The sequence below is a fragment of the Nycticebus coucang genome, chromosome 10, assembly GCF_027406575.1.
Source record: "Nycticebus coucang isolate mNycCou1 chromosome 10, mNycCou1.pri, whole genome shotgun sequence".
Lineage (NCBI taxonomy): Eukaryota > Metazoa > Chordata > Mammalia > Primates > Lorisidae > Nycticebus > Nycticebus coucang.
In genome coordinates this window covers 77,978,063-78,102,596 of record NC_069789.1, presented here as the reverse complement: position 1 = coordinate 78,102,596, position 124,534 = coordinate 77,978,063, and the positions used below count along the sequence as shown (strand labels likewise).

The window sequence follows — 124,534 nt, the reverse complement described above, 5'->3', positions numbered from 1 at the left end:
CTCTCCACACCCAAGGCAGCATCTGAAGCGAATACAGCCTTTTTGGAAAGAAGTATGGAGAATCCTCAGACAGCTAAAAGTCAACTTTCCATTTGATTCCACAGTTCCGTTACCAGGTATCTACCCAGAAGATCATTTTAGCATAAGGACTTTTGCACTTGAAAGTCTAAAGCCGTTCAATTTACAACCACAAGGATGTGGAAACAACGCAAGTGTCCGTCAACCTATGAATGGATTAATAAACTGTGGTATATGTATACCATGGAATGCTATTCAGCCATAAAAAGATGGAGACTTTATATCTTTTGTATTTATCTGGATGGAGTTGAAGAATATTATCCCTAGTAAAGTATCTCAAGAATGGAAAAACAAGCATCCCATGTACTCAATACTGATTTGAAACTAGTAGAGCAACAATGACAGGTCCACATGAGAGGAAAGTGCAATTAAATTCAAGAAGGGGGGAGGGGAGGAAGAAGAGAAGGGGCTCAGGAAACTCCCACCTAATGGGTACAATCCAGAGGTATATGGCCTACCTTCTGGGTGAAGGACTCAAATACAACTTAGACTTCTCCTGCAAATGCAAACAATGTAACCTAATCCTACAAACCCTTATGTTAATCTGAATTTAATTAACACATCTTGAATTCAACTGTGGTTTTCCCCTCCTGCGGACCTGCAGTTGTTGATCTTCTAGTTTCAAATTAGTATGGAGTACATGGGACGCTTGTTTTTCCATTCTTGAGATACTTTACTAAGGAGACTGCTCTTCAGCTCCATCCATGCCTTAGTAAATTAATTTCTGGTCAGTCATGGAGATCTCTTCTGGATCACCCTCCCCCCATTTAACAGAAGAGAATGTCTCAGAAGTACATCGTGGAAAATCTCCTGGGAAGACTCAACTTTATGGGTGGCGCCTGTGGCTCAAAGGAGTAGGGCACTGGCCCCATATAACAGAGGTGGCGTGTTCAAACCCGGCCCCAGCCAAAAACTGCAAAAAAAAAAAAAAAGACTCATCTTTATTTTACAGTTAGTAGTTGGAGGGATTTTCTCCAATCCATGAAAAACCATAAGATTTCCAAGTTTGTATTTGAATGGGAACATTTCTAGTTTTATTATTATTATTATTATTATTTTTTGAGACAGAATCTCATTATGTCACCCTTGGTAGAGTACTATGGCGTCACAGCTCACAGCAACCTCAAATTCTTGGGCTTAAGTGATTCTCTTGCCTCAGCCTCCCAAGTAGCTGGAACTACAGGTGCCCGCCATAGCACCCGGCTATTTTTTGTTGTTGTTGCAGTTGTCATCACTGTTTAGCCGGCCCAGGCTAAATCCAGGCCCAGGGTTTCGAACCCACCAACCTCGGTGTATGTGGCTGGCGCCATAACCATTGTGCTCAGGTGCTGAGCCAACATTTATAGTTTAGACATGAACATTTTCCTGGAAAACCTCTGTCAGGAGTAACCAAACCTAGGAAGCTCCCTGAAATGTTGGCCTCTGTATTTATGGTAGGGTAGCCCAGACAGGGCAGTAGCCATCTGACCTCACCATCATCATTGTATCTCAGTCTCCTTTCCTGTCTTCATCCCCAACACACAACTCATGCTTCCACCTCTGTCCCCTGAGGCCGCATCACTCCCAGGCAGCGCCTTTCACAGTCCTCTGCCTTCCAATGTCTGTGAGACATTCCCACCCACTGTGCCCAACCCTCTTCTGAACTCCCATCCATCCTCCAAAACCCAACCCAAATATCACCTCCCCAGCAAAGCTGCCCCAACAGTCCTCGGCAGAACCAGGCTCGCTGGGGTCCTATAGCAAAGCCCCCCTGTTTTGAAGCTTCTTGCTTACACTGCTCCTGTGTGGGACCGTGGAGCCTGCAGCAGTTGGGATGTTACCCAGTCCTCTGAGCATCTCAGTGTCCCGAAGAAGGCCTGAGACAAGACAGGGCTGACAGCATGGGTTCTGAGATTTGGGGAAAGTTCGGTCTGAAATTCTAAGGCCACTGAAGCCAGCAAGGATTTTTTTTTTTTTTTTTTTATGCTCTTGTTTTCTCCAGGAAAAGGCTCTTTGGGCTTGAACAAGTATCTCAGTATCTTTCAGTAAATGGTTAGACTGACCTAAAGCACAAAATGCAAGATGGATATCTCCCCCCATACCCTTCTAGGGACCCCTCTGTCTTCCTGTACCCAAGAACCCATTAGTCTAAAACAGTCCTCACTGCGCAGGAAAGGCAGTACCCCGCTTCCCTTCACTTGCCACAGGGATCACATAGCAGTGATGGTCACCGCTGACCTCCAACATCCCTGATCTAGAGCAGACCTGGAAATCACAGCAGTGGCCATCGATTGGTGTTTGAGGAATCAATGAACAATCATAACTTTGAGCTCATTTTTTTTTTAATTTTTCATGAAGAGCTCCAGAAGGCAAGTAGTTTTTCACTTCCCTGCCCTGAAACAGCACAGCAAGACAGGCAGTGTGGGGTGCTGGATGTCAGCTCTTTCTTGTTTTCCAGAGTTCCTGTAGTAGGCCTGAGTGAACCCAGAGCAAAGTCCATGTGGCATGTCCTCTGCAAACTCTGGGTGCTCAGTCCACGCACAGCAGCACCAGCACTTCTGAAGTCAGGTTGTCTGTCCAGTAGACCCCATCATGGATCCCAAGAGGAATCCAGACCCGGTTTGACCTCCTGAGGCCGAGAGCAGGTGCCAGGCCAAAGGCAAAGGTCTCTTACTGAAGGCCTCATGTGACACTGTGAAGATCAAATGGCTTGGCTTAAGACTGGCAGGGAAACAGGACAAACAATGAGGTCAAGAAAGACTTTTAAAAGAAATCCTAGATCTGTAGTCCACAATATTCACAAGAAAAGAACATTGCTTGGGATTCCAGACCTGAGCATGGAGAAACAAAGGCTGGGCCAACAGAGCCAGAACGGTATTCACAGTAGAACAGTCCTAATCTAAAATTCTAGATTTTAAGCCCACTGTATTTTAAGAACAAGAATTCTTAAACCTGTCAGACCAGCTGACAGGGGAAAAAGGGAAACAAATTAAACAAAATAACACGAAAAAAATCAACTCAATCTTCCTTCACCCCCAATATTCTAGCCACCTCCCACCCCATTAAAAAAAAAAAAACATTAAAGCCATGCACACTTGCACACACTCAAATATGCAAACACAATACCAAATACCCAAGGAAATTTCAGGAATCACCTAAGGATTTTTCACTAGCTCCCCAGATGCTCTTTCTGTCAAGCTCTGACAGTTCTGTCTACACAGTGAACACGGGAGTTGGGTGAGATTCCTTTTCTTAGTCTTTGGCTTATTAGTCAATATAGAAGAATATCCACAATGAGTCAGGAAGCCCAAGGTTGGCGTCTGCCTTGCTGTCCTAAGCTGGGGGACACTCACCTGAAGAGCTCTAAGCTTGCACACATAGCACCCACCATCCACAGGCTCTGCTGTGAAGAGCCCTCCCCACTAGTTGAAGTGCAAAGCTTAGGTTGTTGGGACTGCACGGCTATTGCCACATGGCTGCCATGGTGTATGGACATTGAAGAGGACAGGTGCTTGTCTGAGATGCTTGGGAGGGGTTTCTGGAGCCCAAGTTTTACAGCATGAGGGAGTGAGAACGTAAACCTGAGGCAAACCATCATGAGATATCCCAGGATGACAGACTGGAGGGGGAAGAGATCATGTAGTCCAACTCTGTACTTTGCATAAAAACCATCTATGAAGAAAGCAGAAAGGAGTCCTAGGGGACATTCTTTGAGAAAGGGTGCCTTCCTTCGATTCTGACTCTGAGAGCTGTCCTGGTTGTTAGCCTAAATCAGTTAACCAGCCTCCGTTTCTGACCATGTTTCTCCCCTTAGATGGAGAATGATTTGTTTCCAGATGGTTAGAATCTTCCATCAACAGGCCTCCTTGCAAAAGCCAGGCTGGGAAACTCAGGAGTCTCAGACTCTACATACTGACCACTTCCTAGATTGCAGTTAAAGCTTAGAACATCTATTTCTCTGCCTTGTCTTATAGGCAAGGATTCCCCCCACAATTTGTACAATAAATAATTCAAAATATAATGGAAAACCCAGGCAAGGATAGTCGCTGGCCTGAAAATGTGCTCTGTCTCTTAACAGTGACTCATAAAACTCACACCTGTGGTTCATTCTCAGTTTAGGGGGTGAAGTGAAGAGTGTGAAGTAAACCCCGGGGGCAGGCAGGAGGGACACGCCAGCCCTCACCCTTTATATATTACATTTATCTTAATAAATAGAGCATTCTCAGTCAAATGGCCACCATCAAGAAGGCCAAGGGTTCTTTTTCCTCAAATATCTACACACACCATCAAAGAGCTACTGGATTACATCCACATGGCAAACTGCACAGCTCTTCCTGAGAGCTCCGCTTGCCATAGTGGTCAGGGCCAAGAAGTCTCAGCCAGACACAGATGCCCATCGCTACTGGGTACCAAGAACTAAGACAAAAAAATCTCCTTTGCACTAAGGCTTATGACAGAATTCTTTTAAATAAAAAAACCCAATTAATAATGACTTTAAATGATTTGATTCCTCCAAACTTGCCACATACACAAATTTCCAAGGTCACATAAAATAAACCAACTAGACCAATGAAGGTTGACCAGTTGGCTAGGAGTTTTCAAGGTCACATCTGCCACCTATAATGGACCAACCAGGCAGTAAATGTGGTCCAGCTGGCTTGGCTTCTGTGACTACCTATTTTCTGATGTGACAGCTGGGTGACTGCCTTCTTTCGGGCAAGACTCTGAGCTGCATTGTTCAACCTCGATGTGGGAAGCAACGTCATACCAGTAGTAAGCTAAAGAATTAGGTGTTTGAAGTTTACCTTCATGGTTTCCATAAAGCCTACCTTTTAGCCATCCTAGGAAATTTGGGCTTAGTTTCCCTACTTTCCTCCACTGCCAAAAATAGTGTTAATTTTGATCTATCACATCAGACCACTTTGGTCAGATGAGTGTGACCACTTAAAACAAAAACAAACCCAAAACTGAGGCATACGGATGAAGAGCCCTTTAGAAAAACCAAAGGATGATGAACCAACACGGATCACTCTCCTAGGGAACCTTCATAGCTCATCCCTTGAAGGCACGGTGTCCATAGAGGTTGGTGGTGGCAGTGCCTCTGTGTTCTTGGCATCGCCGTGGAGGCGGCCTTGTTTGCGGGACTTCCAGGAATGTGTCCTGTCCCAGTCAGTGGCCACTGTCTCATTGTCCCAGATGGTCGAGGTCTCTGTGTCACTCAGGTACCCCGGCTGGCCTGTGTAGTGTGTGGGGTAGATGAGCAATGGTTCGGCGGAGAAGGCTTTCAAGTCCCTGGATTCATAGTACTCCTTGTACTCGGCTCTGAAAACAAGAGGAGCACAGGGCATGAGGGGCAAGGGGTGGAGGGGCCCTGCTTGCTGCTGGCTCGTGAATTGTCATAGATTCATTTCATTATTTTTTATGTTGTGTTCTTTGTGAAAAACTTAAGGGCACGAACATAATAAAGGTCCCTTTAGATGTTTTCTGCTTAAACACACAAGCAAAAAGGTCAGGCTATTTCTATTGTATTTGGATGGGCAAGTTTAAAGGATGATTTTCAGGTCATACTTTGAAAGTTAAAAATGAAGCTCTTTTGGCTCATAATGATAAATAAATGTGATCACTTTACAAAAATGCCCTGATCCTAGTTTAATGAGATACGTGAGATCTGGACAGCAGTCACAGGGTAGGTGACATGGTGGAGCTTGGCTCCAGCAAGTGTAAAACAGAGGGATGACTTGGCCTTCTTGCCAGGGCTCCTGTGCAGATTATACAAGGGGACCTCTGGATAGCACCTAGGTCTGTGAGTGCACTGTAAGTATTAATTTCTCTTCTGTTTGCGGGATAATGGTTTGACCTCCATGTTTCTGTCAGGACACAGAAATAAAACCAGTCTCTAATATGTTATACAAAAGAGAACAAGGAGTTCCGTTTTTACTAAGGACAGGAGACAAAATGAACAAGATGAAGTACAGTAAATCTTAGCAGCTAAAATGAAGACCATCTAGTGAAGAGAGCACCTAGCAATGGAGAGAAGTTAGAACCTGGGTTCCTGCTCCATTAGTGAATTTTGGAGTCATTGATTGAACAGCAATTATGGGAAGCATTTGCACAAGACTCTAGGGACACAGAGATATAAGACTATTCCTGTCTTAAAGGGGAGTCTTACAGTTAAACCATCAGTTATCACCACTTTTGATAAGTGGTAAATCAGAGGAAGCCCCTGGGCCATGAGAACTCTGAGCATCACATAGCCATCTTCTTCCATGACACCTGGCTCAGGTGTCACATCCACACCAACAAAGCTTTTCCACATCTCTGGGATGGCAGGCATCGTGATTTATCAAGATGACTCGTTCATGAGTCTGGGTTTCTGACCGGACTTTGAGCTCTACAAGGATAGGTACCACTGCCTAGCCAACAGTTCACATGATGACCTGAGCCAAATGTCAGGAGATTTTGAGGTGCTTAGGAAGATAACCTTCACCTTGAGGTGTATGAGGCTATGGAAGAGCAAAGGCAATGAAGGGATCAACCCAATTTGTTCAGTTCAACTGCCAACTGGGTATTATAAAGAACTTTTGGGTAAGATACTCTCTCTGTCCCACCTTTCCTATTGGTATAAGGGATAAGCACTTGAATCAGCCTCTCTCATTCATGATTATGGAAAGATCATTTAGGAAAATTTTAGAAACTATCAGAAATCGAGTAGCGTGATTGACAAAGAAACTGAGCCCAAGGAACAGGGAGGCAGTCTAGGGAGACTCACACAGGATGCTTGTTGTACATGATTGGCAGAAACTCATCCACTGGTAGCATCTTCCCAAAAGGATTGGCTCCAACCAGCTTCTGTGCTCCTTCCAGAGAGATGACATAGCCCAGAGTCCAGTAGGAATAGTCAGCTTCAACCAGATTCACCACATTGGGCACTGCTTTCTCTGGCTCTTTTAGTTGCATCCTCTTCCTACCAATATAACTATAAGGAAATGGGCAGAGGCAAAAAATTTCGAGTTGAATATGAGGCACTGATAAGGTTGGAACCAAGCTTTGGTTTACACAGACATCTTCAAAAGCTTGGACCAATTGTATCTTACATTAAATGCATCACACCACAAAGTGGATCCCATCACCAACCACGACTGCCATCTCCCATCAGCGAGGCCACTTCTCTGGGCTCCATTTATCAACACCCCAAGTATTCCTGCCTAGGGGACTGTGTTCAAGCCAAAAAGGAAAGATGGGGTGAGTAAAAGATCTTTTGGACTGTTTCCCAAAGATGACGTGAGATCTCCAGCTGTGTTTACAAAGGTTGGAAAGGCACAAAAAAGGCCAGATGTGAGTATCCCAAATCTGTCGTCTTCATGTCCCCGAAGGTTCAGTCTCGGATGTCTTCTGCACAGCACTCCAAATGCTGATGGTAAACACAGAACAGAAAAGGCTGGGGCAAAGAGTCAGTCTGCAATGAAGGGCCTGGAAGCCAACAGTGGCCCTGTGGGCTTCTTTTTGGGGAATATGAATGACAACTCCCGAAAGGCTTTTTCCCTATTACACTCACCTAACTGTGCTCGGGCTCCCTCCTAGGACACATCCTGTCCTTCACAAACATCTTCTACCCTGCCAGGTGTGCCTATAGCCACTCCCGCCTCCCGGGCCTCCTCACGGATCTGTGCTCCTTTCCTATGTCTGGAGCCTGTTTGGTGTAGGCTTGACGGGAGCAAGCCGAGGAGTTGCTTATTTCTTGCCTGCTTGGTAAAGCAGCACTTCCTCTGTTCTGCCCTAGAATAATCTCTTTCAAAATTTAAGAAACTCCCTCTTTTGTCAAAGCATCCTAGGATTTGTAGAACAAATCTCTGTTCAGCCTTCCCTTCTTTTGAGGACCTCAAACATCTATCTTTTTTTAAAAAATTAAATCATAGCTGTGCACATTAATGCAATTATGGGGTACAATGTGCTGGTTTTATATACCATTTGAAATATTTTCATCAAACTGGCTAACATAGCCTTCACCGCATTTTCTTAGTTATTGTGTTAAGACATTTATACTCTACACTTAGTAAATTAAACATGTACCCTTGTAAAATGTACCGTAGGTGTGTTCCCACCAATTACCCTCCCTCCATCTATCCTCCCCCCTCCCCTCCCCTCCTCTCCTCTTTCCCCTTCTAAACATCTATCTTTTTAATGACCATCTTTTCAATCACTATCTTTTCAGATGACCCAGTCTGGATTTCTCTCACATATCAGGAAATGGAAGAGACTCCTACTGAGTACTTGAGGAACTAACTTAATACTCTAAGTTAATTCTCTATTAATTTTAACTAATTTGAAGTCAAATATTAAATCTGTGTAAAAAAAATTTTTTTGTTGTTGTTGCAGTTTTGGCAAGGGCCAGGCTTGAACCCGCCATCCCCAGTATATGGGGCCGCTGCCCTAACTCCTTGAGCCACAGGCGCTGCCCCAAATCTGTGTAAAATATTTTTTTTTTCCATGAAATAAGTTTATTGTTTTAGTAGAACTACACTTTAACAGCTAAAAATTTAGCTTCTGGATTGAGATATTGTCTAAATAAACAATACACACAGGATTCTGAAGACTTAGTATGTAAAAAGGAATGTAAATGAACTCACTGATGGTTTTTAAACATTAAGTTCATGCTAAAATAATATTGGGGTTAAATAAAATGTATTCTTAAAACTAACTTCAATTTATGCCTTTTTAATGTGATTACTAGAAAATTTAAAATGGTATGTGACTCATGTTGTATTTCTATTAATCGGCACTTTCTACATGTTTCCAATGACTTAATCTATTATTCCCATTTACTATTTTCTTTTTCTGGAAAAGTTTAATTCAGCGATTGTGGACAGCCTTTTGGCTTTCAGGTTTTGGGTTTAAATATCATTTGTTTCTTCTTCATTTTAGAAAGTGACAGATAAAATTTGAAATTTCTTTTGTTCTTTGAGACTTTATACTAGATTTTAATAGCTTATTTCGACTTGATCAACCTGTAAAATTTGGAAAACTTTTTTTTTTCTTGTATCCTTATCAGGACAACTGTTTTTCCTCCTTGGATCTGTTGGTACATTGTCATGAGAAATGCACCAACCCAACTACACGTGGACAGAGATGTATACTGATTCTAAGCCCTGGACAACTTGAGTTGTCTTCTGTGCCTTTACAAAAGTTAACTTCCAGGCTTCATGTGTACGAGGCCTTCACCACAGGCTGCAGAGCCAGAGATTCAGAAAGGCTGAACACAACAACTTCTGCAGGACGCAGGAAGAAACAGATCTCATAGGGACCGTGCAGAAAACCAGACCTAATCACAGGGCTGTATCTGACAGGGAGCAGGTCTCTTTTTATTATACAGTACCGATTTCTGGGTCTATTTCTAATAGGCTAGCTGAGCCATTGCTAGGTTTCTTGTGAACTCAGAACGGTCCATTTACTGAGAGAACAAGTACTCCACCCAGGGCCAGAGTTACGTTTCCCTCTGAGGAGGAGAGAAGTAGGGGATTTTGCTGCAGCAGCTGCTCCAAAGGAACAGGCTCTGATTTGATGGATTGCTTTTGACACACAGCTGGGGAATGAACATAATGTTTGGGGAACGTTCTGCTTCACTGAAGGGAAATAAAACCATTGTTCTGTTTTGAAAAGAAAAAGAAGGGGAGAGAAGAAAAAGAAGAAAGAAGAACAGAAGGAAGGAGAGAAAGAAGGAAAAAGGAAGAAAAAAAAGAAGGAGAGACGGGAGGGAGGGAGGGAGGAAGGGACGGAAGGAAGGAAGGAAGGAAGGAAGGAAGGAAGGAAGGACTGACTCAGTTCTCAGAGGTAGCAGACAAAGAGCATCAAGTGACTGTCAGCTAAGAGCCAGCAGTCCCTTGGTGGGCCTGGGTTCCCTGTGTCAGTCTCAGACTCCTCCCCATATCCAACTGTGAGTGCTCTCTCTGTTCATGCAAGCTCATCTCCCAAAAGAGGACCTCTCTGGCTGCCCCTCCAAGTTCCCACCTGCTCTCCTGGGACCTGAGGCTTACATATGACACAGGACTTTTGCCCTTGCTGGGATGCCCTCTCCCCCTTCTTCATACCCCTCTCCACGTGCCACACTGATTCACAAGTGGGATTTCTGCTGTGCCCCACCTTTACTCTGTCCGAAAGGCCTGGATCTGCAGGCAGATTCCAGGCTCATAATGAATTCCCTATACCTTTTTACCCTGAAGAGTAGAAAGATGTAAAAAACAGTGCCCATCTTCAACCCACTTTGATTCTGAGAACATTTATAGAGAGAAAACCAGGTAAATGAAAGTTTAAGTTGTGTCTCCTACCAGCTGGGGACATGGGGCTCTCTGCCTATTGGAAAGGACTCAGCACTCTGTGCTAAGCTTGTCTTGTCACTCACATCAGTTCCCAGTCCAGATGAACCCGGTCAATGTCATCCATCAGCTTCATCAACTTTGTCTTAAACTGATGCTCAAAACGCACATCATCCTCAATAACAAGAGTCTTCTTCAGTTCTCGGTCAATTACCTGTGAAGGTCATCAGTGGGAAGACACCCATGAAAAGTTTGATACTTATTTTATCAAACAAATAAGAATATTTATGAAAAGTCCTGAGTATAAGTAGCATAATTTGTTTCAGCTCAGAACTGGAATCTAAGTAAAGGCCCATCAACAATATAGTGAATAAATAAACCACGGTGTATTTATAAAATGAAAATGTGATCTCCAATTAAATGCAATGTCATAGATGACTCTCCTAAAGGTTAGGTTGGGAGATCACACATTCCATATGATTCTGTTCATATAAATGAGATCACAAAAACAGGCAAAACTATTCTGTGTTGTTAGAAGTCAGGAGGGTGACTATCCTCAGGGACTGCTGACCAGAGGGGGCACTTCTGGGATGTTGGTAGCCTGTGTATTGTTATGGGTCCTGATTAACATGGGTGTGTTCAGCTTGTGAAATTTCATTGAGCTATACCTTATCATACTTTTATACATACCTATGACATTTGTTTAAAGGTTAAGGATAAAAAAAAGGCATAGACTGGATCATTGAAAGGAAAAGGCATTCAAGAGACATTTCTTTGGAGACTTTCTCTTATATAGTGGGAATGGACCTTTAATCAGGAGCCCCAGCCTCCAGGACCCTCCTGTCAGTGTCTGGATCTGTAAGACACGGGTTCAAGTTCTAGCTCTGCTGCTTCCTACCTGGACAAACCAATAATTATCCATTGGGTAAAAGGGGTCCATCCCTCCCAACCCACCTCACAGGACTTCTTTGTGACTTCTTATGGGAAATCACTGAATAAATGACAAGATAGACACATACAAAGCATTCATGCTGCTGATGATAATGAATGAATAAATGTTGGCCTAATTCACCTATAATAGCTCTCTCTCCTTTCTCTTCATCATAAAATCGCACATCTAAAATGAACACTATTTACCTCTTTCCAGACAGAGTAGTGGCTAAGAAAGCAGCCGATTTCACCCCTGGTCAGAGGCCTGGAGGAGTAGGGATCACGATAGCCAGGAAGCATTTCAATATTCAGGGCCTTTAGCTGGCTTGTGTTGAGTGCCCTGCATCACAGAGAACATGTCTGAAAATTAACAAGTGTCCGCACCACAAAGGCTAGAGAGAGAGAGATTGAGAGAGTGTTCTACATATTCCCCCAGAGCCTCTGCACACAGAGAGAAAGACTTCTCTGGTTTCCTGTTATTCCTTAACAAATTCCCCAGAGCTAATGTGTCACAGCAGCACTTTGAGCTTTGTGAAGACAAGAGGGTGTCGTATTTCTGTGCATACCTCGCCGTGCCCAGCACAGTTCTAAGCATCATTACTTTCTTTCATAAATTAAAAAAAATACTCTACTAATGAAGGGGCAGTAGTTCACAGGAGCGCTAAATACTGAAAGGGATATATAGGAAGGAATGAGGAAGGGGATTGTGAACATGTGTGTGCGCCTTTCCCTCGGACCTAAAATAAAAACAAAGTTAAGAGTAGAAATAGCAGAGAAGCATTTCCAGAATGATAGAGTACAGACCTTTGAAAATCTGCTCCTTTATAAAAGCAATGAGGACACTGGCAAAACTGTCAAAATCAACTTTTCCAGTCACTGGAAATTAACTAAAGGTTGGCAATAACCCAAGGAGTGTTTATTCAAGACAAACTGCTGAATCTCAGTTCACACAGTGAGCTTTGTGGCATTTACACTTTCCCTAATCTCATCCCTTTCTCCCCAGCCCTATAGAAGTCTTCAAAACCAGCAGCCTTACAACTATGGCAGCTGTGAAAACCAGCAACCTACAGCCACAGGAGGGGACAGAATGGATTAGGCCTACACCCAAAAGATAAGCCTATTCAACCTATCTGTAGTTCCCAGAAAAACTGCCCTGTCTCAGAGTTCTTTCTGTGCAAACCGTCTTATCTGTAGGGCATTGCCAAGAAGCACTAGCAGCAAACATTTAATATTACAGCTGTCTGAGCAGCATTGTCAGTTAAGGCTAAAAAGAGGCCAAAAAATTTAAAAACTGAGGAATAAAAGATCCATAGAAATTTGAAATGTTCCAAAATATTCCTGAAAATATAGACGGCATCTTCAGGGCTGTGTACATGCTCAGGAAAGACCTGAAAAGTCTAATTTCTTACCTTTGGCTGACCTTGAGGACCTGGGGGGAAAAAGGCAGTGAAAGCAAATGGATTAAATGCTGCAATTGATAAGGAAGAGCTTGTCATAATGAGTTTTTAAAAGTAAAACAACTATGTGATATCTACAAGAAACAGACTTCAGATTCAAAGTCACAAATGAGTTAAAAGTTAAAGGAAAGAAAAAGATGTACCATGTAACACATTAGGAAGATACAAAAATTATAAATTATAAACCTAACAATGGAACCCCAAAAACATGAAGGAAAAACTCGCAGAACTGAATGGAAAAATACACGATTCAACAGTAGTAGTACCACACTTTAATATCTCATTTTCAATAATGGATAGAACCACTAGGCAGAACAACAAGGAATGAGAAGATTTGAACAACACCACCAACTAGACCTAACATACATCTATAGAACATTCCACTCAACAATAGCAAAATACACACTTTCAAGTGCATATGGAATATACCATATGTTAGACCATAAACACCATATAGATCATAAATTAAGCCTCAGTTACTTCAAAGGACATTCCAACCTCAATACAATGAAATTAAAAATAAAAACCAAAAGGAAATAGAATGAAATTAAAAATGAAAAACAAAAGCAAATCTGAGAAATTCACAAATATGTGAATTAAATAACATACTCCTAAATAATCAATGGGTCAAATAAGAACTTATAAGAAAGATTAGAAGCCACTTTGAGATGTATGAAAATACCAGAACTTATGGCATATACCTAATACAACATTAGAAATATAGTTATAGCTGTAACTCTTTGTGTTAAAAAAGGATATCTCAGATAAATCATCTCAATATCTTAAGAAACTAGAAAAAGAAGAGAAAACTAAACCCAAAGCAAGGTAAAGGAAGAAAATAATGAAGACTATAATAGAAAGAGATGAACTAGAGAACAGAAAAACAGAAAAACAATAGAGGAAATTAACAAAACAAAAGTCTGTTCTCTGAAAAAGTCAACAAAATGAACAATCCTTCAAATTATTAGACTCAAATTATTAAAATCAGGAATAAAAGAGGGGTCATGCTTATTGACCTTGTGGAAGTAAAAAAGACCCACACCTATAAACAAGAGATGTCAACAGGTTAGATAACCTAGATGGAATGAACAAATTGGTAAAAAGATATAACTATGAAAACATACTGAAGTAGAAACAAATTATAAATAGACTTTTAGTAAGTAAAGTGTTTGAATTCATTATCAAAAAGTTTCCCTAGTCAATAGAGTGAATAGACAACCTACAGAATGGGAGAAAATATTTGTAAGCTATACATTTGATAAAGGGCTGTTAACCAGAATCTGTAAAGAACTCAAACAAATAAGTAAGAAAAAAAATCAAACAACCTCATAAAAAAGTGGGCAAAAGACATGAACAAAAAGCTTTTCAAAAAGATAGACTAGGGCCAGAAGTGGTGGCTCATGCCTGTAATCCTAGTACTCTGGGAGGCTGACGTAGGTGGATCCCTGGAGTTCAGAAGTCGGAGGGAGACCAGCCCGAACAAAAGTGAGACCTCATCTCTACTAGCCAGGTGTTGTGGGGGGACACCTGTAGTCCCCAGTACTCAGGAGGGTAAGGCAAAAGGATCATTTCAGCCCAAAAATTTGAGGTAGCTGTGAGGTATGATGCCACAGCACTCTAGAGTGACAGAGTGAAACTTTGTCTTAAAAAAAAAAAAAGAAAAAGATAGACTAATGGCCAAAAAACACACGAAAAATGCTCAACATCTCTAACAATCAGGGAAACGCAAATCGCCAAACTGCAGTGAGTACAGCATTTATTAAAGAGTCCCCAAACAACAGATGTAGTATAAATGCAGAGAGAAGGGAACACTTATGCACTATTGATGGGACTGCAAACTAGTACAATCTCTGTGGAAAATAGTATGGGGATTTTTCAAAGTACTAAAGGTAGACTAGCAATCCCACTATTGGGTATTTACCAAAAGGGAAAAAAGTCCTAAAATTTTGTCCTTTTATCAAAAAGATACATGCACTCAAATGTTTATTGCAGTACAATTCACTATGGCAAATATGTGGAATCAACCAAAGTGCCCATCAATATGTAAGTGAATTATAAAATGTAGTACATGTATTCCATGGAGTACTATTCAGCCATTAAAAAATTAGTGAACAATCTGAATGGAACTGTAGACTATTCTTCTAAGCAAAGTATCTCAAGAATGGAAAAAAACATACTCACTATTAAATTGGAACTAATCAATCAACATTCATGTGCATATCTATCTGGTAGTAAAATTCAACAGAAACCAAGCAGATAAGGGAAAGGAGAAGAATGGACAAGTAAGTTCACACCTAATGGGTACAATGTGTGCTGTTTTGGTGATGGGCACACTTTTTCTTTGACTCAAACCGGATAAAAGCAATCCATCTAACCAAAATGTTTATACTCCCATAATAATTCTGAAATTTTAAAAGAAGGAATAAAAAAGTACCCAACTCTGCAAAATGGTTAATGAGTTATTAACATTACTCCTTCACAAACTCTTCCAAAAAACAGAAGAATATGGAAACACATCCCAACTAATTTTATAAGGTCAATATTATTTATTACAAGAAAGCTATAGATAAATATCCTTTATTAATATAAATGCAAAAATATTTTTAAAATACTAGCAAATGGAATCCAGCAACACATTAAAGCAATTACACAGCATGACCAAATGGGATTTATCCCAGTATTAAGAGTTTGATTTAACATGTGAAAATCAATTCAAGTATTGATTTTATAGACATAAAGCCACATAATATTCTCCATAGACACAGAAAAAGCATATGACAAAATCTAACAACCTGTTTTAATAAAAATTACTCATAAAAATACTCAACAAAATAGGAATAAGGCTAAATTGCTAAAGGCTATCTGTGAATAATGCATAGCTCATAACACTTACTGATGAAAGACCGAGTGCTTTCTCCCTAAGATCAGACAAGCAAGTTTGCTCTTATTTTCTACTCAGCATTGTACTTGATGACCCAGCCAGGCTGATTAAGCAAGAAAGAAAAGCGTGTCCAGATTTGAAAGGAACAAGTAATACCATCTATACTCACAGACAACATAGTCTTGATATGGAAGATCCTAAGGAATACACACACACAAAGACAAAAGCTTTTTGAACCGATAAAACAGTTCAGCAAGGTTTCAGGATAAATGATCAATATACAAAACTCATTGTATTTTTATACAGTTAGCAACGAACAATCTGAAAATGAAACGAAGGAAACAATTCCATTTGTCATGGCATCAAAAGAGTTAATTTCCTCCAGGAGCGATAAATTCAAGAAAATTAAGTGCAAGACTTACACAATAAAAATGACTAAGTATCATCAAAACAATTAAAGAAGACTTAAACAAATGGAAAGACACCCCATAATCATGAATCAGAAGACTTCATGTTGTTAGGGTGGCAATACTCCCCCAACTGACCTGGAGATTCAAGGCAGTGCCTATCAAAACTTCAACTGCTTTTTTCTTTTTCTTTTTTTTTTTTTTGTGGAAATTGATAAGCTAATCCTAAAATTCATATGGAAATTCAAGGGACCCAGAATATCTAAAACCATATTGAAAAAGAACAACTAATTTGAAGGATACATACTTACCTATTTACAAAGCTATAGTCATCAAGACAATGTAGTACCAGCAGAAAGACAAACATATAGATCAACTGAATAATAGTGAGGGCTCAGAAATAAACCTTACGTATATGTCAATTGATTTTTGAGAAAGGTGTTAAGATGATTCAGTGGGGGAAAGAGACCAGTCTGTTAAACAAATGGTGCAGGGATAAATGGATAACCATATGAAAAAAAAAAAAAGAATTTAGATTCCTACCTCATACCATATGCAGAAATTAGCTCAGCACAGAGCAAGGACTTTAACATAAGAGATAAAACCATGGAACTCTTAGAAGAAAATACAGGAGTAAGTCTTCAAGGTTTTGGATTTGATAATGGATTCTCAGATAAGACACCAAAAGCACAAGCAACAACACATACTACACTGGAGTTTACCAAAATAAAAAAGCTTTTGTTTCAAAGGACACCGTAATCAAAGTGTGACAATCTACAAACTGGGAGAAAATATTTGAAAATTATATATCTGAGAAAGGACTTGCATCCAGAATATATAAAGAACTCTCAAGACTCAACTAGTTCCCCTGGTCCATGTGGCCTATGGATGGGCTTGGGGCTCTTGAGGGTCCTTGAGGTGGTGGTTCTCAAATGCTGCTGCACCAAGAATAGGGCTGCCAGATTTAGCAAATTAAAACCACAGAGCACCTAGATAGATTTAAATTTCAGATAAACAAGAAATAACTTTTTAGTAACTAAGCCCCATATAATGTTTGGGCAAATTTAACTGGAGGTCCTGTATTTTATGTGGTGATTCTTAAAGGCAGATCTTAGAGGCCCAGCCCCAGTGATCATGATGCAGCAGGTCTGACACAGGACTCAGAAAGTGGCCTCTTAACCACCTCTGGGGACTCTAATGTGAGTGTCCAGGACATACTTGGAGAAACACTAGAGAGATTCTCTGTAGGAGTCATAAACTTCACCAGCTGCTAGCCATAATTCTTAGTAGGGAGTATGCAAATACAAAACAAAACCAGGGTGGCACCTGTGGCTCAAAGGGGTAGGGCGCCGGCCCATATGCCAGAGGTGGTGGGTTCAAACCCAGCCCAGTTCAAAAACTGAAAAACAACAACAACAATAAAAAGCCACTTATATATTCCAAGCTAACATGATGGAAATGCATGTTTTGTAAAAATCTGTGTCGTGAGGTGATTTAAGGTGCCAAATAAAAGGGCAAGGGCAAACAAAGCAAAACAAAATGATAACAATAAGAACAAAAACACCCTGAAGGAATCCAATCAGGTTCTCTGTGTGACTTTTCTGCTATATTCCTGGGAAAACTGGCCACTATAATCAGCCCAGGAAGACTGTGGCAGGCATGTTATGCAACAGTACACATAGACCTTTATGCATTTTTTCCATCTATTTTTTTTTCAGCTTGCTCAGTTTTAACACTTATCTAAGTCAGGCTCTGGACACAACTCTGAAAGCATTCCTTCTGTTAGAATATTGGCAGGAGTGTCCAGCCATGGCCCACAGCTGGCTATGAATGCTACACACAAACACTAATGGAAGATGACAAACAACAGCAACAAAAAGTCTGTGCATAATTTTTGTGATAACTGCCACCACAGATACGCCTTCATAGCCAGCTACAGGCCATGGCTGGATGCCCCTGACAGGAATCTGGAAACCTCAACAATTGCAAGAACCCTCAGAATAAGACAATCTAGTATAATGTGAAACTTCAGTGTAATGATCACTGAAGATCCCTGGATGGTGAGTGGGTTTCAGGCTTGATCTACTGGGTGACGTCAACTTAAATGCTACTATAGGTGGCACAAGGCCATTTAAAAAATGTATCTATCCTTTAAAGACCAACACATCTTAGAGTCCCAACAGATCTCTGCCAGAGAAGGCAAATCCCCACTCCAACTACATCTATAAGGGGAGAAAAAAAATCTAACTCACTTTCCATCCACCGCTTCAACAATCTTGACCTCGATCTCCTGTTCATATAGTGTGCGCAGCATCCGGTCCCGCCTGTCTTTTCTGCGTTTGAGGTTTATCATGAAAATCTAACACAAAAAGCAAAAGGGAAAAGAAATACACATTACTTGGGTCTTATTTTAGGCTATTTGGAAAGAGTTTAGTAAATGTAATGACCAAAGTTTTAGGTAGAATAAGGAGTGGGAGGACAGAGAAAACTATGATGAAGATTTGTTTATATTTTACACTGGGGTTATGTAGGGTAAATGATATTAATCCAAATTGAATTACTTTAAAAACTATATTTAGGGAAGTAATTATCTTTGCTTCTCTGATGGTTATTGATAAATAAATTTTCCTCTCTGTTGAGATAGGAAAGTTTAAAGGTTAATCTTCAAGAAGCCAAGGGTAGTCCTTGTTAGCGTACAACATAATCCTGTATTTAGGAAAAGCTCAAGACTCCACCTCAAAACTGTTAGAACTGATAAATGTATTCAGTAAAGATACAGGATATAAAATCAACATATAAAATTCACTAGCATTTCTATATGGCAACAGTGAACCATCTTAAAAAGGAATCTAGAAAGTAATCTCATTTACAATAGCTACAAAAAAACCTCAAAATACTTAGGAATAAATTTAACCACAGAAATGAAAGATCTCTACAATTAAAACTATAAAACACTGATGAAAGAAATCAAAGAGGACATTCAAAAAAATGGAAAGATATCCAATGTTTATGAATTTAAGGAATTAATATTGCTAAAATGTCCAAAGTAATAAAGAGAGTCAATGCAATCCCTATCAAAATACCAATTACATTCTTCAAAGAAATAGAAAAAACAATCCTAAAATTTGTACAGAACCACAAAAGATTGCACATAGTCAAAGAAATCCTCAGCAAAAAGAACAAAGCTAGAGGCATCATACTACCTGACTTCAAAATATCCTGCAAAGCTATAGTAACCAAAACATCATGGCACAAGCATAAAAACAGACTTGTAGATCAATGGAACAGAATAGACAATTCAGAAATAAATCTATGTATTTACAGCCAACTCATTTTCAACAAAAACACCAACAACATACCTTAGAGGCAAGACAGACTCCTCAATAAATAGTGCTGGGAAAACTGGATATTCACATGCAGAAGAATGAAACTAGAATCCTATATCTCACCGTATAAAAAAATCAAATAAAAATGGATCAAAGACCTAAAGCAATAAAACTTCTTTTTTTTTTTTATTGTTGGGGATTCATTGAGGGTACAATAAGCCAGGTAGCAATAAAACTTCTAAAAGAGAATTTTGAGGAAATGTTGCAGTACTCTGGTCTGATCAAAGATTTTTTTTTTTTTTTTTTTACCTCAAAAGCACAGGTAGCAAAGCAAAAATAAACAAATGGGATCAAATCAAGCTAAAAAGCTTTTGCATAGCAAGGAAAATAATCAACTGCATGAAGAGAAAACCTAAAGAATGCATTTTTTTTTTTTTGCAAACTATCCATTTGACAAGGAATTAATAACAAGAATATATATGGAACTCAAACAATGCAATAACAAAAAACCAAATAATCCAATTAAAATGGGCAAAAGATCTAAATAGACATTTCTCAAAAGAAAACATATAAATGGCCTTCAAAAATCACTAATCATCAGGGAAATGTAAACCAAAACCATGATGAGCTATTGTTTCACCCAAGTTAAAATGTCTGTTATCAGACAAAAATAATAGATGTTCTCAAGGATGCGGAGAAAGGGAAATTCTCATCACTTTTGGTGGGAATATAAATTAGTAGAGCCACAACGGAAAACAGTATGGAGGTTCCTTAAAACACTGAAAGTAGGGCAGCGCCAGTGGCTCAGCGGGTAGGGTGCCGGTCCCATATGCCGGAGGTGGCGGGTTCAAACCCAGCCCTGGCCAAAAAAAAAAAAAGATAAGAAACACTGAAAGTAGTGTTTCTTCCAGCTATTTTAAAATATACTATTAATTCTTATGAACTATATGGTTTCCCTACTGTGCTATTGAACAACAGAACTTATTCCTCCTATCTAACTTTATGTTTGTACCCACTAACTAATCTGTCTTTATCCCCTGCCTTCTGAGCCTCTGGTAACCATTTTTCTCTCTACTTTGAGACCAGTATTTTTTTCGTTCTCACATATGAGTGAGAACATTCAACATTTGTCTTTCTGTACCTTGTTCATTTCACTTGACATAATGTTCTCCAGTTCCATTTGTGCTGCTGCAAATGACAAGATCGTATCCTTTTTATGGCTAAATAATATTTTATTGTGTACACGTCACATTTTCTTCATACATTCATCCACTAAATGTCTATTTATATATTTTGCCCATTTTAATGGGATTTTTTTGTTACTGAATTGTTCGAGTTCTATATATATTCTTGTTATTAATTGCTTGTTAAATGGATAGTTTGCAAAAAAAAAAATAAACAAACAAACAAAAAAACCCTCACCCATTCTGTAGGTTTTCTCTCAGCTATTTTAAAAGATGTGGAATGTTCCCAACACAGAGAGATGATAAATGTTTGAGGTGATAGATATCCTAATCACCCGATTTGATCATTACATATTGCATACTGTATCAAAAATACAAGTGCCCCATAAATATGTACAATCATTATATATAAATTAAACAAAAACTTGTGGGGGAGTAAAAGAGGCTAAAGGTGAATTAAACCCAAAACATACACCAGTAAGGGGTAGGAGGCAGTTTGGCAAATGGCTAAATTTATCATCTGACTTCAGTTAAAGTCCTGAGTGTTATTTATTAAGTGTTTGCCTTGGGCCAATTCCTATGCCGCAGTTCCCTAATCTAGAAAATCAAGGCCCTATCTCATGAGTACTGCATATTAGTATCATAATTTATATCCACTATAGCTAAATTTAACATCATTCAAAGAATAGGAAAAATGTAGTCTTTTTTTTTTTTTTTTTGAGACAGAGTCTCATTCTGTTATCCAGGCTAGAGTGCCGTGGCGTCGTCATAGCTCACAGGAACCTCACACTCTTGGGCTTGAGCAATCCTCTTGCCTCAACCTCCTGAATAGCTTGGGACTATAGGCAACCACCCCAATACTTGGCTAGTTTTCTATTTTTAGTGGAGATGGGGTCTCACTCTTGCCCAGGCTGGTCTCGAACTCCTGAGCTATAAGCAATCCACCTGCCACAGCTTTCTAGAGTACTAGGATTATAGGCGTGAGCCACAATGTCCAGCCCCAAATGTAAAGTTTTAAAACATATTTTCAAAGGTTCCAAACTGAATTATCAAAGTGCCAATTTTAGCAGCTTTTTTTGCCAGAATTCTTCAACTTCCTTAGAAACAAGGAAATTTTTCTGAAAGAAGAAAAGAGAAGGGGTTCTGCCCTTGGGGGTAGCCCTTTGATAGGAGGAAAGGCATAATTTCCGCGTCATGGGGACTGCAGGAAATGCTATCGAGAGGACGGCGACTGGTCCACCTTACCCCCTAAGTTCCTGATGGCTGCACTGAACACACACATGTCACCAGGCCACTATGGGGAGATACAGATAATGAGCCTTTAAAGAACCACAGAAGTTCCCAAAGCCATATGAATGCTATTTCAGGTAAATTAGGTTTTAATAAGGTCCTTTTGCTACACGCAATAATAAACTCATTTTGAATGTTAAACTGGTCTTCCAAGATTGGGAGACTTTAGTTGCCAGAAAAAAAAAAAAAAAAAAAAAGATGATGATGCATAGCGTGGTAAAGGAGAAACCTGCAAGGAAAAGTCAGACAATATTGACGTCAGACAATATCGACTGACTAATCAGCTGGATGACCTCGAGGAAGACTTGTTTCTAGGTCCAGTTCCCTGGTCTACAAAAAGAGGGAATTGAACAAACTCATCACTCAAGTTCAGTACGGATTAATATACCCAAGATCTGTAGTTTATAATAAAGTCTATTATAAACTTCATACTGTGGTTGGAATAAGGGAGCCCAGACCATACTGCATTAAGGTTAGTTCACACGGTCATCCTGAATGCATCCATAAACAGATGTTTTCCTAGGACCAAAAGCTACACTAACTAAAATTTCAACCCTTCCTTGCAAAATATTCTCATTTTTATCCATTTATAAATCCCCAGGCAAAGAAACTAATGGGGGAGCAAGGTGTTCTCTCTGAAGAAATGATCTACCATCTGATTTAAGGCAAGTAGATGGAGTGCATCACCATTTTATTACTTCCCTTATTTACTAACAGAGTAATTATTTAAAAAAAAAAACATAATTTATGCGATGACTCTATTTCCCTCATTACTTGGGACTTTATAACTTAATGGGTTGTGTTTTCCGTAGTTCATTTTCTCCCGTTTAGAGTCCTACTGCAACGGGCCACGTTCCAAACCTCAGTTTTACGATATGGAAGGGAAAAGGCATTTCCTCATCTGTAAACATGGAGTCATCTGGGGTCACTTCAGGAGAGCAAAAGCACAACACAACAAAACCTAAACAGAGATGCATCCTGCAAGTTCTTTTCAGACCAGAGACTTCCAGCCCCGGAAGACTTCAGTACATAACAATCCAGCCCCTTGCCAAAGTGCGTGCAATAAAACTGCAGCCATGAAGGGCAAACCCAGATGCCTCACTCACACTGGGCGAGGGAGCAGCAACAGAGAAGCAGAGCCCTATGGCCAAATGCAGCCCAGACACCAGCAGCGAGGCCACAGAGCACACGGGGGACTGAAAAGGCCTCTGAGAACATCCCTTTTCTACCCTCCTATCTCCATTCTAGATGGGGGATAATTATCAGGAAAAGCGCTCAGGAAAGTTGAGCCTCTGACCTGTGTCACTTTACATAGGGCTGGAATCTCCCCAAAGGGCTCTTGGGGTGACCCAGTCCTTACTGTGTCCTGCCAAAAGAAGACCAGAGCTAGAAGATCCTAGCTTTGTCCCATTTTATCTGCTTTGATTTGGTCCTCACAGGAGTGTGTTTTTAGGAGGAAAAATGAGTATGTATATAGAAACACTTGGGTCCTTTTACCTCTCAAGCTGAAATCTGGTGAGAGCTGCAGGGAAGGAAAGCTATGGTATCATGTGGAAGCAGAGCCAGAGCCTGGTGTGAGCCAACCCTGATCGTTTTTGAGAACTATTTATATCTGAGTCTCTACTACACTTAATTTCATCTCTTCTCATTCTGCCCTCTGTGGAAACAGCTTATATTAATAGTCAGGAAATACTCTTCCCCATTCCCGAAGTCTAACGACAAATCAGCTTTACAGGAGAAATCCTGATTCCCATTCAAGCAGCTCTCTTAGGTGGCTGTACTTCGGTGACATGGATGTACTTATTTATTTATTATTATTTTTTTTTTTTAGAGACAGAGTCTCATTTTGTCACCCTAGGTAGAGTGCCGTGCCATCACAGCTCACAGCAACCTCTAACTCTTGGGCTTAGGTGATTCTCTTGCCTCAGCCTCCCGAGTAGCTGGGACTACAGGTGCCCACCACAACGCCTGGCTATTTTTTGTTGCAGTTTGGCAGGGGCCGGGTTTGAACCCGCCACCCTCGGTATATGGGGCCGGCGCCCTACCCACTGAGCCACAGGCGCCGCCCCATGTGGATGTATTTAACGTATGCTACGAATGATGAAAAAGGTATTTCCCTCGCAGTGGCCATGAGCACACAGCACGGGGCTTGGCCTAAAATGTACAGGGTCCATGGAAAATTCTCTCTCAATTTGCAGATTCCTTTTTGAGGCACAGTCATAGCTTCTAGACCAAGCTTCTCCTGAATATTGTTCAGCAGCTACGTGAGGGGCCTATGAAAGAGTCAGTGACTTGGTGTCACAATTCTGGCCCTGTCGCATGTCTGTTGTGCATATTACCCAGAGAGGTACCTCTTTATATTTTTGCTCCATTTTTTATACAATAAAGATTAATAGTAAACATGGCCCTTAAAAAGGTATTATGAAGTTCTTGGCTGGTAAAGGGCAAAATTTTAGAACAAGTTTCTTTTTCTTTGCCCTCTCAACCCTGTCCTACAATCTTTTCCTATGGAAGAACAGTAAAAAGAAAACAAACATGGACTGTTCCAGAATAGTTTCCACTCAGATGTGGCATAATAAAGTTAAAGTCCTCCAGAACCTAAAAATACACCCTCTTTACCCTGCCTACCCTTGAACCATCAATCAAAAGGTTGATGAAATGTGACAGTATCTGCTCTTACAAACTATCAAATTCATTTTCATTACTGAATGGTAATTTCTTTCTGACTCAATGGTTAACTCCCTTCTAAGATAAGAAAGTGGAAGAAACAGAAACAGAGCAGTTTTCCCAAGACCTCAGAGTCTTCGCAGCCGCCAAGACAGGCTTGCTGGCTCTCAGATGCGCACTCAGAATTGTGTTCCAGTGAAAACACGTGGGCATTCGGCATGCATGCACACACGTGCACACACACACAGACACCTTTCCTACCTCATCAAATCCCATCTTGTCTGGGTATTTAGGGACAACTGAGACAAACTGGGAGGGTTCCATTGGAGGACGGTCAACTGGAAGACACAAGAAACATGCAGAGTGCTTTGTTAGTGAAAGGATCAGAAAACAGAATTCCATCTGCACATCTGAGCATTAGGGTTGGAACACAACCTAGAAATACAGGGCAGGGGATAACTGCCCAGCAGTTCCCCAGGGCTGAGTGGTTATAAGAGAACCCTGACAGTCAGGTGCTTGTTTACATAAAGATGGCCATATTTGCTTTGTTTCCCTTAAGACTTATTCTAAGAGTACTGAGGAGGCAGTTTAGGGTCATGAGGGCGGGCTTCAAAGTCAGATGATCTGTGTCCAAACCACGGCTTGAGAAGGCCTAGGAGACTTAGGGGACCTCTCCAAGCCTCTGATTTCTTTATGTGTAAAATTGGGATAATAAAAGCCTATCTCTTATTGTGCTGTAAAATTTAAATGAGACATGCTTACAAAGCACTCACCGCATTAACATAGTAAATGTTTAAGAACTGAGCTATTACTTACCATGGCCCATGAGGAAAGGGCTCAGAAATAGGCTAGATTCCCCCCACACACACAAAAGAATGCTTTTTACTATGCATTAAAAATTATCAAAGTTTGGGACTATTTTTATCCTATCCGGGCAAGGTTTAGCTATGGGTGTGCAAAAGGTTACCTCTGAGGGCTGGCCCACATCCCAGAACCTGGTACAGAGCTAATGGGAGAACTCCAGCTGGGAGGGACATTGAGTCTCAAGTGATAAAAGTTTTATTTATTTGATACTCTGAAAAAAACCCTTTCTTTGAAAACTTTCTATTTTAAAGGTTGGAAGTAATATTGGTGAGAGAACCTAAGAAGGCCTTGAAGATTTTTTTTTTTTAGCACTGTACAAATAGTACAGTGAACTAGTACTTTCAAGTACTGGTTTGACTTCCCTTGAAAGGATAATACAAAGAAAACTTAAAATGAGAGCTGGTCACTGGGCTGTTTAAAGAGCTATCTGTGATGGCCATTCCTGCTGTAACCAACGATCTATTCTCTGCTGTTCCAGGCACATGAGGGGAACATGCTTTCTTACCTTTGAAGTTACTCCTGGCCATGTGACTTTCTGGGGAAGGTTTAAATAGTTGCTCATCAGCTCTCCAAACTCTCCTCCCTACCCTGTCCCAGTCCAACCACAATGATTGTGTGTTAATACACAGCAGCCACGAATTTGAAGCAGCCTGGAATGCTGTGTCAACACACGGAGAGCAGCTGTCCTGGAGAGACTACAGGACGGCGGACTCTGAATAGCAGAAAATAAGCCATTGTTGTACTAAGCCAGTATGATTTTGATGTCTAAGCATATGAGATAATGTGCAAAGAGTATAATCTGTTTAATTTACCCTTCACTAAGCTATTAAAAAGAAATCATGACATCCAGTTTCACTTGTGATCAAATGACGTGAAATTTTAGCAGGTAATGAGACAGGTTTTCTATGTTGGACACAGAAGTTGGTCTCATTACTTCAAACTGGACACTTAACAGTCACATTTCTGTGAGTGCACAGTGTGTGAGGTTATTTTTTCCAGTAGCAGCCCAGAATATTTTGGTCCTTTTCTGCTTCACTGTGCTCCTTTTAGTTTCTTTTAAAATCAACAGGGAGGGTTCACTATGTACAGGGTTAGGTTTTGAAGACAAAGGAAGTTAATATACCACCTCCCTCCTATTCAATGTGTTGTTTGACTAGCTGTCTAGCTGTCCCTCCTTGAGCCTGAGACTTGGGAGGAGGTTGTATTTTGAGTTTCCTTTTCTAGGCTGCTGGTCTTGTCTGGCACTCACGTGGCCGGTGTGGCTTTAACATTTCAGCCAAAGAGACTGCTTTTAGCCACTTTACTTCCATCCAACATAGACAGTCGTTGCATTCACAGTACAAGTATAGCAAAAAGGCCATACACAAGTGGCTGGCGCACCACTGAGCAAAAATATTAAAGAAGTGAGCCTGGCTTTTGCCATTGAAGTCAGCACTAAGCCATAGAGGAAAACAGGAAAGGATGCAGTCACAGACCTAAGACACTTACTATGGGGGATAAGGGATGTGTCTTTGCTGATATCAGACTGGAGATTTAGGCTTATCCCAGCTTCTGTCTTTGCTCATTTCTGAATCCATCATTCATAAATTTATTTTGAGATGGGGTCTTACTATGTTGTCCAGGGGGATCTTAAACCCCTGGCCCCAAGTGATCCTCTCATCTCAGTCTCCCAGGTAGCTGAGATTATAGGCCATCATTTATAATTCATCCAGTCTGCCATTGAATCCCCACCTGTAAATTACCCCTCCTTGTACCACCACTTGGGACAATGGGCTTCATTGATTCTCAGAGTTTCAAGATCTAGGAATAATAATTACAGCTATTATTATAGAGATCTTATTGCTCACAGAATTCTGGGCTACATACTTGACATATATAATCATGTTAATTTAAACTTCACATATACCATAGGATATATATGAATGTTCTTCATTTATAAAGAAACAAAGACTTAAATAACTTGCCCAAGGTCACAGAGCTGATAAAGCTGGTATTTGAACCCAGGTCTGGCTCTTGCACCTAAGCTCTTAAGCCTCTCTCCATACCACTCCCAAAGCTGATCCTTGGTGCTACTGATGTTCTGCATCTGGACAGCTGGACTGGGTCCATAGGAGTTCATTTAGCCCAGTCATGTCAGGAAAAGTGCTTGAGATATTGCACACCTTTGGATCAAATACTAACACTCCTCTATAGTTTATCCTGGCTCAGGTCCTCACCCACAGGGCCTGGGCTGTTTTAATACTTTTTAAACACCAGTGGTATGCACTCATTCTCTCCTGTTTTAATTCATTATGCACACTGCTGTCAAAATAATCTTCCTCAAGCACATCTCTGTTCTTGACCATAACAGTCACTCTCAACAGGATACTTAAGTGCCTTACAACTTGTTAAAGCTTTCATAGTCACATGTAATTTCATCTTCACTTTTTATTGTTGTTTGTTTTTACAAATGAAGAGTCTCAGACTGACCCAGATGTAGACTTGCCTATGGGTAAATAGTGAGTGATTGGCAGAGCTGGAACTCAGTATTAGACCTTCTGACTTCAAATCCAATCATCTTAGTGATCTTTACATGATGTTCTATTGCTGCACAATGTTGACAAAATACTTAGAACAGGCACCTGAGACTTCCTACCACGTCACACTGTGATTGGCAAGACCAATCTCTTCACCTTTCATAACCCATTTGTAGCTCTCAACTTTACAAGATCTAGCCTTCTGTGACGTAGCTCCAAAAAGAAGCACGTTCCTAATTCTCTGTACAGCTCCTAACTCCTGCATGAGTTAGTACCTATAAAATGATGGGCACAGTGCTTTTAATAAGCATTAGTTGTTGTTATAAGCCAACTCCCACCTAACTCAAATTCTTTCACTCTGATCTCTACAGCTCCACTCTACAACTCATAAACTCCTGGACCATTCCCTTGTAGTAAAGACTCTTGATTCCCTTACACAGATCTTGCCTGATGAGCCCTCATCTTAGATAAACCCAATTGCCCACTTACTCAGGACCAAGAACACTACTTGAGGAGAAACTTACACTGTGTGGACCAAGTCACTTCCAAGTTACAGCCACAGAGGCCAAATTGTCACCTGACATCGCCGAGGGCTGCAACTATCCTTCCAGACTGGATTTACTTCTGTACTCTGAGAGATTTATTTATGGCTTTGTTCTCCTAAAATCTTTTTTTTTTTTGTTTGTAGAGACAGAGTTGCACTTTGTCGCCCTTGGTAGAGTGCCATGGCATCACACAGCTCACAGCAACCTCCAACTCCTGGGCTTAAGCGATTCTCCTGCCTCCCAAGTAGCTGGGACTACAGGCGCCTGCCACAACGCCCGGCTATTTTTTGGTTGCAGTTTGGCCAGGGCCGGGTTTGAACCTGCCACCCTCGGTATATGGGGCCGGCTTCCTGCTCACTGAGCCACAGGCGCCGACTTCATAGAGAATATATCCAAAACCAAATCAGGTCTACCTTTTCATTCCATGTCAAGTCCACAAACCAAAGTGTATGAATACCTACACGCCCTGCTGTCCCACGTACTGCAGCTGACAAGGCATCCCTGTTTCTACCTAGAACAATTTCTCTTGGGCTGTAACTCCCCTTGTTTTCTTAAGGATTTCAGTCTGACAATTACCTCTTCTTCACATCAAGGTCTCCTTACAGATTGGAACTTTCTCATTAGTACACAAACATGCTATAAAAACCCAATGCAAACAGACAAAACAAACCAAACTGGAAAAACATCTCCCCGAATTCTCCCCCTCTAACAAGCTCCATTCTGTCTCCACCCCAATCCCATCAAGATTCCACTTTTTCGTCTCCCCAGTGTCTTCTCTTGGGCCTACTTGAATGGGCTTGTGTTCTCATCCTTGCACTGAAGTGGCCCTTATCGAGGACATCACAGTCCTCTAGTGATGGCCAATCCTTTACCCTCATTTTATTTGACTTCTCAGCAGCACCTGGGTCTTTCTTAAAAGGCCTCTTAATTTTTCTCCCCAGCTCTCTGGCTGTTTGTCTTCCCCAGGGATCTGTCCTTGTCTATGTTCTTTTCCTACATGAGTTCATGCTGTCCCACAGCTTCCAATATCCTTTTTTACGCTGATGATTCTCAAATGTCTGTCTCTTCTCTGAACTCCAGACTTTGATATCCAGCTATCTCTCAAGTTCTGTTTAGATGTTGAATAAATATCTTCAGCTTACATAACAAAACTTCCTTCCCTGAATCATCTTCTATGAAGCCCTTCCCATCTCAGTAAATGCTCTATCAGGCCAAAATCCTCGAGTCATTCTTGCTTTCTAGCTTTTCCTCATGGATGTTTCCAGGTCTCTGTAAGCCCTGTTGGCTCTACCACTGAAATACGTCCTCCATCCATCTCTTCTCGTCACCTCCTTGCTACGGCTCATGTCCCAACCGCCATCATCTCTTACCAGGAGGGAGGCACTCATCCCCTACTCTCTGGAATCCACACCACAGCCTGAATGATCTTTCTATACACATAAATCACATTATGCCACCCCTCCCCATGGATTCCCATTACACTTTGAATAAAACCCAAATTCCCTACAACAGCCAGATGTTCTGCACAATCTGGACACTTCTTCCCCCATGATGTCATCCCTTTCTACCCAACTCCTCATTCTCCAAGCCCCAGCCACATTGGCTTTTTGCCCCTGGAACATCCCCAGGCTTTTTCCTAACAGCCTTTTATATGAGCTGTTCTTTCTGCATGAACAGTCTCCTCTCAAATATTCATGTGGCTGCTTCCTTGAGGGATTGTCAACCTCTCTCAATAGAGGACTGAGGGCAGGGCTTGACGACAGAGCTTCTGCCTATTTGGCTCACCACTGTACGCCCAGCATTTTGAACAATCTATGGAATATGGCATTCGCTGAATAAATGCTTATAGCTTGAGTCTGTCTGCTAAAATCTTCACTGACTCCTTTGGATGGGCATTTGGGTTTAGCTGGGCATTCGAGGATCACAATAATGAGGCCACCCTACCCTCTCAAACTTTGTTTCTTTCTACTGTTTTAAGCCAGCTCTCTTCCAGAGTGACAATGCTTTGTTTTTACTCTGTCTTTTTCCTCCATCTCTGGTGTCCTCACCATACCACTTCTCTTGTTTAAATTCCACACTTCTATCCAAGCTCAGCTTAAGAACCACCAGGCCTTGAAGCACTCCTGGATTACAGGCCACGACACTCTCTCTATTCCAAATTCCTGTCGTCCTTATACCTGCTGCATTCCCAAAACACTTTACTGTATTTTTGGTGCCTTTCTTATGTCTGTCCTGTCTTTCGTAAATACCTGAAAACAGAAAATTTGTTATAGTAAGATGTTTTGAATTCCCAGTACTTTCATAGAGTGATTCATATATTACAGGCAGGCATTTTATGTTCATTTATGAATAAAATGAATGCGCTAATGTTTAATTTAATAGTCTAATAACACTATTAACGGCCATGTATATACAGACTATTGGGTTCCAGACACTGTGCAAACTGTTTTAAATGTCTCGTTTTATCCTTTCTTAGAGGAGAATGCTTGACCAATACAATTTTTTTTTTTTTTTTTGTAGAGACAGAGTCTCACTTTATGGCCCTCGGTAGAGTGCCGTGGCCTCACACAGCTCACAGCAATCTCCAACTCCTGGGCTTAAGGGATTCTCTTGCCTCAGCCTCCCGAGTAGCTGGGACTACAGGCGCCCGCCACAACGCCCGGCTATTTTTGGGTGCAGTTTGGCCGGGGCCGGGCCTGAACCCGCCACCCTCGGCACATGGGGCCGGCGCCCTACCGACTGAGCCACAGGCGCCGCCCGACCAATACAATTTTGTCATTACCAACCTTTATTAATCTTACATGGTTCTCCAGTCCATATTTCTGCATTATAGCCCTCAAAGTTTCACTATATAATATTTAATTATTCTGATTATGTTCTATGTTAAAATTCAGAAGAGATGATGAGTACAAGAATTACATAAAATGCCATATATAAAGTGCTTAGCACTAGAGTTAGCATGTGTGAATAAGGAATAATGAAAGCATAATTTACAAATTCTTCCCAAATGAACTCCACCAGGTTAGCACGCTATTGTGCACATTTGTCATTTGTAACCTTTATTGACAATGTGCGCACTTCTGTGTACTGAGAACTTTCAGTTTTAGTCTTGTGGGAGAAAACAAGAGAACATAAGGCTCCGGCTGGCCCCTCTCCGGGCTGCCATTTACTTGGGAGTCAAGACTGATGGCCGTGAAACAGAGATGATAAGGGGTAGCCCTTTACCAAGTGCTAAACTGCACATAAAATACTTCAGTATTTTATGAAGCTGATCTGTATCACTTTATTTGCTCCTCTCAACTTGAAAAGGCAGTATTATCATCCTCACTCTATAGATAAAGGAACTAAAGTCCTGAGAAGCTGAATCTCCCTTCATAAGTGTCAGACCCTCGTTCAAGTTCATAATGCTTCAGGTTCAGTGTTCTTGGCAGTACAGTTTTCATTCATTCACTTGTCTGGTCAAGCATGTGGCAACTATTTGTTTGATTCTATTTGCCATGCACTATGCCAGTTGCCTGGTATACAAGGCAATAAGATACCACCCTGTCTATTGGGCCTTGAGAACAGGGGGAACGTGTTAAAGACGTATATGTTAAAGAAATTCACAAAAAAGATTCCTAAGGGCTGGTTCAAAAAATGCTGTCCCAGGGAACCAGCTCCCTATTCCATTATTCGTTCACTGAACCATTCAACTCATACTTACTGGGTATCTACCAGGTGACAGGCAACGTGCTAGGTCTTGAGACTAACATGATGAAAAGGAATTTATAATGTGGAAATAGGGGAGCCAGAAACACATACAGGCAAATCAAGGGGTCTAAATGTAAATTTATGATCTTTCATTTCTAAACTCTCCTTTATTCTATATGCCCATTGAACATTCTCAGGATTGTCCCAGACACTCAAGTCAGAACCTGTGAGTGTTTCTCTATGCCTCCGTATGTCCATGGTTTTCAAGTCGATGTCCTTAATTTGTTCCTTCTCTCCATTCTCACTGCCCTAGTTTGGGTCCTCACTTTCTTTTGCTTAGTTTGTCATATAACCTGCCTGTGACCAGCATTTACTGCCCATCCATGCTTCACTCATAGTTCTCTTACCACTCTTGCGACCTGTCAAAGTCCAAATTCAACCTGATGTTTCTGTGCTAAGATCCCTGTCCTTCAGGCAAAGCCCACGCACCATTTTATACATAGAGGTCCTCCTGGCTGGGCTCCTACCTCCTCCCTAGCCTCACTTCCTGCTGCTCCTCCCCAACAACCTCCACTGCCCAAATACTTTGTTCTCTTGACAAATTTCCCCCTTGGAGAAGCCATTTCCAACATCCTTCCCTAGACTGGGTGGATCAGTTACTTTCTCCCCGCTTAGCTACCACTACATATCACACATAGTAATAAGTACAGTACTGATGATTGAGCACAGCAATTCATGCCTCACACCACAGCAGAGGCAACATTAATACAGAGAGTACTTAAGGATGTGGACTTTGGAGATAGCAAGACTGGTTCAAACCCCAACCCGTCATTTGCTTAGCAGAATGATCTAGGGCAAGTTACTTAAGATCTCTACATCTCAGTTTTTTCGGCTTCAATATGAGAACAATTTTTTTGTTTGAGACAGAGTCTCACTTTGTCACCCTCAGTAGAGTGCTATAGCATCACAGCTCACAGCAACTTCAAACTCTTGGGCTCAAGCAATTCTCTTGCCTAAGCCTCCCAAGTAGATGGGACTATAGGTGTCTAATACAATGCCCGGCTGTTTTTAGAGACAGGGGTCTCGCTCTTGCTCAGGCTGGTCTCGAACCTATGAGCTCAGGCAATCCACCTGCCACGGCCTCCCAAAGTGCTTGGATTATAGGTGTGAGCCACTGTGGTTGGCCAGTATGAGAATAATTAAATTCCCTACATTCAGTTGTTGTGAGGGTTAATGGGACAATGTACAAAAAGTGCTTAGCATGGTATCTGTTATATCACAAGCTATTATTAAGTTAAAGTCAAAGTTATTATTGTTATATTAGACTTTTTACATATTATCATGAGGAATCTGCCCCTATTCACTGGAAATATTCATTATATCTATTTCACAACTAAGGAGGTAATTTTCTCAAAGTGATGTAATTAGGAAGCAGCAGAGTTCGGGTTTAAATTCACACCACCGAGTTCTATCACAACACTCATCACATTGTGTGGAACTATTTACTTGTGTACTTAGCTCTTCTCTGGGATGGGAAGCTTTCTGAGGGCAAAGACCTTGTCACATTCATATTTTACCTAGGAAAAGTTTAAGAAAGAATGAACAAATGAATCGCTATACATTCAGCCAAGGTGGACTGATGTCTGTGAGATGGCAGTCCTGGAAGAGGAAATGCCTGGTATGATCGCCGTGGCAATGGAGCAAGAGCCATTGCCCCAGTCCCCTGGGTCACTCACTCATTGCTTCGATCTGCACGTGGATGAGGTTCTCGATGTCCTCCTGCAGCGTCTGATGGGGCTTCAGAGGGATGGGCAGGTAGCCATAGTGCTCTCGGTTGCAAAGGTGCATCTGGATGCCTGAGGAACCAAGGGAGGGACAAAGCCAACCAATCAGAGAACACACTGCTTAGTGACGGCTGAGGAACAGGAGACTGGACTGTGGCTGGCACTGAGTTTGACACCGAAGTTAAACATGTGGTTGCTTCAGGTATGTCCATAGACCTCAAAAATGCTCCTTTATTAAAAAAGTAAAACACAGCATTGGGGACTAATAAAAACACCAGGTCATTCTTCAGCCCAGAGGAAATTGATTTTTTTCCTCTCTGAAGAAAAAGCAAACTGGTGGCTTGGAATAAACGCTAAAGGCATGAAAGGATCAAAAGTGAGGCAAGGAATTCCCATTCCAGAGAGAAGACTGGAACACTGTAATCCACCGACAGGAAATAACGACAAAATGAGGAATGAAATCCACATCTGATATGAAAGCAAACAGGAAAATTCTGTAAGGCTGACGGATTACCAAGACTAAATCTAGGCATATGTAGAACAAAAAATGAAAAACAAACAAACAAAAAACAAAAAAAAAAAAAAAAAAGGAAATTTAAAATTCTCCATGATTCTCCCTGGTTTTATTTCTTCCTTTAGCATGCATGGATTTGGAGTCAATCAACAGACAAGAAACTTCCAAAATCAGTTCAGATAGGGACAAAAAGCTGTCTGCACTTCAGTCCTGTTAAAAACCTGCCGTGTGACAACAGCGGAAATATGCCATAGCCCTTTTGGATGTAACACTGGTCCTCACAGCCCCAGCTGGCTAACTCTGAGGGTGATATGAGGCCTGACAATTAAGTTCATGAACTCATCCTGGAAAAAGTGCTACATACCTCACTGCTGAATATCACTATGATCACCTCTGAAGTACTCCACTTGGCCATCTGGCCATAATGAAATTTAGCAGTGAGGTTATGTAACACTTTTAGCAATAAGGTTATGTAATGAGTTCATGAACTTAATTGTCAGGCCTAATATAACCCTAATAAAACATTAGTGTTCAACCAGACTGCCAGAATTATAGGAATCAAGATGGTCCCAGATAGATTCAGCAACTGACAGGCGTGACTAATGCAAAGATTGCTTCGTTGAAAGGATGCGTCTGCCAACCACTGGTCCATGTGTCCAAGTCTCTGATTTGTTAATTGCTATAATCATCAGTGTTTTCCTGAGACAGAATTACCTGCCTAGCGACTTCTCTATTTTGTGCAGATGCAATTTCCTCCAGTCAGCTGCATCACCTGCCAAGTCAGGTGAAGTTGTCTCATGGTATTAACAGAGAAGAACAGGAATAGAAAAGAGCCTTTATCCCCCACTTTTACTGAATCTGGCTTGAATCAAGGCTGATCTACTAAGCACTGTCCCTTCTCTTGCCTTCACCAAGTGAACTCACTAGCTCTACTGTTTGCCACATGAATGCTTCTGGGAAAAGCATTCAAATAAAAGTGCACCTTCTTACAAAGTCATGACGAATTCAAAAAGTGGAAGGAAAAAGATTAAATAGTAAGGCTGTGTCTCTATCCTAACTAGGCAAAACATTTGGCGATTTAACTTTCCAAAGCTTCCATATAATGGGGATATGATACCCAGCCAATCTATCCATCAAGTGTGAAGATACAAGGAAGGCATTTCAGACCTGCAAGGTCATAAAATATTTACTTCCCATCAGTACTTTGCTCAGAAAGTTACTGGAGGATGTGGAACAAGGATGAGAAGGAAGAAGAGGAAGAGGAGGAAGATTATTTAATGAGAAAGACTTGGGACATGAACAGGAGAGTCAGTGCATAAAGGAAGGGAAGTGGGTCCCTGCAGCACCCTCAGAGGGTTCCAGGAGGGACATCTTCACAAACATGGAAAAAAGAAATACTTGGTGAATCTGAACACTTTGAGAGGAGTTTGAGAAAATTAGTGATTAGTTTTGGATATTAGTAATAATAACACTAAGCCAAAAAAAAGAAGAAGCAATTGTTAAGTTTGACAAAGAAAAACTATCCACTAGGCTCTAAGCAGCTAAGTTTGGAATTAGGTTTGCCTGATGATAAAACAACAAACACGCTGGCCATGGATCTTTCTTAAACTGAGACGATGGGGCGAGAGAACGGGTTTGTGTGCAGGGGGCAAAGAGTGGAGAGAGACTCTTCATCTTCTGTATGGAGACTCAATAGATAACGCCTAGAGAGAGGACAGAAGATCAAGAAGGAGGAATACAACCATGTTATTTAGAAACATAGAGATAAATGTTATCCTAATACAATCATTTAAAAGAGGGAAAAGCGGCGGCTGTCTTGTCGAAAAGAGAAATGATGCAGGGGGTGGTGTGCAAGGGAACCTTAGGGATTAGAACCTTCCAATTACGTGTATAGACATAAAACATAAAATTCATTAAAAAGAAATGCGTTCATGATTAGATAAAGTCTATGAAGGAATCTGGCAGTCTCAGGGAAAGCTGCTTCTGGAGAAAACAATTTCTCTTTCTTTTTAGGTGAATATACTTTGAAGAACTTTATTTTTCTTATAACGATGTCAAACATTGTCATGCACTCACATGGTACCTTAACATTGCAGATTGATATTTCTATCCTTGGTGCTGAAAAATCACACTTAGAGAGGCTGTGACTTGTTCAAGGTTGTAGAGTAAGCCCTCAGTCTCAAATCTTTGTCCCTAAAGGGCCAATACCAGGATTTGGAGGCTTGGTTCTGGGACCACTACTCACTAGGGATTGCCATCCCTGCACAGGAGCAACAATTTTGATCACTACCAGCAATGTCCAGGAGCCAGATCTGCCTGCCTGTCATCCACAGCACTTGCCTTTTTTGCCTCACTTGTCTTTTTGACACTCAGAAGATGAGTGTCAACCAGCCTGGCACCACAGCTTGTTCCTGTAGCCATGATATAGAACCCAGATCTCTGGCCACTGTGAGAGGTGAACTCTTGACCAAGCCTCATTCTAGCCACAGACACTGTCTTGGCACCATGTCCTTTCTTCTTGGTTGGACAGGCAGCCAGCAGCTCACTGGCACACTTGTGCTGTTTCTCTGACTCAACATCCTCTGTGGCAATGGCTTGAGTCTGAGGGGAAAGTCTAGATGGTCCTGCCTGGGACGTGCAGACCATTTATTTCCTTTTGGACATAAAAAAAATTACTCTCCAATGCATGATACACAGACACAGAACTTTAGAGGAGTGAAAACAAAAGAAACAAACAGATCATCTTTCATCAAGACTCTTCAACGGAGAGGGGCAGAGCTTTGCTTTGGACCTAAGTAAAGAGGAGCCTAGAGACGCTCCATGGACTGCCCGGGACACTCAGGCTCATCCACGTTTCCCCTAAAACACTTAGAGATAAGTAAAATATTACCTTACAACCCATAATTGTCAGGAAGTATCTTTCATTTCCCCAAAATGACAGTGACTATTTCCTGCCTCAACTCCCGCCCTATCCACAGTCCATGCCGCTGATCCGGCCCTCGGTGTCCACTGCTTCACAACTATTAGTTATGTTTTCACGTGTAAAAACCTCAACTCCCAACTAACACAGAGTCTGACACAATGCTAAGCACAGAAGACATGTGGACCAATCCTCTCTCCTGCCTTTTCTACCTCTCCTCTCCCCAGATGACCCACCCAACAACTTGGGCCTCTGTATCTGCTTTCAGAGTTCAGAAGAGGCCTTTGGGAAGTCTGAGCAATAATGCACAAATTCTTAGCGATGGGCCAACCACACGGCAGAGGTGAAAAATTCCTGCCCTCCCTGGGTCACTCTTCAGCCCACACATCTAGGTATCGGTTTCAAAAATACATCACAACAGTTTTGTGCATGGAGTCACAATAAGGCCTTGTGCAATGATTATAAAAAAAGCACTCTGTTAGGCAGTGACCATGACTGTAATTGTTAACAGCTCACTTTCTTGGAACATCCTCACTTCAAGCTATGAAGCGAAGGGACAGGCACAACTCAAAGGAAAGAGAAGGCTCTCTGCTTCCCATCCCGGGGAAGTCAGAGCAAATCACGGACGAAGCGGAAAGAAGTGGTTTCCATGAACACTGCACAAGAGCCTCATGAAAACTTCCAGTCCACATAAGGATTACTTTTGGCTGAAACAGGCCCCCAAAATGCTTATACTTGGCCTAAGGGTCTAAATTACTCTAACATCCAGGGGGAAAAATCAGCCTTACACATTTCTAACAGATATTCTCATTCCTACCAAATCTACAACTGAGGAATGAGATACTTAGGGCTCTAAGGTCAGTCTGATATGTGAGGGGTAGCTTGAATTTGTATTAATCCTCATTTGCCAGTGACTCCCTCAGCTGCCTGGGACCTCTGCATGATCTTTTCTGCCTTGAGTTACGTGGGCACAGTAAGCTTATTCACCATCTTCTTGATTCATAACCTAGCGGTTAAGCCACACATTTTGGCACACTGATCATGGGACCTGATTTCTGTCGGCAGGTCTGAATTATCATAATACAGCTTTGCTTTAGTAATGCCATAATATCTTCCTGTTGAACTGCTTTTGTGAATTACGTCCTCCCTGACAGCAGGTGTAGGATGAAATGAGAGAAATAACTTTTTTTTCTATAGACTCTTCTTTTTCAAAAATCTCACAGGCCCCTGGGTGGCACCTGTGGCTCACAGGAGTAGGGTGCCAGCCCCATACACCGGAGGTGGCGGGTTCAAACCCAGTCCTGGTCAAAAAAAAAATCTCACAGGCCCCAATGGAAATGCTTTCCCAGTGATTCAGTCTGGCTTCTATGGGGAATAAAACAGAGACTGTTGGTGTCTCCCATGAGCAGTTCTTTCTTCTAGAGTGGTGGTTCTCAACCTTCCTAATGCCACGGCTCTTTAATACAGCTCCTGTGTGTTGCGACCCACAGGTTGAGAACCACTGTTCTGGAGTGAGAGAATTGGGGCTCATACCTGCATAGAATAAAGACTGGATTCTGCAATTAGGAGCATACCTCATGGAGGGTGGAGTAGCAAAATGGAAGACGCCTGAGACTCTGAAAACTTTGTAGAACACAGACACCATAGCAACTCAGACTTTTTTTTTTTTTTGTAGAGACAGAGTCTCACTTTACCGCCTTCAGTAGAGTGCCACGATGTCACAGGACTCACAGCAACCTCTAGCTCTTGGGCTTCCGCAATTCTCCTGCCTCAGCCTCCTGAGCAGCTGGGATTACAGGTGCCTGCCACAACGCCCGGCTATTTTTTGGTTGCAGTTCAGCCAGGGCTGGGTTTGAACCCGCCACCCTCGGTATATGGGGCCGGCGCCCCACTCACTGAGCCACAGGCGCCACCCGCAACTCAGACTTTTTTTGAAAAGAAATGAACTTCCACTTTTAAAGCCTGGGGTCTTTGCCCATGTTGTTTGTGGCCTTTGCGGCAGTTTCCTAATTAGTAAAAGGACTCCTATAATAAGCAACAGCAATGGAGTAGCACCACAGAGGACCGGTCACCTTCTCATGACTCCTAACACCACTGCCACCGCCCCCACCACCACCCTGCCCTCCACCCCAATCACAGTCAAGGCTGGTCCTGGTTCTTGGGCAGGGACAGCAGCATAGATGGTATTGGTATGATTACTGGAGACAATTCATTGCCTTTAATATTACCTGAAAACCAAGTGGTTTTTTACTGAAATGGGAGAGGCTTTTTTTAATAAGAAGCACAAAAAAGACATCAGTTTTATATGCTGTGTTCCCATAGTGCCAATCTGATCAAAGCTAAACATACCTGCTTGCCTGCTGGAGAAGGCGAAGACAATGATGTCATCAAAGGTCCACGTGTAGTCCTGGTGTGGCGGGTAGAACGTCAGCCTGTCAGAAGCTTCCTTCCTGAGGTCAATTAGGAAGGTGGAGTGGACCATGGGGACGGGGAAACAGCCCAACCGCTTCCATTCTCGAATCTGAATGTAGTCTGGGGTCCGCTTATAGAAGCCCTGTAAAAGAGCAAATAGGTGGGCTATGTTCTCTGGTCTGAAGACTTCGGCTTTCCCAGTCATCTGGTAGGTGGATTCCAGTTACCACCAGTTAAATGGAAGACCCCAAACAAAGTCACCTTTGCTCCTCTTATCTTGGCCTAAGAATCTCCAAAGGAACTCAAGACATGCTATCTACGTGTAAAACAATTATTGAAACAGTCTTGTTATCAGGAACAATTTTGATTTCTTTATGTCTTTTCATATAATAACTTCACAAAAGTGTATTTTGTGCTGACTTATGATTGAATATGAAGTATGACTATGCAGAGTTGGGAGAGCAGAGCAGTTACGAGTGCAGGTTCTGGTGTCAAATCCAAATCCCCTTCAGCCATTTGTGTCTGTGGGTATTATGCTGGTAGCTCAGCCTTGCCCTGCCCATTGCCTCATCTCCAGCACAGGACGATAGCACCATTAGTCCATGGAGTTGTCTGTAAGAACCAGAAAAGTGCTCAGAAGAGTGCTTAGGACCAAGAAAGCATCAGCAAGTATTTGCTAGTATTTTTTTTTTTTTTTAGAGACAGAGTCTCACTTTATCACCCTTGGTAGAGTGCTATGACATCACAGCTCACGGCAACCTCCAACTCCTGGGTTTAGGCAATTCTCTTGCCTCAGCCTCCCCAGTAGCTGGGACTACAGGCGCCTGCCACAACACCCGGCTATTTTTTGTTGTTGTTGTTGCAGTTTGGCTGGGGCTGGGTTTGAACCCACCACCATCGGTATATGGGGCTGGTGCCCTGCTCACTGAGCCACAGGTGCCGCCCAGTATTTGCTAGTATTAAAATGACATTATGCTGTGGCTAACATTTTCAATTAAATTTGAATTACTTCAACATATTCTTTCAGTGCAGTTACTAATTTAAAATTCTGTTGGAGATGCAGGTGCTCCACCCTGTTTGGAGATTCCCCTTTTAAAACTTCCTTCAGCACAAGCACACAAGACAACCAGTCTCCTTTGTGGTTTTAAACATTGTTGGCAGCATCCAGCTTGTTTTCCCTCCAGGCTCAATTGTTCACTCCATGAGAAGCTACTGAGTACCCACTGCAATTCAGGTGCTGCGTCGAATGCTAGAAACTGATAAGTACATGAGACTGCCCCAGTCACAGTCCTCACAGGTTGCAGAGCCCAGAGGAGGACTCCAGTGGCTTCACTTACAACATGACTGTGTCTAAAGCTCAAATCCATTCCAGAAAAGTGGAAGACATATCTCAGCAAAACATATGTGTGGAAACTTTGAAAGGCAGTTTGAAAAAATGTCCTAGCCGATAGCAAGCTCACCAGAATGAGTGTAAAGCTTCTCAAGGCCAGCACTCTGAAGGGCACAGTCCTCACTGAATGTACACGTTCTCAGGTGCCCATTCATCAGGCACATAGCCTTCTGGTCACATTCCCTGTTGAGACGTCAGCACCCACAAATCAGGCACTGTAGCCTCATCGCCTTCTCTGACGTTCCCTTCAGTGTCTAGGACAGTATTCCAGCTGAGCTAACCCTAAAACTGACCACGTGATAAGGTGAAAGGATCACAAACTAAGACTCAAGAGATGAGAGTCTTAGAATCGCCTTGACCACCTCCTGACCGTTCGATCTTAGCCCATGCTTAACATCTTTAAGCCTGAGTTTCTTCTCCTGAAAAATGGGAGAACTGCAATGTCAACACATTATTTTTAGTAAAGCATCACAAGAATGGAGAAGCACGAATCTTAAGTACTCAATTTTACTCAATCATACTCTTAAGCATGAATCTAAGTACTCAATTTTAATATGAGGACAATTAATGACAATTAAGGACACAGTGGGGGTGGGGGAAGTGGAGAGCAGAGAGAGAAAGAAGGAGGGAGGGGTGTATGGCCTTGGTGTGTGCTGCACCTTTTGGGGGCAAGACACGATTGAAAGAGGGACTTTGCCTAACAAATGCAATCAGTGTAACCTGGTTTCTTGTACCCTCAATGAATCCCCAACAATAAAAAAAAACAAAACTGCACTGGTTACAAAACAAACAAAAAAAAGAATTCAATGAGTTGATATATGTAAATGTTTGGTGAATTAGCTCATATTATGAGCAATGCTGTTGTTTTGCTTTTGTTGTCAACACTGTAGAGATATTTTCATTTGGAATTTATAGTTCTGTCCTAAAATTATTTACTTTTGTACAGCAATAAGGCAATAAAAGCAACAAAGTTAAATGTTAAAAAAAAAAAGAAAGAAAGAAACTGCAATACCTGTCTCCCAGGAAGACAGAATGAATCACAAAATGATAAGGCCAATGAAGATACTTCAGGAACTATAATTCATTATATGGAATATTATTATTACTATTAACATAATTTTTATTAGCCTTTAACTTAAGGATTATTTATTATCTGTTACAGGTTCTCCTAACACTTTGGCTCATGAGCAGTCTTCCAAGTGATAACAGGAACTCTTTTAAAGGGCTGCCTAGGGGCTCACATCAAAGATAAAGTTCTAGACCACTGAGGAACAATATTCTCAGAAAGGGAAGCTTGGAAAATTCATGATGATGATGAATCGCTGAATATCCTGGGGGTGGAGGTGAGAAGGAAGGAAAGAGAGAAAGAAACAGAGAAGAGAGAGAATTAACATGCCTCCTACAGACAGACAGAGGCAATGGATGCCTCTCCTTTTCTACATAAACTGAATCTTGTTGTATTAATTCCTGTTCATTGGCCAGACAATGCCAAAGTCATTTTGGTTTGGATGTGTTTAAAGTTCTGGAAACCAGGCTTGCTTTGAGCTTATGAAGTCATCAGTTATTTCTGTTCCTACTCTAGTAAAAGTTTAACTATGGTGGTAAAAAGCCAAAAACAGATGGAACAAAATTAGAATTGCCCAAGTTGTTCAGAATTTAGTTTTACTGTGCAAAATAAGTAAACAAATTTCTCCTATTTGCTTTCCTCCCTTCCCTCCCTCCCTCCTTCCTTTTCTTCCTTCCTTCCTTCTCTCTCTTGACAGTCTTGCTAGAGTAGTGTTGTCATCATAGCTCACTGTAGCCTCAAACTCCTGGGCTCCAAAGGTCCTCCTACTTCAGCCTCCTGAATAGTTGGGGCTACAGGCCTGCACCACCACACCTGGCTAATATTTTTATTTTATTTATTTATTTTTTTGATGGTGTCTCACTCTTGCTCATGCTGTTCTCAAACTCTTGAACTCAACTAATCTTCCTGCCTTGGCTTCCCAGAGTGCTAGAATTACAGGCATGAGCCACCATGCCCAGGCTATTTGCTTTTTAATAATTAAAGCAAATATGGAGACAATAGAAACTGGGAGGGTGCAGTCACTAGGATTAGCCACTCTTGTTGCTGAAGTCAAAGCACAGCTCATTTAAGAACAACCCTCAAGGGACTCTGCCAAGTGAAACAATGAAGATTATTAATTAAGAATGTATGAGTTTAACCTAATACAATGTTTTCTTTCAAGGAGAAATGGTCTTTATAAATATGACATTATTGCTTCTCCAAAAGAGATATAGATAACAGCATGCATTCAAAAATCTCTTGGAATGGCTTGGAGCCTGTGGCTCAAGCGGCTAAGGCACTAGCCACATACGCCTGAGCTGGCGGGTTCGAATCCAGCCCGGGCCCACCAAACAACAATGACGGCTGCAACCAAAAAATAGCAGGGCATTGTGGTGGGCGCCTGTAGTCCCAGCTACTTGGGAGGTGGAGATGGGATAATCGTTTAAGCCCAGGAGTTAGAGGTTGCTGTGAGCTGTGATGCCACAGCACTCTACCCAGGGTGACAGTTTGAGGCTCCATCTCAAAAAAAAACCAAAAAACAAAAAAAACAAGAAATGATTACAACTAGTGGTGTACTAGAGCCACAAACTGTCAAACTTTCAGAAATTTTCAAGCCAGTTGACATGTTGGTAGCTTGAAATATGTAAAAACAAAAATCATGTTAATTTCCACCACTCTACCACAACCTCAGAAAACGGCTTTACCTATTTTTAATAACTATCAAGTATGATATTGCAGTTTATTTGACCTTTCCTTTAGCTTAATAATATTAAAGTTGTTTGCATGGTGGGAGCATTTATACTATAAAAATTGGCAAATGCTACCCACCAGGGCTTTCCCACCAGAGGGCCAGTTATTAAACACTTATCAGCACATCACTGGTCTCATTCCTTACCATAAACCAAACCAAATATAAAAGAGAGACACAAAGTTTAATACTTCAGCCAAGAGAACACAATGAACAGAGCTTTTTTTGCTCAGCACATCTTTATCTTACATATACATATTACATTGACCCATTTAATTAATCTGCCTAATCCATTCATCTATTTAACTAATCTGTCTAATTCATTAAACAAAGAATGAAAGATATAACCAGCTATAGGTATTCACTGTAATAAATCTCTGGACTTTGAAGAGTTTTACTACGGAAAAGAGAAATGCTGGAAGTTCAAAATTAGTTTTTAACGCCTTCCTTTCGGCTGGAGATGCCATTTTCCAGTGATTCACCAAAATGACAGACACAAAGAGAAAGAGGAGAGGCACCTTATACTGTTCTCTAGGCCTTTTAGAAAACATGGAGTTGTTCCTTTGGCCACATATATGCCAATCTACAAGAAAGGTGAGATGGTAGACATCAAGGGAATGGGTACTGTTCAAAAAGGCATGCCACGCAAATGTTCCCATGGCAAAACTGGAAGAGTCTACAATGTTACCCAGAATGCTGTTGGCATTGTAAACAAGCAATTTAAGGGCAAGATTCTTTTTTTTTTTTTTTGAGACAGAGTTTCACTTAGATGCCCTCAGTAGAATACTATGGGGTCACAGCTCACAGCAACCTCAAACTCTTGGGCTTAAGCAATTCCCCCGCCTCAGCCTCCCAAGTAGCTGGGACAACAGGCACCCGCCACAACACCTGGCTACTTTTTTGTTGTTGCAGTTGTCATTGTTGTTTATGTGGCTGGCGCCGTAACTACTGTTCTACTGGCGCTGAGCCAAATGGGCAAGATTCTTGGCCAAGAGGATTGATTAATTTTCGTATTGAGCATATTAAGCACTCTAAGAGCCAAGATAGCTTCCTGAAATACGTGAAGGAAAACGATCAGCAAAAGAAGGGAGCCAAAGAGAAAAGTACCTGGGTTCAACTGAAGTGCCAGCCTGCTCGACCCAGAGAAATTCACTTTGTAAGAACCAATGGAAAGGAGCCTAAGCTCCTGGAACCCATTCCCTATGAATTCATGGCATAATAGGTATTAAAAATAAAAGGCTACTAAAAACAAAAATTGTTTTTAACTTTAATTTCGTCAAAACAAAGTACCATGGCAGTTTTAATTATTAGAGCTCTTTGGAAATAAACTGGGCAACGTAGATCAAAGGTCGTTAAAATATTTATACTCTTCAACTCAGAAATTCCACTTCTAAGAAGCTAACCTAAGGAAACAATATTAAATACAGAAAAATTTGCATTAATCATGATAGTAATTACAATAGTTAGAAGTTAAAACAAATATTCACACCAAGTGACAGGTTAAGTAAATTGCAATATCACCACCTAATGATAGTATTGTTATTAAAAATGCACAAGTAGTCTTGTTACAATGGTACTTTTGGGGTGTTTTGTAATTTTTTTTCACCATTCTTCATTTCTAGGTTTTCCTATAGTGTTATGTTAGTTTTATAATTATGAAAAAATAAATATGTATTAAAAAAGAAAATCCCTGAGTCAGGCAGGAGGGTGGGGAATACAAATCCCAGCGTACTTTATTGGCTAGTTTGAAGTTTCTAAGGCTAAGCTCCTGTGAATATTTTCTTCATAATTAATTAACATAGAAGGGCCCAAGTAAGTTATAGCATTGGAGCTGGATTTACTGTCTTTCCCGAAAATGTTTTCTCTAGTAACAGAATGACACGCATGTTTCAAAAAAGGAAAAGGAGAGAAAGATAAAGTTGGCTACTATTGACACAGTGCTGCCTGGTCATGTTTAATTCATTAACCAAAAGACTTGCCTGAGGTGTGATTCCGCACCAGAAGTTAGAGTACAGGCCCCGAGACTCCAGCATGGGGGCCACAATGGTTTTGTTTTCGGCAATCATTAGATTGAGGGTCTGTGGATTAGTCAAGAAATTGTCGACATCTATGAACTAGGAAAAGAAAAGGATAATGTCAGGTAAAAAAATATTTTTCAATTATGGGTTCAAGAACAGTACTTCTGAAGGATCACAGGCACTTTCTCCTGTGACCTGTGTCCTTATTGAAACCTATTGCAGCTGGGTAGCTTTCATTCAGTCAAAATACATTAATTTGGCCTAACTTCCACATGTTCATTTCGTAAAGCACCACACAATAAATTGGTGCCGGCAAACTGGGCACAAACTCAACCAGAACCCAACCTACACCTTGGTTAGTGGTTTAAGTGCAGGATATTAATGACTCCGAAGTTCTTAAAAATCCATTCAAAAACACTTACTGAGTGCTCACTCCAGGCACAGAAGGGCAGACCTATTGAGGTTTTTTGTGTTAAATCTAGAATGGACCAAAATAGATCAATTAAATGCTATTTTAATGGTACAATTAGATTTATTTTCTTTGTTTTTAGACAGAGTCTCACTTGTCACCCTCAGTAGAGTACCATGGTATCCTAATTCCCAGCAACCCCAAACTCCTGGGCTCAAGCAATCCTCTTGTCTCAGACTCCCAAGTAGCTGGGACTACAGGCATTGCCACAATGCCCTGCTATTTTTTAGAGACAGGGGTTTCACTCTTGCTCAGGCTGGTCTCGAACTCCTGAGCTCAGGAGATCCACCAGCCTCGGCCTCTCAGAGTGCTGGGATTATAGGCCTGAGTCACCCCGCCCTGCACAAGTAGAATTTTTGTTAAAAAGACATTATGCCCACGTATCATCTCATGCTAATCAGTGAAGTTATTTCCCATTCTCGGCAAAACCCCATGTTAACAGTGATTCATTCACACAGTGTAACAATGGATTCTAGCATATAAAAGAAATAATCACACTGTACTGTACATTGAAAAACAGCTAAATTGACAGATTTTATGTTACATATATTTTGTTACAATAAAACGTATCAGAAGCATTTGTTCTGACAATAGTCAATCCGTTTACCAACAATTTTGTGATTCAGCATTTTTATACTTCAATGACATTTAAATAGCTAAACAATGTTAAATATTATCAGCACAATTTAAAAATGTGTATGAAATTATTTGTCTTCCAAGTGTATGATAAATTCTTGGGCTGATTCTTTTTGTGGTCAAGGGGCTGGAGATGCATATAGGTAAAAAGTATTCCCTTCAGGAATCAGGTCAAAAATATTCCCGTTAGGAATCAGAGTCTAGTGACAGCAGATGTCCATATGTAATGAAGTCACACTGGCTTTGCCTCACGTTGGTATTATTTCTAGTGTCATACTGGAAAACACTTGCCAAAAGAACTAAATGGGTTTGGGGGACCAGAGATAAAAAGCTTGATTTCCATAAACTTGTGAAGGAAAATGTCTTGTCAATTTTCAAAAAGGAAAAAGGGACTGTAGCTCCTTGATGCTTAGGAAACTCCCCTTCTTTCTAATTGAGAGAGGTTCACGCAGGACAAGGATGGAGAATGACGTTGACTCCTAATCATCAAGTCCACTATTTTCCTGGACCATTCTCAAAGTTCTAAGGAAAGTGATGGAACCTCTTCATCATTTTGCAGAGAAGTTCTGCATGAGAGTCCCACCTAACTGCAAGCAACCAGGACGCCATAGAGAGATACCAATCCTCAAAACACTCAGGAGCAAAACAGGACATTATCATATGTCCCTAAAATCCTTCCATAAAGGTATTAGGGCAATTTATATTGCTTTACCTACATAAATTCCCATGAGTAAAAAAAAGATTTAGTTTCTTGTGTCCATTACATATCAGAGACCACATAATTCAGGAGCTTCCTCACTCACTCACTGAAAAGGCATGTCAGAAGTGGGTCTGAGATGAAATCCAGGCATCCTGATCTTACATTTCCAACATTTTCCCTTGAGCCTTTACTCCAAAGTGGGGGAGGTGGTACCTAAGCAAGAGGTTGTTTTGATTTCTTTTATGTTCCTAGTATTGGACAACTGATTTGGACATATTCTAGATAACCATTATTAAGAAATCAAACATCTGTTTTTACCAGAATGTAGTCTGACCATCTTTCCCTTGCAGTTCTAAGCGCTGCTTGTCGTAGTTTCATCACATGGGTAAACCGGGAGCTTGGCCAGTGCTTTGGTCCAATTTCATCAGGATAAGATCTAAAAGAATGATAATAATAAAAGCTTATAATTATTGGGTGCCCAGCTCTGTCCTAAATATCTCTATGTACTAACTCATTTAATCCTCCACCAACACTAGGCAGTATTAATAGATAGCTATGATTGTTATCATCCTCCCGCTGTTGCAGATAAGGAAAGTGAAGTAAGGAGAGCTTAAGTAACTTGCTGTTTACTGTGCACAAGAAACTTTATAGGAAATGTTTCAGTGGGTTCTAAGGAGAGCCCTATGAAGTAAATACCACTATTCTTTTCATTTCACAGACAGCTGTGTAGAGCAGCCAAGCCATTTGCACAATATTATACAATTAATAAGAGCCACAATCAAGATTTAAATTCAGGTAATCTAGCCTTAAAGCTTATGTTTTCAGACACTTTTGTTTTACAAACTGCTCTTAAATAAATTTGGGAAGGTTTAAGTGAAAAAATAAGAGTTTCCCAGATACAAAAAGCTTTGATTTACTTAGTGGAGTCTCAGTGAATTATTCTGCAGGGCCTAACACATTATCTGTCCCAGTTAGAGCGAGGTCATGGAGTAAGCCCATATATAGTGTCATTGGGATCTCTGTCTACATCCACAAAATGGCCAGGCCAGACTCCTAAATGGCCACATAGGCAAGTGGGCTGACCCATCCTCTGGAACCTTTCTGAAAGCTCCCAACTGCTAAGGGCATTGATCACATCACAGGGGCCCAAAACTGGCCACCACTTCAAATTCTTGCAGCTGCACAGTGAATGAAATTATGTTCGCATTAGTGAATGAAAAATCACAAAACAATGTCTGCCCTGATGTTTTCCCCATGATCCTTGGTATATATTTATTTAAAACCTGGCTACAGAGAACATTACTAGGTTGAAAAGTAGGCACACAAAAGTCTTTCTGTGCCATTTTAATCACAATAAATTCCATTACAAGGTACTCCAAAAGAGTGTTAAAACCTTTTATAGTGTTCCAACTTCACTGTTAAATTCTGCTTAATATACAGACCATATACTTGGGTTTGACAAAATACACATATATTTATTATAATATGTATTACATTTATAAACTTATTTGAAACACAAATGTATTCTACGTAACATAGAAAGACTAGAAGAAGAGAAATTTGTTTTATACTGGCATTTATTATTATGATAATGCAAATTTAGTTTTCAATAAATGGTTTACCCTGGACAGAAATTCAGTCAACTCATTCATGCTATATCTATAATTCCTAAGGTGGAATTGTAGTAGCCTTGGGAACATTTATAACAGTAAGTTTTAAATGCATTTATGCTTGTTCTTATTCACTCATTTGTTCATCCAACAAGTATTAATTTAGTGCCTGCCAAGAAAATAGCACAGGGGGAAAATAAAAGTATTTGTATACTCTAATAACTCCTGCCAAAGAACAGGAGATTGTGTAGGAAAAAATACATAAATAAACAGAAGTTTATTTAGAAAAAATACATAAATTGCATAGTTAATTAACAATGGTGGTTGAGTGTATCATTGTGCTGAAAAGGATGATGTAGAAAATAGGCAATATAATTGTTAAGAGAATTGTAGACTGTTATAACAAGAATGATTAAGGATAGCTTTCTATTATAGGTATGATTTAGGATTAGAGCTGGTTACAAAGAAGGAAAGGACCTTTCAGAACTATAAGAGCAATAGGTTGGGGTTTGGAAATAAATGGATAATGCACATTTTCTTTTGGGAAAAAGTAGGACCTATGGATGCTAAGTTTATGGACTCAATTAAATACAAGTCTCAGGTGTTTGAACTTTGTTCTGTAGGACCTAGAAAGAAATTGTAGTCTTTTTAATAAAGAAATGAGACTATTTTGAATTTTAGGTAGATTGACTTAATAGTACCGTATGTGGGATAACATGGAGATAGAAACAACTAAGAAATTGCTATGGTTAGGTTAGAAATAACCTAACTGTCCTTAGTAGGGGACAGATTAAATAATTATGGTACGTCCATATAATGGATAATACGCAGTTAAAAAGAATGAAGCTCTTGAACTAATGCTATGGAATGATTGCCAGGATATGACAAGCGAAAAAAGTAAGGTGTATGTAGAAAGTATATAAACTTTTCACTATGTTCCCTCAAGAACAAAAAGTTTATACTTAAAATAGGAATAAATAAGATCACTATTTAAAATATATACTACTATGGCAGTTTATTTACGAACTAATGAAAACTTGAACTTGTCTGGCAGCTATAGAAGTAAAGAGAAAGGGGGAATGATGCAGATCTATCAAAGGAGGAAACAGCAGGTGTTCAGAACTCAGGTAGAGAGATGAAAGACAGTGAAAAGTCACAAGTGTCTCTAAGACTAGAAGCCCACATGGCTGGAGAGCTGGTTAAGGAGGAAGGGAAAATACTGAATTTATAAAATTTATTCTTGCTACTCACTCTGGCTCATCCATAGGCCTCCACTCCACGTAGTGATAGAGTTTCTGTATGTTTTTCAACCACTCCCTGAATATTTCTGTTGTATTATCCACATTGTGATCTGTGGCTGCCCTGCATGAGATTAAGCATGATATAATTTAATTACGTTATCCAAAGAAAGATAGGAAAATCCAAAAAGCCCCAGACTGATTGAAAGGAGAATGGCCAGCTCTAGAAAAAAAAATATCATATATATAAAAATAATCCCCTCCTGGTCCAAACCAGACAATGTGTTTCTGAAGTGAGAGACACCACTTAAAATCATCTTTTTTTTTTTTTTTTTTGTAGAGACAGAGTCTCACTTTATGGCCCTTGGTAGAGTGCTGTGGCATCACACAGCTCACAGCAACCTCCAGCTCCTGGGCTTACGTGATTCTCTTGCCTCAGCCTCCCGAGTAGCTGGGACTACAGGCGCCCGCCACAACACCCGGCTATTTTTTTTGTTGTTGTTGTTGCAGTTTGGCCAGGGCGGGGTTTGAACCTGCCACCCTCGGCATATGGGGCCAGCGCCCTACTCACTGAGCCACAGGCGCTGCCCAAAATTATCTTTGTGTCATTAGACTGCCCAGTGTAAATGCATAAAAGGTTATATTTATAAATAAACACACGAAAACACTAAAACCACACAGGCATACTATAAATTAACCTACAGTGAGTGAATCTTCTTTAGCAATTTTTCTTTTTGTTTTAATTTTCAGTTATCTAAGATGTAACCCATACCTTTTAACTTGATTAACAATTACCCTCGATTTAAGAAATAATTCAGTTATGTTTTCACTTCAAGTCAATTTTTAGCTCATAACAAAATTTCTTGTTAGTGTAATCATTAGGAAACTACAATAACAATTCCCAATATAAAATTTGAAATATAAACTATCTTTGCCTATCTGTTTTGGATTAACTTTACTATCACTTAAAAAATAGAGCATTTTCTTTCTTTTTCTTTTTTTTTTTTTGTGAGCTAGAGTTTTGTATTGTCACCCTCAGTAGAGTGCTGTGGTGTCATAGCTCATAGCAACCTCAGACTCTTTGGCTCAAGTGATTATCTTGCCTCAGCCTGCTGAGTAGCTGGGACTATAGGTGCTCACAACAATGCCCAGCCATTTTTATTTTTTTTTTATTTTATTTTTATTAAATCATAACTGTGTACATTGATGCATTTATGGGGTTCAGTGTACTGATTTGATATACAATGTGAAATGTTTACATCGAACTAATTAACACATCCATCACCTCGCTTACTTATTTGTTGTGCTACGACAATTATACTCTTTTCTTAATAGTTTTGAAATATGCCATTGCATTATACACATTAGGTGAGACCCCCTCAAATAGAGATGAGGTCTCACTTTTGCTCAGGCTGGTCAAGCAAGAATTCCTGAGTCCAGGCAATCCACCTGCCTCAGTCTCCCTGAGTGTTAGGATTACGGGCCTGAGCCACCATGCCTGGCATAAATGTTTTAACTTTCAGAAAATTTGTAGTTTTATTTAATGACAACTATGGAATAAAAAAAAATATAAAACCATTTCAGAACTTCTAAAAATAATGACATCACTACACATCAGAATTTCGGGATACAATTAAAGCAATGATCAGAGAAAAATTCAGTTTTACATGATTACATCGATAAAAGTAAATGAGTTAAATTCTTACTCAAAAAGCTAGAAAAGGGCAAAGCACATAAATATAAAGTAATCAGTAATAAAGATAAAGGTAGAAAGTCTTAATATATAAAATATAAAAAAATTAAAATTATAAATAAACCAAAATGCTACTTCTTTAAGGAAAAAAGAATCAATGAAAGACAAGCACTAGTTAACTTACTCAAGACAACTCAAATACCAGAAATAAGAAATGAAAAAAGTGAGGAACAATATGATCAATTTAAAAGAAAAATTTTTAAGAACTTGTAAGCAATTGCTTTGTACAATTCAATGACAAATTTGAAAACTATATGCAATAAAAGATTTTTCTAGAAAAATGTACGTTGGGCAGTGCCTGTGGCTCAAAGGAGTAGGGTGCTGGCCCCATATACCAGAGGTGGTGGGTTCAAACCCAGCCCTGGCCAAAGGAAAAAAAAATGCAAAAAAAAAAGAAAGAAAGAAAAAGAAAAATATATGTTAGTAAAATTGACTCCAGAAGGAAATAAAGTAAAAATGAATAATTTCTATTGAAAGAAATAGAAAAAGGAAAACACTTAGGCCTAGATGGTTACATAGGGAAATTCTACCAAATCTTACACTAGACATTTCAAGTATTGTATAGCTTGTTCTCTAGAGCATAGAAAAAAATAAAATCTTCAAGTTCTTTTAATAATGCAAATATAACACTAATTCTGAACTTGATGAAGATATTTGCATACACACATACACAAACTACAGACCAATGTCATTTTAATGAATATGCTGCAAAAATCTAAATAAAATCCATCCTATTAAGAAAATATGGCCTAATCTTAGAATGGCCTAAGATTGTTCAATATAAGGAAATCCATTCACATAATTCACAGTATTTATAGACCTGAAGAAAAATCATGATTGTGATGTAAATGTGTGAAGGGTGTTTAACAAAATTCAACATCTATTCCTGACTTTTTAAAACCACACAGAAGAAAATTCAAACATGTTTTGCAATGCAGAAGTCTGGTGGATACCATCTTAACCACGTAATCAAGCTTAACATCGGTAATCATCAACTATGAGACAAACTGACATCGAGCATTTTTTGATGTGATATGTAATATTCTTGCCAAAACATGTTGAGCTTGAATGTAATTTTGGAAAAGAATGAGTGTGGAAGAATTTTATGTATCACCGACTTCTTTCCTTCACGGCTACTTCTTCATTACATCAGACTTTAATTCTCTTTGCCCTCCCTACACTGATGGGTTTCCTAATCCGTTTGACAAAGTCGGTCTTACTGTATGAAATGCATTTTCCTTGTGTACGGATTAAGCAACTCCAAAACCTGCCTAAGTACCCACTGTTGGCAAACATCCTTACAGATTTGCTGCTCGGAGTATACAGAGACCCATGTGTCTCGTTAAAAATAGAAGCACAGATTTAAAACTCTCATTTCATTGAAGTAAGAAATTGTCACCACAGTGACTTCCCTCGATTATTAAGATTCTCTTTGTTCTCAGGCTTCCTAGGAAATGGACAAATCCTCTGGCTGGGGTTGGAGAGCGGTGCTCCCACGCTGGCCTCTGATGTGCAAGGCCAGTCTGCTCCCTCGCTGGGTGAAAGGCTTGCATCCCCCCACCCCTACCCCCCATTAAGACTAAACCACCGCCGCTCCTCCACTGCCCTGTCAAAAGGCAAAAAACAGAAATCTGGGCAGGCACTTCTGACTGCTGCCTTTTAATCCTGACAAAAATGTGTTTCTGTTTGGAAACATAATAATGACAGTATTTCAGGCTTTGGGACTCTTCAGAGAGCTGGAGAGAGAGATACCAAGAGCCCAGATGAAAGCTCCCTGGAGGAAACGCCAGGCTGGTGTTAATGGCTCTATTTTTAGAGCCCTATAGCGCTAGACAACAGTGCAGTGCTTGTCCTGTACAAGACTCCACTGGACACAAAACCTCTTCAACTGAGGTGAATTTTTCCTTGGAGCTAAGACGCTGAGAGCCCTGAAGGTGCAAATCCCCTCAGGAGGAGCTGGGGCGCTGCAGCCCCTCTTTCAACCTGAGTGCTCCTGCCAACCCCGGCAGGACTGTGCAGGCCATGGGTCTGCCAGCCTCCTCCCAGTCAGGCCAGGAAAGGAGCCCAGGAAGGTAACAGACCAGATTCCTTGAAGAAAAGAAATGATGTGAGCAGACAGCTGGCCATCTGCAGAGGTGATCTGGGAGTAATTACTGTCACTAATCAAACTGGAAAATCACAGTTCTTTAAAACACAAATGCAAGCTGGCTGGGAGACCGTGCTCCTGAGAGGCTAACACTGTTCAGTCCTTGCCTCTGTTCTCCCAACCAGAGTGGGGATTCACACTTACATCAACACCTCTGCTCACTCTCTCCTCTCTGGGTCTCTCCAGCTCAGGATAAACCAGCAAGCAGAGTTCAGCTCTGGAACTGTGTTTAATATTCTTTGAAGGTCATGTTGGGACAATGACCTCCCTTTACCTCTAACGAGCCCTGCTACCTGCCAGCCACTAAGGGAGCTGTGGCCCTGATATGTCTTCAGGGCACGTGGCTGGCTTCCTGTCTGTCCATGAGTCCTTGCTAATTTTTTTTTTTGGAGCTAGTATCTGAAATAGAAGGGTGGTGGAAACAGATGGAGCATCCACAGTGGCCTCAGAGGGACACGTGGGCCATATTTCACCACACCGCCATGCATCTGCTCTCTCTGATTCTGCTTCTAGATCCTGTTTCCCTTTCTTCCTCTTCACATGCTGTCAATTAGCAAAGGCTCTTAAGTCTCGGATTCAAAATCAAAGTGGGACAAAGGTAAAGACGTACAGAAACGTGATCCCAGCATGGGTAGGGATCCTTTGGCTGCTGATGCTCCCAGGCTGCAGGTGCAATGCTGCTGCTATGGGGAGGGAGCATAAAGAGCAGGCCAGCAAGTAAACACGTCTATAGGACCAGACAGCTTTACTGCTTGGCTGTGGACAAAAACTGTGAGATGTATCTGGCAATGCCTGACAACACCGACATTTTTCCCTTGTTCCAAAAGGTCAGTTTTCATTCCTACGTCTTGTCTCTTAGACTCGTAGCGGACTTGAAATAATTAGAACTGATTCATCTATTTTTTACAAGTCCTACTTTAGGTTGTTAGGGCTAAACTTGTATTGGTAAACCTGGGGCCAGTGAAATCACATTAACCAAGACCCTGGCTGGACCTTTCAGCAGGTGGAACACAGGTACTGAGGACACGGTATTCCCAATCACGTCCATCTTCCTTCCTGCTGCACCCAGAGGGTCTAGACCTCCCTCACTGCAGACCAGGACTGCAACTGGCAGGGCGGGAGGATGGCGACGCTGGGTAGCGATCCGTCTTTGCTGCCTGAGAACATGTAAAATACGTTCCCCAGAGGTGCAAGGGAATGGTGATGGAACGAACAGTAAAATTAGTCACCTCCTGGACCATCCTCATCATGACCAGTGAGTTGGCAAAAGTGAATTTTCCAATTCAAAGACTTCAAACACTGAACTACCCTTTTCAAATGCCGCTTGTTTTCATCCAGCAAGGAAGACTTGTTGGTGTAGAAAATAAAGAGCTCCACCTAAAAGTAATATTCCACTTACAGAAGCAATTAGTGAAATTCACTTTCAAGAAAAGTCATGTCACTGAGCCCCACATGACGGTGTCTGATCTCAGGGAAAGCCTGACCAGCAGCGAATCTGCAGATGCTCAGCCACTCAGCAGAGTGTGCCCTTGGAGTCTTGCTTCCTGGTTACCAGGTGAAGTTCCACCTAAGAATCTAGAACCCTTCTGCTGAGTGGAAACCAGGCAGGGATATGATTAAGGATATGGATATGGACTGGGGTGCTGGGAACTTCTCCCAACAAAAGCCTTTTCCTAGGTCCTACCAAGTCAACCAATTGAAATTCTTCCCAATAAACTATGAAATCAGAACAACTCCCTTCTCATGAAACCCTCCTCACCACAAAACATAAACGTGTATATTCCCTCAGCATCCTGCCTCAGCAGGCTCTCCTTCATCCCCAAAGCAGTCACAGACATGGTACACCTGAAGCCTGGGGGAGTGTGACATGTGATGTTAAAAGAAGTATTTCATTCAAGAGATGCAAGCAACCTACCAACCAATTTCCTTCCTAAAGGGCAGGGATTTTTCCTAATGGTAAAGTTCACTGATTGACCAGTTAATAGGAAATGTAAAAGCCTAATACCACCTGAATAAAATCAAGATAAACTTATTATAATTAAACATAACTGAGCCATTTTTGATACTTTTAATTCTGAGCTATATTTTTCTTCTCTCTAAAAACCTCTTAATCTTTGTCAGCCACTACTCCATTTGGACCCCTATGATTTACTAAGTTAGACATTATTTTTACTTCCCCTGTTATGGAAGGGAAGGCTGAAGATGAGCGGATATGACTTGTTTAAGTCGTGTGAACAGTGGATGCAGAAGTTTGAGCTTCACCTTCAGGGCTTCTGACCCCTGAGTCCAGCCTCCCCACTTGCCAGCAGAAAATGAGTGCCCAGGAAACACCTGTCAAATTCAAAGTTCTCTATTTTGTTAAGGACATTAATCAACATGGCCAATACGATCATCTCAGAATGGAAGGATGGAAATGTCCCAGCAGGAAACAAAATTTTTTAAATGGAGTAAAGTAATTTTTTACTTCAGCATAATTTTCCTTGGAGTCAGAACACTTTGAAGTCTGTGACAATATGAGCAGCAGGGTCTGAGACAAGACAAGTATGTTTCTTATTTCTCTAAGTACCTCTTTTCCTGTTTTTCTTCTCATTGTCTCTTGTGTATTCTTCCTCCCAGTCTTTTTCACCCACTCTTTATTTCCCCTTTTTTCATCCTTACTGGATTTTTTGTTTTTTGTTTTTAAGAGATAGCCTCTGTCGTCCAGGCTGGAGTGCAGCAGGACGATCACCACAGCTCAATCCTCCTGCCTCAGCTTCCTGAGTGGCTGGGACTACCAGCGCTCACTTGGTTTTCCAACTCAGTTAGATTCCTTATATTGTGGATGTGCCCCCAAAGATATGATGTTACTACTATGTAGTTAAATGTTCCTCCTTCATTAGGAACTGAAGCTCTGGTACTAAAGAGAAGACATGGAAGGATCCAGGAACACTTTCTCCAGGAGCCCTGAACTTCTCCACCCTCCAGACTCCTCAGGTAGACTATATACCTGGTATCTGTAATTTGCACCAATGCTCTGTCATAGTCCAGCATTGACTCTGATCATGTACTATAATCAACTGGTTATGTTTCTTTCTCCATTACCAGACCCTCTTCCATGAGGACAGGGAATACCCCAGTACCTAACAGAGTTTACTATATAAAATTAAGTACTTATGGGTTTGATGAATGAATGAAGGAATGAATGAACAATTTCAGGGGGCCTTTCCCCACCCAATCCTGAGGCTCAGAAAACAAGGAGTGAAATGGGCCATACAAGAGCTAACAGTCTGAGATGAGGACTATTGAGAAAAGGCACATATTGCTGCCATGCTGGAATGTGTGCCCAGAAATACCAGACTTTCCAGCTGTTTCTAGAGAAGTCAGCTATTCAGGTTTTAGAGATAAAAGTTTATAACTTATAAGAACTTTTAGGTTAAAAAGCCATGAAAATATTCCAGCCTGGTAGGGGCTCTCTGGAAACCATAAACCCAACACAAAGACCACATTATTTCAGCTCTGGGTGCCAAGGCCCATCCATCTACACATGCTCAAGGCACATAGTTCAGTAATTAAAGAGTTCACATATGGCTGGGAGGACGGCAATAATGTCACATCGCTGCTTTCACAAACACAAAAAAGCATCTTGCATGAAGAAGGAAAGGCAAACATGCACAGGTTGAGCAAGGTATAAATACTTCTCTCAACCAGTCTAACATCAGTAGAATTGAAAAAAAAGAAAAAAATGATACAGGCACCAAGGAGTGAGTATAGCATACACATTCCACAAAAACCATATATACCTTCTCCCACTGCATAGTAACTAAGACTTAATAACTGCTGCACAAATTTTTAAAACAACAGTTTTCTCAAGATGTAATTTACATACCTAACATTCACCCTCTTAAAGTAAAAATTCAGTGCTTTTTTTTAGTATATTCATAGAGTGCGACCATGCTCTAATTCCAGAACATTTTTATCACTTCCAAAGAAATCCTATACCCATTATGAGTCACTTCTCATCTCTCTAACCCCTGGTAGCCACTGTTCTATTTTCTGGCCCTTATAGACGTGCCTATTCTAGACCTTTCTTTCTTTTTATTTATTTACTTATTTATTTATTTATTCTTATTGTTAAATCATAACTGTGTACATTAGTGCAATCAAGGGGTACAATGTGCTGGTTTCATATACAATCTCTCAAACTGTTCAAACTTAGAAATATTTCATCAAATATTCTCATCAAACTGTTCGACATAGCCTTCATGGCATTTTCTTAGTTATCGTATGTAGACATTTGTATTCTGCATTTAATAAGTTTTGCCTGTACCCATTCTAAGATGCACCGTAGGTGTGGCCCCACCCATTACCCTCCCTCCACCCTAATCTCCCCCCTCCCTTCCCCTTCCTGGGCCCTTCCTGGGCCCTTTGCTATAGTTGGGTTATAGCCTTCATGTGAAAGCTATAAATTAGCTTCCCAGTAGGGCTGAGTACATTGGATACTTTTTCTTCCATTGCTAAGAAGAACATATTCTTCCTTTGGTAAGAAGAATATGTTCCAGCTCCATCTATGTAAACATGAAAGAGGTAAAGTCTCCATCTTTCTTTAAGGCTGCATAATATTCCATGGTATACATGTACCACAATTTGCTAGTCCATTTGTGGGTCGATGGGCACTTGGGCTTCTTCCATGACTTAGCAATTATGAATTGGGCTGCAATAAACATTCTGGTACAGGTGTCTTTGTTATATTGTGATTTTTGGTCTTCTGGGTAGAAACCTAGTAAAGGAATTATAGGATTGAATGGAAGTCTATTTTTAGGTCTCTAAGTATTCTCCAAACATCCTTCCAGAAGGAACGTATTAGTGTGCATTCCCACCAGCAGTGTAGAAGTGTGCCCTTTTCTCCACATCCATGCCGACATCTCTGGTTTGCGGATTTTGATATGTGGGCTACTCTTACTGGGGTTAGGTGATATCTCAAAGTAGTTTTGATTTGCATTTCTCTGATGATTAAGGATGATGAGCTTTTTTTCATGTGTTTGTAGATCGTGCACCTGTCTTCTTTAGAGAAGTTTCTCTTCAAGTCCCTTGCCTACCCTGAGATGGAATCACTTGTTCTTTTCTTGCTAATATGTTTGAGTTCTCTGTGGATACTGGTTATTAAACCTTTATCGGAGGTATAACCTGCAAATATTTTCCCCCATTCTGAAGGCTGCCTGCTTGCTTTACTTACTATGTTCTTGGCTATGCACAAGCTTTTTAGTTTGATCAGGTCCCAGTAATGTATTTTTGATACTGCTTCAATTGCCTGGGGAGTCCGCCTAATAAAATATTCACCCAGGCCGATTCCTTCAAGAGTTTTCCCTGCACTTTCTTCAAGTATTTTTATAGTTTCATGTCTTAAGTTTAAATCTTTTATCCAGTGAGAGTCTATCTTAGTTAATGGTGAAAGGTGTGGGTCCAGTTTCAGTCTTTTACAGATCGCCAGCCAGTTCACCCAGCACCATTTGTTAATCTTTTCCCCACTGAATGTTTTTAATTGGCTTGTCAAAGATCAAATAACGGTAAGTAGCTGGATTCATCCCTTGGTTCTCTATTCTGTTCCAGACATCTACTTCTCTGTTTTTGTGCCAGTACCAGGCTGTTTTTGATCACTATTGAGTTATAGTACAGTCTCAGGTCTGGTAGCGTGATTCCTCCTGCTTTGTTTTTATTACTGAATAATGTTTTAGCTATTTGAGGTTTTTTCTGATTCCATATAAAAAGAAGTATTATTTTTTCTAGATCTTTAAAATATGACAATGGAGCTTTAATAGGAATTGCATTAAAATTATATATTGCTTTGGGTAGTATAGACATTTTAACAATGTTGATTCTTCACAGCCATGAGCGTGGTATGTTTTTCCATTTGTTAACATCTTCAGCTACTTCTTTTCTTAAAGTTTCATAGTTCTCTTTGTAGAGATCTTTCACGTCCTTTGTTAGGACGTGAAATATTTCATCTTCTTTGGCACTACTGTGAAAGGAATAGAGTCCTTGACTGTTTTTTCGGCTTGGTTATTGTTGATATATAAAAAGCTACCGTTTTATGGGTGTTGATTTTGAGACATTGCTGTATTCCTTGATCACCTCTAAAAGTTTTGTAGCAGAATCCCTAGTGTTTTCCAGATATACAATCATATCATCCCTGATATATATTTCTCTTAATTTCTTAAATTCTCAGTTTTCTGCTCCAATGCGACAGAGAGGGCTCCTTTACTCTGCTCTGTGAATGTCTGGATTGTACATGAGATAAACAGATGCAAGGTCCCAGGATGTGTGGGCAATTACAAGGAGAGGAGGTGTTAGGTCTCAGCAGAAGGGCTGGGCAGAGAAGCTGGAACCGGAAATAGATGATTAAACCCTGAGGGGAAGCCTGCCTCTGTCCAATGGTGGGACTGGGTAAAATGCCACCAATATAAACAGACGGTCCTCAGGCCTGGCAGGGCGCTATGGCACAACATGGAACCTCTGAAACATGAGGTCATGGGTAACCGGAGCCAGTGTGACCACAGAAATGGTCACAGCCCAAAGACTGGGCTTGCTAAATGAAGCAATCATTGACAGGAGGGCCTCCTCTCCAGGAGCTGCTGCATGGGAGAAGAATGGATTAAACCAACAATGTAAACACAAAGTGGTCCCTGGGATCAAAGATCAAAAGAAAGCTGAACAAAGTGTCCATGTTCTGTGCAGAAAGATTTGCCACAATTCCTTGGTTTCTGGAAACAACTGCAGTTAAAAATGACAGTAAATAATTTAGTTACCTATTGATCCTGGGTTCCTTGGCACTACTATTTATGCACTCCTTAATCAAATAAAAACTATGAATACAGGAAATGTGGCTCTTCCATAATCTTAATGAATTTACTTGAACTCTCTGTGCCTTATTTTTCCATCTGTAAAATGGGGCTATATCATCTACTAAATTTACCTAGCTTGTTGTCTTATTGTAAGGAGCCAACAACATGTGAAGGAGATTTCAGGAACAATTCCTCTTAAAGTTGGCCTTTCCCTGGCTGTTCCTAAAACACACACACACACACACACACACACACACATATCCTCACATAAGAAATAAGACAGTATATTAAATAGGCTCAGCACATCCATTTACAGCAAGCAGAACAGAATTACCACTTGACCATTTCTGAGGAATAAAAGGTAAACATGCCCATTTAAACGCAAAGAAAATGGTAAAGACGACTATCTCAGTATCAGTTCTCTCCTTCAATGGTAGCAGAATTTTCAGCTGAGCCTATGACCATCAGCTTAAAGAGTACGCAGTAAGTTCGTGACAGCTGGGAAATGTCACTTCTGTTTGCTGCCCCAGTTTCTTGAAGTGTTTGGAGGATTTAAAAGAGTCCCTAGCACACAGTATGTGTTCAGCAAATATTTGTTATATTGTTCCTTTCTCATCAAACTCTGCCCTAAAAAGAACGATGAAAATCCCTGCACTGTTCTGTCAGCCCAATAGATAGGGGCTGTGCATCTCCGCTGTGCCAGGGGTCCTGCCACCTGCAGGGGAACAAAACCTTGTTCCTGACGTCAAGGTGAAACAGATGTGGAAATAAAGAACTGCAATCCCTAGTGACACTGGTGATGGTGGTTATACGACAAGTCCTCCCAGTGCTAGACAGGAGGGAGTAGCTGAAAAGGAGTTAGGGGCGGAGGAAGGACAAGGGGCTTCCACAGGATGAGAGGCCTGAACAGGGATTTGAAGAATGAGCAGATATTGAGAGGGGGTAGAAAATAAGAATGTTCCATGTCAGAAGGGGGAACATGTGTGGAGGCAGAGAGATGTGAAATAGCCCATGAAATATGAAATGTGTTGGGCAGCGCCTGTGGCTCAGTGAGCAGGGCGCCAGCCCCATATACCGAGGGTGGTGGGTTCGAACCCGGCCCCGGCCAAACTGCAACAAAAAAATAGCCGGGCGTTGTGGCGGGCGTCTGTAGTCCCAGCTCTTGGGAGGCTGAGGCAAGGGAATTGCTTAAGCCCAGGAGTTGGAGGTTGCTGTGAGTGCCACAGTACTCTACTGAAGGTGATAAAGTGAGACTCTGTCTCTAAAAAAAAGAAATATGAAACGTGTTTGTGGTACTAAACCCTCCTGGCCTAGGACTCACAGGGTAAGCAGGTGAGGTAGCTGTAGGAGGTCAGGAAGGGCACAGCTGTCAGAGATGCGTTAAGTACCAGAAGCAGAGCTGTACCCCTACTTTTCTGGGTACCTAGCATCTTGCCCTGCTTGAGAAAATAAACTGATGAAGAGTTCTCTAAAATAATCGATTTTTTCCAGATTGTGATAGGTATTGCTTTTGGCACGAATTTATTCTTTGAATTCCTGAAAGGAAATGCTTGACATGCATATGAAGTGCTGGCCCATTTTATTCCATCATCCATTCGCATACACAGGTTCAGCTGCCACATAGGCTGCAGTTTTCTGGGAAAGGCATTCTTCCTAATAACATTCTAATCCGTTTTCTTCGTAACTTCGTTTGTACCTCCCAGACTATGTATCCAACCTTCTCACTCAAAAACTTTGGTACACAGTAAACACTTAGCATGTGCTCTGGTAAATGATTGAGCGAACAAATAAATGCTCCCATAAATTAATGACACAAATGTGAACATGGTGGCTATACGTAAGGTCTACTACTTAGTTAAAAGCAGCAGCAAATCTATAGCAGAATGATATTCGCCCTGTATAAAGTCTTTTAATTTTTTAAAGAGCCATCAACCTTTTCCTTGCTATAGTATTTGTTTCCCCATTGAAAAAGGTGGGCTAGAAACATGAACAAAGAGAAAAAGTGTCTAATTTACAAACCAAATTCAAGGCTGGTTTCCCACAGAGTAACCCAGAATGAGAACTTGGCTCTGACTAACAAAAAATTTCAGTCCCATCCATCCCTGTTACCCAATACCTGTTGTCTTGGTTCCAATAACAATACGCCTTGCCAGCTCAGGAGGGAGAGGGAATGTTTGCTTTGAATTTACCTGCTCTGAAAGGTTTTTAAGTCTGGCCTTTCTATATCACTTTGCTTGTGGTTTCTTTACGTGGTTGGGGGAAAGTCGGAAGCCAATCGTTTGGCAGGTGTCAGATACATGTTCACAGCCTATACTCACACCCTCGGGCAAACTGAAGAGTCCCAAAAAATATTTTGGAAGAGTTTTGAGTTATTTTACTTAGTTGTAGCATCAGAACAAACAGGAGGCTATTCCAGTGGTATTTTTTTTTTTTCCATTTCTATTATGGAAAACTACTGTCAGGGGGAAGGAACACGGTGTGCTCATGACATTTCCAGGGTCCATGTGCTTTGTCACGTGCTATGGGGGTGGAGCACGTACAAATACATGAGTGTGTAGATGTGTGGCTACCACCTTTATTACTCACCACACTTCTGCAGCAGGAGCAAACCTCAGTCAAGCTAAGCACTCGCTCGGGGCCAGCCACTGTACTGAACTGAGATGTCTCACTGAGTCTTCATGACAACCCTATGGTATAGTTCTTATATTCCCATTATACAGACAAGGAAAAGCCACCCCAGAGCAGTGACACATCATGCTCAAAGTCTCAGAGGTAGTTAGTGACAGTCAGAGGCAGATGTGAGTCAGACAGCAGGACTCATGACTGTCTCATCAAGCACTACTCTAAGAGTCTTGTTTTGAAATTGTACTATGGAGTAAGTTTAAAACTGAACCAAATGCTTCTAAAGAAGGTAGAGGGTAAATGGTAATTTTGTCTTCACAGTATGAGGGATATCAGCAGGTTTTATGCTGATATGTCAGTAAAACTGCTTTAAGTTTTACTTAAAGGGCTTTTAAGTCATTTTAGAGCCCTTGTGGGTTCCAGGCCATCTCAATGCCCCAAGAATAAACATATTCAACCAAGCACTCAGAACTTTGAATACTGTCTCTAAGACTGAAAGGCACTTAACAATGACTGACTACTCTTTTTAATGTTTCTCAAAACTTTCAGTTAACTTGGTTATCTCCTCCCTAACAGATAGGTTTAAGGATCTTCGCACTTGCTGTGAATGGAGCCAATCTAGGCCTCACTAGGCACCGACGCCTTTCCCAGCCTCCCCAAACGGATCAAATTCCCTGGTTGTATGTTTTCTGGTACCATATACCTTGTCTTTCTAGTGCTTATCAGAGTTATGAGTCTACCTTTATTTCTATGGTACTGAATAATTTATTTCTCCCCTTCTGGTCTATGTGCTCCCTGAGGGCAGGGGATGTGTCTATCTTTTCTCATCATTGTATCCTTAAGCCCAGGGCAGTGCCCTGCATCATCACTGAGTGAAGTGTTGCTAAATGAGTAAATGAATGCAAAAATGCCATCCTCATCTTTTAAAAAAGAATCACAAAAGTATTTAAAATGTGTAGTCTTCACCAGTAAAAATGGAATATACACTCATAAGGATAGTGAAATATCTCTGGGGGTATTTCCTTTCTTTTTCACAGTCTAGATCTGGAAAGTTTGACTTTTGGGCGAGACCTGGAAACAGGCAGGAGTTGGACTATGGTTAGTGTTGAGCTGTTGTTCAAGGCTCTAGGGAGGCCAATGGCCTGTTTCAGAGGAAATGGGGAATGTGATCAGCTGCTTTGAAGCACCCAGGAAGCATCTGGCCAGGGCACAGTGCAAGCAAATATAATTGTGGCCCATGGTAAATACAGAAACAGATGAGTTTTCTTCCTAGCTTTCATTGGGGTGTGTCTTCTAAGCCAAATTAAAAATCCAGGGAGAAGATTTGGCACTCCCTATTACAAACAGAGCCCAGCTCCAGCCAATGTGAGAAGAAGGCTGCCTCCCCTGTTTCAGACCCAGTAGAGGGCCCACTGCTGCCCCAGGACCACACAGACCAAGGTCCCCTCTTATTGCTCTTTCCTCCCGAGTCCCAGGGCAGGCCATGTCTGGGGCAGGCTTTTGTCTTTAGTTTCCCCCACGCTCTGCTGGCTCCAACATTCAAAGGTCACATCCCCAGAACTTCCCAGCTAAGTTTTCAGTTGCCTCTGTAAATTATCTCATAACATGTCACTGGTAAAATTCTTATCAAATCATTTTCATTCCCACATGCTGATGTTTAAAGAGGGAATTTGGCATTACTAGACCCAAATTCAAAGTCACTGACGAACCCAAGTCTCTTCAGCAGAGGATCCAAGAGGAACCAAAATTTTCATCAAGACTGTTATTTGTATAAAAACATAACAGAAGCCCTTTGGTATAACTAGCATTCAGGATAAGGATACAGTAAAATAAGTCACATCTATTTTCTCCTTTAATTCTTACCACATCCTAGGGAGTAGGTATTCTCCCCATCTTATGTAGGAGAAAACATTAACAAAACTAGTAAGTGATGGGCCCAGGATTCCACCCTAACTAATCTGCAAATTAAAGGTGAATTTTCAAAAGAAATGAATGAAGATATTTCCTTGCAATAAAGTCTCAAGGGCAGTAATAAAAAAATATCTAGCACAAAGTCAAGGAGCTTATATTCAGTCAGATTTTTTTAAAATAGAAAATAAAGTCAAGGCTTGGTGCCTATAGCTCAGTGGCTAGGGCGCCAGTCACATACAACGAGCTGGCGTGTTCAAATCCAGCCCGGGCCTGCCAAACGACAATGAGAACTAGAACCAAAAAATGGCTGGGCATTGTGGCAGGTGCCAAGTAATCCTAGGTACTTGGGAGGCTGAGGCAAGAGAATCACTTAAGCCCAAGAGTTTGAGGTTGCTGTGAGCTGTGATGCCACCCATGGCACTCTACTGAGGGTGACATACTGAGACTGTCTCAAAAAAAAAGAAAAGAAAGAAAGAAAGTGCATCTGACTTTATACTGTCTACACATAGATTCTACTCTGTCCAGAAGGCTGTGTAGGTAAGTGACTTCTAGAAAGAATCCTTATTATTTAGCTGCCTAAATTACTCAACATCTGTCTCTAAGCCTTAGTTTCTTCATCTGCCTTTTTGTAAAGACTATGAAATAACACATGAAAAGAATAAACTTGTTAAAAAGAAACAAAATGGAAAAAACAATAGCATAAGCACATGTCAATAGTTATTTTCTGAACATACAAAATTTTTAAACTTATGGTGAAAGAAATTTGCAAATTTCAATAAAAGAAATAAGTACTATAATTCAATAATAGGCATTTGGACCTGATGACATGAAAATCTTGCAAGGAATTTTTTTAAATCTAATGTATTGGCAAAAGTGATTTTTGAATCCCAAACCTATAATGAACAATTCCAAATATACTATATATAGTTCATGTCTGAACATAAATGAACAAAACGCTTAAACAAAACCATAGCAAAGTAGAATGTAACAAATGTGTTAAACTCAATAAAAGAAGTACCCACTTGAGTCAGCCTGGGGTTCAGGGAGCAGGACAGGAAAATTCCCTCCCCACCTCTATGGAGTTTTCACCAAGCAAGACTTCCTGCTAGGAAAGGCTCAACCTGGGGAAGCCAGAGCCATGTCAGGCCACCTGGGGCCTCAAGGGACTCAAGAGTTTCTTGCATTACTATTCCCTTGAATGTTTGCTTCCAGCCTGTGTGTATTTTCTTTTTTGGTCTATTTGTTTTTCTAAGAAAACCTTGGGTTTCTTCACATTTTTTTCATTTAATATCCTAATTTACTTAAAATATCCCAGTTACCTTCATACATATAAGGTTATTGTCTTCATTTATATTCTTTTCAATGTACTTTTATGGTGCATTTTAATTTACCATCTTTCTCTGTTCTCTTTTTAAATCTTACATTTTTCTTTAAAAAGTATGTATAGCCATTACTTATGATTTTTTTTTACTCTTTATTTCTCATCCTTCAAGCCCAACTATCATAGGCATATGTTTTTAACTTTTAAAACTTATGGAGTATTGTTCTTTTTAATTCTTTTATCTGAGTTATCTCATTAAATAAATTTTACATTTCTTTTATGTCAAATCTTATAGTATATTTTTAGCCCTGTCCTAGATGGCTGACTATTAATGCCTCACACGTTGCCAGGTGCGTGAAAAACAGGCCATGAATGGTAGGAAGTTAACAACTCTGCTCTGGACCTCTGTAGGACCTCCCCTCATGCTGAGGAGGAGGGGCACAGGCTCCCCACTTTCTTTGTACCTTTGATAAGCATTTGGGGAAAATCACTGGCTCTGCATCTGGTCCTGTGATTTCTTCAGATGAACAGAAGAAAATCCTCTATGAGGAAAGGAATGCAGAAAGCTGAAGTTGGTAAGGTTTAGCAGCTACTAGAAGCCAGGATGTCCAGCTAAAGGCGATTTAAAGGTGTACACCGTGATTAGATTTCAGGGCTCAGGAAAGAGATCCCAAAATTGGAATGATGAGACAAAATGGAGAGAAAAGTTTACAAAGATGCAATCAGGAGACTAAGCTCAAACATTTTTTGGACACTGAAAAGGGAAGAGTATTTCTTCCCATTTATCTCTCCTTAGACAAAAAATAAACGTTTAGACATTCCTTCAGGCTCTGTGAATTCTCCACCTTGTGAAAAAAGACCTGCCTGCCTAGAGGTGAGGACCTGACAGCTGACACACTGCTTATCTGTCTTAAAACCTCAGTGCACTGGTCTTCTCTAAACATAGGGGTAAGGGTGCTAATTGGAGAAGGCTGCAGTTCTCTCAGAAGTGAGAAATACCTGCGGAGAGAAATTGAAGTTTTAGACATGCATAAGGTGTCAAAGACCCTAAGAAAATAAATATCATATGGGCTAAAGGCATTGTCTATTATAAGCAGGGGGATGCACACCCAGAGGGCACTGCTGCTCAGGCAATAAAAATATTAACTAGTCGCAAGAGGGACTTTACCTAACAAATGCAATCAGTGTAACCTGGTTTATTGTACCCTCAATGAATCCCCAACAATAAAATACATGTATATATATATTAACTAGTCTCCTTTATATTCTTGAGCTTTATCCTTGAAAAAATTTTATTAGTATAGTGCCTGAATCAAGAAGAAGGACAGCACATATTAGCTGAAACAATAAATAGACAAAGTAAATAAATGAATTCATGGCATGGGGCAGGGGCAAGCAGCAGAAATATCTCTAAAGAACAAGAGGCTTGGGGTCCAGCCCCAGATGCACCATCAACCTAGTGTGGAATTTCAAGCAAATAAATTTACCTCTCAAATTGATTTTCTGTAGAATAAAATTACACTTTGCTTAACAAAGGTGTTGTGACGATAAATATAAAATAAAAAGATTCACTGGACAGTATTATATATAGGTAATACATTATAAATTGTTATATTTCTTTTTACTATAAACTCTATCATAGAAGAGTCTATACAACATGTTTAAAGAATGATAAATGAACTCATGCACACTTATACAGCTTAAGAAATAGATATTTTTGAAGTCCTCTCTGTACCTTCCCTAGTTAGCCTCCTCTCTCAGTCAATAATCTGTAGTCCGAATTTTTGGTTATGCATTCCCTTGCTTTTCTTTATAGTTTCATCACATATGTATGTAACCCCAAACAAACTTAATTTCAGATTTTTTCAATTATAAACAATGCTGCTATGACCTTTCTTGTGTGTATCCCTCCACATATATGGACGATAGTGTATTAAGGTCTGAGCAAGCCCAAATTTACTGAGTGTCTTAGGTCTGAGCAAGCCCAAGTATACTAGGGAATGCCAAATGGTTTTCAAAGTAGTTGCACTAATCTATACATGCAGTCACCGGGTTATGAACAAGGTCGTTTCTATAGGTTTATTCTTTTTCTTTTTTTTTTTGTTGAGATAGAGTCTTACTCTGTCAACCTGGATAGAATGCCTTATCATCATAGCTCAAGCAACCTCAAACTCTTGGGCTCAAGCAATCATCTTGCCTCAGCCTCCCAAGTAGCTGGGACTACATACAGGCGCCCGCCATAATGCCTAACTATTTTAGAGATGGGGTCTTGCTCTAGCTCAGGCAATCCACTCTCTGCCTCCCAGAGTGTTAGGATTACAGGTGTGAGCCAGTGTGCCCTGCCTTCTATAGGTTTATTCTTAAGTTGAAACAGCTTTATTTACCTATTACCTGTAATAGCCTCCTTTATATATGTGTGTAATATGTCAGAAGTTTGTAACTTGGGGACAACCTGCACTCTCGTCAGTAGTATATGCAAATTCTTATTGTACCTCCCCAGCAATACATGGTGTTGTCAGATTTAAAAATTTTTGCCCACTGGGAGGAAGGACATAATCCCACCCGTAGTATCGTGGTATTCATCTGCACCTCCTTACAAGGTAGTGAAATAGTTTTTTGGTCATCATGCTTCCTGCTTTGTAAATACCTCTTGGCATTTCTGCTCATTTATCTCTTCGGTGCTTTGATTTTCTTATTTATTCATAAGAATTCTTCATTTATTCTCAATGCTATTCCTCTGTCAGTTGTAAACATAATTTCCCACTTTGTGGATTGTTTTTCCTCTAATTTTATGGTGTCTTTTACTAAAAAGTCCCCTCATCTAGTTGTTTTGCTTTAGGAATGACTTGGCTAAGTCTTGGTCCTTTGTTCTTTCAAATAAACCTTATAATTAGGTTCTCAGGTTTCGTGAAAAGTCCTCTTGGGATTTTTATTTAGAATTGAATTAAGTCTATAGATCAGCCTGGAGAGAATTAATATTTTTATTGAGTTTTCCTATCCACGAACATCTATGTCTGTACATTTATTTCAATCTTCCTTAATGTTTTAAATAAAGTTTTAGAATTTTTTTCATAAAGGCATTACCTATTTTTGTTAGATTTATTCTTTTGTACATCATGGTTTTGTAAATATTAGAAATAATATTTTTTAGTAAATAGATATGTGTTAGTTGGTGCTTAATAAAACTGTGGTTGAATTTTCTATGTGAATTTTGCTAAATTTTTCTATCAATTCTTATAACTTATCTCTAAATTCTCTTGGGTTTTTCTATGCAGACAATCATATTATCTGGGAGTAATGATTGTTTTATTTCTTCCTTTACAATCCTTACTCTTTTATCTCTTCTTTTTCACACATGCTGAGGCTAGAATATCCAGAATAATGCAAAACAAAAGTGATGATAATGGCACTCTGACCTTGCTTCTAGTTTTAAAGGTGGTGCTTCAGCATTTCACCATTAAACATGTTTACTACAGGCTGCTTTGGGGTTTGGTTTATTCTTATTATTTTATGTAGGAGACCATGCACCAAACTTGTGGAAGCAGTCACTGGCTCTTGAGGGAGGCATTGGGAGTGAGACAAGCTCCTAGCTGGCATAGAGATGTTTGGCTGCCCAGAGACAAGCCCTCAAGCAGCTGCAGGCCTTAATGAGATAAGATCGGTGGCTGGTTAGCAAGCAGGTGTTATATACATTGGACATTTGTGGTGCAGAAGGGTGGGAGTCGAGCCCAGGGGGAGAGAGCATGTAGTGATCATTAAGCATGTAGCTCTTGTGCATGGGCCCCCACACCTGTTGTATAATGCTTCAACAAAAGGCCACGGCAGAGGTTGCTCGCGGTTTTCCTTGGAATATGGGAAGGCCCTCTCTTGCAGGCATTTGTACCTTCAATCCATGGTCCGGCTGCTTTTATTTGCACAGTGACAGGGTGCCATAGTGGGCACCAACAGTTCTATTTTGTGGTGTGAGTACCATTTATTGGAATAGGAACATTTTGTTACTTTCCTAGTCCCTGGAGAGCTTTATTTCAAACGATTGCTGAAATATAACAAAAATTCTTTGGTATCTATTGGGATGAACATACATCTTTTTCCATTAATTTGTTAATGAGATAAAATGCATTCATAGATTTTCTAATGCGGAACTAATTTTCCATCCCTGGTGTAAATCCAACTTAGACAAAAGGCAGCATCTTTTCGTCATGTTAAATTGGGTTGGCAGGTACTTTGCCTAGAATTTTTGCATCTATGTACATAGGCAAATTTAGCCAATATTTTCTCTTCTTATATTGTCTTTGTAGGGTTTTAGTATTAGGTTATATGAAACTTGCAAAATAAATTGGAAAGCATTTCTCCTTTTTTCTAATCACTTGATGAGTATACATAATGGTAGAATTATCTATTCATTAAATAATTGGTATAACTAATGTATAAAATCTCTGGGCCTGACGGTTTCTTTATGGAAAGATTTTTAACTACTGACCCAATTTCATTAATGACTGGAGAAACATACAGGATTTCTTCATGAATCAGACTTTTATATACTATTCTCTAAGAATTTTAAATATTTTACCTATTTTTTCAAATTTATTAGTACAAACTTATTTATATTCTTGATCTTAGATGCATCATTATTATATATTATTCTTTTCATCTCTGTATGATCAGTCTCACCAGAATTTTGTTGATTTTATTAATCTTTTCAGAGAACCACATATTAGATTATTGATTCTCTTTGGTATCTTCATTTCTTTTTCATTAATTTCTGTCTTTTTTTTTTTTTTTTTTTTTGGCAGCTTTGGCCGGAGCTGGGTTTGAACCCACTACCTCCAGTGTATGGGGCCGGTGCCCTACTCACTGAGCTACAGGTGCCGCCAATTTCTGTCTTTATATTCATTATTTTCTTTCTTCTCTCATTGAGTTTATTCTGGCTTTATTTCTCCCTCTTGTGTCTTAAGTTCACCACCTAGTAATAGTCTTCAATCCTCAATGTCTTCTAAATTTTCCATATTATTTCTTTTTTGACCATTGAGTTATTTATAATTGTGACTTTTATCACAATAAATTGTAGATTCCACAATTATTGTAGAACCTCTGTAAGTTGACCACCCAAGGGACTGTAACAAACTGGTCAATGTACAGAGGCGGTCAACCAGGAACCAGGCCTACTGTACTGATACATACATGTGGTGCATGTCAGGTGCATAAAAATTAGGTTAACTCAAGGAGGTGGTCAGCTATGGAGGTTCTACTGTATATGACAATTTTTAAGCTATCTATTTGTTGTTGATTTCTATCTAGTTGTGATACATTCTGAAAATGTGATACGATACCAATTCTTTTCAATTCTTTGAGTCTTTCTTTTTGGTTTCCATGATTCTATTTTTTTGTAAAAATTCCACGTGTGTCAGAGAAGAATATATGTTCTGTGCATTTTTTTCTTTCTTGAATTATTGACTGTAAGACTGAGTTTTTTACCTCTCATTTCACTTTGTCCCCTCTAGTAGTTAATGGTTAACTTCACAAAGTTTAGTGTTTGTTTTTTTTTTTTAGTAACTTTTGTTTTTTATTTTTTTGATAAAGCTTAAATTTAATAAACATTTTTCCCTCTCCAAAACACAAGGATCATAGTTCTAGTCATCCCACATCTCAAGTGAAATGTTACTCTTATACTATACTTTAGTTTTAGCTTGATTTTTTTAATCCCTTAGACAGTATTGTTTCCATTTTATATAGTCAATAATTTAAGATTCACCCACATGTTTAACATTTTTCTTGCTCACCGCTGCTTTCTGCATCTTAAATTCTTTTGGTATTATTTACCTTTTTCCTGAAGCACATAACATTTAGGTACTTCTTTATCTATTGGTAGTAAATCCTCTCAATTTATTGAAAATATCTGAAAACGTCTCCAGTTGACTTACCTTATTGAAAAGAAGTTTTTAAAAAATATTTATTATTTATTTATTTTTAGTTTCAGATTAATATGAGGGTACAAATGTTTGGGTTACATTGTTTTCACTTCTAAGGTAAAGTAACACCCTCCCCTTGTGCATATTAGGTGAGATCCTGCCAGTCACCCTCCTTCCCGCTCTTCCTTCTCTTTCCTCCCCCTTTCTAGACTATCCTTGTGTTTTATTGAAAGTAAGTTTAACTAGGAGAGTTTTCCAGTTTATTAACTTGTTCCTATACTTAAAGAATCTGACTTGAAGCCTCATGTTTTTTTATTTCTAGAAATGTATTAGAAATGTATTTCTAATACATCCCTTCCTCACATTTTCATATAGGCAGACGGGCACATTCCCCCAGCACTTTCATTACAGACCAATTCAATTTACATATTTTTAAACTAATATTGAACCTCAGCATATGAGTCTCCTGGCTATTAGGAACGTCACACACAGAAATACTGTCTCATTCATAACATCCCACGAAATGTTCTGCTTCACGCTTCTTACCTCTGAATTCCAAAGAAATTACAATCTGTAGGTAAAGTCAGAAAGCCTAATGCTTAGTTGTAGTCAGGAATGCCTCACAGTTCTAAAGGTTTAGGACTTATTCTTGTTTCTCCAGCGGACAAGTTCATTTCTTTATAAGACTTTTCCAAGTAGAGCCTATGAATGACAAAGCTTATATCCTCTAGTCCTGCTATCCCATGCTCCTATTTTATTCTCTCCACACCATTTTCTTCCATTTCACTGTTTACAGAAAACAAACACTAGCCTGCTGGGAGTTTGGGATGGGAGTCAGGCCAGTGCTCAGTATATATCCTGCCTGGGCTCCTGTCTGTGCTCATCCCACAGACTCCTACCAAAAGCAGGGTCTGAGGGTTTGGGCCCATCAATGGAGGGAGTGCTGTGAGAAGAAACCTGGGCTGGCCTGCAAACCAGGCCCGCAAACAAACTCACGGCCATCTGCATTCCCCTTTATGACTCAGCTGTTCTTTATGAAAGGATTCACTGTGCAAGGAGCAGGATGCTAGAAGATCTGAAAGAAGCAGCAGCCAAGGAGATTATCAAGCCATTGAAGTCAAAGGGCAAACGCAGCTGCTTTGCAGCAGCAGGAAGAAAGTTTTCCAGGTAAAATTATATTAGACAAAGTAAATCTTTGTATATACAATGCAGACACCACAAAAATAAAACAGGACCAAATAAGCTTATTGGGATCTCAGAGAAAAGCAATAATACCTTAGAACAGGCTGCAGAAATGCTGGATTTGTAACTTGAAGTCCTAGTCCAGTTTGGCATGGTGGAAAAAGGACTTAGGTCTGAATTCCTGTTCCCCACTTTCTCCCTTTGGGGAGAGTTCCAAATAATAAGTTCCTTATTATTTTTGAGCTTCAGTTTCCTCATATGAGAAACAGGCATAATAAAAACTACCTCTCTGTGAGTAAGAATTAGAGATAACACAGAGGAATGATGTGAAATTGTTGGTTGCCTGTTGATTTTCTCTTCTTCCTTGATAATAAGAACTGTGATTTTATTGGGGCACAGATAAAAGGACATGCTCCCCCGAATCCCACACCTATGTGTTTATAAGGTTGGGATACGGATATGTAAGAAGCATATCATTTCTAGGAGGCGCTCTTAAAGGAAGGGGAGTGGGTAGCCCCTCTTCCTCCTTTACATCATCCTGCTGCCTGCACTTTGGATGGGATGGTGAGCAGCCATTCAGGACAAAGGACATGCTTTTCAGATTCAGAGCGGGGGTCTGGAAGAAAACTGGGTTCCTAATGATATCATGGAATCACCGTACTGGCTCTGGGTGCTTGACTTTCTAATTCCACCATAAAGAAAAATAATTTCATATATATTAAGACACTGTTAATTTGAGTTTTTAATTATGTAAACTCAGCCAAAATAATCTTGATTCAAGGAACCAGGCTTAACATCTATCCAAATTTAGAAGTCAGAGTTTTTTGACCCAGCAATCCCACTTATAAGACTATATCCTATAAATATATTGGTATATGTGCATAAAACAGATATGATAAAAATATCAAAAGCCTGTGATGCCAATAGACTAGAAGCAAACTAGCAAATATTCAACAGCAGGTGACTGGCTGAGTAAATGATATGTACATTGTTATGCAGCTGTTAATAATCTGAGAGATCTATATGAAATCAGCTCCAAGTGGAATAAATTCCTGGGGGAGGATTGCATATTATATTTTATAAATATAGCTACAACAATGTCTCCCATCTCATGATATGACCTTGGCACTCCTCCCGTCAAGAGGTGGAGTGTAGGCCCCTTCCTCTTAAATCTGACCAGTAGAAGTTGCATTGCATGTCTTCCAAGGCTAAGTCAGAAAAGGCAAGGCACCTTTCCCCTTTTTGGCAAAAGGACTCATTTCTGGAGCATGAAGTCATCGTGTAAGAGGCTGCCATGCTGTAACAGGAAGCCAAGCCACTTGGAGAGGCCATGTGTAGGTGCTTTCTCAGCATTCTTCATCTTCTAGTCCATCCAGACCAGGGACAAGACAAGGGAGTGATGAGCCTTCATACAGCTCTGTCCCCCCAGCCTTCCAGTCTTTAGAGCTGCGGATCCAGATATCATGGAGCAGAGAAAAGTCACCCTTTCTGTGCTCTTATGAATATCTGAATCATAGAATTGATGATCCTAGCATAGCAGTTGTCCTTTTATGACACTAACTTTGGGGGGTTTTAGGATACAGTAATAGCATGCTTTTAATGATTTACTTTTCACTGCATGCTTTCTTGTGCCATGTCAATTTTTCTTTACCATATACTTGTATTATTGTACTTTTTAAGCATATGTAAAATAAAGATGTTTGTTAGGAAGCTATGTTTTGCCAGAGACAAACAGGTCTGCCAGCACCCACTAGCAACATGCCTCTAAAAGCACAAATTCCCACTGAGCACATGTGGTAAAAAAAATCCAAGGAAGAAGATAAAAATAACATTTCAGGTTTTCTAGTTTTTAAAAACAGAAAAATATTACAAGCTTTCACAATGAGAGTATCTCAACATAACACAAACTTTATCAGTATTTTCTTTCCACAATAAAATATTAATTAAAAAAGAAAACTACTGCCACCTAACCTAGGGTACATGATCTAAAATGGTATTATTTTAATCACAGACAAATGTACAGTTCGAACATAATCTCCACTTCACATCTTCCAAAGGGCAAGCTAGCAACAGCGTTAAAACTCCTATCTAGTTGAACCAATGAAGGGCAATTAAGTGAGAACCTAAGAATTAAAAGATTGTCAATCACTCTTACCTAACCATTGCAGGAATGCAGCACATCTTTGGAATTCACACAAGTGTCCTAAAGTGTGGCACTGACAGATAAAAACCTTAACCACCCATTTTGCCGAACTGTAAAGTTAGTGGAGAAAATGGATGTAACTAGTAAGTCTGAGGATTTATTCCAAATAATATCAGGAAATAGGAACAGAATAACAAAATGGAGAAATTTAAGTCCTTAACTGTGTTCTACAATGTCTATCTTACGTATTCAAAAGTCTCCATATTTCATTTAATTTACAAACTCTTTTTAGGAGTTGTAGCAAGAGGCAAATAGTTCTCCACAAAAATTACTAAGCAGTTAAACAACATACATGAAACAGAATTTTCTACTTCTGTAATTTCTTTTTTTTTTTTTTTATTGTTGGGGATTCATTGAGGGTACAATAAGCCAGGTTACACTGATTGCAATTGTTAGGTAAAGTCCCTTTTGCAATCATGTCTTGCCCCCATAAAGTGTGACACACACCAAGGCCCCACCCCCCTCCCTCCATCCCTCTTTCTGCTTTCTCCCCCCCATAACCTTAATTGTCATTAATTGTCCTCATATCAAAATTGAGTACATAGGATTCATGCTTCTCCACTCTTGTGATGTTTTACTAAGAATAATGTCTTCCACTTCCATCCAGGTTAATACGAAGGATGTAAAGTCTCTATTTTTTTTAATGGCTGAATAGTATTCCATAGTATACATATACCACAGCTTGTTAATCCATTCCTGGGTTGGTGGGCATTTAGGCTGTTTCCACATTTTGGCGATTGTAAATTGAGCTGCAATAAACAGTTTAGTACAAGTGTCCTTACGATAAAAGGATTTTTTTCCTTCTGGGTAGATGCCTAGTAATGGGATTGCGGGATCAAATGGGAGGTCTAGCTTGAGTGCTTTGAGGTTTCTCCATACTTCCTTTCAGAAAGGTTGTACTAGTTTGCAGTCCCACCAGCAGTGTAAAAGTGTTCCCTGCTCTCCACATCCACGCCAGCATCTGCAGTTTTGAGATTTTGTGATGTGGGCCATTCTCACTGGGGTTAGATGATATCTCAGGGTTGTTTTGATTTGCATTTCTCTAATATACAGAGATGATGAACATTTTTTCATGTGTTTGTTAGCCATTCGTCTGTCATCTTTAGAGAAGGTTCTATTCATGTCTCTTGCCCACTGATCTATGGGATTGTTGGCTTTTTTCATGTGGATTAATTTGAGTTCTCTATAGATCCTAGTTACCAAGCTTTTTTTTTTTTTTTTTTTTTTTTTTTTTTTTTTAAATTTTTTTTTTTTTTTTTATTTTTAATTTCAGTGTGCTTGTTCATGTTTGTTTGAAGTACTCCTTTTTTGTTGATTTTCTTTGTCCTGCAGTGCTGTCTGTTTTTGATGTTGTTGGTAGAGACGGGGTCTTACTCTGGCTGACTGCTGCTCATATGGGTTTTGAACCTCTGAGCTCAGGCAATCCACCCGCCTCGGCCTCCCACAGCGCTGGGACTACAGGCGTGAGCCACCACGCCCGGCCAGTTACCAAGCTTTTGTCTGATTGAAAATATGCAAATATCCTTTCCCATTGTGCAGGTTATCTCTTTGCTTTGGTTATTGTCTCCTTAGATGTACAGAAGCCTTTCAGTTTAATTAAGTCCCATTTGTTTATTTTTGTTGTTGTTGCAATTGCCATGGCAGTCTTCTTCATGAAGTCTTTCCCCAGGCCAATATCTTCCAGTGTTTTTCCTATGCTTTCTTTGAGGATTTTTATTGTTTTATGCCTTAAATTTAAGTCCTTTATCCATCTTGAATCAATTTTTGTGAGTGGGGAAAGGTGTGGGTCCAGTTTCAGTCTTTTACATGTAGACATCCAGTTCTCCCAACACCATTTATTGAATAGGGAGTCTTTCCCCCAAGGTATGTTCTTGTTTGGTTTATCGAAGATTAGGTGGTTGTAAGATGTTAGTTTCATTTCTTGATTTTCAATTCGATTCCAAGTGTCTATGTCTGTGTTTTTGTGCCAGTACCATGCTGTCTTGACCACTATGGCTTTGTAGTACAGACTAAAATCTGGTATGCTGATGCCCCCAGCTTTATTTTTATTACTAAGAACTGCCTTAGCTATACGGCGTTTTTTCCGGTTCCATACAAAACGCAGAATTATTTTTTCCAAATCTTGAAAGTACGATGCTGGTATTTTGATAGGAATGACATTGAATAGGTAGATTGCTTTGGGAAGTATAGACATTTTAACAATGTTGATTCTTCCCGTCCATGAGTGTGGTATGTTCTTCCATTTGTTAATATCCTCTGCTATTTCCTTTCTGAGGATTTCATAGTTTTCTTTATAGAGGTCTTTCACCTCCTTCGTTAGGTATATTCCTAGGTATTTCATTTTCTTTGAAACTATGGTGAAGGGAGTTGTGTCCTTAATTAGCTTCTCATCTTGACTGTTATTGGTGTATACAAAGGCTACTGACTTGTGGACATTGATTTTATATCCTGAAACATTACTGTATTTTTTGATGACTTCTAGGAGTCTTGTGGTTGAATCTTTGGGGTTCTCTAAGTATAAGATCATGTCGTCAGCAAAGAGGAAGAGTTTGACCTCCTTTGCTCCCATTTGGCTTCCCTTTATTTCCTTGTCTTGCCTAATTGTATTGGCTAGAACTTCCAGCACTATGTTGAATAGTAAAGGTGACAGAGGACAACCTTGTCTGGTTCCAGTTCTAAGAGGAAAAGCTTTTAGTTTTACTCCATTCAGTAAAATATTGGCTGTGGGTTTGTCATAGATAGCTTCAATCAGTTTTAGAAATGTGCCACCTATGCCTATACTCTTCAGTGTTCTAATTAGAAAAGGATGCTGGATTTTATCAAATGCTTTTTCTGCATCTATTGAGAGGATCATGTGATCTTTATTTTTGCCTCTGTTAATATGGTGGATAACGTTTATGGACTTGCGTATGTTAAACCAGCCTTGCATCCCTGGGATGAAGCCTACTTGATCATGATGAATGACTTTTTTGATGATAAGCTGTAATCTATTGGCTAGGATTTTGTTGAGAATTTTTGCTACTTTTGTAATTTCTAAACCAGCATAGGGGATGATTTACAAACATCCTAAGGGATACAATGGCCCTTTCTGGACACTGTAGAAAGGACCGGTGTTCTGGAAATTTGTAGAAAAGTGGTTCTAGTCCACTACACTATAAAACAATCTCCGTGCAGAGCAACAGGGAGCCCTCACACAGGGGCAGAGGAGGAGGAGGAGGAGGTGGGAGTTACAGTAAGTATCCTCCTCTCTCAGGGGATCAGTGGCTCAGAGCTGATTCTGAATGCCATGATAGCCTTCCTCATATCATAAAGTTTGTGAAAATTATTGGGAATAAGTAGCATTTTAGAATAAAAGGAAGTTGTTCTTTCCACCTACCAGAAAATAATCTCTACAATGGGGACAGGAAGCTCCTGAAAAGAGAGGATGCAATGGATGAAATGCTGTGTGTGGACCAAGACCCAGCAAGTGCCCCCTAGCTGGCCTCAGACCACCTGTAACCAGGACAGAGGCAGAGTTGGGGCTCAGCAAACATCTGTGGAACGAACACATAGCAAGGAGGACCCACGCTTCTATAGGCTACCCAAGCCTTCAAACACAGACCCTTCAGCAAGCTTCAATTCCCCAGTTGCTTCCCTTTCTTGTTCACCTTCTCACATAGGACCTCCTGCCTTGGTAGAGGTTCCCTGGCTCTTTCGCCTAATGTGAGCTGGTTGCCGTAATTTCTCCCAACTATTTAGTCATCCCCCTGGCCTTTAAACTTGGTTGCTGGTGGATAGATGACAGGGAGTAGTGTGATTCCTGGTTAGTGGGGCTCCAATGTGTTATAGAATGTGGTCTCTAAAACCCAGTTAATTCTCTGGTATCTCAGCTGGTTACGGATTTGAGAAAGAGTCACCTGGTTATATATTCAGGATTCCTGCTCATGCCCTTCTTGCCTAGATCTCATTTGATGGGGTGGCTTTTTCTCCTGGAAGCACAGCCCACCCACTCTCTACCTCTCCATCCCCGTCCCACCAGGTCAACAGGCATGCCCACACAGATATGGTCCCAGGTTGCAGACATAACTTGAGTATTCCCCCTAGATGCTCCTCAGCCCTGGTGTGAACCACAGAACCTCTCCTCCACCGGGCCTGTTCCACAAGTTCACCAGCCGAAGCCAGCCACGCCTAGTCCCCAGCACAAGATAAAAAGCCATGGGTCAAGTGTAGCTCCCATTACAACACATCTGAGGTAGAAATTAAAAGTTATTGGATGGATGAGAAAGCCCACCAAAGAAAGTCAAAAGGACCCAGTGGCAAATTTTAATCTGTTGCTGCTATCAAAGAAACCTGAGAAGGGTTTGAAGGTCTCTTCATGCTCTTTGAGGAGAGTCACTGGGAAGAAACCATCTTGGTACCAATTTCTTTCCTCATCCTATTGTATTTTTTTCTCTTTTCTAATATGTGGTTTTACAAAATTGAGAAGATACTACTATATATTCAAGTTTTTATACCCTAGAGAGCATTTATTCATATTTTTTAAATACTTGAAAACATTCTTTTATACTACTCCAAATGTTGACCATTTAACTTGTTTCCTGTTTTATTTTTATATATGATGCTGTGATAAATATTTGGTTCATAAATCTTTAAATGAATCTTGAGTTATTTTCTTGGAATAGAGCCAAAAAATTAGATTATGAGAGAAAAGGACATTAACACAACTAAGGCTATTTGTTTACAGTAGGAATGCCCATATCTGATTCTACATCTTCACCAACCTTGCATAATATCATTGTTATAATTTTGCTAAAATTACTTTTAAACATACAGGTTGTATCTCGTTGATTCTAAGGACCTATTTTTTTCCCTGCAATTTAACATCTCTGAACTCACTGGCACCTTACAATAGTGGGCATCTGCCCATCACTTTAGACCAGGCAGGAGATTGCTTTTTAGTTATCTCTAATGAGTGAACTTGGTTATTCTTTCTGGCTTTTCAGTTAGACGACTACTATCCCTCAACATTTTAGTCAAAAAGCACTTAGGGACCATTTGAGGAAGCAAGGTCAGTCATGCTTGTTAACACATTCTGCTGAGATCAAGACAGGGGCAACATTAAAATGTGCAATATGGTGTCAGTGGCTTAGAAGCACACTTTTCAGCTCAACTCCCAAGCTCATGATGGCACAGAGACTAATCCCACATGTAAAACATAGACCTTGATGACTCTAGGGAAAAAACGTGATTCTGGGAGAGTTGGACTCTGCCTGTAAAGTTTTAGCCATACTTCAACCTATTTATTCCTCTTTTTTTTTTATGTGTTTATAAAGGATAAACATCTCAACCCTAAAATAGCTCTTTTGATAAGTATAAAATAAAATTTCTAAATGGTAAGAATTATGTTATAGTTTAACTTGTAGCTTTCTTTTCTCAGTAACACAAAATTATGGTATGTCCTAGAGTTAATGAAATACCATACTTTAAAATATGAGAGTACTCTATAGTAATGGAAACTGAAGTAATTTTTAAATGATATTTAATACGTGCAAAAAAGTCACATGGCTTTTACTTTAATCTGCTTGCAGGTCTTGCCTTTCCAATAATTTCTTTCATTTTTGAAGGAAAGTTAGAATAGGGCACATTTTCTGGAGACTGTGGCTTCTCTGAGAACTAAGCTCATAGCTCCATTTGGAATGAAGTTCTATAAAACTGATTCACTGCGGCCAGAGCCCCCAGGGTCATTCAAACTTAATTCAGGTTCTTCAAATGAATATTTTTTAAAAAGTTCCCCTTCCCGTTATTCTTTAATCTTTCCTCCACCAAAGATAGCACATCTTTCTCACTAAAAATCTCTCAGAACTGTTAAATTAGAATATATACCCTGATCCATTTTATTTATTTATTTATTTTTTTGTAGAGACAGAGTCTCACTTTACTGCCCTCAGTAGAGTGCCATGACATCACAGGACTCACAACAACCTCCAGCTCTTGGGCCTCCGCCTCCCGAGCAGCTAGGACCACAGGTGCCTACCACAACGCCCGGCTATTTTTTTGTTGCAGTTTGGCTGGGACTGGGTTTGAACCCACCACTCTTGGTATATGGGGCCGGCACCCTACTCACTGAGCCACAGGTGCTGCCCCCCTGATTCATTTCATTAAACAAATATTCATCACCCACTATTGCCAAGGCTCGTGCTTGGTAGCGAAGGTTCATTGGGAACACAGAATGCTTACTGCTAATCAGGAACTAAAAAGCTAATGAGATAAATTACTTACTAATTTTATAAGGAAAGTATTACTATACAATGGGGAAATTACCATTATTTTGACCAAGTGATCAAAATTAACATCACCAAAAATGTGTAAACATTCATCCATCTCTAGACATGATACTGAAGATCCATGCATACCTGACTTACATCATGTTATTGCCTAAAACGGACACACAAAAGCTACTCAATGAGAAAAAAAAAAAAAAAAAAAAACAGAGAAAGTGACCTGAGGGACATTTTATAAATGACAAGTCTGTGTTTTTTTAATGTCAATGTTATGAAAGGGAAAGAAAGGCTGAAATTAAATATTAATTCAGACTACAGGAGACTAAAGAGACAAAATAACCCAATGTAATACATGATCTTGGACTGGATCTTGTTTTTTATTAAAAAGGAAATTATATAAAGGACATCAGTAAAGATTTATTGGAATAATTCATAACATTGAAAGTGCATTATGGGGCAGTGCCTATGACTCAGTGGGTAGGGTGCCGGCCCCATATACCGAGGGTGGCGGGTTCAAGCCCAGCCCGGCCAAACTGCAACAAAAAATAGCCGGGCGTTGTGGTGGGCACCTATGGTCCCAGCTACTCGGGAGGCTGAGGGAAGACAATTGCCTAAGCCCAGGGGTTGGAGGTTGCTGTAAGCTGTGACACCACAGCACTCTACCAAAGGAAAAAAAAAAAAAGGAATATTTAAAAAAAAAAAAGAAGAAAGAAAGTGTATTATGGAATAAGGTGTTGTATCGGTGGTAAATTTCCTCAATATGGTAATAGAACTACAGATATATAAAAATAGATTCTTGTACTTAAGAAAATACACTGAAGTATTTTGAGGTATGGGAGATGAAGTATGCAAACTATCTCAAAAGTTCAAAAACTAATATATATAAACACTCATAGAAACAGAGAATGATAAATCAAGTATAACAAAGTGAGATCTTTGTACTATTTTTGCAATTTTTCTGTGTTTGAAATTATTTCAAAATAAGAAGTAAAAGAAATAGATAATTCCCACAAAAGTCTTTTGTAGATAATTGGTATCTGCTTGATACCAAGACCTTGTAGGTCTGCAAGACACAAATAGACAAAAGGTAAGGTTGCAGTACAATTAAAGAGAACTCCATTCTCAAACAGAAACAAAATCTTATAGAGGAGTAAACCTACAAACTTTAGTGCTAGGAGTTCTGACACCATCTCCAGACCTTGAGAAATGAACCTGAGTCAAGTTGAGGCCAGAGAAAGAGTTGTCAGAATTAAACATGATTTGTTTTTTTGTTTTTTTTGTTTTTTTTGTAGAGACAGAGTCTCACTGTACCGCCCTCGGGTAGAGTGCCGTGGCGTCACACGGCTCACAGCAACCTCTAACTCTTGGGCTTACGCAATTCTCTTGCCTCAGCCTCCCAAGCAGCTGGGACTACAGGCACCTGCCACAATGCCCGGCTATTTTTTTGTTGCAGTTTGGCCGGGGCTGGGTTTGAACCCGCCACCCTCGGCATATGGGGCCGGCGCCCTACTCACTGAGCCACAGGCGCCGCCCCTAAACATGATTTGTTAAATGTGAATTAAGAGCAGAAAAATTTTCCTACTATTTTGGAATTCCTGAAATTGCATTTTATTAAGAGATTGACATTTTCAGAATCAACATAATTCCCTCAAATCCTTTTTGGAAACAGGTAAGGTATAAGTAAGTTAACAGATGTATGATTTGATCTTGGTCTCTTTCACACTATGTATTACATTTGGCCAATCACTCCAGAAAGCTCATAGCCTGGACTGTAAATGGCAACTCTCCAAATTATATTTATATGTTTTATACTCTACCGTCCACATGAATCACCTCTCTTCCTTTAAACTTCAGAATGTCAGTCTCTGTGACTTTCAGATTTTAAATGGGAAGTTATGAATAGATCAACTTGGGAATTATATTCATATTGTCAACAGAAGACAATCCCACTTTTTTCAAATCAGTGAATGCCCAGGATACTAATAGTGTGACATTTCAGGAAGTCAAAAGAGACAGTAAAGAAAATTTTTTTGTCTTAATTTTAAAATTTGTGGTTATTACAGTATTTTAAAATATGACTTCTGTCCCTGCTTCTTGGTCAGGGACATAATTTATATTCGCTCCACTGTTGCCTATGTTCTGTAGTCACCATAGATCTCAAGCCCAGGCTTTCCCCAGGAGAGAGCTGAGTACCACTAACGTGTCGAACATCCCAAAGAGGAGTCTGCTTTTCATAAACTCATCAATTATGACAATGCCTGTTGTTCAGATTCCGCAGGTGCCAATGGAGCTGCCAGTTGCTGCTGCTTCATCCACAGGCAGGATCCTGCAGAATTTTCTATCGGATGTAGGAAGTTTTCATAAAGCATGGCTCTAGGGTCGAGATTTTGTGCCTACACATTTACAGGGACCAGCCAGTTAAATAAGAGAATGACACGGGTGAGAGACCACACACCCCAAATCAAGGAGCAATCACTATTCTGCCACTTAGAAATTCAGTAATGCCAAAGTTTTCAATTCTTAAAGAGAAGCCAAAAATCCGGATTTTTATGGGAAATTCTTAAACATTGGCGATTTTAAAAGAGCAGGTAGGGCAAACAAAATGCATTTGCAGGCTGAATCTTGCCCATGGGAACCCAGTTCAGGAACTCTGCTAAGGATCTTCACTACCTGTGTCTCCTCACCGAAGAGGCCGACAGCCCTGGACAGCTTTGCCGGGTAGCCACCAACTGTCTCCAAACCACCTTAACATCTTAAAAAGGCACAATGGGGCAAGGAGGTCACTGAACTCTGAAGACATCATGGTGATTTAGGGGCAAAGATCGTGTTTTTCAGAAATGAAGAGGTTTTTTTCCCCAACTTCCCTCCTACAGGTCTCCCCCTCTGTCTTAGCGAAGAGTGAGGTACACAGGCCTGAACGAAGGAGAACCTCCCAGAACCATGGGCACAGAACAGAAAGAAAGGAAATGACAGAAAAACAGACTCTGAGCCCCGTGTTGTCAAGTGCCCTGCTTCTGAACAACTTCTGGGGGAAAGAACTCCAGGTTCCTTCGGAAGAGTGCTGGCTGCTGTTCACAGCAGCACCAGCAGCATGTCCTGTCAGATTTTGGGCAACTGAAGTGAATGCTCGTCAGTTCCCGGGAGATGGACTGCAGCCACGGAGCAGGAAGCCGACGGTGCCCTGCAGCCAGGGGCAGCAGACACAGCCGCCAGTAGAGAGGAAGGTCTGTTTTTAATTCTCAGTGAGCAGACTGCGGCTCGGTGAGGGACACCGATTTGGGACGAGACCACTACTTGATTTATAATTCCCAGTGGCAGTGATCTACCAGAGGAGCTAGTGCAGCTCCAAGGGCATTTCGGCTTTTTCACGAAGCAATTCAAAGCCTGTCAGAAGAATAAAATCCACATTTCCTCTCTCCCTTCAGCGTTTATCCCTGCCCAGGGATAAACACAATGCGGCTCACGGTTGCGAGTTAATGCCAGCTATGCCACTGCCTGCCCCATGGTGTGCTTTGAGAGCTGATTCAATGAAAGCCGGGATTTGAATCAGTAAAGCTTTCATTTAGGCACCCAGTCTCCAAAATGATTCTCTGACAACTTCATTGGAAACGAGAAATTATCCAGCTAGAATCCAGATAGAGAGACAGTGACTGGACAACACTGTGCTATTCGCAATCTCCTGTGTCTTTTCAGCTCACTCCAGAAAAATTCCAACCTCTAGTTACTTTCAAAGCTGTTCGCTGAAAACCTTTCCTTTTTTACTTCTATCTATCACACACGAAACCCAGACAGCCTCCATTCCTACTACCGACTCTTATTTAAGGTGCCAGCCAGTACGTGCAAAACCAACTCCCTCTTTCCAATCAGGTGTCATGCCCTTTTCGCCATTTTATTTATTTTTATTTATTTTTTATTTTTTGTAGAGACAGAGTCTCACTGTACCGCCCTCGGGTAGAGGTGCCGTGGCGTCACACGGCTCACAGCAACCTCTAACTCTTGGGCTTACGCGATTCTCTTGCCTTAGCCTCCTGAGCAGCTGGGAGTTTTCACCATTTTAAAGTCATGGTCAAGGATTATTCTTCCAGTAATTCAGAGGGCCACAGTCTTCAATTTCCCTTTGCTCGCAATGTCACTGTGTATTTATGATCAGTAATGCAGTTCTCTCCGTTGTCTAGATGTGTCTTGTCTCGCTTTTAAATTGTGTAAATCCTTCATATAAAACCTACCTGTGGGGTACAAGTGAGCAGCAGTCTGTCTAGGGTATTGGTTAATGTGGCTTTAGACTGTAATGTAAGCCCATAATAAAGGTGACCTGACCAACATGGTTAAGCAGGAAATCCAAGTCTTATAAATTCTCTAAACTCACTTGGGCGTTGACTATAGAATACTTTATTATAATTCATAATTCTATAATCTCCAAGAGAATATAAAAAAGAAGAGAAGGAAAAGGGAACAAAATGAATGATATTTCTTTGTCCTTTCTCATGACTACTGAAGAAGTATCTCTCAAACCACTCGCTTTTCTCCCCAAAACAAGAAAGAAAATAACAAATGGAGTAGAGATTTCCCAAAATTTCTCCTGAGTTTAGCTCATCTTGTGTCCACAATCCTACATTATTTCTGCTTCCTCCTTCTTTTTTATTTTATTTTATTTATTTTTGAGACAGATTCTCACTACGTCGACTTCGGTAGAGTGCTGTGGCATCCCAGCTCGCAGCATCTTCCAACCCTAGGGCTTAAGCAATTCTCTTGCCTTAGCCTCCCAAGTAGCTGGGACTACAGGCGCCCGCCACAACGGCTGGCTGTTTTTTGTTGCCGTTGTCATTGTCATTTTAGCTGGTAGGGGCTGGGTTCGAACCGGCCAACTTCGGTGTATGTGGCTGGCACCATAACCACTGTGCTACGGGTGCCGAGCCATGCTGCCTCCTTCTTTACGATGATGAGAACCAATGATTTTTGTCATCCATTAATTTTATAAGCATTTTCCTGTAAGTGTCTTTTTAAGTATTTTAAAACACTGACAAAAGTTATGCTGCTAATATAAACATAGAGATTTTGATAATCTAAATCCAACCATGTGTGTGGTATCCTACAGGATGTAGCATTATTAATAGAAGAGGAAAATGTTTTCTTCTAAGCCAAATGAAAATACCATGATGGGTCACATTTCCAAATTCTTTTTCTTGAGAGAGAGAGAGAAAAAAAGATTGAATTTAATTTTCATAAAGAGTGTGGATAACTCTTTGAAAGAACACACCACAGTTTATTTTTATTAGTATCATGATAAAGAAACTGTATATTTTCAGTGTGGATGTGGTTATTCTAATAACCGTGAAATTTTGTCTTCACTGTGCACTTCAAAATGCACTCTAGTCCCATCATCAGACACGTAAAATAAGAAAAAGCATTCCATGGAAGAATAGAATAATTCCAATTTTTCTGCTTTTGGAAAAAAGGAGAGCTCAATATTGATCTTAACTTTGTAACCAGACAGGCCATTGAAGAACATGGGAGCAAACCATTAATTGCCCGTGGGGACCTCAGTTTTGTCATAAAATGCAAATAAATAAGGTAAGCCTAGATGTAAGATTCTATTAAAATAACTTATTTACTCTTCCCCAAATATTTACTGAACACCTTCCTACCAGGTGCCTCCATGTCAGGGCTACAAAAGGAAGAAGACAGACCCTCATAAAGCTGAGCCTAGGGGGCAGATAAAAAATTGAACAGAATTAAAAATGGTTCGATCTGAGAGATGCATGAAAGGACACGAAAGAGGTCTCCTCCCAGCTTCCACCACTGGAAGAAACTACCCAAAGAAAGTAAAGTCTGTTAGAAGCCTTGAAAAATAAGCGCGTTAATGATGGAGAGGGGCAATCACGTTCTAGCAATGAGCACAAAGGCCCAGAGGCCAGAGAGAGTCATAGCCTGCAGCTGGAAGGCAGTTCCATGACTGCATCCTGAGGCATGAGGGAGGTATGGGGAAGGATGAGGCAGAAGAAACTAGCAGAATCCTTATGTCTTGGTGGCCCTTACATGCACATTCCAAGATGATTTAACCCTCAAAAGTCTTTGCAGGCTTGGGAGTAGCATGGCCCAATTTTATACAAAGAAAGGCCACTTAGAGTACAGTGTAGATAATGAAAGGATTGGCAGGGGGTAAAACTGAGGGCAGAACAATCCATTAAGAGATGGGAGATGATGATGGCTGGAGCTAAGGAGGTGACGGAGAGGATAAGGACAAGGGGAGAAACTCTAGAGGATTAAGTAGAAAGAACGGACAGAATTTGACTAATAACTTGATGTGGATGATGGGGAAGAGGTCCATGCTTCCATCTGGGGTAAACGGTTGCATGGTGGTAGGAACATGGGAATTAAAGCTAAGATGAGGGATGAGAAGGTGGTGAGCTCAATTCGAGACATAAACAGAGGACTCTATGGGAACATTCCCATGAAGATGCCAGAAGATCACAAGGTCTTGAGCTCAAGAGAAACAATCAGGAATAGAATAAAGAATTAGGGGTTATCAGTACACATCTGGTAAATGAAACTACAGGAATGGACCAGACTGCTTACGGTGAGGCTGCCCCATTAAAAGAAGGTCAAATCTAGATTCCTGGGGAACACCATATCCAAGGACCATGCAGTGAGAAAGAAATAAGCCAAAGAGAAGACAGCAAGGTAAGAAGAAAATTAGGAGAGTGAAGACATGGTAATAAAAAAATAAAGTGCATATGGTTGAATGCAGCAGAAAGATGACTGAAGAGGAATTGATGCTGAAGCACTGATGGATTTAAGGAGTAGGATTGCTGGTGATCTTGGCAAGGAAACGTTCAGTGGAGTGGTGAGTTGGAAACTAGATGAAAGAAACCAGATAAACAATTAATGCAGTGAATGCAACTGAGAATGAAGAAGTAGCAAATGTAGACTGTGCCTTCTCTCAAAAGCGGTGACTACAAGTCCTTCAGGGCTGGTACCCTGACTCATCCCCTCCTGTATCCCAAGGTCTAACACACAATGAGTGATAAATAAACAGCCATTGAATTAATACTAAACTGAGGGGAAGAAGATGAGGCAAAGGCTACTGGGAGGATGAGTCAGGGAAGAGGGTGGGATTCAGCGCAGAAATCAAGAAGTTCCCTTAAGACAGGATGGAATCTCCCTTCCATTAGAACAAGATTGAAAGAAGGCCAGGAAATTGAAATAATTTTCTTCTGCTGGCTTCCATTTCATTGATGAATTCAGAAGCAAGGTGATCTACTGAAAATGTCAATGGGAGGGATGAGATAAGTCAGTTTAGAAGAGTAAAGAGCAATAGCTTACTAGGGAAGCAGAGGGATCACTGGGCAGCTGAGGCCCCATTAGAGAGGGAAGATCATGAGTGGGAAAGTTATCATGGGCATGATGGGAGAGACAAATAGTCCTCAGAAGTAGAGACTGTGCCAAAAATCACATCATAACAAAGATATTTGTACCAGAATGTTTATTGCAGCCCAATTCATAATTGCTAAGCCATGGAAGAAGCCCAAGTGCCCATCGATCCACGAATGGATTAATAAATTGTGGTACATGTACACCATGGAATATTATGCAGCCTTAAAGAAAGATGGAGACTTTACCGCTTTCATGTTTACATGGATGGAGCTGGAACATATTCTTCTTAGCAAAGTATCTCAAGAATGGAAGAAAAAGTACCCAATGTACTCAGCCCTACTATGAAACTAATTTAGGGTTTTCACATGAAAGCTATAACCCAGTTACAACCTAAGAATAGGGGGAAGGGGGAAAGGGAAGGGAGGGAGGGGGGAGGTAGGTGGAGGGAAGGGGATTGGTGGGATTACACCAGAAGGGTATATGTGAAACTTGGTAAACGGTCTGTGAAGCTAGTGAATGATGCCCCATGAATATATCAATGTACACAGCTATGATTTAATAAAAAAAAAAAAAGTAAGAGACTGAGGCAGGACAGCTCTGAGATTGGGCTTGCTCTAGGTGGGTAAAGAAGAAGATGAGGGAGCAAGGGAACTGAGATATTTGGAATTGGTCCACACTAGAAGGAACTGAAGACCAACGGGGACTTGGTAGCAAGTAGAAGGATCTAAGAGGTCTGATGACAAAGATCAGCTTGTAGAAGACATGGCAGATGAGAGTCCCCATACATGGGGAAAATGAGAAATTGCAGCTACATGTACCTTATTTACAAAATACTCATTACAAAAGTTTACAAACAGGTGGCCAATATGTAGAGAATATTTTATAAATATTTTGTAAAATTTTGCAATGAATACTTTTTTTTTTTTTTTTTGTAGAGACAGAGTCTCACTTTATGGCCCTCGGTAGAGTGCCGTGGCCTCACACAGCTCACAGCAACCTCCAACTCCTGGGCTTAAGCAATTCTCTTGCCTCAGCCTCCCGAGTAGCTGGGACTACAGGCGCCCGCCACAACGCCCGGCTATTTTTTGGTTGCAGTTTGGTCGGGGCCTGGTTTGAACCCGCCACCCTCTGTATATGGGGCCGGCACCTTACCGACTGAGCCACAGGCACCGCCCCTGCAATGAATACTTTTAAAAATTTTTAAAGAATATTTTTATATAAAGGTACATTCAATCACAATTTCCCATTTTCCCCATGTGGAGACTTTGTGGGCAACTTTTGGATGCCATAGATGTATGTGATATTCAAACATATTAGAAATTCTAATTCAGTATAATTTATTGACAGTTACTATTAACTTTAGTGAATATGCAGAAAAACTTAAAATGTCGAAGGAGATGCTATAAAAATCAATTTGTACTCCAAGCCTCAATCTGTCATGGATGATTATTTACAGACACAGAGTGGTTTCTGATACCCAGTTGATAAAATGTGAAAAAATGAGCAAAATGACCCTAATTGTTAAGTTTCTCTCAGAGTCAAAGTGATTTAGAATTTTCCACTCTGATAATAAATTATCAGTCACTAAAATTTTTATCATTCATTGAATCACACCAAAGATCTAGGAGGAAAGTACATAGCAAGCCTGGAGTGAGACTTCTAGTGCTAAGAAGTGTCCATATCAGCCTGGCAAAAGCAGCTATACGGAATGTGTGTAAAGTACTTTATTGTGGGAAATGAATGTGGGTGTTAACACACTATTTATAACTGCAAATTTGGGGGTGCTGTTTTTTTCAGCAGTAAGATTTCAGTGTTAAAAAAGGCTGAACTTCATTCACTCTGAAAGCACTAACACAGAACTTGAAAGAACAGCTGGTTTGTGAGGCAATCAAAAGTAAAAACAAGGTTTTAACAGGAATATTTCCCCCACTCAGGGGGCATTGTGGTGCAGAAGGACAGGTGCTGGGTTTTAAATCTAAGGACCTGGGCAGAGTTGAGTCCAGCTTTTGTGAAGCTTGAAGCTTGCACTAATCTGAGAAAACCCTTTAAAAAAAATACAAAATTCCAAATATAAACTTGAACATAAAATGTGAATTTTAAAAATATTTATATGAAAGATAGAAAGTGAATAACAGAAGTTATTTCAAATGAGAAAATAAATTGTAACAAATTTTTAAAAGCCAAGAAATGCCACAAACATCCACAACCCAGGAACATATTTTATTAATAACTACCTGAGATACTTTTATAAATTTACTTCCTTAATTTTTGTTTATATATTCTCAACTGCTTCATATAACAACTATGTCTAATATCTTTTTGTACAGACAGAATAGCAATGTAATTTAGTCTTTCTTCAATCATGGTTGACTGAAATTTGCTTTGTATTAGTAACAGTTTAAGAAGCTTCCAAGCCTGGGAAGGCATTAATGAGAACCAAATCACTCACTTAAATGGAAGTTATGGAAGTAACCTTAAACCACATTATTTCACAAACTGCAAATTAGATGTGGCCCTAGGTCATCTTTCTCTCAATTAGCTTGTAGATAAGCCTGTGGCCAGTCCAGGGCCACCCAAAACAAGAAGCGTGGTGGAGGGAAAGTTGGCCAAGGCATCTTAGTCAATTGCTTATAAAGTATTTCCTTCTGCAGACCTTACCAAAACAAATGTGAATACAAGTGTTGGGCCCCCCCCAAACAAGGGGGACTGAAGTCCCAGCTCATTAGCTTCACAGTCAACCCACCTCCAGGCCTGGGTCAAGTCACTGCTTTGCCTAAAGCATGTAGCTCCTGAAAAATCTTAATTTGTCTGAACTTCAGTTTCTCCTTTGTCAGATAAGGCTACTACCAGTAATATGTTTCATGGGGTTGTTGCGAGCTTGGAATGAGTTAATTCATGGAAACTTATCATAATGTTTGCTACCGTGTAAGAGTTCAATAAATGTTAGCCCTCATTATGAAGTAAGAGGTATTATAAATTGCAGGGCACTAGAGATTAACAAGCTCTTCAGAAGAATAATTTAGATGTTAAGCAGATGCAATGTCATAAAGCAATTGAAACTGATTTCCTAGGGGGAGGATGGACGGAGGGAGGGTAATTGGTGGGACCAAATGTACGGTGCATCTTAACAAGGGTACATGTGAAACTTACTAAATGTAGACTATAAATGTCTTAACACAATAACTAAGAAAAAGCCAGGAAGGCTATGTTAACCAGTGTGATGAAAATTTGTCAAATGGTATATAAAACCAGTGTATGGTGAAAAAAAAATTAAAAAAATTATTAAGAAAAAACATAAAACTGATTTCCTAAGTCTATAATTATACTAAATTATTATGTATATTTGAAAAAAGCAAAACTACTTTTAAAAATTGTTCCTGTGAGATTTAACCTGTACAGATGGAACATGCCGTCTTCCCATCTCACTGTGTTTTAATTGAGGGGGTAAAATGTTGTGCTGTAGTATTTCAAGAGGAAGAATGTTCCTTCTCTAGTAGTAATTATTCTAACTGGTGTTATATTTCCTTTCCTAGGAAGCATACAAAGAGTTCCATTCCCAGAAATCAAGGTTTCAAAATATCTTCAGAAGCAAAGTAAACAAAATGGAAAACAAATTTTAACAATGATTTCATTCATTGGAAACTTCTCCATTCCCAATAAAATCAAGGAACACTATAAACCTTTCAGACCATACACATTCTTCATTTTACCTTGAAAATCTGAATAAGATACAGTAAGATGTAAACAGTAATACTACACACAAAATATCCCAGTGAGAAGGTGTGAGATATTTTAGAGCCAAATTTGACATAGAGGCCCTTACAGAAGTGAGAGTGCAATCTCTCTAAAAGTTACATATTAATATGCTGGAAGATTCTCCAGACAGCAGGGATCAGAATAAACTGAGAAGGAAGAAATATTTTCTGCCAGTAGCCAGCAGCCAGCAGTAGGAATGCCAAATGTAGGGGAGCAGGGGAAGCCTTTTAAAAAACAAATTGGGGTCACTGTGGAACCATACATCTGTCTAAAGCCAATCACAGTATGATTAGCATTTCTTTAGGGATTAGACTTTTTGAAATATTTTGAATTCGAACACTTGGCTCTGAACGGCTGAAGTCCTTCTCATGGTCCCTCTAAATGTGCATCTTCTTTCAAAAATAAACAAATCATTGCTCTCTATTCTGATTTTTGGCATCTCATTACCAACTCACTTCTGGTCACACTGTATGGGAGGCAGAGGAAATGCCTTTAACCCAAAGAATCTTAGTCTTCTGGAGGGAAAAACAGCACTTATGAGGGCTCAGGTAGGAGACAGAAAAAATCCTGGCAGCTATTTTATTTTTCATGAAGAAACCAGAGCTGAGCTTTGCCAAGCAGACAGCTATGAGCTCACTGGCCTGAAATATTAATAATTACGCACTGAGACTTTTCCTCAGGACAGAGCTAATGGGTTTATGGAGGAAACATAACTCCAATATTGATTTATAGGGTTTTTCTTTTTAAGTCAGTAATCAGTACCCTTAGCCTGTACTTGGGAATGACAAAATTCTCTGTCATATTAATATATGAACTAGGAGATTAAGCAGAAAATAAACATTCATCCAAAGCAGATTGCTCTTAATTCGCATTCTACATGTTTGGTGGTCTTATTTCTGTTTTTGGAGAGAAAGAAATCAAAAAGCTACAGACAATTGAAAATGATAGAAGAGTTTTTCCCAAGTATAACACTCTATAGTTGAGACTCAGAACTTAAGACAAATCACTCTGTTTGGCCCAGAGCCAGTTTGAGAAATGTTCTTTTGAATCAAGATGAGATGTACTGGGATGTTACCCAAGGAAACAGGGACATCAAAGAGGACTGTACTCCCGTGGGAAGATGCAGAATAGGATCCAAAACACTGATATTTTTGCAACTTTTTGCTCTCTGCCTAAAGAAAAGTGGAAGTTCGGAAGAATGGAAAATCATTCACCTAAAACTCAATAATGCATGCTGTCCATTTAGCATATCCTTCCGACACTCCTAACCTGTGCTTTACATAAGAGAAGAAAGGATGAATGCAGACCTGGCAGTGTCCGGCACTCAGCTGGTTTCAGACTCATTAATGGCTGCGTAGAAAGTCTTCATTTATCACTGATGTTTAAATTTTTTTGTTATTTTCAAATAAAGCACTTTAATTTTTCACGAATACTGCTCCCCAGAATCTTATGAGTAATAGCATTGCCACTGACGTCAGTAGAGCCAAAAGAAAGTCATCTGAGAACATTCCACTATGAAATCAGGATGCCGAGGATGTTAGAGTAGGACATTTGCTAACATAAGATGCAAAGGTTGATAGCACAAATAATATTTATTTCACTAACTGGTAGATGTTAAATTGCACAGTTTAGTGGATTAGTAAGAATTAAAATAAAAACATATTAGGCGGTGCCTGTGGCTCAAAGGAGTGGGGCACTGGCCCCATATGCCAGAGGTGGGGGTTCAAACCCAGCCCCGGCCAAAAAAATGCAAAAAATAAAAATAAATAAAAATCATAACTTATTATACGGTTGTTAATGATGTTGAAAATTGACCATATCTCTCCCAAGAAGAAGTTCAGAGAAGAATGGCATGCTATCCTGAAGGCAAATCTGACATAAGTAAAAAACAACAACAAAACCCCCCCCAAACAAACAAAAAAACTCAGCCATACCAACCTTTTTTGCTTTCTTCCAGTGCACACATCCTTTCCCTGACTTTCTCCACTCCTCTACTGTCCACCACCCTGATGAGGTGGCTACTCACGGTTCAGGCCTTGGCTCAAACACCTCTTTCTCTAAAAGCCCTTTTCTGATCAACTTATACATGGAGCACTCTCTTCTCAGAGCTCCACCCCATTATCCTGCTTCACTTTCTCCTTACCACATACCTTTTAAAATCATCTTGTTGCTCATTTGCTTGTTTATCATCTCTCTCTTGCAGTGTACCGTAAGCTCCATCAGAGCAGGGGCTGTATCTGTACCTCCAGCACCTCAAACAGTGGCATTGATTATGTCCTTACGTTGAGTGGGTCAAGTACTCGTGTCATTCTCACTTGAAGCCTCTCCTCGGGTTGTGCTTGGATGTGTGCTGGCTGGGGGCTGCAGGCCTTGGTGCCTCTCCATGTGGGCTCCCCTTTAGGACTGCCAGAATGTTCCCAGGCATGGGAGCTGGCATCCCCCAGAGCAAGCAGTGCAGGGCAGAAAATGCAACGCCTTTTAGGATCTGGCCTGGGAAGTCAAAGGCTCTCCCTTCCACCTAGGCTATGATATTAAGTCACAAAATGCAGCCTGGGAGGAGACCACAGAGGAATGAATACCAGGAGGCAAGAATTACGGGGGCATCCTGAAGGTCAGTTACTGCACTGCCCCGATTCCAGTTCACTATTTTCAAACAGCAGGACTTTGAAGTAAGGCAAGAAATATCCATGAAACCTCATGTTTTTACATATTACTTCAATATTTACAGAACTTTCAAAGAAATAATCAAAGCTTTCTACTTTTCTAAGGAGCTGGGGAAAAATACAAATTTCTTCTTAGGGACTGCAAAGTGACTTCCAAAGTTCATGTGAGGGAAACTTGATCTCCAATGTGGTGATGTTGGGAGATAGGACTTTTAAGAGGTGAATGGGACACGAGGGCTCTGTCCTCCTGAGTGGATTGATGGCATTATCAAGGGAATGGGTTCATTATCATGGGAGTGGATCTTTACAAAAGGACAAGTTTGGCCCCTCTTTCTCCCTCTTACTCTCTCTTTGCCCTTCCACCTCAGGAGGACACATCAAAAAGACCCTTGCCAGAGGCTGCTTGGTCTTGAACTTCCCAGCCTCCAGAACTATGAGCCAACTATTTTTCTGTTCATTACAAATTATTACCCAGACTGTAGTAGTCTGCTATAGCAACATAAAACAGACTAAGACATTGACAGAATAAATAAAATGAATCACAACCTGACTACTGTTGTCCCTTTCACCTTGTAGCTAGCAATTGGTTGCTGGTTTTGTTTTATTATCTATTTAGTGGGGAATGTACCACATTCGAACTCTTTGAAATGTCAAAGTGGGATTAATCTCAAGTTCAGACAAAGCTGGGAGGAGTTTAAATAAGTATTTGGAAGTAGGTCTCCAGAAAAATCTGCAACCCATGTCGCTTTTGAGACAATGACATATGCAATTCTCCTACCAAAAATGATCTCACTTGTTAACAGTTGTTTATTCGGGGGTTCTGCAAATGATAATGTATTATTTTATCACCCAGGGGAAAATAACCACAGACTGTAGCCATGTGGAACCTTTGTCTTCTCAGGGATCAAAGGCCAAGGAAGGCAATTTGTTTTTAAGTGGGTAAAAATAAGAAATTCCCTGTCTACATTTTTTAAAGTCATGATCATTTTTTACAAAGTGAAAGAAAGAATAGCTTCTCTCAATTACTTCAGATAAGGCAGCTGAATTTCTACTACAATCGCTAAAACTAAATAAATGGATAAATTAACAGATTATTCCATCAATAAACTGACTAAGACTCACCTAGAAAAATGCCTCTTTGGAAACATAAAAAGGAAAAAATTGGGAAAGAGAAAATGGAGTAAAAACCATGTTAGGAGTGATATTTTAAAATGAGAACTCTAAAAACTCACTAAGGAAAAATGATTTCAGGAGTAAAACACAGGCTATGGTTTATTTACCCTCTGCTCCTTTGACATCAGAACAATAAAGTGTTGCTTCCAGAGAACCTATTTGCTTTCTAATTCAAAGCTACAGAACACCAAGGCAATCTGTTATCTAAAACTTGAAAACTGATATACAGATTAGGGGAAGCAGCACTTAATCTCACAAACTCTATTACATGGAGCAGACAGAAAGGCTTCAAAACCCATTCTCCTTCAGGGCAGAAATGATTTTACCCTCAGTCCATAAAATCACACTTACTATGATAGCACAGTAAAAACTCCTAGGGCATTTTATGCTATCATGCCTCAGCCCCGTTGTTACCAAGGCATCTTAGAAGAGTTATCCTTCAGAAACTCAAAACAGCTGGTGCCAGATTTTAGGAAAAGGAAGCAGCCAGCTTACAGCTGGAGAATATCAGTTGAGTAGCCAAGACTGGAGAGGGCTGAGGGAGGCAGCCAAAGAGCAGTGCTTTCTCAAGACAATTCTGATCCAACAGAAGAAATTGCTTTCCATTTGTTAGTTACAGCTTGGAAAGGGAAGAGCATGATTTTAGAAACTCAACCTGAGCAAGGTAAGTCATCAGTGGGATGACTCTTTGAAGAAGGAAATTCTTAGTTTCTTGATTTTATTTTTCTGTAGCATATAAATTCAGACTCAGGAGACAAGTGATTCTCAGTCTCCCATATCTCCCTCCCCTGACTTTCCTTCTGCCCCTACAGTAAAGCATCAGTAAGAAAGGAGGTGGACTTCATGTTATAAGAACCTTTCACAGCACTCACGCTTCTGGTCTACATAAGCATCATTTCTTACCATTTCTATGTGTAATTCACCACTGTGAATTAGAGCCCTTCCCTGGGAGCAGCTATCACTTCAGTGTAATAACCCATTAGCCTGATGAGACTTGACTTCCAACTGCCAGGTTCTTCTAACCCCTTCTAAAGCACATGTGTAAGTCACTTTCTTTGTGCAGAGACTGCCTACAGGCTAGCCAGCAGCTTCTGTAAAGAACAAACATATGTATTTTTTCCCCACCACCAACGGCAAATGTCAAACTCCTATTTTTGCCTTTTCCAAAAAACGGGGGTCAGGGGAAATTCCAGGGAAGAGTTGCACTTACTTATTTTTCACACTTGAGAAAACTTAAATCTAAGCAAACACCTTAGATGTGTACACTCATGCCGCAAACATCCCATCCCCCGTGTCAACGGCAATGGTTTTCCCAGTTTTCAGATCTGGAACTCTGTCTTCTGACATAATGCTCTGGATTCTTTTCCTTCTCATCACAGCCCTTCTTTTTGGCTGCTGTTATTCATTAAACATTTTCACTCAGGATAGAAGGCAAAAATTTTTTAAAAAATTTTATATAGATATGAATTATCAGTCTAATCATGGAGGACTTGAGCTGTAGATTAAGTCAAAACTAATGAAGAAATCAAATCGAAGTACAAATACAGAAAAAAAGCTCAAAGTGCCATCGTAAATAATGTGGGTACAGAATGAGTTGTTTCATTTTTCAAAATGTCAGTGGTAGAACTACAGTATATAGCATATTGTGGCTAGGAAAGTCTTCAAAGATTAGCCTATCCAACACTCATTGTACAGATGGGGAGACCAAGGCAAGGAAAGAGAATTCAAGAGAATCTGCAGATACGGTGGTTCATGACCCAGAGAGTGCAAAGGAGCTAACACCTAAGAAATCAGATGTAAGTGGTGCTGGAATTCCCTCAAGGAATATTGCTGAATATTCTCCAGCTTTTCTTCCAAGCTGAGATAAAAATTAGGCTCTTCTGTCTAAACATACAACTATCAGGCACAGAGACATCGGTATAGCTCAACGGTGTGTTAGATGATTGAACCAAACTGACCTGTTATCAAAACTAGCTTCTGTATATTTAAAATACATACGATCCATGTATGGATAACTGAAAGTTTATATGCTGCCTTTATTTTAATAAGACACATGGGAAAATGAGGTTTGGGCCCTCACAAAGCTGACATCAGTAGCCAAGTCTGGCCAATGGGCCTAGAGGTTCCATGCTTTCCCAGGGAGACATTTAATAATCCGTCTCTCACAGGTCAAAGGGAGTTCAGCAAACATTAGAGTTATTGTCCTTTCCTCTTTAGACAAACACCAGCAGTTTCCCTTTAGTTTACCAGGATTTGCATAGGCATTATGAATTGCTGTTAAGATTCAGAACCATTATCAAAGAGGAGTTGGCAGAATCCAACTTAATCGTCTTTGAGATGCAGAAAACTGGCCCAGAAGTGGGCCTGTAACATTCAGTCACCTGCTGGCATTGCTGCAATCTGATGCCTAAGAAAGGAGGATCCAGTCTGTCTTTGATGCCCAGTCCAAGCTTTGAAGCTGTGGCAAGACCAAGGACAAAGGCAGCACTGTTTATGCAAATCTAAAAACAAAAGAAGCTAAACTCTAAAGCCATTAAAAGTAACATCAGAAATTTAATACCTAGAGATGATTAGAGGCCCTACACCGGTCTGAAATAAAAACCCTAAAAGCAAAGCCGGGCAACACACCAAAATACATACTGAAGGAAGGAATCCTAAGCTGGCCAGACCCTGGCTCATGTGCTTAGAAGCTTTGATACATGCAGCTCCCTTAGCCAAGAGGTAGCCATCTGTGTGCCAAAGAAGGACATCCTGGGCTGATGCTGCCTGGCACACACAGCTCCTTTGTAAGAAGTTTCGATATGTAGCCTTGCAAGGTTTGCCCTCATGTTGCCGTGTTCTTTGGTAGTTCAGTCACCAACAAACCCATGCCTTGAAAAGGAGATAATACTGTTAGCAAACATCATTGGGCACAGGTGTTTGCAAACAATAGGATGATAGGTCATGAGCTTCCTAAAAAAAATTAGATATTTATTTATTGATTTTTTTGTTTTTAATTTTTAATTGTTTTGGAAAAACTAGCTGTTTTAAGACCACCTCAAAAAGATACATAGAACTGTATATCTTTTTGAGGTGGTCTTAAAGGGTTCAGGAAACATCTACTATGAACAGTTATGATTCATGAAAGTTATTCAAAGATGGCCACTCCCATGAAGTGGGGAATATTAGATCTAGAAAGGACCCCAGAGAACATTTCATCCAGAGGTCTCTAAGCCGGACTAGATATTATCACCCTCTAGGAAGTTTTCAAAACTCGTCAGTGTCCCTGGCTGTACCCTGCAGATTCATACTTAATTGGTCTGGGATATGACCCAGGCATTGACATTTTTTAATATCTCATCAAATGATTCTAGGAAGCAGCTGCATTTGAGAACCACAATTCTAGCACATTTCCCTTATGTGTATGAGAGGAAACTGAGGACTGGAGATAAGTGACTTGTTCAGAATGACCCAGCATGAGCTTTCTGGTCATCAAATAACAAATGATGATATTTGCACACTGAGGGGAAAACATAAAAGAGGCTGTGAGAGGATCTTAAGTGTGCTGGGAAATTTTTTAAAGATCAATTAAATTATTTTTGAAAGAAGTTCAAAGCCCAGTAAATATATTTTTCTTTTTACTCTTTTTTTTTTTCTTTTGAGACAGAGTCTCAAGCTGTCCCCCTCGGTAGAGTGCCGTGGCGTCACAACTCACAGCAGCCTCCAACTCTTGTGCTTAAGTGATTTTCTTGCCTCAGCCTCCCAAGTAGCTAGGACTACAGGTGCCCGCCACAGCTGGTTGTTTTTTTGGTTGCAGTTGTCATTGTTGTTTGGCAGGCCCGGGCTGGATTTGAACTTGCCAGCTCTGGTGTTATGTGGCTGACACCCAGCCACTGAGCTACAGGCGCTGAGCCTTTAAGCCTTTTTTTTTTTTTTTTTAATCAACATAATTTAATTGGGCCGGAGAAGTTTAAATATAGGGTCAAGTGTGCTGAGAGATAAAAAAGGTTGAAAAATACAAGTGTCCTGGGGGCCCTATTGCACTAGACTCACTTCATCTCCAAGTGATTATATCTTCTTGGTAGGCCATGCTAAGCTGTAGGACACAGCTCACATTTTTGAGTAGGAAAAAAGATTAAAAAAGAAAATGGATGCATTAACTTGAGAGCTTTTTATTTTTTGGCCGGGGCTGGTTTGAACCTGCCACCTCTGGTATATGGGTCTAGTGCCCTACTCCTTTGAGCCACAGGCGCCGCCCTAACTTGACAGCTTTTACTGTGCGATTTTTGATAGCTCTGTCACCAAAAGAAAATAGGTTGTGTAACAGTACAAAATTAAGCAACTGAGTTGTTATAATTCTCCCATATCAACTCTCTAAAACCTGCCTTTGTGCAGCAGTAACCACATCCAAACAATCCTATGCACAGCAGAACAGAACAGTGTCAATTCATGAAAAGTTATATTTTGAGTTCATAACTACTTGGGATACCAGGTTTGAGGACTTGGCAAAATCATGTAAATAAGGCTGACCTGCCAGCACTATTAAAGCAGGTTAATTTAATAGAGTGTTTACATTTGTCACAAATGAGGGGAGGAGTTTTTAATAGCATGCAGGAGAGAATGTCAAAGGTAAAAAAATTAAATACAAGCACAAAGAAACAAAGATTACGGAATAGAGGACTGAAGTGGCTCAAATGAATACTATTTAATTGAGGGAAATACACTGATTGGATTTCCCTACACTCTATTAATGCTTAATGAACTTATCTAAGATACAGATCATGTGAGAAAAGAGTTTAGAGAGTGCCATTTATACTGAGCCCCAGTGCAAGGAGTTTCATACAGTGAGCAATTTTGGCTATTGCTTTAAAAAAAAATTTTTTTTTTAATAGCCTCTGTTGGATGGAGGGAGAACAGATGTGACTGACTTAATAAAAAAACACAGATGATGCATGCCTGGCTGTGTTTCTCCTATGTAATCCTGTACCCTACTACTTCTCTTAGTAAGAAAACCCTTTGGCCTTTTTGATGACTTGAGCATCCGGAATCTGGAGTTTAGTAGAAGAGTCCAGAGTATGCCAACTTTCCCGACTTTGAAAATCCCATGTTTCTGTACTTTGGTCATTCCATAAAGATCCCTGAGTCCTCACTGGGCCTTCTGGGAGTTCATATCCTGCAGTCCCCAAAACCAGAGGTGCATCCAAATCACTTGAGTACTTGCTTAAGATACAAATTCTTTGGCCCCTCCCATGGACCATCTAACTGAGTATGGCTGAAATGGGGCCCAGATACCTATGTATCTAACAAACACCGGAGCGTTGAGATGCAGCTGACCCCTGACCAGTATTTGGAAAAACTAGTCAAGACCAGCAGTCTTCTACCAAAAGGCTGGCAGAACAGTCAACTAGATCAATGGGGGTGAATTACTTTTAGGCCAACTTAACTACTAATTTCAACATGATCACTTGTAGTTACCTGTATAGACAACAGACAACCTGTGATAGCTGAACAGGATAGCAGAGAGGAGATTTGTAGTCTTCTAAAATATTTTAGTGTGCTGGCTGTTACAACGCCACCAAATCCATCTGCAGTATAAGACGCTGTCTGTGTGCCCGAGTGCTCTCCAGCCCAACCTGCTCCTAGCAGGGAGAGCAGCCGGTGTGGGAGCTGCATACAAGCTCACTGTTCAATGGTGCGGTGATGACAAGAAAAATCCTGATTCTATTTGGCAGCAACTTTCCACTATCTTGGCTGGTCTCAACCATAATCAGTGCGGTGTGCGGAGCTGGGACAGGATTACAGCGCTGGCTGGCAACCAAGAAACTAAAAAGCAGACTATTAGTTCAGCAAGGGACTCCGTGTGGAGAATGTCCACAACCACAGTTTTCACAGCTATCCTAGGAATTTGAGTTCCACTGTGAGTCTCTAGAAAATTTGGTCTTTCCCAAGACCCCAAAGAGCAGCAATTTCTCACTTAACATGGCTTTCCTGGAGAACATACAATGTTCACCCGAAAACTTCCCTTTCTTAGAGTCGTATCTCTTGCCCACTGCCCTCCTCAGCCCCAAAACTTATACAATCACTCTCAGGAAGAAAGGGGACTGGAAAGGAAGAGGCCTAGTTCCCTATTGTCTACAATGCATGCATTTTAAGCTAGTCTCATGGTTTAGGGGCTTGTCATCCAAAATGGGGAAAGCTCCGTGAAAGAACCCTCCTCTCGCCAGCCTGATACACCGCTCAGTAGGCCTTAAAGTGATTCAACCAGGAAGGGCAGGGCGCCAATGAAATCAGGAGCTCATGGAAAGGCTTCTGTAGCAGCAGGCTGCCCCCAGACTCAGTCTTCCACCATACTCTTGAAGGATATACAGCCCAAGATCACTAGTTATGAATTTATTCATGTTTCTGAAATACACATCTTCAGAGGGTCTTCAAACATTAGGCAGAAAACCCTGAAAGAAAGAGGATTATTTTGCATTATATGTGGAGAGCAATAAATGCTCATCAGCTATACCAAAAAGTCAGGGGACCAACCTCAGCTTGCTGAATTTACAAACAACCAAAATAATGGTAACTGTTCCCTCGATGAAATAAAACATGTTACAAAGTCATAAGTTCAGCCCTGTCAGAATGTTATGGAGGTATTATTTAAAAGTCTAAGTCTGAAAGGATTTCTCTATGGTGCTCCCAGAGAGGAAAAGAAATGCCCTCCAGCCAAATCTAAGGTTTAATTCATGCAAAAGACTTGGCTAAAGTCACCAGCCACAAATGCTGTGTTTTCATGGATTTGAACAGCAGAAAAGTTCCAGTATTCTACATGCCTTTTCAATTATTACCTATAACGAGATCTTTTTTTGCTTTTATGAACATTAAAACACAGCTTTCCTACCAAAGGAAAGGATAACTGAGAGAAAAGTAATACAGTCCTGATCCTTTTCTCACTAGGGCCTTGGCAGGCAGCTTGCCAAGCCTGCTGGTTCCAAAAAGCAGTTACTACTTGGGCCCCAGGGCTCCTTGAGCCATCTGAGAGTCACAACTCACACACCCATGGGGTAGGCATGTGAGGTCAAAGGAAGACAGCTGGGGGTTAATTGCAAGTGCACACAGAGTGGGACTGATGGGGGCTTGGCTGCCTGGACAAAGTCCAGGGGACGGGGGTGGTGGCTACTCAGCCCCAACAATAGTTGCTGTGTACAAATGCAGGCCTGGCAAGGTCAGGTGCTAGTTACATGGGCATGTTCTGTTTGTGAAAAATTATCACGCTCTACATTTATGATACATGCACTTTCTGGATATGTATTACATTTCATCTGAAAGTTTTGTTTTCTTTTAAACGGGCTTAGGGCCAGATTTTTTAGAGGCCAGAGAAACAGAAACAAGAGAGCAGCATGGGTGTTACCGGAGAGACCGTCTGAGAAACTACCTGGAACAGGTGTTATGTGAAGCCGGCTCTCACTGGGCCACCTGGGGCATAGTTGTGGGTGGGCTGGCAGTGTTCAAGGAACCTGAGGTAGAGAGAGGGATTTAAAGATAGTCCACTTATGCAGAACAGGATATATTATATAAAACACTCATATCTGGGTTAAAATAAAAAGGATGTATGTATATGCATAGGCAGTTTGTAGAGGAATACAGAAGAAACCGTTGTTGGTCACTCTGGCAGGTGGTATGAGGAGGAGGGATTCACTTTTTATCATATTCCCACTCCTACTGCTTGAATTTTTTATTACGTGAGTAGATTACTTTTAAAAAGGAAAAGAGCGGCAAATTCTTAAAATAATTTAAAAAATTGTTTTTGATCCACAAGACCTTAAGGGATTCGAATTTTTTAAAATCAATACTCTTTGATGTGCTAACAACATATCAATTAAATTCAATTAAATGAACAAGTCACTCCTTTGAGAATAAAAAGGTCCAACATACAGTACACACATTTTGTAACTCCAGAGAATAGCTATGATTTCAACACAGGTAGTAAAACTTTATAATCTGGTAACTGGGGAATAGGTCTAGTGACCATGCTATAGGCTAATAATTTTCTCTGACTTTAACTTCTCTGTATATTGTTATGTTATATGAAGAAATGTACAGAGGTAAGCCTTATAATTTTCCTACTACGGTGCCTATATAAGCCTCATAATGGTGCTACTATACTGTGCTGTAGACCTGGAGACGGTGCCACACAGTGATATGACCCAAGTGTACATTTAAGTCTTGGGAAAAGGACCAAGGCACAACCAGCAGCTTTCCCAGTTACAAGGCTTTCATTGTTCACTCCTAGAACTACCAGAGACAGACAAGCCAGAGGACCATTCGAAGCACATGCTTATGTCCCTGCAGTCACAAGGAGAGCCAGTGGTAGAATCTCTTGGATACAGGAGCTAAAAACAAGTCTGTGAAAACCAAACTCTGCTTAGAATAGCTGACATCCTCCTTTAAATCGTGGGAGATTATGTGTTATAAAATAATCATCATTAAGACAGCTACACAGGATTAAAACTCTAGAAATCAGTCATTTCATTCCAACACTGATTCACTGTGCGATTTACTAGGGGAAACCCTTAACTGCCCCCATGCTTTACATTCCTCATCTGCAGAACTCTATAAAATAGACCCAGGACAATTTAGGCATTCTTTCTAATTCTGCAGGCAATTTGCCATCACTGGAACAATAGGATCGGTGACATTTATTAGTCACTTCCATTTTTACCAAAGGAAATAAATAATTCTGAGGTCCAATTGTGTTTTGAAATTGGAGTTTGGGGGAAGGATTTATAATTTCTCCAATCATCTGTAATAAAGCTGAATTTAGGGGACAACCACATGTAAGACCACTCATTAAAAAGGCTAAAAAACTGACTTTGTTTTACCAACATGAACCTGAAGTGTAGACAATATGTATGTGATTAGTGCTGCCTTAATCCTTTACCATTGGTTAATACTTGAGAAATTTCTGTTCCTATGTGACTGTGATCACAGCCAGTGACCTGCATATTTAGTCTCATTTTATCCCTATGAAATCTACCAAAACAGAGCTGAGTTCAGCAACTAGAAAGTGCCTGAACTAAGTGATGAAATTATCAAGACAGCAGAAGGGAATCACTGAGTCCCTTGCATTACTCAAGTGGAAGTGACAATTCTCATTTGAAAGAAACACTGGAGCTCTTATCGTCCCAAGTTGGGTCAACGGACAGATGCAAAAATTAGAACTAATTGGTCTTTTCATGCTCTTGGACCATCTATACTCAGTCTGTGACATGAGCTGCCTAGGTCACATTCCAGCTCCACCATGCACTGTCTTCGTGACCTCAGGCAAATTATTTACATTCTCTGTAATATAAAATGTGTACAATGAGCGTGAAATGTAATGTCACCTCCCACCTAGGGCTGGAGTCTGGGGTACATCAGTTATCAAACTAAAATGTTTAGAAAAGCATATCCATAAGTGTTATTTTCATTATGCCGGTAATTTTTTGTTGGAAAGAAAAAACTAAATTGAGTTTTTTTTGGACGTTTTTTAAAATATTTATTTTAAAAGAGAAAGGTAAAGGAGATGAGACAAAAAGGAAAAAAGATAGGACACAGCAACTATCATTTATTTAGTAACATTTAATATAAAAGACCCTGCATAAACATTATCTCATTTACTTGTTAGAATAATGCTTTGAGGTGGCTGTTTATTATCAGTCATGTTCAGATGAGGAAGTTATGTCTAAGACTGACGTTCACTAATATGCCTACCATCATACAGATTTGTGTCCTAGTCTGACTCCAAGCTTCCGTCCTTCTTTCCCTGTACTAAACTACTAAGTTGGGAAAAATAACAAGGAGGAGAAAGATAAGGAAAACAGACTGACAGAAAGAAGGGGACTAAGGTATTACCTGCTTTTTCAGACAAAAGCTGAAACATCATCCATAGAAATAACATACAACTTTTAATGTTAAGATGTAATGACACCATAAAATAAGACACCATATTTCAGTACCAGTGGGTGCTGAAAACTATCATTAATAACACATTTTAGGAACATCTTATAAAAACATATATATTAGTGTGTCTAGTTAAACATTCACCAAAATCCTACTGGTTGAGCATTAAAACGTGGAGATAAATTCAAGGTAATCTTCAAACAATACAGAAATAATGTGCAAAATGTTAGGACCAGACCCCCAGAACAAATAGCTCATTGCTGTCTATGTCAACAAAAACTCATCTGTTTATTTAAAAATCCATAAAATGGTTTCCAATTTAGCATATTACTTTTTAAAACTCTACCAAATGAAGTACGGAAATCATTCTGTAATTACATGGCAGTTACTGCCTTGTGCCTGCACAGACTCTGTGGGTCCCGGCTGTCTTCCCACAAGCACCAGCAGGCTCTCCACAAGACAAAATGTCTCATTTGGGCCCAATGGTTTTCCCTGTGCCATGTTCCAGTTTTCACTATCATGGCCCCACTCCCCTTAATCATAGGCTTGGGAAGGGGATGAGGTCAGCCTTCTCTCCGTTGCTAAGGCCACTTGTTCATGGTTCCACTGAATTAAAGAGAACCCACCAAAGAACACTGCCACATGTCACAGTGCCTCCCAGCCCCCTTCATCTCAGCTGATTCTCATAAACTTAGTACTGGTTTTCATTAGGGCACAAGAAATATCTTCCTTATCACAAAGTTGTGATATTTGAAAGAAAACGTTTGGTGGATTTTGAGATCAGACAGGTAAATGGAAAAAGTTTTCCTTTTTGTTGTATAAAGTATCTCAAAGATACACACTTTCCTTTATTCAACCTAATCTGAATAAACCTGATGCTAAATGAGATGACTGCAGACATTCTCTGCCAGCAGAATCTTCACGTCAGTTTGTTGGTACTCATTCCACCTGTATGAGCAGGGCAGAACTGGTCCAGAACTTTAGGTTAAAAAAGAAAAAAAGTGTGTGTGTGTGAGACAGGGAAGTCTAAATGAAATCAATGAGCTAGACTCCTCAATGACCCATTTAGGAAAGAAGTCTTATCAGACACTCCTCTAGCCCTTGGTAAGTGGATGAATGAGAAGAGTGAGTCTACAAAGAGTGTGTTACTAAGATCAGATTCAAAGGAAGCTGGCACCCCAGGCTCTCTTCTCAACACTGTTCTGTCTTGTAAAGTTCTGATATCTCACAGTAATTTTTGACACTGGCATGTGCTGACTCCACAGTGGACACTCATCACTTTACCATCTCAGAATGTTGAACAGAACTTGGGAATGAAAAACTAGAGGAAAACAATTGGCAGCGGTCCCTCAAAGTTGTAACATCCTGAAGTGAGGTATTACCTGAAAGGGGGGTCAGTTATCTAACACTGCCTCCCAATGGAGGCTTATATCCCATAAATTTCTCAACCAAATATTCCCCTAGTGCTAGTCTAGAAGCCAGTATTTCCAGAGACCCTGTGGTACAATATAATTGGAGACCTGCAATCATTAGACCTGTCACCCCCTTTACTTCCCTGAGAGGAAACTCTGGTTAATGTTCCAGGACCATTTTGCCTTGCTGTCTCCATTTTCTGGAGCCTATCTTTCCTGAGTTTTAATTGATTTCTGTTCTTCCTTCAAAACTCAGTTCAAACTGTTTACATGCTGAGAAGCCTTCCATGACCATACAACGAGTTTAAGATCCTTTGGTTCTCCCCCAAACTATTTAAATGCCATTCAGATCACTTCACATTGCCCAGTAAAAGGAGCCACATTTGTCTGTAAGGAAGCACATTTTATTAAACTTTTTTTTCATCCCTAACTTGATTGGTTCTTACAAAAGAAGGTTTGTGCTTGCACAATCTCTTTGTGCCTCAGTTCTCCCATCTGCAGAAGGTACATTACCTGACAGGAAAGTGAATGTAAAGTCCTTGAAAGAACCGTGAGTGCTCATGAAGTATCTGTGGAATTAATAAATAAATGTAATCTTGAGTAAGTCAATTACTTGAAACACAATTTCTTCTGTGAAATACAGGAGATAATTTTATTTCTTCACAGAATGGCAGTAAGGACCAAATGAGAACACAGTTGATAAAAGTACTGTGAGAACTATTTAGAAACTAGCATTTATGTTACTATACCTAATAAATTATACAGGGTTTCTAGGACATAACTAATATTTTTCAAAGAAGAATCTTCAGTGACTGATTCAAAGGTTGCTAAAGGCTTTACCCAAGGCTCGAGAGTCTTTTATTTTCTAACACTGGCCATAAAGGAAAATAAATTTCAAAGGTCTATTCCAAATTGGAAACTTACATATTTAAATAAATAAAGTACCAATGTCCCAATACTCTGGAGCATCCAGGGATTTAGGGTGTACATTGGTGCTAGTTGAACCTAATCATATCATAAAATATATGCAGTTCATGAGTCAGTTAGACTTTTTGAAGTAATTTACTCCAATTCCCTCATTTTATTGATGAGGAAACTGAAGCCTATAACTCTCCAGCAACCAGCCCCAAATCACACATAAAAGCTAGTGATAAACAACCCAAGACTCATAATTTGTAGTTTACAGGTTAATATAAATTTTATTTATGTCATATGCCCACCATCACTACCTTTTTAGGGTGATCTTTAGGGACAAGCTTGGGTTAGGTTCAAATTCCGATTTCACCGTTTATTAATTCTGACTTTAAGTGAATTGTTGAACTGACCCAAGCCTCAGTTTCTTCGTTTGGAAAATAAGGATGCTTGTAATCCTCTTCAAAGTTTGCTGTGTGATAAAGGAGGTAATGTCTGCAAATTAGGTAGTGAAGTCTGTGCCTGGTGCCCGTCTCACCCCTCACTAACTTCTCATATTTACTGTAAATACTGTAATGTTCCTAAAACGAAATAGTGCACAAAGGCCACGTCCATACTACAAGACATCTCTTTTGAAGAAAGCAACTAAAGGAACGGAACATTTGTGAAATTTTCTTTTGGCACGTAAGCGGTTAAAGAAAAAAATCCTTCCTTCTGGTTTAAAACCTGGCTGCACCAACGCTCCCACTTTCCACATAATGTGCGGTTCTCCACGGAGGCAGTCAAGTAAAGCTGTCTGCAGCACAGCGCCGTACTATACTACGTGTTTGCTTTCGCACTCCGCACCTCTCCCTGCAGGTACCCTGGGCTGCCAAATCCAGCTGCTGCTTTTACCCCTCCTCCTCCCTGCCTGCCTCGCTTTAAGGATCTGTCTTGTCTGAGAACAGCCCCCTTTATCAACACAAAATGCAAAGTGCTCCAGAGTGACCAGGCTCTGTCTCCTTCAGGAACCTGAACCTGGCAGCCCATCTCCCCGGGCCAGCATCACCCTCTCCTCCCCAGGCCCTTTAACAGCTCCCCGGGCCACCAACTTCTCTCCCACTGGTACTTGCGTTTATAAAAGGTGTGAGACTGGACGGAGATCTACAGGTGGGGCGGGCAACCACCCCCACTGATCCCCTAGGCCTGCTTCCCCCAGGCCCAGAGGTCTTTCTTCCGGGGACAAAACTTGACTGTTTATCTTTCCGAGGGAGTCTCCGTTGCCCCCCAGGATGCAGTACCCCAAGGCGCCCCGCGGGGTTTGCATTCGCGGCGGGGAATGCGCCCCAGAAAGATGCAGAGGAAAGGACGGCCTGCAGCGCTCCTGAAGGAGACCCGGCCCCACGGTGGTGGTGTAGGGGGGAGACGCCGCGGCCCGGCCCAATCTCCACCTAGTTCCAGGCCCCCCCCCCGGAGAACCAGGGGCCGCATTTCCAGCCTCTTAGGGGGAGCCGGGCACCGGCAAGTCAGAGCAGCGCACGCTACGCCAGCCCAGCCACTGTGAACCCCGACCCCCCTTGCAATGCCGTTACGTTCCATATGTCGCAGTTGGCGGCGAAGAACGGCGACAATCACCCTATCCTCTGATTTCAGGGCTAGGAGCGTGAGATGGCAAAAGACAAAACCTTGAGAGTTGAAAGCCCACGCCTCCTGTGGCAGGGGAAGGAGGAACAAAGCCACCAGCCCGCAATCCACCCGAGCTCAGGTGGGCTGGCTGTCCCCGCAGCTCCCAGTGCTCACACAAACCTGCGCGTCCTTCCCGGCCCGACCGCCCGCTCCGCCCAGGACCCGAGCAGGCGGCGCGAGGTTGTGCGCCGGGCTTTTCCCGCGTGCCCGCGGCGGTCCCCTCCGCGCTGTCCGCGCCCGCAGGCCGCCCCGCCCCCCGCCGCGGCGGCCGGGGGTCCCCGTCGGCTCACCAGATGGCCATCCTGCTCTTGGGGTAGTCCAGCCGCTCCAGGCAGCCGAGGAAGGGCGGCAGCGCGTGCGCAGCGTTGCGGGCGAGGACGACCACCAGCACCGTGGGTCTCTGCAGGGGCGACTCGGGGAAAACCGCCGCCTCCTCTTCGTCGTCCTCCGAGTCGGGCTCGGCGGCAAAGCGCGCCCGGCAGCCGCCGCGGAGCAGGGCCGAGGAGAGGAGCAGCAGCCACCAGGCGAGGGTGGCGGCGGGGCGCGCAGCCATGTTCCGGGCTGCGGCGGGCGGCGGGGACTGCCCGAGGACGCCCGAGGCCGGCAGGGAGGGGCGGCGGCGGCGGCTCCCGGAGAGCGAGGAGGCTGCGAGGGGCGGCCGGGGGCTGCGGCTCGCCCGGGCCGGCCAGCGCGCTCCCGGCCCGACTTCTGCAGCTCCCGGGACCCTCCCGCCGCCGAGGCGCAGCCCGAACCTGAAGCGGGTGCGCACCGCGTACCTGCCGCCGCCTGCGCCGCTGGCCCCAGACGGTCGTGGCCGCGGGGCCGTCTGTCCCGAGTCCTGCGGAAAGTTCCTCTAGTCCCGGCTCAGCTCGTACAGCTGAGGTTTGTGGCTTCCCCCAGAGCTGTGAGGTGTGGCCGTGTCTGCCAATGGGCGTGTGAGTGTGTGTACATAACGGTACAACCCCAGGAAAATTTATTCTGCTTTTGCAAACCGCAGTCCGAAGTCCTTCACAGTGATGTCATGTATCCAGGTTTCACAATGCACCTATTAACTAATGAGGACAGCTCTAAAATGCAAAGTCTCCCCAGCTGTTCACTATGACAAACAATTGTTTAGCCACTACAGAGGCAGAATGTTATACGAGGTACATTCAGCTTCTCCTGAAATTCATTCTTGACTGAGTACATACTCAGTAACACAAATTTGAAGACTTGGAAAATTTTAGAGGCAGACCAAACCCTTAAAAGTAAAATAAGCAACTATAGGACACCGTTCTGAAGCCCCCTTTGACTGCTAGCCCAGGGACCTCAGTAAGCTTCGGGAGTGTGGAACAGGAGATTCGCTTAGGTTTTCTTCTTCTTGAATAACCCAAACTAACAAAGAGGGGAAATACACACATGTTGGACAGCAGAAAAGAGTTAAGGAAGAAGAGAAGGGGTGAAGGAAAAACACAATTAGTACATAAAATTAAACTGCAAGGATACACTGTTAAAGGATGTTTGCTCTTGAAACAAGAGTGAAGCAAGTATTGAAATGTGAAGTTCCTTCTTTGTGGGATTGTGCAGCCTTTGATGTATGGTAGTGTACGCGGTGATTTGGTGCCACTGCACATTCATGACTTTTAATCCCAACTTGCTCTCAGCTCTGTCCCAGGGTCTTTTTATGAGCTGTATCAGTCTTCTCCACAATTATTAGAAGGCTTAGCCACTCTCAGCCCTCACTCCCTCAGAAGTGCATCACTTCCTTCAGGGAACTCACTCAGCAGCCCTGTGTCTTAACGCGTATCCCTACCAAGCCCTCCTTACTTGAAGGTGCCTGTTCGTGACAGGTCTTTGATCCCATCCTCTCTTTTCCTTTACTAGTCCTTTTTTTTTTTTTTTTTAATTTTTCCTTTCTTTCTTTTTCTTTTTTTTTTGAGACAGAGTCTCACTCTGTTGCCCCAGGCTAGAGGGCTGTGACATTCATAGCTCACAGCACCCCCAAACTCCTGGGCTCAAGAGGTCTCCCTGCTTCAGCCTCCCAAGTAGCTGGGACTAAGGGCAGCCCACCACAACATCTAGATTTTTTTTTTTTTTTTTTTTTTTGCAGTTTTTGGCCAGGGCTGGGTTTGAACCCGCCACCTCTGGCATATGGGGCTGGCACCCTACTCCTTTGAGCCACAGGCGCTGCCCAACATCTAGCTATTTTTAGAGTTGGGGTCTTACTCTTGCTCAGGCTGGTCTGGAACTCCTGAGCTTAGGCAATCCCCTCACCTTGGCCTCCAGAGTGCTAGGATTACAGGTGTGAGCCACCACTTCCAGCCTTCTTTACTAGTCCTTGATTTTCTCCACTCCCTACTGATCTTCAACAACTGATCTCTATCAATCCCTTCTCTCAAGCTAAAAACTTGGTTAGTCTTCTCTTATCCTTAAAAAATAGTCTTAATCCTGTGTCCTTTCTCCTGAGCAAGAGCCTTGAAAGAGAGGTCCATGCTTTTCTCCACTTCTTCGTCTCCCATTTTCCCACCACAGTGAAAAAAGGCTTCAGCCCTCTCCACTGAGATCGTTCTGGCAAAACCCACAGATAACCTCCATGTTGGTGGATTTAGTGAACTCTTTTCAGTTCTCTCCTTCCTGGACCTCTTTGATCTCCTCTGATTCCCAAGCCCCTCCACTGTGTGCCCAAACACTGCGTGCTACTCTTCTCCCTCCACACAGTCTGCTGGGCTGATCACATCCTGAAATCTTTATTTCCTTCCCAAACCTCTTCTCTAATAGTCATACTTTTACATCAAACAGCCTACAGACATTTCCTTCCCCTTTATCCTCCTTCAGAAACCCTCCCTGCTTTCAAGGGGCTCACAGTCTTGTAAGGAAGGCTGAGAGTTAAACACTTGTTAGAGGTATCATGACAAATGCCTGTACCAGCTACAGTGCAGGGACTGAGAATGCCTGGCCCCTTCCCCAGGGGAGGTGGTGATGGTGGGACTATTAGAAAGGTTTCACAGAGATGCTCTTCATAGTGTTCTGTCTTCCTTCTTTCACTTTCTCGACCTGTGTTCCACTCATCTTTCTATACTAAAATCCCCACTCCTCAGCAAAACTTGGTTAATGTTTATCACTTGTTCAACTTACTACAAAGGGAGTTTAAAACTGGGAGTCCATGTTTCTATCTTATTTTATCTTATCTTATTTCCTTCTGCTATCTTAATTCAACAGTTTATCTGAGTCCATTTTTGCAAAGAATGAAGAAGCATCTAGAACTATACCTGTACTGAGTTCCCTCTAGTCCCTAATGCTATTATAAAATTGGCTTCCATAGGATTCTCCTAAAATAATTACAACCCAGTCTTTAAATGAAACAAAAGGTTTTCTAGCCATTTAACTTGAAAAGTACCTATTAAAAACTTTTAGTAAATTTAGAGTACTCATTTAGTCATGGGAATATTAAGATCATGACAGAGTGTGCAACAGAAGAAGATCAGTTTAAATATGGAGGTGGGAAGTGAAGAGGAAGAAAAGGAACATGGGAAAAGTTGAGTTTCAATCTTACTAACAGATTTGTTTCCTAAGTTTTTTAGAAATCAGTGATATGAATCCTGGATGTTTGTTCCCCTTATAGAATCAATATTATAAGACAGGGTGGGTGCTCATAGATCAATGGTTAGAGCACCAGCCCTGGGCACCGGGGTGGTGGGTTCGAACTGGCCTGGGTCTGCTAAACAAACAAAAACAGTATTATAATACAGTTAATTTGTAAAAACTCGTTTAAAAATAAGCCAATTTATTTGTTTTACAAAATTCATTGCTTATAATATTCTTTCCATGGAAAAATTGGTTGAATGGAAGGTCAGGGTTGTATGCATACATCTCTTTGTCTCCACTGCCAGTACACTGGCCCGATAGTTCCTACATAAACTTGCAAGTCAGCACTTTCTCTCATATCCTCTCCCTACATTGTTCCAGCACAGAGGCCTTTCTTCTGGGACTGTCACCCTTAGTGCAGCCATGGTGGAGGCAAAGCCTCTGGAGAGAAGACTTCTTCCAGGATAAGATTCTTAAGGAGTTTGTGGCTCCAGCAGCCAAGAAGAGGAAGAAATAAATGTCTTTGAGATCTATGTGATGTGCTAGAAAAAGCAATAGATGCTTGGAGTTGGAGCTAAATTTACAAATTTAAAATGTGCTTCTACATTGCATTTAAGAAGAACAGATGTGATCCTTAAGTGATATTCACTCATTCCTTCAAAAATTTACTCAGTGCCAAGATACCAGTGCTGGAAATGCATGGATAATTAAGATGTGTCAATGAATAAATATGATAAATTGTTGTAAGTGTTATGATGGAAAAGAAGCAAAAGGAAAGAAGTGGATATGCTTACAAAGTGTTTGATTAAAGAGCTGTCTTTGAACTGAGTATTGAAAAGTGAGCAGTATGTATTAGGGAAAGGACAGTGGGCAGAAGGGGAGACAGAGGTTGGAATTTCAGGTAGATGGAACTGTACAAGAAAGAATGAAACAGCATGATACTCTTGAGAACGTCAATGAATAGAACATGGCTGGAGAGTAGGATGGGAAGCAGAAAGAGGAGGAAAATTATAGGATTTTAAATTTAGTCATTTCTTAAAAATAGGAAAAGGACATTTTTATAAAGAAAATATAAAATGACCATAAGCTCATAAAAATTTGCTTAACATTACTACTTATCATTAGGGATCTGCAAATCAAAACTGTGAAATACTACTTCATACCTATTCAGATGGCTATTAATCAAAAAGCAAAAAATAACAAATGGTGCTGAGGGTGCAGAGAAGTTGGAATGCTTGTGCACCATTGATGGGAATGTAAAATGGTTCGGCTACAGTGGAAAATAGTATGGCAGTTCCTCAAGAAATTAAAATAAAATTACCATGTGATATAGCGATTCCACTTCTGAGTATATACCAAAACAATTGAAAACAAAGTCTCAAAGACATATTTATAGACCCACATTCACAGCAGCATTATTCACAACAGCTAAAATGCAGAAGCAACTCAAGTGTTCATCGATGTGTAAACATGTAAGCAAAATGTGGCCTACTGTGGAATATTATTCAGCTTTAAAAAGGAAGGCAATCCTGACACATACTACAGCAAGTCAACCTTGAGGATATCATGCTAAGAGAAATAAGCCAGTCACAAAACGATAAATACTGTATGATTCAACTTATATAAGGGACTTAGAGCTTAGTCAAGATTATACAGACAGAAAGTAGAAGGTTGCTTGACAAGGGCTGGGGGTAGGAGAAATGGGGGAGTAATTGTTTAGTGGTTACAGAGTTCAGTTTTACAAGATGAAAGAGTTTGGAAGATGGATATTGAAGATGGTTGTGCAACATTAAATTAAGAGTATATTTAATGCCACCGAACTGTACCTTTAAAAATGGTGAGGATGGTACATTTTATGTTATGTGTGTTTTACCACAATAAAAAATTGACAAAAATCAATCAACGTAATTTATCCTATTAATGAACTTGAAAGGAAAAGCCGTAAGATCATCTCAAGAGACGCAGGGAAAGTATTTTACAAATCTAGGATGCAACCCTCATAAAAATTCTCAGTGATATAGGAATAGAAGTGAACGTCCTCAAGTGGATAAAGGGCATCTATAAAAAGCCTACATACAGCCTAACTTCATCCTTAATGGTGAAAGACTGAAAGTTTTCCCCTAAATCCAGGAAAAAAGACAAGAATGTAAGATCTCACCACTTCTTTTCAATGTTATATTAGACGTTTTAGACAGAGAGGATAGGAAAGAAGGAAGAAAGTAAGGAAAGAAAGAAATATTTTAACATGAATGTGGAGGAGAGCCTCCAAAATTCAATGATCTATTAATGTCTATTTTACTACAGGATAAAAAAATATTAAAAATGAAAAATAAAAAGGAAAGAAAAACCACTCATAATGAACTACCCCATCACAACTACTATAAATATTTGGGGATAATTTTAATATGGCATTTTTGCAATTTGCATTTGTATTCAGTTCTCTTTGGTGAAACTCAATATTCATATTGATAGCAGATGTTGAAAAACTATCAAGATAGGGAGGGCATTTGGGGGGGACTATGAATTCCTTTCTATGTCTATTCATGTTTACAAAGTCAGGTATTATATAAGGCTGCATATATGCATCTGTTTATTTATAGAAATTTCCAACTTATTACCCTTGTACTCTAGATCTCAGCAAAACTTTTAACAAAAATATTTAATAAAAATGAAATACATTTTATAAACTACTATATATATTCCATTTACTCATATATTAATTTAAATACTACTAATAAAAATGAATGTCCCTATTCTCAGCATACACTTTGAGATACAGAACATGACCATTGACTTTGAGGTCCTCTGTGGGTATCTTACTCATGATACTTTGTCTACTCCCCACACATAAGCATAAGACTGAATTTTGTTTAGAATTTCACTTCATTTTAATTTTATGCATCAAGTTGGCTAGACTAGGGTGCTCTGTTCCTTCTTCAAACTAGTCTACATGTTGCTGTGATGTATTCTTCCAACGTGATTAAAACTTAAATCAGCAGACTTTGAGTAAAGCAGACGTGGGTAGGTCTCTTTAACATATTGAAGGCATAAAGTGAAAATAATGTGATCCCCCCCAGAAGAAAGGAATACTGCCTCCAGACTGCCCTTGGATTCAAGACTGCAACATCAACTCTTTCCTGTGTATCCAGCCTGCCAGCCTGTCCTGCAGATTTGGGATGTTCCAGCTCCACGATCACATAAGCCAGAATATATATATAGGCTGTCTGATTGGTTCTATTTCTTTGGAGAACCTTGGCTAATAAATCTCCTAAAATGTATTGATTTTGCCTGCATTTAAATTTTTGTAACATACCATATGCTTCATCTATTTAAATACACAATTCAATGGTTTTTAGTATATTCACAGTTATGCAACATCATCATAATTAATTTTAGTACATTTTCGTCACCCCAGAAAGAAATCTGAACTCATTAGCCATCAATCCTCATTTCTCCCAGCTCTCCCTACTCTCTCACTAATTAACTTTCTATCTCTGTAGATTTGCTTATCTTAGACATTTCATATAAATGAAATTTTACAATATGTGATCCTTTGTGATCAGCTTTTTCCTTGCACTATGTTTTCAAGTTTCATCCACATTGTAGCATGCATCAGTACTTTAGTCCTTTCGATTCCTGAATAATATCCCCTGGTATGAATAGACTACATTTTAATTATATGTTCATTAGCTGATGGGCATTTGGGATATTTCTACTTTTGGACTATTATGAATAATTATGCTATATATGAATTTTATATACAATTAATCATATATATTCTGTGATTAAAATTTATGAATGTACATTAAGTTTTTTTGAGATTCATTCATTAAAGCTCTCTCTATATATTTATAATACTTTCTTTAAAAAAACTATAATCAACTCAATTTATTTCACAACCACTAATTTATTTCATAACTACTAATGGTATTTTGTTTAAAAAAATACTGCTGTAGGATATAGGCCTTGGATTAGAATTGTTGGCTAATATAATTTGTGAATCTCTCCTTTGCTCTGCTTTGGTTGCTAATCTGGTGGGTATGTTATGGTGCTGTCTTGCCTCAATTTGCATTTTCTCACTCAGCCAATGTGGTGGAGCACCCATATGTGTTTGCTGGACATTTATGTCTCTCCCTCCATTTATTCTCATTTTTTCTCCTATGGGGTATTTTTTTTTTACATAATTGATTTTTAGGAGTTAATTATGTGTTTCAGATCCCTTCTCAAGTCTATAGCTTCCCCCCCCCCACTACCTTTGTGTCAGAAATTCTTAATTGAAATATAGTTAAATCAATCAAACTTTTTTCTCATGGTTTGTGCTTTTTGTGTTTTGTTTAAGAAATCCATCTCTGGGCGGCACATGTAGTCCCAGCTACTTGGGAGGCTGAGGCAAGAGAATCACTTCAGCCCAGGAGTTGGAGGTTGCTGTGAGCTGTGTGAGGCCACGGCACTCTACCGAGGGCCATAAAGTGAGACTCTGTCTCTACAAAAAAAAAAAAAAAAAAAGAAATCCATCTCTATCTTGAGGTCATAAAATATTCTTTTGTATTTTCTCCTGAAGATTTCAAAGCATTTGCCTCCATACGATGTATTGAATCAGCTTTCTTATCTCCCCTTCCTGCATCTGCAATGTCACCTCTGTCCACATTTGTATGGGTTTGTTCCTTGGCTCCCTATGTAGTTCCATTCATTTATTTACCTATCCCTGGACCAATATCACATACTCATAATTATAGACCTTTGTAAGAATTTCTCTTCTTTTGCTCATCAGAAAGTTCTTGGTTATTTTTGGCCTTTATGCCCATATTTGAGAATCAGATTATCAGATATGAGGAAAATCCCTAGTAGGGTTTTGATTATCATTGCTAGGATCTATGGATCAATGTGGGAGAAACTGCTGTTTTTACAATTGAATATTTTTGTTGTTGTTGCAGTTTTTGGCCGGGGCTGGGTTTGAACCCATCACCTCCGGTATATGGGGTGGCACTCTACTCCTTTGAGCCACAGGCGCTGCCCAACAATATTGAATCTTTTTCTCCAGAAACACAGCATGTTTTAGGTTACCATTTTAGGCTGTTTATTTAGGTCTTCTCTAATTACCTGCAGTAGCATTCATCATGTTCTCTATAATGTTTTTGCTCATCTTTATCTTAGGTACCTTATTTTTGTTGTTTTGTTCTAAATGTAAGCATTCCTTTAGAAATGAACTATATCCTGGTTTTGTGAATGAGGAATTTACATTGTACTCTTCGATTTATGGAAAAAATGGACAGAATACCATTTGGATTATTCTCAATTATTTTCTATATGTTGGAAACCTCTCACATATGCTCATGCATATAAACAGTAAAATATCATAGCTTTCTAAATATTTTTCTAAATGTATTAACATTTCACTTATTCCTGAAACACAGAGAATGGGAAATTGTATGTTTTGTGTACAAAAAAAGGGGGGGAATAAGATAGACAGGAATGTTCTTAAAACTAGTGAATGAAAAGCTGATCCAGAATGCTAGCCTACATTTTTCAGCTTGGGATCACTGTCTTTTAAAAGCTTTTTCTGCTTATTATTATTCTTTTCTCTCTCTCTTTTTAACACACTAAAGGTTCACATCACAATTCGGCATTCACTTTTCCTCTCGAGACTCTTACTGAATTAATGTCTCTGCCTAGACATTGCAGAGCTGTGTTCGAATAAAAGAGTCTGGTTCAGGATATCAAGTAGGAAAATCAGTTCAGCAAGTGCCAGATTACACTGGATTTGATTAAATCCGGTATACTCAGGGGGAATTTTATCTGTTATTTCTTACCTAGCTTTTTTCCCTAACCACTTTGGTTCTTTAATAGAGTGAACTATTAAAGCATTTACAAAAGGAGAAATCCTGCAGGCCACCAGATGCTGAAAACTCTCCTTTGGTCTCCAGCGGCTTTTACTCTAGATTGCCACAAAAGCCATTTTGATTCTATACTTTAATGTCTAAGTGTTCCCATATCTTTTGTATTTATTTTTAGCCATTCCAAATCACCAGGACCTATTTAAAAGTATTCATCACTTAATATGAAAGCCAAAAGACACAGTTTTCATCCTTCAACTCTTTTAAATAGATGGTGACATTAAAAGTCAAAGGATTTAATACAGGGTGTCCATAAAGTTTGTGTGCAATTTAAAACAGCCTGAAGATACTTGAACTTTGTTCACATAGTGCCTGATCCCTTACTGATTTATAAAATTTCTTCTGTACTCAGATTAGCAATAAAATGTCTTAATGCTTCTATAAATGCCATCCTAGAAACTAATCTGGATCTTTAGGGTTCAGAGAGAAAGATTTATTCACTTCCAATCACTTTATATTAGTATCAGTCAGTGTCACTAGTTAGTGGCATCCTTCAGTAAGGATAGTTATAACAGTCACCTTAAAATCCACACCTGTCTCTTTCCACATCTGACTTGGCTTGGGGGTCAGACTCTAAACAATGTGATACATTGTCTTGATTTTCAAATAGAGATAATTTTGGATAGTATCCTAGGCTTTAGCAGTGTTAAATTATGGAAAAATCTGAGTTCTACTATTTTTCTTTGATGAGTATTGTTTCATTTGTATCAATAGGTAATTTTTTGCTGGATTTGAACCACAAACTCTCTTCCTTGGGGGGCAGTAACTGAGGGGCTGTGATTCTGTTTTGGGTAGTTCAGGATCTGTCAGAGATGTGGGTTGACAGAGTTTGATCTTTGATTCCTTGGTATTCCCTACTCTCTTTGGCATTCAAAATTTTCTGGCTTTACTTTTTTGGTTCCTCAGATAAGAAAAACTAATAAGATTTTCTACATGTACCCTTGCTGCTACAAAGCCTGCCTCTAGCACTGCCCCCATCTAGCAAGGAGAGGGGAACTTCCTTGTAGAGTCCCTCATCTGCTCTTCTCCAAGCAAGATTGTCCTTAACTACTACTATGCTGTTCATATTCCAGGATATTCAGGTAATTACTTTTTGTATCATGTTCAAGTTTTATCTGCTGGGGAAACGTCCAATAGGGTCTAGGCTACCATATTTGGAAGCAGAAGTTCTCTCCTGCCTGGTACTTTGAAATTTGAGAGTCATTTCTTGCTCTGGTTAATGCAATTGCCTCCTAACCACTCCCTGCTTATACCTCCCCATCTATTCTCAACACATTAGTCAGAGTGAACCTATTAAACTTTTCTGATCCAATTTTTCTGCTACTCGACACACTCCCCAGCTCTTATTTATTTGGGGCAGGAAAGAGGTTGGTGGATTACTTGTAATTATCCCATGGTTTTAAAAGAGAATAACATAAACCTGAACTTACCTGATGATTTTATTATATATTTTTAGGTTACACAAAATAATTAAAGTGTTTTTGTTTATTCTTGCTTATAAATTTTTGAATGTGATACTTCTTGAAACAATCTCCAGGATGAAGTCCAGGCTTCCTTTTGCAGGTCTCACAGTAGAAAATGGTTTCTCTCCTTCCACCTTTCTCATTTCTTCCACTGCAAACCATGCAATCCTTTGCTGATTTTTTTCATTTTGTATTATTAAATGCATCTTCTCATTTAGGCTTTCCTCAGTGTCAGAAGACTTCCCTCTTTCTTGAATTTCTTCTGTTCCTCACATTGCTCACAAGCTGAGTGATGAGATTTCTCCTGTAAGAAAGGTGTGTCTGTACTTTTTCTCCACTCTCTTTCTTAGCTAATGATAAAGGATGCACTTGTTCACAACTGCAACTTCTATCAGCCAGAAGAATAATTTTTTTCCACCACTTATACAACCTCCTTGTAAATCCATAACATCAGCTGATCAGCTCTTTCACTCTTCCCAAAACTTTGTTATTCTACAATAACTGTCAGTTTTTCAAATTGAACAGACTCTTTCTTCCTATAATGAGTGATCAACTGTGTTTGAAGGCCAAAGAATATACTCAGCATTGTCACTAAACTTTTGTCATGGAATGAGAGGCACATCATTTTGATATCACATTGATAGGTATATAATTCATATTCCTGAAATTTATTCTTTTTCACATCATGTGAAAAATTGTTCCTAGATACATAACTGTTCCTATTACATGTATTTTCATTTTATACAATTCCTGAGCAAGTTGAGGGCTTGTGTAGAACCTGTCAGTGTAGATGTGATAGCCTGAACCACTCATACGTGCTTGCAAAACTTGTGCCAAATGAATGAGTCTTTGAGACACAAGTGGCAAATCAGGATGAATAAAACTTTCTGTTGTTGTCTTGACGTAAGAGGGAATGTGAAGAAACACATAATCATTTTCTGAATCACAAAGGCAAACTATCCATAGGCCCCACTGTGTAGGCTTGTTCGAATTGTAGCACTTGAATTGTATCCTTCCTTTGAAACCTACTGTGCTCTCATCTATAGACACATTTCTTGCCGGTACATAAAGTTCTTTGCTTTTATTGTCAATATACTCAGTAATAATCTTCCACCTTGCTCCTTCACCTTGCTCCCGTGGGTACATCCACTCCCTTCAGCTACAAGAGGAGGAACTAAATGCAGTATCCAAAGTATGTGGAAAAAACAGAAGAGAGAAAACATCCTTGAAGAATGGAGTGCCGTCCTGCCAATCTCCTGTAAAATAGTAACTAATTGCACCTTCAAATTCAGAGCCATGTTCAGTAGTACACCAAAGACCACCTTCATTTCTTTTGACAAAACATCCTCTCACAAGTACCACATTGAATATTTTGTTAGTGGAGTCCCATTCTGTATTTTTTCCACTGCATACATATTTGTCATGATCACAATTTTCACCGGTAAGACCATCTGAGAAAAAGAGCTGGAAATATTCAAGTTCCATTTTTGGTCCAGCACTTTGAGGAAAAGTGAATCCCTGCTGTGTGACAGAGTATTGGAACTTTATACGATCACCAGCAGAATAAAACCTTCCAGCTACTTGTTACAAGTTTCCTATTATTGAACCTTTCTTCTTTTTCTCTAGCTTCAGATTCACTGGAACTAATATCACTGCATATTGAAAGAGCTTCTTCATTCACTTTCATCACAAAACTCTCCTTCAACCTAACTGTCCTCAAAAATCCGTGTTGCACTATCATCATCACTTACGTGCCTTTTCCCTGCCATTTTCCTACAAGCACAACTGTTTTCGGAGGTCCTCAAACTGCGTCCTGCGGTCCACATGAGGCGGTGTGATTGTATTTGTTTCCGTTTTGTTTTTTACTTCAAAATAAGATATGTAAAACGTGCATAGGAATTTGTTCATTGTTTTTTTGGTTTTTTTAACTATAGTCCAGCTGTCCAACGGTCTGAGGGACAGTGAACTGGGCCCCTGTTTAAAAAGTTTGAGGACCCCATTTATACCAAAACACATG

The 124,534-nt window shown here is 40.4% G+C and overlaps 1 protein-coding gene across 7 annotated transcripts; it reads right to left on the bottom strand.

The window, feature by feature from the left end:
- Positions 1-5,029: 5,029 nt before the first annotated feature.
- On the bottom strand, positions 5,030-112,534 carry COLGALT2 (collagen beta(1-O)galactosyltransferase 2). Of its 7 annotated transcripts, none has more exons than XM_053604893.1 (13): positions 111,887-112,510; positions 109,533-109,588; positions 50,624-50,734; positions 48,081-48,198; positions 45,919-46,053; positions 39,692-39,896; positions 33,861-33,980; positions 24,771-24,847; positions 18,295-18,401; positions 11,505-11,637; positions 10,454-10,581; positions 6,827-7,033; positions 5,030-5,379 (listed from the first exon to the last, which is right to left on the bottom strand). In XM_053604893.1, exons 3-13 carry the CDS (start codon positions 50,635-50,637, stop codon positions 5,103-5,105), a joined length of 1,521 nt encoding a protein of 506 aa, XP_053460868.1. In that variant the 5' UTR covers positions 50,638-50,734; positions 109,533-109,588; positions 111,887-112,510; the 3' UTR covers positions 5,030-5,102. The 7 variants fall into 7 exon arrangements, with proteins under 7 accessions (XP_053460868.1, XP_053460870.1, XP_053460866.1 ...); XM_053604895.1 differs by lacking the exon at positions 111,887-112,510 and adding an exon at positions 110,249-111,861; XM_053604891.1 differs by lacking the exon at positions 109,533-109,588 and having other exon boundaries at positions 111,887-112,534.
- Positions 112,535-124,534: the final 12,000 nt, after the last annotated feature.

Bases quoted from the DNA above. Each gene is read 5' to 3' on its own strand.
- COLGALT2 (XM_053604891.1), bottom strand. From the start codon at position 112,149: ATGGCTGCGCGCCCCGCCGCCACCCTCGCCTGGTGGCTGCTGCTCCTC. The intron at 18,402-24,770 runs GTAGGAAAGGTG...TTTTTGTGTTAG, and splicing joins ACAAGATGGGATTTGATGAG to ATTTTCATGATAAACCTCAA. The intron at 11,638-18,294 runs GTGAGTTAGATT...TCTGTGATGCAG, and splicing joins GTTGAAGCGGTGGATGGAAA to GGCACTCAACACAAGCCAGC.